This window comes from Neodiprion lecontei, chromosome 6 (assembly GCF_021901455.1).
Source record: "Neodiprion lecontei isolate iyNeoLeco1 chromosome 6, iyNeoLeco1.1, whole genome shotgun sequence".
NCBI lineage: Eukaryota > Metazoa > Arthropoda > Insecta > Hymenoptera > Diprionidae > Neodiprion > Neodiprion lecontei.
This window is the reverse complement of record NC_060265.1, coordinates 10,567,433-10,669,178: the sequence shown is the minus strand read 5'-3', so window position 1 is coordinate 10,669,178 and position 101,746 is coordinate 10,567,433. Positions and strand designations below refer to the sequence as shown.

Here is a 101,746-nt window from a genome sequence, read left to right as displayed (position 1 = left end):
ACAAGCTATCTTTTTCGCCATCAACTAAAAACTTTTTACGAGTCACTCATTAATTTGTCTATATTATCTCTTGTTATTATAATTTACTCGTAATGCTGAACATATACATACACTCTGATAACTAACTATTATAATAATCAGAATTATGCATATTTTTACATTGCGCGAAGCCGTAATTGAGACGAAATTACCAGATTATTTACCATAATACGCAATATACAAGCAAAGGACAGATACCCGTTAATTTTGCAGGCTGAATTCTTAGTTTTTATGTCTTCATCGGTTGTAAAATTTATACTAGTTTGCTGGCGTTTTGTTCGGCTTGAAATAATGCTAGTTAACTGGCGACTACTGGTTACAATCCTTCAGCCGAAATAAAATTGCAATTTTATCAACGGCGGCCATATTGTTTTTTTTCTGCGTGCGTTCAAACAGATCTGGTAAATATTCAACGAATATCTGTTCGTTCACAACTCTAGTCCGATGATACTTTTTATCTCGCGGTGAATAATTCGATGTAAAAAACGATTTGTGCGGTGTCGCGGGTTCAAAAAATACATGTCCATATCGGAAAATTTATTTTCAAGAATTTCTTCATATTATGCGAGTACGCGTAACTTATTTTTATGCCAAGATTGATAGATATATTCTTGGCTCTCTATAGGACTTGATGTCCATTTATGCATAGGTTTAGCGTCTTGACGCGTCGATACTTGAGTTTACCTGGAATCTACCGCAACGATGTTTTGTTTTACGAAAACTATTGTGTGTACTTGTATTGCTTATAATCTTCCAACGTAACGTGTTCCAACATTGACTCTGCATGCTATTATAAAGCCAACATTCTTCGAAATTGTTATACGATTTAACAAACTAAATTTTTCTGCTGCGCCTGGATTACGAATGGTATTTCATTCGTGTTTCATTCCCAAAAAAATGTAAAAAGGTACCTATACTTTGCTTGGACTTTTTTGTTGTGATCAGAACATTATAGATATTATATGTTGACACGAAATAGTACATTTCGTATCCAGGGCGTAAAGAACGACGATCACACGAGAAGTTTAACGTCGTATGTCCGAGACACGAACAATATTTTTTGTCACAGTAGGTGTAAATTATTGTAATTTAGTCGTAAAGTAGTTGATTCGAGTAAATTTATTAAAAATACACTAAGAAAAATTCGGTAACAACTTCTGTAGAATGCAATTTAGTGTCAATATATTACTGTATCTCATGTCGAATTCTCGAATTTACCACAAAATAGTTCTGCAGTAATCGACTTCGACGAATTTTAGTCAATCTTAATACCACCGTTTTTTGCAGTGACCACCTGTCTTATGGTTAAAAATTTTTGGCTTACTTTATGGACCCGATCGCCGGCAGTCGGTCTAAGTTATCTGTAGCTGCCTCTCATCAAACTTCAGAATAATTGCTCTTCTGGTCAGAAAAACTAAGTTTTTGAAAAATAAAAACGACTATTTCCTTCATTTTAAAGGTGAGAGAGATTAGATCAAACTACACATTACTCAGGCATAAAAATTTTGTTGATCGACGTTACGTATACTTTAACGTTCACACGGAATTCGATGTGCTGAATGCATTTAAATATCTTGCCGGTGAGTGTCTTTGTCCGTTAATCAAGTTTTATCGATTAAAGGGAACTAAATTAATTTTGGAACTCGGCATGAATATGGAGAGGAATCTTTTAGTAGTCACTTATGCTATCTCTAGCTAGCAGACGCAGGTAGTGATGCCGTTGCTGAGAGTTGCAAAGGCGGACTGTAAAGCCGTTCCTGAATTCCTGAATATCCTACCTATCGCTATGGCTAGGTGCCGATTATTATTGAAAAATGTAGTGAGCCAGTTGGGCGCTATGCGACGGGTCTGCTGTTTTGATCGTCGCTGCGTTGACGGCTTAAGGTTGTTTAGAAGCAAATCACGTGTAATGAAAAAAATTTGAAATTTACACAGTGAGTAGTCGAACATTTAAACTATGTCTCCGTAAAATTTCAAGTCAGTTTCGAGCGTATTTATGAAGCAACAAAATCGCAAAGTTGCGTACTCTTTGAGCGGCCAATGATATAGCCTCTAATGGACAGTCATGCGCGATCTTAATAAACTCGCGATATATCGGATCGTGCCATTGAACTTTTGTTACAAAACTAACCAAGTATTCGCTGAAACATTCTACTTCGATCAATACCAATCTTGTTAGCCTTTCGAGAATTTCCCTGAAAATATTGTAACTCATCTAAGCAGTATGTATGTACGATGCCAGACCTGATGCATGAAACGAAAAGATAATATCTATGTCATTTTTTCCTCCCACTCACTTCATAAGTCCAGCACATGATAATTAAGTCACGGTCCACTGTTTGTACCAAGACTGATTATCAGAGTTTTTTCTCTTACCATTAACTTATGTTTTTTTCCTGTTAAAATCGGTTACAACTTCCTTTTAAAAACGACTTCATAACATTTCGAATCCTGAACCATATACGATATACGGCCAATCTTTACGTGCAGGTCCGTATAGTGAAATACAATTAATGCGCACCTGCATCTTGTAACAAAATTTAAAGACGTAAAATGTATAGCCTCCAGAATCATTCGAATGCGTAGTAGTCGCGTACGGTTATCATAGTCATATTTTGAAGTCTGTTTGTTGAAGCATTGATAAATTCCGTCAGTCTGTGGGAGATAAGAATTGTAGTAATCACGTAACCATGCACTGCGATGCACTTTCATGTGTGCGTGCATCATCACACTTTGAGCCCGAAAAAAAATCGGGTCGCTTCAAACTGCAGTTGGAGTAACGCAACTGTTACACCGTTTTATAAATTCATTCTCGATTGAGTTGGCTATTTACCCATGCTTCATTCACATCTTTACAAATCAATATTTGAAACATTAAATACATTTAGATTTACATGAGGCGGTACATAGAAACGCAAAAGCCCTCGACTTCGCAGTCGTTCGCTACTTACATACGCCATGCCGCCATATCGTTATTAATTTCGATGAAAAAATTTGAAAATATTCTCAAAACTATAAAAAATAAAGCCCTAAAACTCAAATTGCTCTGAGTTCTCATTTTCTTTAAAGAAAAACAAAACTCTGAAATATAGGTACGATTTTAGACCGTCCAAGCTGTAAACCTCCTTAATTAAACAATTCCTATTGTTCGTCACGGACAAGTTATAAAGACAACTAAACAATTGTTACAAGCGGCACATTTGGTTTTTTTGGGAAAGGTTGTATTATTTAGGTAATCGTCCACCCGGCCCGCGCCCGTATAAATTTTCGGGCCCTCGGACCTCACGGAACTTTTGCAGGTTCCTAGAACCCCGGACAGGCCGCCTTCAATTCGTGTCGCCCAATTGTTCATAATACAATCGAAAACGGCAGTAGTCACAAAGTGATATTAAATTGGCTGGCGGAGAAAGACCGATTACTGTTCCTCAAGCCTCAAATATTTTGTGAAAATTAATTTGTATTAATTCGAAAACTAGTTCTCAATTAGCCGAGTAACACATCGTTTAAGGGGGGAGCCTGCTTTAGAGGCTTCACAAAATCGATTTTTTCAAGGATTTTTTTGGGAAAGAAAGAAATATCCGATTGAAACGAAACTTTCAGGTTTTATTGTTATTTATTTCAGCAGTCTTCTTAAATTTTTTCATTAAAATATATGTCATATTATGCCTGGTACAAGCATTTCACCGAGGCGTCTCGAGTGTGCATTTGTCGTGCGGCGGGAAAGGTGCAGGTCGCAATTTCCATCTGAAACAAAGAACTCAAAAAAATTATTACTTCTCAAAAGTATAGCTTCTAGTTAAACCAAGAAAATTCACCAAAAAGCGAAAAATTCAACAATTTTTCGCAAATTGAAAAAAAAATTCATTTTTTTTGATTAAAAAATTCACTTTAGATTGTTTAAAAAGTGGGTTAATGTTGACTTTCGTAAGGTTTTTTAGGTTCAACTAGAAGAGAATTTAATCCCGAGTACAATGCAATTTGTCTCGTTTCGATAGGACGTTTAGTTTTTTCCCTATGTTTCCTGCCAATTAGGAAAAATCGTAAAAATGAAAAACCGAGAAATCGTGCGTCAAAGTTTTCGTATATAAAAAATCGTAATTTTCTTGAACTTACCGCGTTAATATGCTAATCAGCGATTCCTGGTCCATAGAGTTGCCCTTCAGACTCTTCAAAAAACTGGTTCAGACTCTTCGAAAAACTGGTTGAAAACTTCAAAAAACCGCTCGTATACCTGCTCGACGCTTGCTCACTATTTCTTCTGTAACTCCGAAAATATTTCGAATTTGCGTCTGAAATTTTAGGGACACATCCTTGGATAGTTTGGGAAGACATTTATGCAAAAAAAAAAATAGATTTTTTGAAGTCTCTAAAGCAGGCTCCCCCCTTAAGCATAGAAAACGATCGGCTGCGCGGTACATTTCTTTCTTGTTTGTTATTGTTTCAATTTCTGTTGAATTATTTTCAAAGTATATTATAGTTGTGGTTCTGTTAAGAATACCAGTTTCCAAAAATCACTGTCGTCATTCACTTACACAGAGATACTGTAAGGTCGTAAATATTTACTTACAATAACTGATCGATTCATTCGGATAATTTACTTATGATGCATACCAATCTCCTCAACAGGCTCCGGTTCTAACAAGACAACGTTACATCCGTAGAGGAGGTGTGACGAAGTCTTGTCAATGTAATCCGACGAAATGATCGTTCGGTACAAAGTTCAGGACTCGTTAAAATATACTATCTCATTTCCAGTATGTATCGAGGATAGTGAAATCGGGACGGTTGTTTGTACAAATCGGATGAAAATGAAACATAGTTTGTATATATATTTTATACACGTATGTTTACCGTAGACACAATATGCCTAAAAGAACGGATTATTTCTGTAATAGGTACGTACGTATCAAGCGTTTTCTGTGAAACTCGCCGCTGAATCCCAGCAGATAGGCAACGAAAACTACATTTCGAATACGTAGGGATACGAATTGTTGAGCGGTTGCCTATCTGCTGGCGTTCAACGGTAAGTTTCACAGAAAACCTTAGGTTTGCGGTACGCTCAGTGTGAATACATATATCGATGGGTATTTACCTAATTCGTTGAACTGAAACGCTGGGTTTACAATTCCAGTGAATATTCGACATCGATCGAACTACCAGAGGATCATATCCCACGGGTAGACCTAGGTGTAAAATATGGATTATAAAACGGATAGTTATCGGCTTATCCTTGCCGATCATTTGCACAAATCCAGAGGCATAGAAAACTTTGTAGGATTGTTTCAAGGCGTCTACTTTCTTGGATACGGTAAAATTACAATTTGTGTAGTTAAAAGTCCGACTCTGGAAGCAACGCACATACATATTTCCTTCCACACAATGGCGTGAAATTCAACATTTTTTTCCTTTCTTGTTCCGTTTTTTCACGTGAGGATGCGGTCACCGAAGTGCACCGACCTCGGAAGTGCCGCCAGCTGCAGGTTGCTCGATATTGTTGTTAAACAGATCGAGCTGGTCCTCGCCGTTTAAAATAGATCGGGAAACCCCGTGAGATTACTGCGAGCGTGAGTCGAGCCGCGTGCGGCGGCTTTTCATGCGCGCTGCATTCGGTTTGTTTTTGATCTTTCGAATCGCGTGGGACCCTCGGAATTTTTGGTCGACGAAAGCAGACGACTGTTGAAACATCATATACAATATGTCTTCCAGGCCAACTCCACTTAAGACTATTGATTCCGTTGTGTGAGTGATCTCGAGTATGTTAATGATTTTACGCCTTTACGTATAGCACAAAAAGATGTCCGCCGATGTTCTACACGTGTGTGAGTATTGCTGCAGAGAAAACTTCAAGACGCTGATCACGCTTTCAGCGCGTGTTTCAGCGTGTTGCATGGGATCTCGCTGCCAAACCACGTGTGCCTAGAATATAAGATAAGTATGGGTGTAAACTGTGGACGAGTTGGGTATCACGCGCACGTGCTCGAGTATATACGTTTCAGCGCGTTAAATATTAAACCGTGTAAAATATTTTACTGCACATAGATGAACGATGCGCATATACTTATGTACACGGTTGATATCTGCAGCCGGTTAATTCGCATTGGCCAATATCCGTGGAACCGTTAGACGCCGATATAGCCATTTTTTGACGTACCAGATCATACACGTAACCGTATATAAGCATTGAGGAGCATTCGAAATTTTCCACACGACGTATTTACACTTTGCATACACCCATATGTGTAAAAAATCATAAATTTTTGCATCAACGCTCATCGATCACTAATTGGCTATTTTGCTTTTCAAAATCTGTAGCACGCGAATAACAACCGGATTACGCAATGTGCAGAACATTCAAGCCGCCTGCTCGAAACTGGACAAAATCACCGCTGCCTGGTCGGAAGTGGAATGAAAAGTCGTGAAATATTTCAAACGGAATATAAACTAACAAACATTGATTTCAATTGGACAAAATCCAATAATGTCGTTTTTCCTATGAATTAAGCTGACGCTTCAACTTGTCAAATTTCGATAGGTTTCGAAGAAGGAATACACGATTAACCGATTGAGACCCTTGAAATATGAATATGAAAGATTTTTTGTCGTTTAAGCAGCATCGTATACGTAATATGTACTATTTTAATCTGGCATCTTTCCAATCTTCCTGCAGCTTGCGATTAACTGCTACTAACAGTTTCTTGAGGGCACAGTCGATGATCTGTTGCGATGATCGGTACAAGTATTAAAATGATCTCAAAATCTACAGACTACGGCGATTAGTCGTGGCGATACTTTTGGGTAATGGTATAATATGTCTCACCGAGAATTAGTTTATTCGAAAATATGACAATCGGTACAACACAGAGAGTGGGAAAGTTGCGCTGACCAATAAAGGATCAAAGTTTCGTCTTTCTCTTCTTGAAATTTCAAAAAAATTCTGAACGGCTGTAAATCGAAACCAAGAAATTGTCCGAGTGGAAAATAAGTCCGAGAACTTGGTCGTTACAGTGGACACTTGTGATTGATAAATTTCCAATCATGATTTTTGTGAATCTTGAAAGGCCCTGAAAAAGCATCGTTTCGATCACGTCCCAGTTCCGGTAGCTACGTGACTGCGCGAACGTCGTGAGCATTCTTCGTCGCTCTAACAGAGTCCCGGTTATTGGTCAGGGATGGCACAGGGTTCGGGGGAAGCGGGTTCCACCGCCAATCCCAGAGGGCGGTACAGATATCGACGCTGGCATGGGTGTCTGGAGCGCCCGAAGCAGACAATCAGTAGTTGTTTGGACGTCGCGAGGGATCGTTGTTCGACACCGAAGATAAACAAATAGAACCCGGACCCGAAGGATGGGCATTTTTCGTGAATTTCCCATAGTTTTCAATCTTTATAAAAAGTATAGTTAGACGCAGTTCATTTTATGGAAAATGCGAACTCTCTGCCGGGCCGAATCCCAACTGTAAATAATACACTGTATATTTGGAACGAAGGTTAGTACTGTTCTTGTTCACTTTTATCAACACCGTTGCAATCAGGTATAGGTAGGTATCGTCGATAAGTATTCAGGATTTCCGGTAATGCTTGTCATCATTGCTTAAAGTCGCTGTTAATTGATTCATCTTAAATAATAACAATTATGTGTGGTTGTTTGACTAATGAATGTTCAAGTAATTTCTAGCATGAGTGATGTTATTTATACTATTTGCAGCCATTCAAGGTTGTTATTGTTGTTTGTCAAATTCAAATGTTCGGTAGAATTGACATTTTTAGACTGTTATTTTTGCAGTCGGACTAGTAGAAGTATACTCGACATTACCGATGCTACATAAAATCTCTTGGAACATGTTTTGTCTGCAATTGTGTTGCTCGTGCCTCCATTTCACAATAATATATTGTGTTTTGCTTTTGAAATGATGATAATAGTAATATATCCGTGGTCAAACAACACATTAAATTGAAAACATCGTTACATAGACTCATGGTCAGTAATGATGTTTATAAATGTGTATATATATATATATAGGGCATTCCATGACATTTCTCTATTTTTTGTATGAAAGTGAATGGCGAAAAACGGAATCCCAATTTATTTTTTATCATTTTTGACCCAGCGTGTCTAAAGTATAATTTAAAAATTTGAAACAAAAACCCCTACTTTCTAAAATATGAAAAGAATCAGCAAATTTTTGACACTTATTAGAAGATGGAGATTTCATAACCTCAAAAGATAAACAAGAAAAATAGAAAAAGAATATTTATTATTATTCGGTTGAATTTTTTAGATATAAATGTACATTGATATTATGTCTGAAATGCAGCAAGATAATAATAACATTTTTTTTCTAATATCACAATGTACATGGATCTTTAGTCAGAAATGCAATACAATAACAATAACATTTTTTTTTTTATATCAAAATGTACATTGATCTTATCTCAAAAATGCAATTCGGTAATAATAATGTTTATTATTTTTTTCTTGAAGTTATCTCCACCTTCTAATACGTGTGAAAATTTTTTTCATATCTTGTAAGATTTTTCTAAATTTTTTCACATTCAAGGAAGTAGGAGTTTTCATTTCAAATTTTTAAATTATACTTGAGATACGCTGTGTCAAAAATATGTAAAAAAAATTGGCATTGCGTTTTTCGTCATGCACTTTCATACAAAAAAATTATAAAGCCGATCTGAAACATCGACTTAGAACCTTGATCGAGATGTCACGGAATGCCCCATGTATATTGTATAACTCCATTTGTGACGTATACCTACATATAATACAGACAGAGAAGGCCTGCGTTAGCCAACGTATGATCGAACCATATTCGGTAAAAATATTTGTTCGTTTAAAATGCGAATTGTTATAGTTAGATCATGTGAGCGACGTTTTGCCACTCACAGTGCAAACTATTGAACTGATCAGTTTTTTTTTACTCGAAAAAACACTAGTTTCGCCATACTTGTATCAGCTATGTAAATATTAGTTGCCTCTAAAAATCTCCTCTATTGGCCTTGGATTTGGCCCGACGATGTATTGTGCAGAATCGTAAAAAATTTGTGCGTGTGTGTGTCTGTGTATTATATATACAAATTCATAAAATGCAGTATCAAAGTCGGTTCGGAAATTGCATGCCTGACGCACAGAGATGACCTCTACTGCAATTTTCAATTGGCTATGTAGGATCATCAGTTTCCTTGATCTTGACTCGGACTGAACTCAAATCGGCGCCCGAGGATTGACAAGGAAAACAAATATCTATACGTACTGTTCGCATCATAGTCGGTATTACACTGTATATAGCTCGTCGTGTATCGTAATATAGTACGCATCACGCATCTCACAAGATCGGTGAAAAAACGTGTTCACAAGCTGGGTCTTAACTGGTTCATTTTTGTGACCGTGGAACTAGGGTCGCGACGTTTAATGGCTGTAATCTTGGGTCAAAAGTTATCGCGCGTTTCAACTTTTTATCCAGCATGCATTTCGAATATTTCTCCCAACTGGCTGACAACCAGTGTGAGTTGAGTCTTCGATTTGTTCAACATTACCGATGGCAGTCCCGACGGATGATTCGCTATTGTAATTCCATGAATTACCATAAAAAAGTAAGACATGTCGCCATTATTAGTTGATCAGGGAATACGCATTCATTGAACCACATCTAATAATTAATTATAGCTGTACAGCAAGTTTGGTCTTTACGCTCATCCTCTACATTTTTTTAAATTATATATCTCTCATCTGCGTATTAATTTCAAGTAATTACTGTTTCATCCGTAGAGAATTTTGGTCACAATATTTTGATTAACTGTGCATGGAGATTTTCTTATGTAATTTCTTTTTTTCTGAATTTAAAATAATTTTTTTTTTTTATTTTCATCTTGTAGATTACTGTTCAAGAGTGAAGCTCATACATGACTAAATGCTCAATGTCTGTACTATATTCTTCTCCACTTGAAACTTCTCTATACTACCACATAATTACATACTAAAATTTAACAATAGCATGATTTTGACGAAATTCCTACAAGTAACGTAAATGACGCTTCGAAATTTTAGATTATTATTGAGGAAACTTTATTTTTTGTTACAGCCAAGTCATTACCAGCTCTTCACCTTCGCATTTACACCAAGCGCAACGATAATAATAATTGCTGAAGTGTTGACATTGGCGGATCAGAAATAATACTCTGCAAGAAAGCATCATGAGCGAGAGTACCGAGTCGGTGAAAAAACAGTCTTTACCGATCATCGAGCAGAGACACACGCTGGTACGGCGTGTTTCTGACATGTTCAGAGGTAAATTTCTAAGACATCTTTTTTGCCTCGATGCGTCGTTACGTTTGGGAACAATATACATGTATACACATTGTATGCATACAGTGAGTCACAAGGTGTCTCGGATACGCTTTTGTCCACATGACCATGAATTGCGTGTTTTTCATTTTCCTGAGTGATCTCGATTCTCTCTATACGACATTTTGCGATCTGCATATGTTCTGCCTGTCTGCGAGTAATAAAATTGCACGCGGCGCGGTGCTGGATAAATATGAAAATAAAATAACCACTTGCTATGTCTACGGTGATGCTGGCAAACATGATCATAATAATACGACTCTATAATTAAATACATATTTTTTTTATCAGTAGAGTAAAGCCCAAAGTGCATGTAATAATTACTGTAAATTGCAAAGCTCTGTGCAGGCGTATCCGATTCTGGCTTAGCGATCAATTTTTCAACTACGAAATGAAGGAATGAGTATAAAAATCGTTGGCAAGGCGTGTTTCGGCAAAGAAATTTCCAACTTTAACAACTGACAATCTATTATATTTTTTGTATGTGAGCGACGAGGAATGACGAGAAAAAACTTGAAGCAATTTTGGTATTTACACCTTGTTCCGTGGTTATAAAAATTCGGGTGTTATTTTCTTTCAATTATTGCACACTGAGAAAAGAAATCAGCGTGAATTTTGCATGTGATAAAAAAATAATTACTCGCTGGAATTTATTCTTGATACTTTAATCTGTTTTGCGTTGTATGAAGCGGATTAAAAATTATCCGGTTAAAACTTGAAACTGGAGAAACTGGAGTCGTATTCATTTACTCGTGATAATGTTCGTTTTGTAAATATGATATTGAGTTTCACACTTTCTATGTAAAGTTGCGGTTATCACGGGTTCTTTCATCATACACAGATATCTATGACCTATCATTTTATCGAGTTTGTGCTTCAGCTTGACATTCTGATTATCCTTTACAGATGGAAAATCGAGCGGACCTCCACTCCTCTTTCGTCACGCATCAATGCAGCGCCTTCGTCATTGCTGCCAGAATTTGAACCTGTTTCCGTACCTGCTGTACTCATTCGGCAATTCGAAGTCTCATCCCACTGTAAAAAAACTCCACAGAAACTTCATACTGCTGATGCACACCCTTTCGATAATCATACAGAGCATGCTGAACTCGATACTCCAGTCGACCCCAGTGAAGAATTCCGTCCGTTTCGCAATCGGGTTCCAGCGAGTTCTTCTCAAACACCTCCATACGCAAGGATCGACCAGATCCTCCGAGGCTTTCGCATCACTTCGACGGACCTCCAAGTCACCGCAGACGACGCAAGAAATAAAAAATGAAGAAGAAGAGAAGTTTGCAAAGTTCAAACCACGTGAACGGAAGAGGATCTCCCTTGTTCTTACGCTGGCCGTGTACTTTGCTCTTCTAGTACTCGCCTCTCAGCTCGTTGGTATCATCAGTGTTATGCTCGTTGGCAAATATCCACCTGGTTTCATATTCCTAATGTTAGCTCTACTCTTCCTTGGATATATCACTTTGAAAATAATGGCATTCGACAAAGGGGGCCATGGATTCAAAGAACAGAAGAGGAAAGCCGAGTGATACTTTACCCTAGTCTTTAGAATTTTTTACCAGCTTTCATTTTTTAAGAATATTTTGTAAATTTAGCTGTAACAACTGGCATGTTCAGAAATTACCACATTTCTGTATTCTATTCGATACGTTATCTCCTCACCCTCAAAACTGCAGTTCTCCTCTGCAGACCGTAATCTGCGATAAATATTATCGTGCTGTGACGAAAGCTTACATCACGTGAATGATATTCATTCTTAAAAAATTCGTTATCATTTATCGTATTGAAGATGTAACTAAATTATGAGTTTACAGATTAAACATCCATTTGAAAATATTTTTGTGCCAGCTGTAGTGGTAGAAAATGAACTGACTGAATATACTACTGGTATCGATATATCGAAAATATATTTCGAGATGAGCTCTGAACGTCTTCAACGTCATATGAGAAACTTATTTGATCAATCCATTTTGTGCTCTCATGAAACGTCGGTAGTTTATGAAAATGTGATAAATACGTGATTCCAGATTAATGTGCACGCAGAGTTTGCTGATCTTTCAGATATGATCGGTATCGTTAACTCGATTATACCTTAGTTTGAATTTCCACAGATCAAGTCAGATTAAAATCACATACACATTTTTCGAGCGAATTCCAGATGTTTTCTATCAAATCCTAAACAGCAAATTTAGAATGGACTCGAGTGCTTCGTACATGGAAACATGCAAATGGTTCTCGTGATAATGTTATTAACATGTGTGCAAGTTGTGTTGGAAGTAATTTTAAAAGGCAAGGCTCGGATTAAAGCTACAAAGTGGTATATATTAATTTACTTTGTTGGCATAAGACTAAGCACTGCTTTGTGGCACTGATTTGTAAATAAATATTTCACAAGTAAGTTCGGCTTTGTCATTAAAAATTATCTGATAGACCTTCGATCTCTAAATTTTTACTAACGTTAGAAACGCTATATTGGACTAGTAATTATTCAAACTTCTGATACACTGAGAAAAGCGAACTTCCTCGCTAAATACGTCGCCATGTTGCATCAGAATTGTTGTACATGATTTTTACATCAATCTTGCCTTGTGAACAAGATTTTTGCAAGTTTCTGTTGTAAAATCTGAAAAATTCATTCTTCACGCGAACTGGCGATTACGCGCAATGTTGTGATTTGCGAAATAACGTCGGTATAGTGTTTAACCCTTTCGCTACGGACGCATTCTACGTCGCGCCGTCCCCGCTGATCGAGCAGTAGCGGCAGGCGTCCGTACTTGCGGAACAACTGCAAGCGCCCGTCAGACGCACAATACCACGCTATCTTACGCAGAGCGAGTGCAGTCGCTCGTAAAAAAAATGCTTAAAAAATTATAACATAATGTTGGGTTACCATGGTCACCGCTCGGACAGAGCGAGCGTCGGGGGTTGGGTGATTATAGTCACCGCTCGTACAGAGCGAGCGTCGGGCATTGGGTGACAACAGTCACCGCTCGGACGGAGCGAGCGTCGGGCGTTGGGTGACTACAGTCACCGATAGGGCCGAAAGGGTTAAAAAAATTGATTTTAGAAAAGACGTCCGTAACAGCATCGGACCAGCGGCTGAAAAATATCAAAGAAATTTCAGCATAAAACTATTCCTGGTGTCGGAAAATCATTTGGGCCAAGGAGGTAGCTGAAAAACAGGGGTTAATTGATTGATTGCGTCATCGATACTGGGTGCGTGGGCGCATACAATGCCTGCTAGCCCAAAAAGGCGTGCAGGGGCTTGCTTCTGCCGTTGACTGAAGAATATAAAGACAGTTGCTCTAATGGGCTTTGGTGTCACAAATGAAAATCGTCATGCGATTGCGCCCCCTGAGATGTTGCAACAGTAGAGTTGAGAGCGTATTGCAGAATATCACAGAGTTACCGGTTTCAAGATGATGCTGGCTGCATTCGCATTCCGAGTAACAAAGTCTTCGCAATTGTTAGCTCAAGCCAGTACTTAACCTGTGTGTACTTACCGACTTGTCGGCGATACAAAAAATTAATAATGAGAACAAATTTCTTCCAAAATTCGTAGCAAAACAGTGATTTAATTAAAGTATAGGTACCCGACAGAAGAATGTATCGTCTATAACATGAAAATAGAAGAATTATTCATTTCAAAATGGGATTCTATTCCGCACGCGTTCGATGTATTTCGTAATATTAATATTCATAATTATTCCAACAACTTTTCAATTGCTCTCTCGATCTTGAATTTTCGTAGGCATAGAATCAAAACGCTGTTTTAGCTAGTCGCAAGTGAAGTATCTACGTTGGGTAGAGAAGCAGAATTGTTTTTCGAAGAGCGTTCGGATGGAAAGAAATTTGGAGTAACTGTAATACATCACAGATGCGCTAATTTTGATTTAGATTAAATAGATATTTCGTATATGAGACGGTATTTAACGCAGTGTCCTGATTAAAAGGCCTAAAAAGGTGATTGTTGTAGATTTTTTTTTCATAGGGAGAGAAAGAACAAAGCTTCTTAAAACTTTGTGTGTAATTTAACACACATTTGAAAGGTACGAGCAGTAATTTTTATCATCTAACTGTCGCAGAACGGCAGCGTTATTAGCCGACCCGTTCACTGAAGAATATATCTACAGTCAACGGCTGTCCATCGAAGGCCCTAGCCGCTTGAATCTGGGATTGGCAGGAAAGATAAAGTGCGTATTTCTTGTCTGATTGTGAAATGTGAAAACTAGTATCATTATACATCATGAAATATCATCATACATCACACATCTTACATCACGAGACATCATACATCACACATCATACATAGTATGAAAGTTCGAAACCAGAGTTTGGATGTTCGGATGTTCAGAAAGTGACGTCACACAATTTTTTTTTCTCTTGACATCATCAACCTAAATTCAGCTAGCCGGATTCCTCAGTCTGGAAACAACCGCGCAGTAGAGAGGACGGATGAGAATCGCGCTCCGCAGATTTCGAGTGCCGGGTTCTCAGCCTCTTGGATCCTGCGCTCCGGGTCCGCTTTCTGGTGAAACTCGACTGCCGGGACAAGCGCTACGTAGTTTCTGAGCTCCAGGTCCGCTACCTTGTGAAACTCGACTTCCGGGACAAGCGCTCCGTATTTTCTGCGCTTCAGGTCCGCTACCTGGTGGAACTCGACTTCCAGGACAAGCGCTCCGTAGTTTCTGAGCTCCAGGTCCGCTACGTCGTGAAACTAGACTTCCGGGACAAGCGCTCCGTAGTTTCTGCGCTTCAGGTCCGCTACCTGGTAAAACTCGACTTCCGAGGTATAACTCGAGGTGGTTATCGGTGGTTGTTGGAGGTGGTTGGCGGTGGTTTGAAGTGGACGAGGAGGGGAACGAGGAAGACGAGGAGAACAAGGTGGACGAGGAGGACGAGGATTTGTGCTCGGTGAGTAGAACATTTTTATAATATTTGATGGCAATTGTAATAATATTTCATCCGAAATATTACAAACTTGTCACGTTTACAATAAATTATTTCAATTCATTTTTCGCGGAAGCACATATTTAGTAGCTATAAATGCGATAATTAAATTTATTATATTATTTAATAATTAATTAATTATACTAATCTTTACACAATATTTTTGATGTGTTCTTATACTGAAAATATTTATAACCATTTCAGGTATAACCCGAGATGGTTGCCGGTGGTTGTTGGAGGTGGTTGGAGGTGGACGAGGAGGAGGACGAGGAAGACGAGGAGAACAAGGTGGACGAGGAGGACGAGGATTTGTGCTCGGTGAGTAAAACATTTTTATAATATTTGATGGCAATTGTAATTGTATTTCATCTGAAATATTACAAACTTGTCACGTTTACAATAAATTATTTCAATTCATTTTTCGCGCAAGCACATGTTCAGTAGCTTCAAATGCGCTAATAAAATTGATTATATTATTAATTAATTAATTAATTATATCAATCCTTGAACAATATTTTTGATGTGTTCTTATACTAAAAATATTCATTACTATTCAAGGTATGACCCGAGGTAGTTCGCGGTGGTTCCGGGTGATTGAGGTGAGCGAGGAAGAGGACGAGGATGACGAGGACTTGTACACTGTGAGTATAACATTTTTATCATATTCATTAGAGTAGGAGTAGGATCAGGAAGTAGGAGTAGTAGGAGTAGAAGTAGATGTATGCGGGGTGGGGCGGGGAGGGAATATTATCATATCAAGTTATCAGTAATAAGCAATTGCGGGTAAAATATTAGCTTACTTTTGTAAGTATTTATGAATATAGCATCCATGAATATTCATTGTTGGTATATAAGATCTGGCAACGTACGTACTTTCTGTAAGAGATTTTGAAGATTTTCAACATAATTATGTTTCAGTTCTGTGCCCCACCTAGTGATCCACTAGTACATATCCTCCGACGTGACATCGCTGTGCTACGTATAAAGAAGAAAAGATTTATTAAAATGCAAATTGCTCCTCTCTTCTTGCCATTGTGCTTTCAGCCATTGTTGTGCTGTGTGTTTAAAATTTAGGACAGTATATAATATAGAATAACAGGTATAGCTACGAATACAGCACTACAATAAATCTTATAGAAATGAGCTCTCATTGAGATTTATCTGTATTTATAACTCGACGCGAGAAGGCAAAAGTCAATGTAATGCCATCTGTAAGGTAATTGGACTCGTATTTGCACTACCAGAACTCGTTGGGCATTTTGCGGTGAAGTTTGAAAAATTGTTGTACAAGAAATTAAATAACTATAAAAATGGATAAAAAATATTATCTCTAATAGTGAATGTAGCTAATACAGCTTTAACCGTATATTGATTATGTTAATGATCTATTGTGGTACGATCGGAATTAGATAAGCTCTCTAAATACTCTTTTCTAGACTATTAATTTATATGATGTATATGTAAATGTATATTTCTTCAGTTTGTACAATCACTGCACTAGGATTACCCTTGGCATGTTTTAATGGTGCGCTTGTGCAATTTGTATATTATTAACCTTACGTTTTACTCTATTTGCGACAAGTTGTGAGTGTTTCTAATTTCTTGGCAATTATTTATGTACATGTATGTGTATATATTTATATGTATACTTATGCACGTGTATATACATATATGCACATATTTAAAACTAGACTTTTACAATAAACACAGAGGTTTTAGTATATTCACATACGGATTTCTGTGTATGGGTATACTTGAACTAAAATATCCTTATCTCTAATGCGGAGTTCTTCGTAATTCGCATTTGTTCTCGTAACCCAATGTCCTACATACAATGGCAAAAATCGAGATCCAACTTAACTGAGTCTCAAGGCCCTGTTGACATAAAAGCAGCTGTTTGATAGAAATTATAGTTTATAGTTAACACAGCCTATTGCATGATATTTCATTATAAATACATATGTTTCAATGTATTTAGGAATAATTTATCAAATATACAAAGGTCATGTACAAATAATAAATGAATTCGACCGCAGTTTGATGTATTCATTAGAGCTTTGACAATAAATTTGGGCTTTGTTACTTCTTTTATTTTATTATGGATAATCAAAAACATTTCCGACTATTCGTGCTGTGGAAGCATGGGGATTAAACCAAATGTAGCAAAAGATTAGAAACAGTGTATGTAGAGTACGGGTATTTTTCTAACAATGCAAACACGTGCCGCTAGCTTAGTTTTGACATATCTAGAATACCACGCCTTGCGAATTAGCTTTCCGGACAGAGATGAATGATGAATTTTAAGGACTGCATTATCGTTGTTGAATACTCTATGCCTCATGGGAAAAGAAAATCTGTAACGATAAAATTGATGCACCGGATCATCATCGACTTTAACTTTTGAAATGTCCTACCATTTCCGAACACCTCCAACCATCCTATTTACCTATATTACTAGATTAGCTATGATATGAAAAGAGAAGAATTATTCATTTCGAAATGGGATTCTATTCGACGCGCGCTCGATGTATTCCATAACATTAGTATTGATAATTATTCCAACAACTTTTCATTTGCTCTCTCGATCTTGAATTTTCATAGGCATAGAATCGAAACGCTGTTTTAGCTGGTCGCAAGTGAAGTATCTGCGTTGGATGGAGGAGCAGAACCGTTTTTCGAAAAGTATTCGGATGGAAAAAAATTCAGAGTAACTGTAATACATCACGGATGCGCTAATTTTGAACGAGATGAAATGGATGCTTCGTATATGAGACGGTATTTAACGCTGCGTAGTGGTTTAAAGACCTGAAAAGGTGATAGAGAGAGAAAGAACGAAGCTCCTCAACACTTCGAGTGTATTTTAACACACATTTGAAAGATACGAGCGAAATTTTTCATCATCCAACTGTCGCAGAACGGCAGCGTTATTAGCTGACCCGTTCACTGAAAAATATATCTTCAGTCAACGGCTGACCATCGAAGGGCCTGGCCGCTTGAGTCTGGAATCGGCAGGAGAGATAAAGTGCGTATTTCTTGTATGAAACGTGAAAACTAAAATCATTATACATCATATCATATCATCATACATCATACATCATACATCATACATCATACATCGTACATCGTACATCATCATACATAGTATTAAAGGTCGAAACTAAAGTTTGGATGTCGGATGTTCAGAAAGTGACGTTACCGATCTGAAATCAGCTAGCCGAATTCCTCAGTCTGGAGACAACCGCGCAGTAGAGCGGACGGATGAGAGTCGCGCTCCGCAAATTTCGAGTAGCGGGTTCTCAACCTCCCGGATCCCGCGTTTCGGGTCCGCTACGTATTTCGAGTACCGGGTTCTCAACCTCCCGGATCCCGCGCTTCGGGTCCGCCACGCGGTGAAACTCGACTTCCAGGATAAGCACTCCGTGGTTCCTCGTTCGTGTTTACAATAAATTATTTCAATTCGTTTTTCGCGCAACCCCAAATTCGGTAGCTGTCAGTCCGCTAACAAAATTTCTCGACTTCCAGGATAAGCGCTCCGTGGTTCCTGGTTCATGTCTACAATAAATTATTTCAATTCGATTTTCGCGCAACCCCAAATTCGGTAGCTGTCAGTCCGCTAACAAAATTTCTCGACTTCCAGGATAAGCGCTCCGTGGTTCCTGGTTCATGTCTACAATAAATTATTTCAATTCGTTTTTCGCGCAACCCCAAATTCGGTAGCTGTCAGTCCGCTAACAAAATTTCTCGACTTCCAGGATGAGCGCTCCGTGGTTCCTCGTTCGTGTTTACAATAAATTATTTCAATTCGTTTTTCGCGCAACCCCAAATTCGGTAGCTGTCAGTCCGCTAACAAAATTTCTCGACTTCCAGGATAAGCGCTCCGTGGTTCCTGGTTCATGTCTACAATAAATTATTTCAATTCGTTTTTCGCGCAACCCCAAATTCGGTAGCTGTCAGTCCGCTAACAAAATTTCTCGACTTCCAGGATAAGCGCTCCGTGGTTCCTGGTTCATGTCTACAATAAATTATTTCAATTCGTTTTTCGCGCAACCCCAAATTCGGTAGCTGTCAGTCCGCTAACAAAATTTCTCGACTTCCAGGATGAGCGCTCCGTGGTTCCTCGTTCGTGTTTACAATAAATTATTTCAATTCGTTTTTCGCGCGACCCCAAATTCGGTAGCTGTCAGTCCGCTAACAAAATTTCTCGACTTCCAGGATAAGCGCTCCGTGGTTCCTGGTTCATGTCTACAATAAATTATTTCAATTCGTTTTTCGCGCAACCCCAAATTCGGTAGCTGTCAGTCCGCTAACAAAATTTCTCGACTTCCAGGATAAGCGCTCCGTGGTTCCTGGTTCATGTCTACAATAAATTATTTCAATTCGTTTTTCGCGCAACCCCAAATTCGGTAGCTGTCAGTCCGCTAACAAAATTTCTCGACTTCCAGGATAAGCGCTCCGTGGTTCCTGGTTCATGTCTACAATAAATTATTTCAATTCGTTTTTCGCGCAACCCCAAATTCGGTAGCTGTCAGTCCGCTAACAAAATTTCTCGACTTCCAGGATGAGCGCTCCGTGGTTCCTGGTTCATGTCTACAATAAATTATTTCAATTCGTTTTTCGCGCAACCCCAAATTCGGTAGCTGTCAGTCCGCTAACAAAATTTCTCGACTTCCAGGATAAGCGCTCCGTGGTTCCTGGTTCACGTTTACAATAAATTATTTCAATTCGTTTTTCGCGCACGCCCAAATTCAGTAGCTGTCGGTGCGCTAATAAAATTTCTATAACTTTACAATCTTCTCATAATCTTTTTAGTAAAATATGTCGATAAAAAAATTATATCAAACCTTACACATTATTTTTGATTTGTTCTCACGCTGAAAATATTTATTAGTATTCGAGGTATAACTCGAGGTGGTTGGCGGTTTTCGTTGGAGGTAGTTAGGGGTGGTTGCGGGTAATCTCGGTGATTCAGGAGGAGGGGGACGAGGACTTGTGCTCGGTGAGTAAAACACTTTTATAATATTTCATGGCAATTGTAATTATATTTCATCTGAAATATTACAAACTTTCACGTTTACAATAAATTATTTCAATTCATTTTTCGTGCAAGCACATATTCAGTAGCTATGAATAATCTTATACAATTTATTATATTATTAATTAATTAATTAATATTCCTATAATATTTAATGGCAATTGTAATTATATTTCATCTGAAATATTACAAACTTGTCACGTTTACAATAAATTATTTTAATTCATTTTTCGTGCAAGCACATATTCAGTAGCTATGAATAATCTTATACAATTTGTTATATTATTAATTAATTATTTAATCAATTACTCAATTATATTAATCCTTACACAATATTTTCGATGTGTTCTTATACTGAAAATATTTATTACTATTCAAGGTATAACCTGAGGTGGTTGAAGGTGGTCGGAGGTGGACAAGGAGGAGGACGAGGAGGACGAGGATTTGTGCTGGGTGAGTAAAACACTTTTATAATATTTGATGGCAATTGTAATTATATTTCATCTGAAATATTACTAACTTGTCACGTTTAAAATAAATCATTTCAATTCATTTTTCGTGCAAGCACATATTCAGTAGCTATGAATAATCTTGTACAATTTATTACATTATTAATTAATTGATTAATTACATCAATCCTTACACAATATTTTGGATGTGTTCCTATACTAAAAATATTCATTACTATTCCAGGTATTACCCGAGGTGGTCGGAGGTGGACGAGGAGGAGGACCAGCTGGACGAGGAGGAGGACCAGGTGGACGAGGAGGAGGACGAGGTGGACGAGGAGGAGGCGGGGTGGGTCGTGGGAGAGGACCTCTCCTCTCCTCAGAGGAGGTGAGGAGGGGGGGGGGGGGGGCAGGCAGGGGGGGGCAGGGAAGGGGGAGAGGTGGGCGGGGTGGGGGAAGGGGTGGGAAGGGAAGGGGAGGGGAAGGGATGGGAAGGGAAGGGAAGGGGAGGGGAAGGGAAGGGGAGGGGGGAGGGTGGGAGGGAGGGAGGGAGGGAGGGAGGGAGGGAGGGAGGGCGGGCGGGAGGGAGGGAGGGAGGGAGGGTGGGCGGGCGGGCGGGGGGGGGGGGTGTACTGCTCTATTAACTCTAACGGGCTCGCATCGACATCCGTCCTCCACTCTCTCCCTCCCTCCCTCCCTCCCGCCCGCCCTCCCTCCCTCCCTCCCGCCCCCACCCCTTCCCCTCCCCTCCCCTCCCCTCCCCTTCCCTTCCCCTCCCCTTCCCTTCCCTTCCCATCCCTTCCCCTCCCCTTCCCTTCCCACCCCTTCCCCCACCCCGCCCACCTCTCCCCCTTCCCTGCCCCCCCTGCCTGCCCCCCCCCCCCCCCCCCCCCTCCTCACCTCCTCTGAGGAGAGGAGAGGTCCTCTCCCACGACCCACCCCGCCTCCTCCTCGTCCACCTCGTCCTCCTCCTCGTCCACCTGGTCCTCCTCCTCGTCCAGCTGGTCCTCCTCCTCGTCCACCTCCGACCACCTCGGGTAATACCTGGAATAGTAATGAATATTTTTAGTATAGGAACACATCAAAAATATTGTGTAAGGATTGATGTAATTAATCAATTAATTAATAATGTAATAAATTGTACAAGATTATTCATAGCTACTGAATATGTGCTTGCACGAAAAATGAATTGAAATGATTTATTTTAAACGTGACAAGTTAGTAATATTTCAGATGAAATATAATTACAATTGCCATCAAATATTATAAAAGTGTTTTACTCACCCAGCACAAATCCTCGTCCTCCTCGTCCTCCTCCTTGTCCACCTCCGACCACCTTCAACCACCTCAGGTTATACCTTGAATAGTAATAAATATTTTCAGTATAAGAACACATCGAAAATATTGTGTAAGGATTAATATAATTGAGTAATTGATTAAATAATTAATTAATAATATAACAAATTGTATAAGATTATTCATAGCTACTGAATATGTGCTTGCACGAAAAATGAATTAAAATAATTTATTGTAAACGTGACAAGTTTGTAATATTTCAGATGAAATATAATTACAATTGCCATTAAATATTATAGGAATATTAATTAATTAATTAATAATATAATAAATTGTATAAGATTATTCATAGCTACTGAATATGTGCTTGCACGAAAAATGAATTGAAATAATTTATTGTAAACGTGAAAGTTTGTAATATTTCAGATGAAATATAATTACAATTGCCATGAAATATTATAAAAGTGTTTTACTCACCGAGCACAAGTCCTCGTCCCCCTCCTCCTGAATCACCGAGATTACCCGCAACCACCCCTAACTACCTCCAACGAAAACCGCCAACCACCTCGAGTTATACCTCGAATACTAATAAATATTTTCAGCGTGAGAACAAATCAAAAATAATGTGTAAGGTTTGATATAATTTTTTTATCGACATATTTTACTAAAAAGATTATGAGAAGATTGTAAAGTTATAGAAATTTTATTAGCGCACCGACAGCTACTGAATTTGGGCGTGCGCGAAAAACGAATTGAAATAATTTATTGTAAACGTGAACCAGGAACCACGGAGCGCTTATCCTGGAAGTCGAGAAATTTTGTTAGCGGACTGACAGCTACCGAATTTGGGGTTGCGCGCAAAACGAATTGAAATAATTTATTGTAGACATGAACCAGGAACCACGGAGCGCTCATCCTGGAAGTCGAGAAATTTTGTTAGCGGACTGACAGCTACCGAATTTGGGGTTGCGCGAAAAACGAATTGAAATAATTTATTGTAGACATGAACCAGGAACCACGGAGCGCTTATCCTGGAAGTCGAGAAATTTTGTTAGCGGACTGACAGCTACCGAATTTGGGGTTGCGCGAAAAACGAATTGAAATAATTTATTGTAGACATGAACCAGGAACCACGGAGCGCTTATCCTGGAAGTCGAGAAATTTTGTTAGCGGACTGACAGCTACCGAATTTGGGGTTGCGCGAAAAACGAATTGAAATAATTTATTGTAGACATGAACCAGGAACCACGGAGCGCTTATCCTGGAAGTCGAGAAATTTTGTTAGCGGACTGACAGCTACCGAATTTGGGGTCGCGCGAAAAACGAATTGAAATAATTTATTGTAAACACGAACGAGGAACCACGGAGCGCTCATCCTGGAAGTCGAGAAATTTTGTTAGCGGACTGACAGCTACCGAATTTGGGGTTGCGCGAAAAACGAATTGAAATAATTTATTGTAGACATGAACCAGGAACCACGGAGCGCTTATCCTGGAAGTCGAGAAATTTTGTTAGCGGACTGACAGCTACCGAATTTGGGGTTGCGCGAAAAACGAATTGAAATAATTTATTGTAGACATGAACCAGGAACCACGGAGCGCTTATCCTGGAAGTCGAGAAATTTTGTTAGCGGACTGACAGCTACCGAATTTGGGGTTGCGCGAAAAACGAATTGAAATAATTTATTGTAAACACGAACGAGGAACCACGGAGCGCTCATCCTGGAAGTCGAGAAATTTTGTTAGCGGACTGACAGCTACCGAATTTGGGGTTGCGCGAAAAACGAATTGAAATAATTTATTGTAGACATGAACCAGGAACCACGGAGCGCTTATCCTGGAAGTCGAGAAATTTTGTTAGCGGACTGACAGCTACCGAATTTGGGGTTGCGCGAAAATCGAATTGAAATAATTTATTGTAGACATGAACCAGGAACCACGGAGTGCTTATCCTGGAAGTCGAGAAATTTTGTTAGCGGACTGACAGCTACCGAATTTGGGGTTGCGCGAAAAACGAATTGAAATAATTTATTGTAAACACGAACGAGGAACCACGGAGTGCTTATCCTGGAAGTCGAGTTTCACCGCGTAGCGGACCCGAAGCGCGGGATCCGGGAGGTTGAGAACCCGGTACTCGAAATACGTAGCGGACCCGAAACGCGGGATCCGGGAGGTTGAGAACCCGCTACTCGAAATTTGCGGAGCGCGACTCTCATCCGTCCGCTCTACTGCGCGGTTGTCTCCAGACTGAGGAATTCGGCTAGCTGATTTCAGATCGGTAACGTCACTTTCTGAACATCCGACATCCAAACTTTAGTTTCGACCTTTAATACTATGTATGATGATGTACGATGTACGATGTATGATGTATGATGTATGATGTATGATGTATGATGATATGATATGATGTATAATGATTTTAGTTTTCACGTTTCATACAAGAAATACGCACTTTATCTCTCCTGCCGATTCCAGACTCAAGCGGCCAGGCCCTTCGATGGTCAGCCGTTGACTGAAGATATATTTTTCAGTGAACGGGTCAGCTAATAACGCTGCCGTTCTGCGACAGTTGGATGATGAAAAATTTCGCTCGTATCTTTCAAATGTGTGTTAAAATACACTCGAAGTGTTGAGGAGCTTCGTTCTTTCTCTCTCTATCACCTTTTCAGGTCTTTAAACCACTACGCAGCGTTAAATACCGTCTCATATACGAAGCATCCATTTCATCTCGTTCAAAATTAGCGCATCCGTGATGTATTACAGTTACTCTGAATTTTTTTCCATCCGAATACTTTTCGAAAAACGGTTCTGCTCCTCCATCCAACGCAGATACTTCACTTGCGACCAGCTAAAACAGCGTTTCGATTCTATGCCTATGAAAATTCAAGATCGAGAGAGCAAATGAAAAGTTGTTGGAATAATTATCAATACTAATGTTATGGAATACATCGAGCGCGCGTCGAATAGAATCCCATTTCGAAATGAATAATTCTTCTCTTTTCATATCATAGCTAATCTAGTAATATAGGTAAATAGGATGGTTGGAGGTGTTCGGAAATGGTAGGACATTTCAAAAGTTAAAGTCGATGATGATCCGGTGCATCAATTTTATCGTTACAGATTTTCTTTTCCCATGAGGCATAGAGTATTCAACAACGATAATGCAGTCCTTAAAATTCATCATTCATCTCTGTCCGGAAAGCTAATTCGCAAGGCGTGGTATTCTAGATATGTCAAAACTAAGCTAGCGGCACGTGTTTGCATTGTTAGAAAAATACCCGTACTCTACATACACTGTTTCTAATCTTTTGCTACATTTGGTTTAATCCCCATGCTTCCACAGCACGAATAGTCGGAAATGTTTTTGATTATCCATAATAAAATAAAAGAAGTAACAAAGCTCAAATTTATTGTCAAAGCTCTAATGAATACATCAAACTGCGGTCGAATTCATTTATTATTTGTACATGACCTTTGTATATTTGATAAATTATTCCTAAATACATTGAAACATATGTATTTATAATGAAATATCATGCAATGGGCTGTGTTAACTATAAACTATAATTTCTATCAAACAGCTGCTTTTATGTCAACAGGGCCTTGAGACTCAGTTAAGTTGGATCTCGATTTTTGCCATTGTATGTAGGACATTGGGTTACGAGAACAAATGCGAATTACGAAGAACTCCGCATTAGAGATAAGGATATTTTAGTTCAAGTATACCCATACACAGAAATCCGTATGTGAATATACTAAAACCTCTGTGTTTATTGTAAAAGTCTAGTTTTAAATATGTGCATATATGTATATACACGTGCATAAGTATACATATAAATATATACACATACATGTACATAAATAATTGCCAAGAAATTAGAAACACTCACAACTTGTCGCAAATAGAGTAAAACGTAAGGTTAATAATATACAAATTGCACAAGCGCACCATTAAAACATGCCAAGGGTAATCCTAGTGCAGTGATTGTACAAACTGAAGAAATATACATTTACATATACATCATATAAATTAATAGTCTAGAAAAGAGTATTTAGAGAGCTTATCTAATTCCGATCGTACCACAATAGATCATTAACATAATCAATATACGGTTAAAGCTGTATTAGCTACATTCACTATTAGAGATAATATTTTTTATCCATTTTTATAGTTATTTAATTTCTTGTACAACAATTTTTCAAACTTCACCGCAAAATGCCCAACGAGTTCTGGTAGTGCAAATACGAGTCCAATTACCTTACAGATGGCATTACATTGACTTTTGCCTTCTCGCGTCGAGTTATAAATACAGATAAATCTCAATGAGAGCTCATTTCTATAAGATTTATTGTAGTGCTGTATTCGTAGCTATACCTGTTATTCTATATTATATACTGTCCTAAATTTTAAACACACAGCACAACAATGGCTGAAAGCACAATGGCAAGAAGAGAGGAGCAATTTGCATTTTAATAAATCTTTTCTTCTTTATACGTAGCACAGCGATGTCACGTCGGAGGATATGTACTAGTGGATCACTAGGTGGGGCACAGAACTGAAACATAATTATGTTGAAAATCTTCAAAATCTCTTACAGAAAGTACGTACGTTGCCAGATCTTATATACCAACAATGAATATTCATGGATGCTATATTCATAAATACTTACAAAAGTAAGCTAATATTTTACCCGCAATTGCTTATTACTGATAACTTGATATGATAATATTCCCTCCCCGCCCCACCCCGCATACATCTACTTCTACTCCTACTACTCCTACTTCCTGATCCTACTCCTACTCTAATGAATATGATAAAAATGTTATACTCACAGTGTACAAGTCCTCGTCATCCTCGTCCTCTTCCTCGCTCACCTCAATCACCCGGAACCACCGCGAACTACCTCGGGTCATACCTTGAATAGTAATGAATATTTTTAGTATAAGAACACATCAAAAATATTGTTCAAGGATTGATATAATTAATTAATTAATTAATAATATAATCAATTTTATTAGCGCATTTGAAGCTACTGAACATGTGCTTGCGCGAAAAATGAATTGAAATAATTTATTGTAAACGTGACAAGTTTGTAATATTTCAGATGAAATACAATTACAATTGCCATCAAATATTATAAAAATGTTTTACTCACCGAGCACAAATCCTCGTCCTCCTCGTCCACCTTGTTCTCCTCGTCTTCCTCGTCCTCCTCCTCGTCCACCTCCAACCACCTCCAACAACCACCGGCAACCATCTCGGGTTATACCTGAAATGGTTATAAATATTTTCAGTATAAGAACACATCAAAAATATTGTGTAAAGATTAGTATAATTAATTAATTATTAAATAATATAATAAATTTAATTATCGCATTTATAGCTACTAAATATGTGCTTCCGCGAAAAATGAATTGAAATAATTTATTGTAAACGTGACAAGTTTGTAATATTTCGGATGAAATATTATTACAATTGCCATCAAATATTACAAAAATGTTTTACTCACCGAGCACAAATCCTCGTCCTCCTCGTCCACCTTGTTCTCCTCGTCTTCCTCGTCCTCCTCCTCGTCCACCTCCAACCACCTCCAACAACCACCGGCAACCATCTCGGGTTATACCTGAAATGGTTATAAATATTTTCAGTATAAGAACACATCAAAAATATTGTGTAAAGATTAGTATAATTAATTAATTATTAAATAATATAATAAATTTAATTATCGCATTTATAGCTACTAAATATGTGCTTCCGCGAAAAATGAATTGAAATAATTTATTGTAAACGTGACAAGTTTGTAATATTTCGGATGAAATATTATTACAATTGCCATCAAATATTACAAAAATGTTTTACTCACCGAGCACAAATCTTCGTCCTCCTCGTCCACCTTGTTCTCCTCGTCTTCCTCGTTCCCCTCCTCGTCCACTTCAAACCACCGCCAACCACCTCCAACAACCACCGATAACCACCTCGAGTTATACCTCGGAAGTCGAGTTTTACCAGGTAGCGGACCTGAAGCGCAGAAACTACGGAGCGCTTGTCCCGGAAGTCTAGTTTCACGACGTAGCGGACCTGGAGCTCAGAAACTACGGAGCGCTTGTCCTGGAAGTCGAGTTCCACCAGGTAGCGGACCTGAAGCGCAGAAAATACGGAGCGCTTGTCCCGGAAGTCGAGTTTCACAAGGTAGCGGACCTGGAGCTCAGAAACTACGTAGCGCTTGTCCCGGCAGTCGAGTTTCACCAGAAAGCGGACCCGGAGCGCAGGATCCAAGAGGCTGAGAACCCGGCACTCGAAATCTGCGGAGCGCGATTCTCATCCGTCCTCTCTACTGCGCGGTTGTTTCCAGACTGAGGAATCCGGCTAGCTGAATTTAGGTTGATGATGTCAAGAGAAAAAAAAATTGTGTGACGTCACTTTCTGAACATCCGAACATCCAAACTCTGGTTTCGAACTTTCATACTATGTATGATGTGTGATGTATGATGTCTCGTGATGTAAGATGTGTGATGTATGATGATATTTCATGATGTATAATGATACTAGTTTTCACATTTCACAATCAGACAAGAAATACGCACTTTATCTTTCCTGCCAATCCCAGATTCAAGCGGCTAGGGCCTTCGATGGACAGCCGTTGACTGTAGATATATTCTTCAGTGAACGGGTCGGCTAATAACGCTGCCGTTCTGCGACAGTTAGATGATAAAAATTACTGCTCGTACCTTTCAAATGTGTGTTAAATTACACACAAAGTTTTAAGAAGCTTTGTTCTTTCTCTCCCTATGAAAAAAAAATCTACAACAATCACCTTTTTAGGCCTTTTAATCAGGACACTGCGTTAAATACCGTCTCATATACGAAATATCTATTTAATCTTAATCAAAATTAGCGCATCTGTGATGTATTACAGTTACTCCAAATTTCTTTCCATCCGAACGCTCTTCGAAAAACAATTCTGCTTCTCTACCCAACGTAGATACTTTACTTGCGACTAGCTAAAACAGCGTTTTGATTCTATGCCTACGAAAATTCAAGATCGAGAGAGCAATTGAAAAGTTGTTGGAATAATTATGAATATTAAAGTTATAGAACACATGGAGGAGCAGTGGGACGAAGAGGACGAAGGTGGTCGGCGGTGCTAGGAGGTGGTTGGAGGTGTTCGGAAATGGTAGAAGGTGGTAGGCTTTGCTAGGAGGCGGTTGGAGGAGGTACGAGGTGATAGGAGACGGCATGGGGTGGTAGACGGCGGACGGAGATGGTATTCGGTGTTTGGCGGTGTTAGGAGATGGCAGGGGGTGTTTGATGGTGCTCGGAGGGGGAAAGAAGTGTTTGGCGGTTGTTGGAAGTGATCGGCGGTGGTCGAGGAAGACGAGGACGACGAGGATGATGGCGCAGCAGCGGGGATATGCAGGCGAAGGAGGACGGGGACGACGTGGACGTGGAGGACGCAGGTGCTCGACTGTTGTTGCGGTGGTTGGTGGTGGACGCGGTTACGCGTCTTTTTACGGGGATGATCGAGCCGATCGACATTTCCAAGTTGCAGTCGACAAGTAGTCTTACTTACTCACTTTGTAGCGACTCAATCTCGAGTTTCCATACCGACACTACTTTCGCGGCTACGAATGTCGGTGCGAGTCCGTTAGGTAGAGTCGTTAGAGCAGAACCCTTCTATGCTCCTAGGCCCTCCTGGGCTCACCTCCCTGCCGAAAACTGGTCATAAAAATTTATCCACGGATATCCGTCTCTATATTCTTCAGTCAACGATTCTGCGCTTCATAACACAAATATCACATGATGTCCTTTTTTGGCTGCTGACTTTCGACCCGTTGCTCGCAGCGTTTGTTGACTGTGCCTAATCGATTTGTATCGCAAAATTACGTCAATGTAGGATTTTGATGGAAAGATTTTTGCGATTTTGAAAATCTTTTGTTGATGAGGCAAAATATTGCAAAGGAGGAAGTGTTACTTTTTTCGTGCTTTTCGGTGAGAATCATTTTTCGTTTCAGAATCGATTTGTACGACTCTTTACAGACTCATTGAACCCCCAGAAACGCGAAAAAGTCGACGTATAGAGCTTAGGACCAACAGCAGCTAAATTGGAGCGTAAATTCTTTGTTCTTCGCAGTAACTCTTGATCCTCTACTCGCAACGTATTTGAACTACGCCTAATCAATTCCGCTCGCAAAATTACGGTGGTATAGTGCATCAAATAATTTATTCGAGGACTTTTCGAAATCGCGAAAATTTTCGCCAAAAGTACGAAGGGGTAAGACGCGTGCCAACTACACCAACCAAGGAACGCCTCGCTTAACGTCATTTATTGACGAAACTATTCTAATTCGTAGTTCTCGTTTGCTGAACTCATTATTGCATAAAACTAGCCCTACGATGGCTCATTTTATTTTTCATTCTTTTCAAAATGGCGGACAGTCTCTCGTCCATGGACACTATGGCTTCAGAAATGAGCGAAATTACACATTTTTCAATAATTTTCAGGGTATCAGTGACTTTTATAAGTTCTGTTATAACAGAGTAACGCACCTACGATATTTGAACCGTTCCCGTTCATTCGTTTATTGATCAAACGATGATGAGAATGGATGCGTTTGTTCGGTCGGTAAAGGTAGAAGTCCTATACGCCTTGAACATTGTGGTAAACGATGTATAATTCAAGTAAATTCCATCACAAATTATTTCATGCAACATATTTATAAGCTTTCACTCGGCATGCACACCACGATTCATACGCATTGTGGTCATAGGTCCAAGAACGCTGATTGTACCTAACGTTACGCAACTCGTGTCTCATCCCACAATATCGGATGTCGGTACATACTGCTCTTGATTTTATTTCAATTTTTGATTTTCACACCATGCTCCAACAATGAAATTCAAATTCCAGCGCTCTCTTTGCCAGTGTAATAATTCGTCTTAACGAAGGGCATCTTCGAGACCGTAGCTTTGTAAGTTTTTCCCCTAATCTCTACGAGGACACCGGATCCTGGGTGGCATAAGTTCAGAGGTAAGTAGCCCATGGCGATGTGCCGACCCAAGGTAGGACTCGGCCCTCCAGAAGTCACTTTTCCAACGGCTTCACCCTCCGGTGTTAGTAGCACGGCTCCTGCTCTCGCAGGGGGTCCTTGTCCTAAAAGGAGCCCGACGCGCTTACGTAATGGCTTTGTTAAGATTTGGAACAATATCTTCTCTGCCCCCGGAAAGTTCTTCTCGGCTCTTCGGCGTTTCGCTTTGGATAATAAAGCAAATTGTTCCGTGTTAGTATAAAAGTATGTAGTGTTTTTGCTTGGCATGAAACGAGAAAAAATTGACCGGATTCCATACTCACCGATCAACCACGTTAAGTCAGCTTCCACCGGCGTTGTTGTCTCGTTTATGTCGATTCCGTAAAGGCAAAGGCCGGCTTCCAATCTGCGTGTTAGTCAATCATCAAAAGCAATATTGAAATCATCGTGAGTACATGCATGTAAATTGGACGAAGATTATCGGTAAAGAATGTTCCCGCACCTTAGACTATCCCTTACTCCTAAACCAGCCAATTTGACATACTCGGCGCTAAGTATCAAGTCAACAAATTGTCTGGCAATCGTTCGTGGTAACGATATTTCGAAACCATCTTCCCCCGTGTAACCGCATCGTGATATTCTGATTTGGTTTCCAAAAAATTCCGTTTTCAAGCTGTGCATGAATTTCAGGTCGTTTAAATTGATCGTTGTGAAACTCTGAAGGGCTTGGCTTGCCTTCGGCCCTTGAAGTGCAACAAGTCCCTGCTCCAGGGGATCGAGGAATTCCAAAGAAACTTTCTTGTCGTGAGACGTGAATATTTTCTGTAAATATAAACGTTTTTCGTTTTTACACTACATGATCTTTGTTACCCACTACGACTCTCAAATCAATCAAGTACCTGTTGTTTCAGAAGAAGTTCGCTATCTTCGTCGCGTCGTCCCGCGTTGGAAACAACGAAGAATTTGTCTTCGCCGTCCTTCGTTATAATGAGATCGTCAAGTATACCTCCTTGGTCGTTCGTGAAGACAGTCAAAGCCGCTTTACCGATGGGGAGATTTTTAAGATCGCTCGGTGTTAACGATTCCAAAAATTCACCAGCGTGTCTGCCTGATACAACAGTCTGCAGCATGTGTCCAACGTCGAAGAGAGACGCGGCCATCCTCGTGTGCTGGTGGGAAGTTGCAATTGCTTCTCCATATTGAAGAGGAAGAAGCCATCCTGCAAAATCGACCAGCTTTCCTGTAATAAGAACGTGTATTTGGTTACAGAAATGTTCCACAATTCTCAGACGCATTGCAGTCGGCAATATTTGGTTATCAAGACATTAAATTGACGCCAAGGTATTATTCCGACTTCTTACTAAATGAATAACAATAGTTCTGAAACGATATTTTCGAGACTACAATGAACTCAAGTCTTTCCAAGCGCCAGTAAATCAATTGCATTACGTAATTTACTTGCGAAAAGAAAAACCCCCAGTTTACGTGATTATTTTCCACTTCAGCTACACTGCGTCAACAAGTGTATTTGCGCATTGAAAGTGGCGGGTCGTGGCGCTTTGTTGATGTGACGTCAGTGCGCACATCGTGGGAGTTTTATCATCGTGCAGCGAATGATATCGGTTTTAGTTATTTTTAGAGAATATTACCAATTCCACCGGTCAGATCATCTGATAATAGACAAATAGGCGTATAATTTATCCCCATTAGGCAGTCTCCTCCAAGTTGTCCTTAGCCCCTGACAAGCAAACATCCAAACCGTACATCTTTCGTAGCAATGAGTATAAAAAATACCCAATGGAAATTAATTTCAAATATCTCAGCTGCTAATAAAGCTAGCAAGATTTCTTTTTAAATTATAGTTCAAGCAATTCCGCATCAAACGGTTGTATTATGAAAGTAGTTAAGTGGAACTAAACGAATAAAAATGATCGTTGAAGGGATTCAATCCTTACAGTCTGCGCCAAGAGTACAAGTTTTTTAAGGGGGAAATTTCTTCCTCATTGCCTGTCAGGGGCTAAATTGCAACAGTCAAAATATCTAGCAAGTGCAGAATCACCCTTCATCCCAGGATTAATACCCGACGAGACTCACACTAAGAATTCCTTTATTGTACCGAACGCCCACACAGTCGCATATCATGTGGGCTAATAACCAAAAGAGCGCAGCCCAGAGTTCTTCAATAATTGCTGATTCTACTGGCATAAGGGCGTATGCAACAAAAATGAAAAATATCCGGCTCATTCCGCAAATCGGTAAAGCAGTGATTTACGCCCGTTTCGATCTTACAATTAGCCGTCGATATCAGAACTAGTCTGTGTGCCCAAAGGTCGGTTTTGAAGTACGTAGCTTGCCGGGGACGATAACGTCAACAATGGACCTGTCAACATTTAGGCCCGTGTTATGTGCGCGGCTCATGTGATGGAAGAAGAACGAACTTGAAATACTGGCTCACCTTAGGATCTGCCTCTCACCCTAATTTATTTGTGTTTATTGTTCATCCTCACCGATCATACTGACAATGACCTACGAATAATGTACACAAACATAAACCGACCCATGCCCCGCGTCTTCTGTTATCTTCCCATTACTTCTTATTACGCACGAGATGCTATATCCCCCCTCATATTATCATATGCTCGTTACTTTTACTGTAAAGTGCTATCCTTATTATACCACGTACACCTATATGATGTATACATGTAAGATGCTTGAGTCGTTAGGAGACGTCGTCGTCTCAGGACGAACAAATACACATATTTATATATGCTGATTTGAATTGTTTAAACTGTATAGACAAGCGAATCGTTGTTACAAAATACTTGCCATGATGGTCAATATGTAGATCGTAGAGACAGGTTTTTCTTGCCTCACATCTCGTAGAAAATGGCTTGTTGAGGATACAGCCGTTGCAGGTGCACAGAAACCTTGTGTCATTAGCGCGTTTGTTAAACTCGTGTTCCGGTATGAGATTTTTATTTAAAGAATGATAAGACCTTGATCCGAATAAAGAACGTTTGTGAATTTTAAATGATAAATGTCCGGGCGAGCTAAGGCTAGACGCGCACTTTAAACAGTAGCATTTGTTCGCAGAAAAGGGCACCAGGCACTTCTTTGATTTAAAATTTTCAGCACTGAAAAATCGGCGGAGCACGTTGTTGAATTGAAAAACGCTCACGTCAGCTCGCCTCGAAATTCTCATCACACGGAACATATTGTTCTATTATTCGTCTTTCGCACACTTCTGACGCACACTCGTCAGTTCCCAAACCGCTAATGAAACCTCTGACATCTCGCCGGCGATATGACAGAGATACCGCTCGGAATAGTGGTGGGAATGAAGGAAGTCATCTGAATCTTGTAGGCAACGCGATATTTCTTGTGGCTGAATTCGTATTTTTCAATAGACAAACAGCGAGGGCCGTAGTGCAACAAACTCGCTATGATAATGACATGCGGCCGAATCGGTGCAATCGAACGACGATTGCAATGTAGCGGAGAATCGTCAGCCGTTGCATTCGTCTGTATTGATATGCAGTCGGGAAGAATATAGAGAAAAACAAGGTCTTATCAGAGTCGATTGCCAATAACGTCGTAAACGAAGCGAGTATTTTATGTAACAAGTATCACAGCCGTAGCGATATTCATATGTTTTTTCAATGTGTATAATATCACACATTTACACGATTGTGGACGAAATGAGAAGGCAAGAAAACATTAAAAATGTGCACGGGTATTCAATTGCTTATTAAATTTTTATTATACCATGTAATAATAGTAATAATAATAATAATAATAATAATAATAATAATAATTAATAATAATAATAAAAGTAATAATAATGATAATAATAATAATAGTCATCAATGACAATATTAATATAATGCGTTGAACAGAGAAACAATAAACAAAGTGTACTTCTTTTTTCTTTTCGTTATTTGTTTTTTCATTATCGTATTACTGAACGCAGAATGTCCCAACAGTTCGACAATGTATGCTTTAGTTCTTCTCTTAAATCACGTTTTACTTCATCATCCATTCACACTGGTTTCATGGAAACGGTAGAATTACTGTATAAAGTATTTAAAAGTGTTGAGTGAAGCCATAACCGTTCGAAAAGAAAATTTTCCCGTGACGTGTTTTAATTTACTTTATTTGTATAAAAGTTTCGCTTGTCGCGGTTTGGCTCTTTTCGAACGGTTACGATATAAAAAAATTAGGCTAACGTTATTTGAATTTCTAAACTGTATGGGTCGCAAATTCTTATACCCAGCTAATCCTAGAGTGTCGAAGATTACAAACAGAAAATCGAACACCAAGAATCAATATTTGAGTTTTAGCTGCCTGGAACGCGCGAGATATCTTTACAGATTTTTGTTTTCTTTGAATAACCAATTTCCAGCTACTATCATACAAACATATATTGTCCAGGGCCAATATTATAATATTCTCAAACGATATACAAAAACAATAAGAACACCGAATACGATCGTTTTCATTTACAAATTCAAACGTGGAACGTAAATTTTATCTTAGTAATTATTATGAGTTTTTTTTTTCAAGTTTTTTGCTGTGTTTTTTTCGAGGGGGGACGTTACTATTTTTTTTCTCTCATTTTTGTCATATTCTTGTTGACATACAATGTACAATCATTAATTAAATCTTTCTGTCGATAATTTTGTCTAATTTTTTTTTTTCTTTTTTGCCTTAGCTAACATATGTATATGCATAACCACGACCGAATACGTCACTTCCAATATAGATATAACTTTTATGTAATAATAATTAGTCATCGTCATCGTATATATCTATATATATATATATGCATGTACATATATATATATATATATAATATTTATACATACATACATATAATATAATATAATATAATATAATAATTTATCAAATGAAAATAGGTACAATTTTGGACGCTTTTTGAAAAAGACGCTCCACGATTTTTTCTTATTTTTTTTTTTATATCTTCATAATGCCCATCGGTTGCGATTCTAGTCCACTTAGTATTAGTTGTTCTTAATTTCATCATTTCCATAATTTCTAATCACTTAATTTTAGACGAGCCGAGGTGCAGCTACCATTTCCGAAATTTCGAAAAACTTTTTTTTCCTTCATACAATCGTAATTTTAAGCCTAACTTAGTTTCTATATGTTTAATGCCACATGTAAAATTTGATATTTATTGTATATATCTTACAGAAATTTTGTCCCCGTCAAAAGAGAGCAAATTTGGATAGAAATTCCATCGAAACGGTAGCCTTAATTACAACCCCAGACTCTGAATTTGATCTTAGTCTACGTTTTTGAATATTCAATTGTTTCGCACATTAGCCTAAACATTGCCTAGTGTTTACAGTAATTAGAAGTGCCTATTTACAAAATGTTTTGGAACTTTGAATTTCGAATTTATTTTCTTCCTGCATATTTTGCTTTGCCTAATATCGACGTTTAATCTTAATGTTTCATTCCCTCCTCCTGTCTTTCTCTCTCTTAAACAACGTTCAACTCTTGGAGCTCACTCGTAACCGAAAGAGACTAAATGTATATTACAATATGTCAATATGCAAGTTTATAGTAGCCTTACTGTGCGAACTATATTCGAATTTAAAAATTGCCTATAAGGTAATTTTGCAGTTCGTTTAAATTGGCAAAAAACATTTCAACCGTATAAGTAACTTTCATTCTTTTATGCGATAATTTTCTTCGATTATAATTGGCACGTCAGTAAGGATTCGGCAATAATTGCATGTATAGTTTGAAATAAACGTAATCAAAGTCTTCCCGAAAATCGTCCAATTACGTTATTATACTAATCACATATGTTTATACGAGTAAATGCACGGGTCCTTGTTCTGTGTATATATGACAATCGTCAGCGTATTTTAACATCGTAAATGTTGGCATTAGCAACATATAGTATACATATATATATAGTAGCTAGTGATGAACTAAAATGTGAAGAGAATAATACGTACGAAAAATAAAATATTGTACAGAACACATGATGAAACTAGAATATCACGTCAAGTAAATAACATATTGTATGTAAACAATGAAGACAAGAGTTTACAAAAAAGAGTTCGCGCTGAATCAAGCATATCATACGCATTAATAGTTGTTAAACTCGCAATTATGCAATTTTATCTATACACGCTCCGTAACATAAATCATTTATTTATAATTTAATACACCGAACCTAAAAGTAGTAACTAAAGAACCGTAATAATTATAGTTTTCCCACATGCAGTTCAAATAAAAACTTACATAAATAATTCTCAACTCGATTTTGAATTATTAACCAATTTTGACTAGCAAACATAACTTCAATTTTTCTCTTCCTTTTTTTCCCCTCCTACTTCGTCGTTCAAATTATTATCATTTCTATCAGTCTAATTTATTATTATCAATTTTTATAATTACACATATGTACTTGTACAGTTATTTTGAACGATATTATGATAAGTCTAGGAACTTAAAAACAATGTATAAAGAAACCAAGAAAAATAACAAGACAAAAGTTGAACATGCCCAACATCTTGCATATATAATATAAAATTTTTCTCAGCTTTCCAGACTATAATAATAATTGTTATTATTATTATTACCATAGCTATACCTCAAACGTTATGCGAAAAACTTAAATTGGATAAATCATGTGGTACCTTTAAATATTACTGATTACAGAACATTCAGTCATATATGCACAGTTAAAGGAGACCTGCCGCGTGCAATCTCGAGAAAAAAGAATACCACCGCACACCATTTCAATTTTTTTCGTTATTTTTTCTTACTCCTAAATTCACGCGGCATGCCTTCTTAACGTTCAACAAAATGTTAACATGAATTAAGACTAATTGAATGACGTAGCAATTAAAAAAAAAAAAATTAAAAAAAAAAAAAAACATCAATACTTAACCTAACAAAAATTATTTACGTAGGTTACGTACATGTTCATATTGTATAAATATAAAAAATCTCGAAATGTAGTTTTTAATGCGACGATAATTACTAGCGAAATTTACCAAATATTACTAAAATACGCTTTCAATTGCCTTAATATTAATCATTGTATATTGTAGTTAACAGACCTATCGAAAAATCGGAGAAAAAAAATTGCAAACAAAAAAATTAAAATATTGCCCAGGCAACGAATTTTTGTCAGTAATTCATTTGTGCAATCTAATCGTATGATTTCATGCTGTTCTCGGATGCCTGTTTCATTCGAAATTCCTTCAATAGCATATACGGGGTTAACGTGAATTTTGTGGTATTGTTTAGACGTATTTTTGATTTGATTGGAAGGTTTTCAAACGATAAATTCTAAGCTTCCGCTGCCTAGGCAATTGATTGATGATTTGTAATATAAAATTCACAATTTCAAACTTCATTCGCACCGTTCATCCATTGAAAAAGTATCAGTTATAGCTCCCAGTCGATAAATATACAACAAATTAAAAAAAAGGCTATTCTTTGTCAACATGGATATTTTAGTCATGGTCCCGTAAACCCTGATTAAGAATTTTCGACCGCTATATTTTACACAAATCGAAAGTTTATCGTATACGATTACAATGGAAATACACGCCAGCAGGTCGAGACGTCTTTTCGCAATATCTATATATAAGTATCGATTTCACCCTATATACTAAAGCTAAAAAGTTTCGGTATATTTGTACCGTTTTTTGACTAGAATTGAATTTCGAACAATTTTTATCCTTTCTTGTGTTTCATTTCACACTCTTCTCATTTTCAAATTTTTCTTCAACTACTAATCATTCTCAATTGTCGGGAATACGGGACCGAAAATTCGCCAGTGTGTTTGCCCAAAAGGGGACTTTAGGAAACTTAATGTATACCTTAAAACTTTGACAGCTAACTCGCACAGGTTTATCCGTCACATGCGGATACAACTCATGGCACGAGCCGCTATACGTGAAAATCAACATTACTTTGCTTTGATGTAACTGTACGTAAATTATTTGAAATGGAACGTTTAGTAATTTGCGCGCCCCGTATAATATGTGCGTGGCAAACATGCCAATCATGCCATGCTAGCCTACTCGATATTCAATCACGTCAAGCTTCGTCTCAATTTTCTTCCGAACACCATAAAATTTACATGATTTTGAGTTATGACAACCGCGTTACGCTTGCTCAATTGACTAATCGACGTGAGAAGTTCAGATTTTTATTCCTACAAATTTTTCTCGCCAAACTGTCAAACCAATCATCACCTTTCTCTTGGCAAATGGCACAACAAGGGGCGCGCCTACACACATAATAACGAACAAACAAGAACGTATGAGTAGAATTAGGGGTGGGTAGGGGGAGGGTTGTATTGAAGGGGTGGTGGGGATGGTTGTATTGTGGTAAAACAACGTTGTAAGTGACATAACGCAACGCTGTGTTTCAAACAAATCTCCGAAAGTCAGGACACGCCATCTTGAAACATTAAATCAAACAGAAGTTGATCTATTTCTTCAGACACATGTGAAAAATAACGAAATTAGCCGCTGCTCGGAAAGAAATTTTTGTACTACGAATCTCGTTAGAGTGAAACGGTGAAAAAAAGCTGTATAAGAATTTTGGTAGTGTGTCTATCTATGTAAATCATTCGTAGGAATCGGCGAATGAAGGGGGGGGGGGGGGGGGGGGGGGCGAATAGAAAATTTAAAGTAATTGTAGGTCTTGGAAATCTTGCAGGGCTTATAATGCTACGCAATAACAATTGTTCAAGATGGGTGCCATGTTCGAGAGCACTCCGATCCGAATCTGAGTAGAGTTCTATTTACCTCCGTAGTGGGTGCTTCCGCGCTAAAATCATTCCTGTTTATTAATATTGACACTGGTATTTAACATTGTTTAAATATGGCTGTACGCGTTTAAGATATTTACGATCATCTCTATTGTGAATACACGTTGGCTAAGCTACACACTTAATACATTTATTATCATATTATTCGTATAATATATTATGCGTATAGTATGGAAAGGACTTGAAAAAAGGCTTAAAATTCTCCAAAATGTAAACATCTTGCAATGATTATTACTGTTGGCGTTTTTTTTTTTTTTTTTTTTTTTTTCCTTTTCCGGGGACACTTTTTGTGATTTTTTTTGTATGATTTTTTTTTGTTTTTGTATTATATTTACTAACATCTTGATCAGACTGGAGACTTCGGAGAAAAAAGTAATTCGTTGGAAGTCCGCATTCTTTTTGCGGTGATGTATTTGACAGCGACGTACATTAGTAGTATATATATTTTTCTTAGGCCATTTAGAACCGGGGTTTTTTTCTTTTCTCTTGCTTTGATTATATAATGTGAAAAATAAAGATGGGTTGTTTTTTTTTTCGTTGTTCGAAAAAACGCGGTTGCAAGCAGACACTGAAAAATCCTGTACTTACTTACATAATTATACAATTATTTATCGGTTAACTTTTATACTGTTCTCTATACGTATAGCACTAATTGATTGTTGTATATTGATAATGTTTGTTACTGTAACGAAATCCCTTACAGAAGCACTCACTAGCGGACTTTGACTGTTTCATTATGTTTTTGCTGGATACGTGTTTTCTTTTTAAATTCATTTTTGTTTGCTTTCGTCGCTTGGGAACCGAAATTTCTTGAACATCGCGTTTGTGTAACAATATTTTACAAATATGACTAGCGTCATTGTCGCCGAATAGAATGATTTCTTTCTTGTGTGATTTTTCGATTGCATTCCAGCAATCTTTGGGAACTCGGTTAACTCAGATTCGTATGCGAAGGAAAAAACCGAAAAGAAAACATTCTCATATCAACAAAAAAACTTTCAGAATATTCTGAAAAGAAATTTTTTGCCAGACGGCACTGCAATTATCATGCTAAATTGTAAGTCGCAGTTACCTATGGCAAAAAATACAGTGGGCCCCTTGGATCGTCCATCTATTTCAATCGTTACACGTATTTAACCATAATGACGGTTAGGTTAATTAACAGAGACATGTATAGATTAAAAAAATTTTTCTTTACGTTACTAATTTTGTGACAAATTTCTTCTATATTCGGTATATACCAATTTCTGCATTTTAATTAACGAATTCAACCTTTCGTTTCGTTCGTCATCCGCAGATCTGCGCTTTGTACGAAAATGTTTACAGCAAGAACAAATTTTAAGAAATATTTGTCGATCGATGTAATTTAAAATTATCCTCTCCAATTGATATCGAATAAGTAGCTGAGAAGTGTGAAAAATAAAATGTGATTTTTTTAATGATTTTGTCTGTCTTTCATCTGGTAATAACGAATCTAGATCGCTATCGGATATGTATGAACCGCATGATTGAGAATCAAAGGTGACATAATAAAAGCGGGATGTCTGCGACGGGTGTTGTACACACCATCAGGGGCCCACCATCTTACGTATCTATAGTTTATTATTATAGTGAATATTTAAACAACTTATTCCGGTTTATAAACGTGCAGAGGCTCAGTTCGGCAGCGCGTGAAAACGCGTACCGCGAGGTGCTCGCTCTGCTAGACTGTCGGTTTTTATGCTGCGTATTACATATTCATTGTATAAGATTATTCCACTAAAAAATCAAACCCGATCGAAAAGAAATTCATTTGTTATTTATTATACTTCGTTATTTTTTTTTATTTTTTTCTTCTGTTTCTTATGCTTGTTCGCCTGTTTATGTCTAAAAGATTCTGCAACTGTTCACAGCAGAAAAACAGTTGTGGGTGCAGGCTGCTTGTGCAAAGCTTTATATTCATCGTCGCAATCGGGTATCGTTACGTATGCATAGCCTTTGTTCCTTTGAAAAGAATTCGCTATGTCGTCATTTCCGGGATAATATTCTTTCTCTACATACGTGTAAAATGTACGTATATATGTTTAGATTGTGCTGGGTGATAATTATATCGTTAATTTTTTGTACTAGAGAAGAAAATAAAATAAAATGAAATAATAAATTGATTTGTTAACGAAATAACATAAATATCCGTAACGAAATAATCGAATTTTGCATCATATTCCAGATCGAATCCGCGATTATCGTGGTATTAAATTTTTATTTTCCAGAATTAAAAAATGTATTCGGTTTTTTTTTTTTTTAACTTTTGTCACTAATTTTCATGGCCGTACATACACCGAAAAGTGATGAGAATTTGGATCGTTGATAGAGATTTTTTTCTGTTTTGTTGTTTTTTTTTTTTCATGTTGATTTGTTTTTGAATAATTTACAAAATCAATTGTCTTTACATATCCGTAAATTGTGTGTTTGCTGTGTGCGTGTGAGTGCGTGTGCGTGTGTGTGGGTGGAGGGTCGACGATACAGATACCGCAACACCAGGGTGTGTGTATGCGATAAAACTGTATTCCTCACGTCCTCCGATTTTTGGTTGATGTATGAGTGTGTAAAAAGCATTTGGTCGCGCTTTTGATCAGGGCTATCTTGCATGTAATTGGGCATATTTATACATGTATTGTTATTGAATCGAGTCTGTGATTGTATATTCTTGTATTACTGTTGACGAGATGAATATATATATATGTGTGTATATATATATATATATATATCATCGTTTGCATATTTTTTTTTCACTTTTATTATTGAAGTCGAGTCGTATTTGTGAGTGTGTATGCACTGGGAGTATACACCAGTGCATCCGGGCTATGGCATTAATTTTTCATTAGTTATTTAACATTTAGCAAATTTACATGGAGAGATTAAGATTATTGTATATTATAGGACCGGTTTACGCAGCTTTGTATATTTTTCAGTCATCGTCAATTGATTCGGTACCCGTTTCGCGCTTCTGTCTTCGTACATGATCTTGGTCGATCACATTTTTATTTCCTGTTATTGCCTCGTGCAATTCGATAAAAACAAGGCGCGATTATTCGCACCTTTCCACGATCGCGTTACGATCACGTTACGATCAACCTGACCTATCCTTCGGTCACATCCTGCAACCTTTTAATCGCTGTTTCTTTTATTTTATTTTTAATCATCTTTATTCCTGGTCGCGAAACGAGCACTTTGAAAAAACTAAAAACTGCGAGACCAGTCCACTTACGGGCATATGTAAACCAATATATTTGTAAATTTTTTTGTGATTTTTTTCGACGACCATCCCAGCGGCGCAAAGACGGTCGCCTATATTTTGTTTTTACCTTTTATCATCGATTACAGAACATACACTACAAGCTATTGTGTTTTAAGTATTTTACATGTTCGGGGGGGAGCGAGACAAACTTCGTAAAATCAGTAACAGAACTGAATTTTACGATGTTACGCCTCGAGTCCCGGTCAAAAATGTTTTACTTGTTTATAGCAGTTTTCAAATGTTTCAACGTTGTGTTTTTAATTGGTTTTTTTTTCTGTTCAATTCTAGGGACCGGTCATGAATTTTAATTAATTTTATATTACACGAAGCCGATAAGAGAATTTTCATTTTTTATTTTCTCATTAAGGTATAACGTATAAATTCCCACCGATGGAATCGCGGAAAGATATCTTAGCGATGTTGAGATGGAAAAAAAAAAAAAATTCTCAGCGAGTCAATTATCATTAGTATTCGATTGCAGCCAAATTTGATAAAAAAAAATTATGCATGTATATTTTTCACGTGGTCTTACGACAAAAGACTCACTTAAAATAAAACTTGAACGCAAACTGTTGGCAATTTTGATTAATCTGTATATTATTATCATTATTATTGTTATTATTATTATTATTATTATTTTCCCAGAGACGGAGAAATACAGATCTTGTTTGTCTTTAATCCGAAAGTCAAGGTTTGAAATTACGCAATTAATTGTTGTTTTAGTTTTTCTTGTTTTTTGAGAAAATAATTTTGGTCCCTATTATCGTGTGGAGAGGCCAGTGGTGCATGATATTATAGTGTGAAAGTGTCGGCTTAAAATCTATCATTATAGCTGTACAATCCATCGCAAGGCTGTGATAATTTGTGTATTTGTATATGCGTGTGTATATTTTTTGTATTGAGTGAGAAACGGAAAAGTCGAAAAACGGAAAGTTAGAAAAAGAAAACATTTCCGCGCCCGAGAACCCCTTGGTGAAGTTTATTTTTTCATTCCAAAAGTAAGAAAACTGTTATACGTATACAAACATCACGTGTGCACCTTTCGCAAATACGCAAATTTCGTTCGCTGTGATTTTTCTGTGATATCTTCGGAATGCCCGGGGAACCAAGGCTTTGCGGAATATTTTTCGTGGTGGCAGGGCGAGGGTGAACACTCACCCGGCTTTAGGTATATGTACATATAAACTAACCTATTTTCTTTATGTGTAAGTTATTATGTTCTTTTTTTTTTTTCTCCTGTTTAAGCTATTGTAATTGTAGTATGGTTCGTATTGTGTATTTACACTAATTAGTATGAGGAAAAACGCACTGTAACGGAAATATTGATAAAAAACAAAAAAAAAAAAAAACCTGCGATAAATTAGCCTCTGCATCCGAGTGTAAAACTGGAACTGTGGAATTAATTTCACAGACTAATGTTCGTTAATAATTCAATTCGTAACCTGCGGTGATATAAAATTATTACACCGTATTTAAATTTTCTCCTAATTTGGTATGCGGAATTAATTTCTTTTCAATGTCTAATGTCGCGACGAAAGCCAAACACCTAGAATTTATCATGTGAAAGCATATTTTCTTCGTACCAGTTTCACACCGATGCAGGGATCGTTATCGCACGGCCATTATATGGTAGCTTTGTCGATGAATTTTTAGCGATTTTTGTCTCTTTCGGATAACTCCCCGTGGTTATTTCTCATTCTCTTCGAGGTGGGGGTTGTATTGTGTTGTTTCGTTATTTATATATTCCTTCACGTGACGATCATTAATGAAAATTATAAACAAGAGTTTCTCATACCGCGAAAATTTCTTACACGTGTATGTACACAAAAGTAAGAAGCACACGTCTTCTCTCTTATATACTGCAAGAAAAGAAATAACATATTTTGATTTCTATTTTCTCTATTCCTTTTTACCTCACAGTGTTAAAAATTATTGAAAATACCAAAAAAGTGAGAAAAGTAGTCGGTATATATCACTCGTACGGTTTCCATTCATTCCGCGCTCCTCAGTCTGCGATTGCTTGAAAATAAAACGTATATAATATATTGTCAACGTATGTTTTCTTTTTATTATTATTATTAATCTTCTTCTTTAAATCATCTATATATTGTTTCCGTTGCACATTTTTTTAAAATCTTCTACTCATCATCCGTATACAAAAGACCACCGGAAATGAAAATGGCGAAAGAAAAAATTAATTAATATAAAATCGAATGGTTGATCAGCGATAACGAACCGACGGAAGATTATTTTTCATATAATATAAGCGATATAAGCCTATAAAAATTTTCTCTACAAATATATTGCGAGAACGTAATTATAATTATGCATATATTTTATGTATTGCAATTGAAATGAAAATATGAATAATAGTTATGCAATTATACGTGTTTATTTAGACGTTATTTTGAAATAAGAAAATATCTTGTTCTTTTTTTTTTTTTAATTCTTTTTTTTCCTTAGTTTTTTTTTAACGATCACAGGACCTCAGATTCACCTCAAACATTCTCAAACGCATTTTTCGAAAAAGATTTTCACCTAATTTTTTTTCTTTTTGTTGCGCGTGCGCGTGTATCTCGCTGCATATTTTTCCGTCTAACTACCTTAGTCTCATAAACCCTATATTTATTATTTATAATATTTATATATAATATGTAGCATTTAGTTACTTACTCTTCCTTGCACACTCATTCTCTCACATTCTCTCGCTCTATCTTTCACACTTACGATCTCCATATTTCGTATGCGTATATATAGATATATATTCAAATATATATATTTATATATAACTGTTATTTTTTTTTTTCTTCCTCGTAATAATAATAATATTATTTTGTTTGTTTGCTTACGAACTAATAGTTTTCGTGCTACGCCGAGCACACGTGTACGTGTGTATATGTGTATGTTGCATCATTATTAATATTATTATAATATATATATATATTTATATATATATACCTAAAGTTTACGATCCTTAATTAGAATTAAAGTAAGATTTAGGGAACCTCAAGTTCTGGCTTTTATAGTTTTGCTGAGCCCGTTAATGAAAAAAGGTCGCCCGTTTGACCTTTGTTTCATCATTTGACTCGTCACATTAACTATATATTTTATATATTTATTATCGTGTCACGCCGCAAGAACCTTACAAATATTCCCTGACCTCTACCGAAGTTTTCTGTTTACGTTTATCCGGAAATATCTGGAGCATTTTTTTTTTTTTTTAATAGTATAGGATACAAGTATATAACCATCGTTATTACAATTTTTTCTTTATTTTATGTTTTTGTCTCATTTTGCTATACGGAAATTTGATGGGACTTGCGACGGTCACGTTATATCTATGAAAGTAAGATTTTGCGTAGAACGATTTTCTTTCGTCCCCGGTTTCAAACCGTATGTAACTCTCAATATCTCTCAATCGTTAATTATCGATGCGGTTACATACGCCAGGAAATCGAGCCGTAACACGATCTCAAATTCGAAAACGTGTCGAGGTGAAAAAAGAAATCTTACCGTACGAACTTGCTAGTCTCTCACTGAGCCACGGTGAAATCTGCATTTTTTTTAAATGTCCTTTTAACGTGGCTCGATGTGTTCTTATCGTACAATAAATCACTTCATCACATCACGCAGTTCGTGTGTATGTGTGTGTGTGTGTGTGTGTGTTTTTTATTCGTTTTTCAAACTTTTATTCGAGAAACTATTTTCTCTTCGTTCTTCGCTTGTTTTTGTTTTTATTTCATCATTAACGAGTACTGCTGAGACAACGAGCAATTTTCAATTGACCGCACTTGGACGTTGCGTTTCGATCCCTTCACGAACAACTGAACAAAATCGGCTTCTTCCGATTCCGTTGCCTTCGCGATTCTTTCTGTTTTCAATTTCCTTACGAAGCAAAGTTCTACGCACTGTTTCCGTCATCCCCGATATCGTCCAACTTCCGTTTCACGCCTCTGTCTGGCATCTCGGTAAGGTCAGCTGGAGTTGGGTTTTGTTCTTGCGCCAACAGACTCTGCTGAATCTGCTCGTCGGAAGTCGTCGTACGCTCCTGGTGGTCTTTCTTCGCCGGATTAAAGGATTGTTCGCCCGTCCAAGGGGTCCACTCGTCTCAGTAGTAGCTGAATTTTCATGGTTGCTGGTTATTTTGCTGGTTAACAACGTGCTGGAGGGTGAAACCCAGCGCCCGAGGGTCACCGTGCAATCGCAACGCCTGCTCCAAACGTTGCTCTTGTAATCGCAGCGCTTCACCTGGAAAATTTCATCAATCATTCATGTTTTTTAATTACTTTCTTTCTCGTTCGTTCTATACTTCGACAAGACATGGTTAACGCGTCAACGATAAAAAAAGATTCACGTCCATACATATACCTACTACGGTGAAAATACTGCCTCTACAAATTATTGTTCAATAAAAAGTTTTGAACTTTGTCGCAAATAATTGATCAGTCTTCGACATGATCATAAACGACGTCGTCAAACGATTTAAAAAAAAAGTTTCAGGAGTAGCCAGCGCACTGATTCTAGCTGATTTCAGGGAATTAAAAGATCGGTGTTAAAAATCAGCAAGTTTTGATACAGATCTGAAAAGTATTCTTTAAATATCGTAAGGAATTCCATGCGAAGAGTTATACGTATCTACAATCGTTTCGTGTCGTTTTAGGCAAGCGGAGAGACCCGATAAAACTGTCAGGATAAAATTACAAATTCATAGTGAAATTAAAAGAGATTCTTCACATGAATCCCGGAGAAATGTCCGCAAAATTTTTTCCATCATTTGTCCAAATAAAGCGCTAAGAATTTTACGAAAAGAAACTCAAACTCCTTCTAATGTTCCACCGACTCTATAGCGGGCAGATACTTAGCGTAGTGTGTAAAAAAAATCTTTCGGACTAAGAGAGATGAATTTTCTCAAGACTATTGATCGCCGCGATCGTAAGAGAACCGGGCAAGCCGATTGTGTCTGACGATGAGAGTAACACTCACCCAAGTCCGGGGAGAGATTATCTTGCTGGGAAAGTTGTTGGTTTCCATGGTGTCCGGGCATTCCGGATGCGCCACCGTTGTGCTGTCCCAAATGATGCCTCATGTCTGTACCGGAGCTGGCCGCCACGGCAGTTGCCTGCGAAACCTGGAAAAAGAAAGAAAAAAATTTGAGTGTCAGCGACAGTGAGTCGAGGGCGTGTTTCGGGCGGGCTCGAAGAAATGTCCGAAGATTCAACCTACCGCGAGTCTCAGAGCCGCCTCGGCCTGCGAACGAAGAAGAGCCCCGGCCTGGTGCATTCTGAGGGCTTGTTCCGGTACTTGCCCTTGGACACTTTGTTGTTGAGGACCCGTGGAACCCTGAGGTCCACCACCCATGTCGCCGTTGTTTCCCATGCGCATCGCCGCCGCCAAGGACGCGATATCTGCCGGTGATAGGTTTGGCGATACCGAATTTTGCAGACCTGGTGAAGAGAAGAGGAATACCTTTAATTCGGGGAGCTAAGATTAAGGCGCAGGATTTGCCCAGAAATCGTTTTCATTGGATTGAAATATTGCATAAACGTAGAGAATTTCATCGAGAGTGAACCACGGGGTTGAATTTGGAAGAAAGCAATCGAATCGACTTTTTGATGTAGGATCAACGCGGCACTGAATCCTTTTGCGCTTTGAAACAAAGTGTTGCAAAAAATTTCTAAGAACGTTAAAGTCATAAGGTACATTGATATGAAGGAGATGCACGATTTTTCGATACTCTTAATATTTAATTGCGATAATGAGCAACGCGGGTAGATTCAATGCATTTCTTCCAGCCAGAAGCTTGTTTTTCCGCATATTCAAATCTCGATGTTTGTAAAAATTACAAGGCAAAACTTTCCCTTTTTTGCCAAGCGGTTTTTGACCAATAATTTGATATCTCAGTTAGCGTTTTTGTTATCATTTCAACGAGCAGTCTAAGAAGTAAGCGAAATGACTGAATTGACTGTGAACATGCTCAGCGTAATCCTTAACCTTTTCTTCTTTACCGGAAAATAATATTTTCTGTGTAACTCAGTTTACCTTTTTGTACCTTCAGTGTCAGATGCTACAAGGCCAACCGTATTTCCATCAAGTTTTAGGTCGGTATCTGGTGGAGGGTATTACCGACACAAGGACGAAAATTATACTCCCAAGCTAAAGAGACCATTGACCGGCAAATACCGAAGGAAGGTACATACGTAGATTTTTGTTTGGACAATAACCGTTCGTTACCGTTTCGACAGTCAAACAATGCAATCCGGTCAAAGCTAATCGATTTATTTGCTGCTATGCGCTGTGTGCCTTTTAAAATTTCCGGTATTTGACCTGGAGAATGTGGTTGGACACAATTTGTATCAATTGTAAAATATATTTGGTTTTCGAATCGCATTTTCGTTACATAGGTTTACAAATATAATTGTGTGAAATCAACCGCAATTTGCAATTATATCATTATTGAAGTGTCCGTAGTTTTTCTAGATCAGGGAATTTCAGGCTTCTATCATTTCAGCCATGTAATGTAAAATAGAAGCTAATAATGATACAACAGCTGATCGCCAGATGTCACTAATTGTTCGAGTTTACTAGCAAAACGTGCGAAAATTTGTTGCAACGCCAGCGATTAACTATCGAAATTATCTCGGATTTCATTCGGCATCTTTTTGGTATCGATGACTGTAATTCAGCATCAGATCAGTATCGAAATTTGAATCGTACTTCATTCAAATGAGTAACAATTAACAGAACAAGTTCTTTGTCGGTAAAGGGAATTGAATCAACATTCAATATTATCAATTTCACCCAGGATATTCATGCTTTTTATTTTACATGCTATCAAGATGAAAAAATAACTGGCAAAATGTATCCGTATAAAAAATAGACATTTTTTTTTTTTAACTTGAGTCGATTCCTCAACACGCCTTATTCGCTAATGCTTTGCCTAATTCACGAACGTTGAATTAACGTAAATATTTGATCGAACCTTCCGGGAAATTTAAACAATGTTGAAATTACCCTACTTTTTTCAGCGAAGCATGTATACTCATAATGCGTACTATAATTATTTAAATGTCACGTTTGTCGCGTCACGGAATTACGTGATTAGGTACATGTACTCGTCGGAGTAAGTTGATCTAATTCAAGGTTCGTTAAGTGACAGCAGTTGAACAATCGTGATAATTTCATAAGCCGAGACCTTATTCAATTACCGTATAATTCTTGATTAGTGGCAAATAATTCTGCAGTGTGAGCGACGAAACATCGATAACGATTCTCGGATACTCGTACACACACATGTATTGCAATTTAGTAATATCGTTTTCATTACATATATTCCAATGTCTTTCGCAACGGCGTGTTATTGCGGATCATTATTGGGTTATACATTTGATCTCAACTAACTGAATCGCGACGTGCATGTAAGAAGCAGCACGTCATTTTGAACGACGTCTAGTGAGTAATCAAGTTTTGAAGAAGCTTCGACGATTCAAATTCGTTGCAGTCATTTTCTGAGATTTCGATCCTCGTAAAAAGACCTCAAACACTGGAGAACTTTTATAGAACGTTTCACCTTACGACCTGATTCACCAAAGGTCCACTCGATATTCAACGCCAAAAGGTCGAGAAATGGAAGTTTCGCCTATTACTCAAACATGTCGTAAACTCACCAGCCGATACTGCCGCCATAGCCGCTGCCATGCGTTGTTGTTGGGACTGCATTTCGTCGTGATACTGTTGTGCCGCTCCAGGTTGACTCCCAGCACGAAGCATTTCGCCAAGTTTATTGCCACTCGGACCAGGCGACGCCATGTTGTTGTTGTTGTTGTTATTGTTGTTGTTCAGCAATCCGGCGCCTACGCAAAAATCTGCTCTCATCAGAACATCACAAAAGTACTTCGGAGTAACATCTATAGTTTTTAATTTTACTTTCTTTCCGTATCTCTTTTTTCTCAATCCGAAATTCTGCAGGAAGAAATTACTTCCTCTTTTTGATTAGATTTGTTCTTCACCGAACATTGGTGTTTCATTGTCGTCAAATATCGATCGAATTAATCAGAGGATGGATTTTTTTCACCTCAAAGATAACGAATTTTGAACGTACCAGGTTCACTTCCGGCGGAAGAAAGTCTTCCGTTACCACTACTACTGTCGGAATGAGCCGACGGCGATTGACACATCGGCGGTTGCTGTAAATTTTGCGGTCCTCCAGTCTGGTTGCCCAAAACACCCAAACCTGATCCTGGATAAAAATAAAACGGGGTAGTATTAGAGGTAAGAGACAAAATGGTTCGGTGCGTGCGGTCGTCTTGCATCTGGATACTTGTTATTTCATGATTCGCCTTTGTAGGCGATCGCTCGGGTGTGAACAAAAATAAAACGAAGAAAACTACACTCACCTAAACCTGATCCAGCCAAACTTTGACTAGTTGCAGCTAAAAGCTCTCTTTCTCGTCTCTCCGCTGCGGCACGACTCAGAACATATTGGGCCGCAAACTGATGTTTAGGGTCCATCCTCATATGCTCCATATGGCTCAGTAGGCCTGATACAACGAGCATAGAAAGCGGATGAATAAATAATCCCAGCAGTGTATCATTGCCAGAAAGAGAACGATGGTAGAACGTCGCAAGCGTGCCAAAGACCATACGTCGAAACGCGCATTTGTCACTCTATCACTGGCAATATCGGAAACTTGTATCAGTAATTTGACACCACAACTGCCATATCGGCAACGCTTTTGCCCGACGAATGAATATCGTCCGTTGGCAGTGCAGCCAGCGTTTGTCAATGACCATGGGATTAATTCTGTTTGCAGAACGTGGAACATGAATCTAGATCAGCTCAAGAGGCGGTTAGTCCGGATCTCAGGCGCTGCCGAGGGATGGTTTTGAAGAAAAAGCATCAGTGACATGGATTCGTGGTTCCGGTCTTCCGATTCTTTCGACATTCTACCACCTTCGCTGGTGTTACTCGCGTCGAGGAACCGTAGGCGTCAGGGTACTCACCGCTCTCATGAGTGAAGACGGCTTGGCAGACGGAACATGGCCACATCCTGAGACTCGTACTGAGCTGACTGGTCTCTGGGTGACAGGCCAAGTGTTTCCGGAGACTTCCCTCGTTGACGTAGTGTTTCCCGCAAACGGGGCAAGGGTGGTTAGCAGTCCGTCGCTTCGCTAGGTAAACCCCGGCAACGGAGGGTGTGCAGTCAGCGGGAGGAACAACAGGGGGACACAATTTCAAGGTCAATGCCAAGCAGGAAAAGCGTCCCAGTATCAAGATTTACACCAGATTTGTATAAACGTAACGACATCCTTATACCCACTTTCGTACACCTCATTCACACGTTAATCGCTATGTAACCGGTTTCCCGATTTGGTTAGACCCAAGAATTAAGGAACCGTGTGTTTCTCGTCTCTGCAAAACACTCATCGTTGATCTACTCACCGTCATGTCTCGAAACAATTGACCAGCATAGTGTTACGACAATTGTTACGAAGAATTGCACTTAGACTTGGTCACGTAAATTTTCTAAAATCCTTAATTTCTCAAACAGATAATTTACTCAAATGTGACAAGGGTTATGATCTTAGGATTAGTATACTCGACTCTGGTACGTTATACTCAATCGCACACTCTCTCACACATATACTAGACACACGTGAAGAAGCGAAATCCACCTAATAGAAGATAGTTAGTACAGTTTTGTTTGATATATATATATATATATACATATATATATATATAATATGAGAAGATGTATTATATAGAGAAACATGCAAAGGTATTATGAATATGACAAAAATACATATATGCCCGCGCCAAAGCAAAAATATGGGGGTAAGTCGGGGGGTGAATGGAAAAAAAATATCTTAAAATTATGATAACTATAGAAAGTAACGAAGTCTGCGGTATTGTCAAAATACCGCGATGAAACCAGAACCGGCTGGCCAAGAACGTGCCAGCAACATGACGGTGAAATCGTTATACGTGATGATAGCTGGCAAATTTTTTGGCCAAACCACTTTTCTGATGGTGCACGTAAACCGAAAGCTTTTCAGTTTACCTTTACAAATATTCGTGAATTTTTAATTTTTCCAATGTGATTACTCTCTCGGTACTTGCACTTGGCTGAATATGATCTGAAAAGTTTTCAGGATTCGTTTGAACAGCGATTAATGCTACCATTACACCGCTCCAATCCACAATCCCGTAATAAGCGATACCTATTGATTGATGCAAAAAAAAAAAAAAAGGGGGAGGGAAAAAAACACCAGCTCCCACGTATGCACATCAGGGATATGCAACGCTGGTGAACGATTCGAGTGCAAATGTACTCTATAGGACAGATGGAATGACGTGTTACGAGCGTGTATACACGTATGTTACAGCGTTCGTGAATCTGTTCTAACGGGAAAAACTAGCCAGCAATAGATTTATTATTATCGGTATCGGCCAATTACACTTAAACACTAATGGCTAAAAGGTTTTCTTCTGCATTCATGTAGCGGCTCATAACTACCGCTTGTCCGATATAGTTAAATTACACTCGTTCGCTTCGGGGTTTTCTCTCCTGTGTCCCGTAAGACGATCGATTATAATAATGAGGATGAAAAGAATGTCGGTATGGTGATTCGTCGACGGTCACGAGAAGCGTGTGAAAAACGAGATAAGATTGATCGGAGGGGGGAAAAAAAATGAAGACGGCAAATTGAGGTAGCAAAATTAGATACTTACTGGCAACGCCGGAGGCGTTTGGGTCCTTGTGGGTGTGCTTCATGTGTTCCATGAGAGCCTCGCCGCCTAGGAAGAGTTTGTTGCAGACAGGACAGCTGGTAGCGTTAGGGCCGCCAATCAGGGCGGCGTGTTGCTGGAACACAACACGCTGTTGCAACTCCTTTTTTGGCCGAGACACGGAAGAGACGCGGACACCAGCCCAAATACCACCAGTGAGTACCAGAAGCGCAGGTTGGGCACAAAACAGAATGATACCAGTCAGACCAGGCCTCGCGCCGCCACCCATTATTGTGTAAGCTAGGGACTCGTGGGATTCTCGGGTTTACGATGATCTTACGTTCTCCCAAGTTACGGGGATTTTACAAAATTTCGTCAGACAGGTGTCATGCGATTGACAAAAACACATACGAAGGCTGCATGTTTACTGGATGTGAGCGAAGAAGAAAAAAAATGGAAAAAAACAAAAAAAAAAAAAAACGGAAACGGAAACGAAAAAACGATAGCAAAATGCGGCGACGACAAAACCGGGGAGATTTTAGGTTAGAAGATGGACTGTACATCAATCGGGTAATCATGGTGGATATTTTATACGTGTGGAGAAGTAATTGTGATGAAATAAAAAGCGAAGCCCGCACAAATAATTATTGTAGGAAAAAAGCGTGATATAGGCAATCGAATGCAGATAATGAAAGAGTTTGCAGAAATCTTTCACTTGACGAAAGTTGTTGCAATGGTCTTACTGTTTATTATTCAACGCAACTCGACGTAGTATTTTGCAAACTCTTCCGTTCATCGTTTGCATAACGTACACACAGTCATGCGTACGTATACATATATGTATAAATACGGAGGGGGAATTGGATGACACGCATCAAATGCGATTAACGATATATTGTATGACATGGGTAAGTTATGTAATATATATATATATATATATATACATGTATGTATGTATACAATGTATCGTAAAGAATAATGGAAATTAAAACAAAATTCGACGTCCATTTTGAAAAATGTTGTTTCTTTAACCATGTGAGAAGTACTTTATATTGAAATACTTAATCTAATTACACTGTAGGATAACGTTAAAATTCTTTTATCATTTGCTCAGCCGAATTCCGGACTCACGATTTATTAAATTCTCCGGAGCTTTATTATCGACAGCAAGTATTTAATGCGCGTAGGTTTATTTATTCGTTTATTATTCATGCGATTCGTTTACTCGTTTTCCGCCGGAGCGTATTTTAGCATTATTCGTTTCGCATTGAAATTTGCGGTGGCATCGTTGCATACGTCGGATTGTTCGGTATGGAAAAAAAGGAGGTCAGGAACCTTGCCGAAGGCCTGGAGTTTAAATTTGACGTCAAAACATAACCCCGATTATCGCGTAAGGCTGAAACGAGCGACCATGACGACGGCAATGACCTGAAAGTTCGGGGGCCCCTTCTGCCCGTTTCTTTTCTCTCCTTTTCTTCCTCTCTCCACCTTTTATTTTCACATTCTCTTCGTCGAATTTTATTTGCGGGACTTTACTCCGTCTCCTTCTAGTCCCGGACCTAGGGCAACGCATCTCTCCTTGCGGAGGCACGACGCTGCAGAGTATACGAGAGCATAAGTTATTCTTGGAGGGAACCTGCGGTCCGAAGGTTCGACGCCCCGACCTGGCCCAACTGGAAAAAACCGGTTTCTTCCAGCGGTTTTTCTTTTTTCATCTTTTTTTCTTGCATGATCCTCGTTTTTGCACACCGAGGAGCTGCTGCAACCGAGCGAGTCCCGAGTCTCGACCAGCGTGGGCGATTCTCTGTTGCATACTCAGGTACACACACACACACACACACACACGTGAACACTTGAGCCTGCCCATGCCTAACACCGCAGCGTCGCAGTCAATCCTAATGATTTATGGCGTTGTCCTCGAAGTAGCGCGTCGAGGACTCCCGAAGGACCTGGACTCAAAGTGAAATTTTGATCACCTTGTCTCGATTCAAATGCCGCGCGGTCAGGCCTTGAATCACTTTTCCAGCACAACAATTGCGCTGACCGCCGGACTGCTGCTGAATTTTTTCGCTATATTTACACCGCAGCCTCCAACTTGCATAATTTTATTATCGAAATGTTGTAATGCGATATCCCTGGTTTTCTGTCTGCGAAAGTGTCAAGTGTTCTGGGATACAGTTTGAATAGCATTAAACTGACCTGTGGATCAATTATTTCCGAGATTGACCAAATTTTTGTCGACGAATGTATTACATAAGATTTTCTAGTGAAAAGTTGATGGCAAATCGTGCTTAAATAAAGACCGTGTTTTTTGATAACCGTTTCAACGAATCGTGAAGGCCTCAGAATAATTATCTATACAAACTAAGTATGAAACTTTGATTTCATGTTTGTTAAACGAAAGAATCGATGCTCTTTACGCATTATCATAAACAGTTGAATCGAGTTAGTAGAAGGAGCATAACAAGCGAATAATTTCATCCCTCTCCTTGCGGCATTGTAAATCGAACTATTGGACAATTGGCGTGCATAATCGAGTGCAGCTTGAACATTATCCTAATGAGAGAAGAAGCCCCTAAGATTTAAATGATGTTTACAAGTTGGAAGGCCTTTGCCATGTTTTTGTCGTTGATCCTTATTCCGTCATCCCGCAGCTGTAGCGTAGGTCGTTATACTTATCGTTGGAATAAGTGTTTCTGCATGCTAGACTTGCCCGATGGTATGCAGTTACATGACCGAGTAAAAAGGTAATGTTACCGCGATAGATCCTCCCCGAAAGTAAACTCCTTTAAGAAATGCCTCCCGAAGAACCCGTCAGGGTTCGTGACAGGGTTGACCTATCGGTATACAACCTTGGCTATTATTACCAAGCCGAGAAACTTTTGATTTGCTTTTCAGCCCAGGGTGGATGGGTGCGTGCCTCGTGCCGAAGCAACCATCGCCCCTCGCGATCAGCCCTGATGATTTTCGATTTGTCGGAAAGAAAACGGGCACGTGCCCAGTCTCTCTCTCTCTCTCTCTCTCTCTCTCTCTCTGTCTCTCTCTCTCTCTCATCCCCGTTGATTCTGGGAGCGGGAAAACTCTTTTCCTGCAATTAAACCATCTGCGACTCTCTTCCGTGCCGCATGTGCGGTGTATCCCTAGACTCCTAGCAGGGAGTGGCATGGAGTAGGAAGTGGGTGTGAGTACTAGCGTAGCCATGCGTGACGTCGGGCAGCGAGTAGCCATTTTGTTTGGATCAACACCGAATCGCCTTCGTGCGAGTTACACGCACGTACGACTAGACAAGTTCGTAGGTGTGCCGCGTTCCCGCCCGTCAAACACCCGAACTCGACACCTCCGGCCTCCGATTTTCCGAAATTTCACCCGCGACCGTAAACTCGAATTTCCTGCCCTTTTCCGTATCCCGAGAAATTAGCGGCCGCCGGTCGAGTAAACGAATTATTACACCGGCGATTCGCCCGCCCGGCAGGACCCTCGCGGCACCGGGACAACGACGGCTGATGCGAATTCGTCAAAACGCACGCGATTCCGCAACCCGCGGAGGGATAGGCAACGCGGAAGATGTTTCGGATGAGTCGAATAAGGAAAACACGCCGAGCTCCGCGGGGCGAAGGAGGAGAAGAAAATTAAAAACGGGTTTTCGTGATGGGCACGAGGAGATTGCGTTAGGCCGAAGGTCTCGCCGCGTGCAGCGTGTGCAATTTTTCTCGGCGCTCTTGCAGCTCGATGCACTTCTCGTTCCCTCTCATGCGATTTTTTCAATTCTTACATCTCCTTGTCCCCCCTTGGTGCGGTTTTTATCTTTTTATCTTTTTTCTTTTTGATTTTTTTCTCTCTTCCTCCTCCTCCTCCCTCCTCCCCTACTTCTTCTTCTTCTTCTTCTTCTTCTTCTTCTTATTTTTTTTCTCACGACGTCGAGGCCGCCCGCGGTGTGCGGCAGACAGACAACCTTCGTAATACCTCGCTGCTTCGTACTGCGCGGGTTATATACTTGGAGAGTAATGCCGCTGCAGCCTCCGCCTGACCATGGGTCGTTGATCGTCCGCGAACAAAGAAAATCGTCATTTCGTTTTTGCGTTATTTTTTCCATCCGAACACATAGCGCTTCTACGCGCGAGCGAGTATTATGTATACGAACGAGTTGGAAAACAGAGGAGAAGAATGTAACGGATCTATCACCGAGTACAATTGAAGTTGTACTTTTCAAGCGTGCCAATCCGCCTTAGCTAGCTCGTTGGAATTTAAACCTAACTATGGCAAAAAAAAAAAAAAAAACGAACCACAGTCTAAGCGACCTGGAGGGCGAGCGAAGCTGACAACTGGGAATGTTACAACAAGAATAACGCCTCGTAATCCTCGAATAATAGGCGTTTAATCAACACCTCGAATATAAGCGAGAGAAAGAGAGGTGCGAATGAAAAAATGTGGAACGAGAGGAGTGCGTGGAAAAAAAATGAAGGAAAAAATGCGACCCACGATGCGGAAGGGAACGTGTTTTGCCAATAGGCGATCCGGTTCGTGACGTAGCGCTAGTAATAATGACGGGCGGGTACCGCGGGGCACGGCGGAGGGGGGGGGTGAAAAAAAAATTCATCGACAATGGAAAATCCCACCCCAGCGTAAGAATCGGTACAAATGATTTGATTGCACACCGTGTAACCGTAAGGGTGGTCCCCTTTTCAATCTCCGTATAAAAACTCAGGGCGGAGCGATGAAAAAAAACCTTGTACGCATGAACATTTGTGCGATGAAGAGGGCAAAGGCAGTGAGAGAGGGAGAGAAAGAGAGATGCTTCGGTCCCTGTATTGAGTTGAGTATATCGGCGATGGTGATGATTGTAATGACGTACTGTGATGCATAAGAAAAAGAGGGTGGGGTTCCGAACGCAGGCTTGAACAGAGAGTTCATTTGTTTCAATTAGATACCGTTTCATATACCTATATATATATATATATAGATATATATACCTAAATATACGCGTATACATATGTGTGACGGTATATACGTGCGTGTGCAATGCGCTGCTTGACTAGCTTCTAACGAAGAACATTTATTTATGAATGCAGTCTTAAAGGCGTCCCAGATATCTATTTTAAAACCGAAAAGAGACAAAGAATGTCCGTTTGGATATTCGCCAAAAGTCGATGTTTACGGGGAAAAACCAGTTTAATTGCAAACCGGGCCTTACGACACTTGTGGAAAAAAAAAACTACGTCCATGTTTTGATTTGATTTTTTTTTTTAGAAAAGATCCGATCACGGTCAAGAATTTATTCGTTGTAATGAAAAGTACAGGAAATCGATTAATTTGGTTTCGTTACGTCAAAATTGGCCAGATTCTATAATCAAATTTACCAATCAGCTCGCAGGTCGATCGTTTAGCCGTAAATTGATACCCCATTAAATTAAATAAATTTGGAACGTGGAACGTAGTTTAAATACGTATTTTGTTCCAAAATGAAATGCGAAAAAAGTCCATTTACCAATTGTACAAAACGATGCACAATGTTTTATTTAATTGGCTTTTCGATTATTCAAACGGTTCGCAATAACGCCGGAAAACGAAATGGAATGGTAAGAATTAAATCGAAGCGAGTCGCGTTCGTTTAATTCGCGAAGTTAAAATTGAAAAAAAAAGGGGAGAAATGTTAATGCCTGCGCACGCGGGGTTGTCTAAATATACACACGACCGACGGGTTCAGACGTTGCGTCTAAACAGGACGATACGTCAATGCTAGGAAATTAATAAGGGAAATAAATCCAATGGTTAACGAGTTTTTACCAAGTAGCGCTGCAGCGGCGGAGGGGCAATTAAGAAAAGGGGTGACGCAGGGTGGGTGGAAAGTGGCCTAGGCTGCAGGTATAGGCGAGGGTGAAATCGGTAGGAGCCGGAGGATGGAAGGAGATATCGTGTTGCACGGCATTCAACCCTTGTACTGGCTAAACTGTAGATAAATAGAAGGGATACGCTGTATAAAACTGGGTAAAACACCAGCGCCGTGGATAGATACACCGTGTATACATACAGAACGGTTATTTCTTGCCTATTACAATATTGTGTTCGTTTGTTATATAGCTAGCTGCTGGGCAGGTGAATTTCTCTTCTTACATGATAATGCTTAACTAGCACGCACTGGTCCGCGCAATATTTATTTATTTTTTTTTCTTATTTCTATTTTTCATTTCGACGTTCGCTTCACTTTTCAGTATTTCACGAATTCTCATATCCCGCGACAGAAGCGAAAGTTGACGAAATTTTTCCCTCGAAGAAAAGGAAAACGAAGATACGAGCAAAAAAAAAAACGGGAAGAGGGCATGAAATTCGTCAGTCGTTCGGAGGGTGTAATAAATTCTCTAAAAAATTCGTTTATCGTGTAATTGTATCAGCCGGAGCTGATTCCGATTCTTCCACTCTTCTGCTCTCTCTCTCTCTCTCTTTCTCCCCCTCTCACTAGCATTGCACGGGAAAGTGAAAAAATTAGATAGCTTGTACGAAAAATTTTACTACGTTACGTAATCTTCGGTCCGAAGGTGCGATAAGAAGAGGCCGGCATGGCGAACGAGGAGAGGATGGATATTCCTTAAGGACGAGCGACTAGTGAAAACAATTTCAAGAAATCTCTGGGAGAAAATTCGATTAGCAAGCTAGATGGGCTGTTTTCCCGTTTGTCTCGTTTTATTTCATCCCCCGGAGTTTCATCTCCGAGCGTCTTAATTATCCTTGTACATATTATATATATATTTTTGCGCGAGGTGGTTATTTTTAAGCTTTAAAGCTTAAGTTGGTAAGAGATGTCTCTCTTACCGTTAACCTCGTTAACGGTATGAATTAACCTAGCTTAGAGACTGCCGCCTTCCTGGTCATGCGACTGCTGCTTCGACTCTCCCTTCGTCCCCCAGGAAGACGAGGAGCTCACGAACATGCCCGACAACGTCTCCGACGGGACCTCCGTTCGCATCGGACAATGAACATGCAGGACTCACCGGACTAATTAACATTGCTCGACGGATGCTCGATCGGTAAGAACGCTACGCTGTTACCATAATTTAGGACACTTCTCGAAATTAGCCGGAAGAGTTTTAGTTTTTTTTAAATTTCAACTTGGTGCCGGAAACTGTCAAAGAGAGAAAGAGAGAAAGAGAGAGAGAGAGAGAGAGAGAGAGAGAGAGAGAGAGAGAGAGAGAGAGAGAGAGAGAGAGAGAGAGAGAGAGAGAGAGAGAGAGAGAGAGAGAGAGAGAGAGAGAGAGAGAGAGAGAGAGAGAAAAAGAGAAAGGGAGAGAGAGAGAGAGAGAAAGAGAGAAACGGGTCAGCAGTCTCCGAGGAGATTACGTGCGAGATTTATCGGTGAAAAAGACGATGTGGGTTTTTTTCACCGCCTCTCTGTTTTCATATTGATATTTTATTTCGAAAATTAAGCCAAAGCTTAACCGCGGATTAAGTTTTAATTAGGGGATCTTGTCGAGTATGTATAGACAAGGAGGGTGTTAAAATGTTAAAAACCTGATATTTATTACCTTTGTTAATAACGCGGGGATTAACTTTGCAGATACATTAGCTGATCAAACGGCTGTGTTCGAGGGCGGTTAATTTACACGTGAAATTTAGACCGTAATTAGAGGCGCGTTGTTATTTTTTTTTTTTTCTCTTTTTTTTTCGCTCTCAACGCCGGAAGCTCTGCAATCTTAAACGAAAAAAAAATAGGCAAATCATACCCGGAAGATTTTTATCAGAAGTTAAAATCGAATCCCAAAGTTCGCCACTCGAAACTATCGGATTAACAATATCCCAAAGATATCGCAATCGATTCGAGGTATTATTTCGTGAGAAGACAGGGGTCGACCAGATGTCTTCTCACGTTTCTTTCTCGTCTCGCATACAGTATGAGAAAATCAGAGATACAGAAACGGTCTATGGGCGAGGAAAAAAAACGTTTCGTCTGAGAAGAAGATCCGGTCGTCGGGCATTGTTAGAGGGGTGAATTTGATTAGGAGATTCCTACCGGCTACCCACAATGCACACCGGCAGCTCTCTGATCACTCACGAGGGTATCTTTTTTACTTGAACCCAACATTTTTTCTTCCCATCCGATCTCCGGGAATGCAGCCTGCACCGTGAAGCGCGGCTACAAGTTCGTTAAGTATTCAACTTGTAACGTTGTATTTTTTACGTCACGCACAAATGCGAGTCTGTTCAGACCTCGAACCACGAAAGAATTTTTGCCCCCTCGTATTCTTTCACGCGATATTCTTTAACGTGTTTAATCGATTTTTATAGTTTTCTTTAGTTTTCACCGTAGTCGTGACCAGCAACGGCTAACGGGAACTAGAGCGGGCCGGAAGTCTGAAAACCGAGTGATTTCAGGGACCGAAAGCTGTAGAATCCGTGGTTTTCAACGGCACGCGTACAGACGTTGTCGAATTTTAATCCCTGTTGCGGGTGCACCGTGAAAATTCCGTGGATATTAGAGGAGAAGCGACAATGCATGGTGGATGTAAAAAACGACCCGCCACCTTTGTTAGTTTGCGCGAATTATTCGATGTAATATACAATGCAGGTATTATCATACGTGTATGTATAATACAATGCACGTATTAACGCTCGTTTTAGTATAATTAGATTAAATATAGAGTGAGAAGTGTGTCGAATATAACGTAGTAGAATGACGGACGTCGGATTTGGTACATACATGACTGACCTTGGACGTGTGGGTCCTCAGGCTTGACTCCGTGGCGAATCCCTTTCCGCAGATGGTGCAGTGAAAGGGTCGATTCTTGGCACGCTCCACCTGAGCGTCATGATTCCGAAGATGCTGCTGCAGGTTCGAGAGTTGAATGAAGGCTCGGCCGCATTCTGGAAGGTGGCATTTGTACGGTCGCTCTCCTGGACAAATCGCAAAAATAATAAACTTCGGAAGGGGGAAAAAATACCCCGAGCAGAAAATTGCAAAACTTCAACATAATTACTGACCGCAACCGTGCGAAAAAAAAAACGTCCCAAACCAATGACCGTGGAAGTTATATCTCTCTTTTTATCACAATTTTGACGTTTCTTATTTTCCTCACACCATTTTAAACAATTAAACCTGTGCCTTCAATAACAATTGCATACCCGAACGATACAGATTCACCTTATTTGCAGTAGGATGTAGCGAATGTGTCTTGTAAGTAACGGTAAATTCAGGCAAGGTTCGAAAATTGTTGTTCGCATATTGTTGTTGTTGTTTCATTTCATTTTGCAGAACCGTATATGCTACGGACTTAACGACAACCTGAATATCCCCCTCGCGAATAATTTAACCTACAGATAGCGTCAGGTTGACAGTTGGGTAGCGATTAAACTCGCGAGGGTGTTTGGACTGTAGAAAACAAAAGTCAAGTGCGGTTTATTCAGCAGAGAAAATTGGCATCGTTTGATGCAAAGAATCTCGATCAAGGCTTTTGTTCTACGTGTATCGCAATTTTTTCTTCTCTCCAAACAGCTGCTTGATCACAGTTTACGATATTATGTTAAACTCGCCGGAGAATTAAGGATGAAAATTTCAATAAAGGTATGTAAAACGGTAACAATATTCCATGCCAGGCTATTTTTATTCCCGGCGTAAGCGATTCCGACTCGTTGATTTATCCTTTATTAACATCATCGACGTTCTACGAGGCTATGCCCTTTTTTTTTCTTTCCCTCTTCGTCTTCTTTCCGCTTACTTTCCCTATCCCCACGCGTTTTGTTCCAATCAATTCATCTTTTATTCAATCACCGACCCATCGGAGAATTCCAACGTTTGATTTAATAAAAATAACTTCGACTACTGTAGGCATCAAGGCAGCACCACCGGCCGCATTTTATCTCTCCTTATTTTTTTTATCCCCCTCTTTCTCTTATTTTACTTTAATTTCATCGGATCGTCGGGGGTGCCTTCAAACTCTCAAGCTTCATCCCCCCTACCCCCAACTCCACCCCTTCTAGACCAGCATCCGAATCTCGCTTTAAGCTTACGCTTAAGCGTCAAGCGACTGCAGAGTTTACCCCCTTTGCTCTGCCTGACCAGGTACCGATTAGTTATTTATTAATCAACTTTATCGAGATCCAAGGAGATTCGATTAGCCTTGTGACTGTCAATTCGGCATCGGCTGGAATTATTTTTATTCGCTTGAAATAATTCTCGCCGCCAACTGCTACGGGGGTTCGCGTCTTATTTTATTATAATCTGCACAGTGTACGCGTTAAATTTAGGGACAGGCACCTACATCGAGTACCTGTCGCAAGTAAACCTACGCATTGCCCGAGCTCTTTTTCTTCCTCTTCAATCTCTCATCGTATCGATTAAGGCTGGCATTTCTCCACCTCGTAAAGTTTGTTTTATTAACGAACGAAATTGCGACAATTTTTCGTACACGCTTTTACTAATATTCAACCGTCGGAGTTGATCAAGTCTCGTTTCGTTGCAACGATCTGTCGCGTAAGTATATAATTGAAGATAACTTTTTCTTCACCCACGCGTGTTATCGATGTATAATTGTAATTCTTTCGCTCATCCATACCCAATCGTTTTCTTATTTACCCACGTAATTGTGTCGGCGTTAAGAAAAAAAAAGACTCAAGAAAAAAAGAGGAAAAACAAAAACACAGAGACAAGCATTTCTTATCACATTTACAAAGTATTGCACGCGGTATCAGCCTTGCCCTGGTACCCTGCATCGAATGATTCTCGAACCGTGGCACACTTTTCCGATAATTGACGCTGTTGCAGACGCGATTGAAAAAATTGAATCAAACGAGAAATTAGTTTTCAACGCACAAAGTCAAGCTGCGGAGGCTTCGCGTTGCCGCAATATAAGATATCTACCTACAACGTTCCGCGGGCCGGTAAAGAAGTAATGACACTGTTATTAATAATAATAATAATAATAATAGCGATGGTAATAATAATAACGATAACAACAATAATCATCGTTGTTATTACCATTATTGTTGTTGTTGTCGTTGTTATTATTTTAAGTTTATTACCACTCCTCGGATAGCCAATTATTCGTTACTTTCATCGCCGCTACACGGACACAACCATAAAGAATAGCTGATGTGTATATCATACTCGTGCATGCGCTTGTATAGAGACCGATAAGTGCTACGGAACTCAAGAGGGCAGCGAATATAATTATTTATTTATCTACAGAGCAAGTCGGTACGCATGTGACCGTGTATGCTTCCAAGTTTCTGGCATTCGTGACTTTCCAAAGCCGGATGTTACCACCTTTCTGTCCCGCAGACGTAGGTACGGTCGTTAATGCGTGCAGCTTACCCAGGGTGTACGTATCATGGCCGAACGTACAAGGTACCGACTACTGTTTTCTTTTCTAAGCAATTAAAATCGAATTAATTGTGACCATGAAAAAGGGCGAGGAGGGATGGATGCTTATTGTTAACTCAATTTCACTTTCAAATATTTATCACACAAGGTAGGCTGCAACGTCTCGAACCGATGGAAGTATCGAGACAAAATTTGATACGGTAGGTACCGGGTATGTATCTGTGTAGGCGTATACATATTTACCTGTATTTACATACGCGCGTACGTCATTCTCCTGATACAGCTGAATCGTACGTATAAACCTGACGCAGGTGGCGTCGACCCGGTAAACGAGTCTGAATATACCTTTAGTGTCTCTGGTAGGAGCGCGAGGCCAGCATCGGGTAGTGTCAAACATCAAAAGTGTCCTTATCGAGAGACGAAAAAAAGGGAGATGTAAAGAAGCCGTTGAGGTCCGAGATAATTTTAAAAGTGTCGGATGCGTGAGCAAGAACTTCCAAGACACGAGACAAAATTTTTCCTCAACGTTCTCCTCTTCCTCTTTTACTTCCATCCATCCACCTAATGGTTTCCCTTCGATAATTGGCGGGCGAAGATAAAGATGTGTAATTATAAAATTCTACATCTTGCGTGCCGGAAGTAAAGAGATCGGGGCGGTGCCGCTACGGTGCAGGGGCGACGCTACGACCGTGGGGAGAAACCTGGGAACGCAACCCTTGCTTCTCGGCGGATACTTCTTTCTTTTGTCGAAGTCAAGAATTAATATTCGTATAAAGAAGTCTGACAAAATCGGTGACCCGCGACGCATTTGGTTTCATAAAAGATTCACTCCCGCCCAGACAAAGCGTAGCAAAGAAATCATGGGTGGGTTGATAAGAAGAATCGAAATATTGCGCGGTGATTCAATTCGAGGATTATAATTAGCTCGGTGGGTAAAAAAGTCACCGCTAATCGTTACGTGTAATTTCGTCGAATCGGGGGAAATCCCTGGTCGCATCCCTGTCTCGACGCGTCGATACGATGCGTGTGCAACGATACTTTCGTCTCGATTCGCCCCTTTCCATTCCGCGGACGTATCACACCGGCGGTGCAAGTACGGACGGAGCGTGCATACTTCTTCGCCGAGTGGGGCCCGGCAACTAGCCTACACGTCCATGCCAAAGGCAGAAAATTAATGTCCCCTGCAATCCATGTATAATGCATTCGGTCAACGAACGAACGAACGAACGAACCAACGAACGAACTAACTAACTAACTAACTAACTATAACGAAACAGAGAGCCTACCACTGGCCCGACATGACACTAGAAAATTTACGCCCAGCACGCCTCGTCGTCGGACTATCCTGAAAATACGGGTCTGAAATCATTAAACTCGCCCATTGGCGCTCCGCCCTGATAGCCGGAGACCGTGCACCATCATCAACGGCTTTGACGCATCGCCATATCCGATTCGTCCGACTTTGACAAGACTTTTTTCCATTGGTTCCGAGCACTTCGAAACTTTCGAGTCCACGTTTCCGTACACGCACAGGGGTGCGTATAACGGCCTTCGAGATGAGCGAACGGCGAGAGAAAGCGACATTTTGCAATATGAAATCTGTTTTTGATGTACCAGTGACGCCGGCTGTATAGATACAGCAACGGGTGTGTCTGACGCAAGTACTGATCCCGGGCAGAGCCTGCGGATGATCCCGGTCGCAACCGGTGCAGCCGGCAGAGAGTACCTATAAACCGTTGCGAGTTTAACGCATGCATGGAAATGATGAAAATAAAATGGCTGATAACAAATGACTGTTGCAAAGAGGTGAGGCTGGACGGCCATGTTGGTTCACGTGACCGTCATCCGGGCAACCACGAGTACGCCACGCCCATTTAATGATTTCTACCCCCCTGGATGCAAGCCGTGTACGCGGTGCGAAATTTCATGAACGTGTGCCTGCGTGCACCGGGGTGGCCCGATATTGCGCTGTACAGTCATCATCAGTAGTCTGCAGGACTACCTCTGCTGAAATTCAGCCCAGCTTTGGCGTCGATCGCGGTTTATTCGAGGGGTTGACAACTCCTTGACATTCGCCCGGATCGCATTGCGTCGAAAGGAGTATATCAGGAAGATTTCGCGGCTGCTCGAGGAAAATTCAGTTTCCAAAGTCTCGGCTGACGCCGAGAAAATCCGGGAAAAGTCTCGTTCCAGGCTTGAAATTTTACAACCTATCACGATCGGCTGGGCAATCAACGTGCGGGTCACGAAGGATCCAATCCTCTTTAAAGACCCGGTAATCATCCGCTGCAATGACCCGTCCGTGGGTCAAGCTTTCGATCGCGAAGGTACAGTCCGAAAATTGAAGGGGTTGGCGGAGGCCGTGAGTGCTGCCGGGGTGGAACGGTGCACCGGACAAGGGTAGGTAGGCAGTGCAGTGCACGCGGTTCGATCCTGTTCGCAAAATGATTTCCCGACGGTGGCAACCGCCAGGCTGTAGCGCAGGGTGAACATATAGGGTAGATACCACGGATGCATCGGATGAGTTCGATTCTCGTTTCTTTGTTCCTGCGGTAATGAGGAAAAAGGAACGAACACCGCAGGTTCACCGGATGACGAACCGATTTTCGGGCTCGTTCCTTGGCCCTGGAATCTGGTCGTGAACCGGAACACGTTGGATAAAATTCGAGCATTCGGGTTTTTACGGTCCGGGTCTGATCGTGCTCGATTACGGGAGGACTCGCGCTCGTCTCGAAGGATTCTGCCTCCGCGGCGCTCGTTTCTCCCCGAATCATTCGGGCCCTCGTTCGTCCTCGGACACATGCATGCGCCACGGGATAAGTTACAATTAATTCAGAGTGGCGGGGGAGTGGCAGGGCAGAACGAGGCACGGGACGGACGTACGAGGCTGGCAGGAGAGAGGCGCGGGTGGACTCGAACTTCGGCATATGGTCTTTCCTTCCACCTGCCCTGTGCCCTGCCCAAACTTTTTACCTTTTATCCGAGCCGTTTTTTGCCCAAAGGGCACGGTCGCTGACCCGGCCTATGAGAACCGGCTAACCGGTGCTAACCCTTCCCTAAAAGGGCGATGAACTTTTTACTTTTATTTTATTCCGTTGACTTTCTTTTAACCGATCGATCGATCGATCGATCACCCCTTTCGTTCCCGGGAGAGCCTTTCGGTTATTAAAACTTTTCCTGCTGAACGGAAACGGCGATGACGATGACGATGACGATGACGACGACCGTTTGCTAACCAACGTACGTATCTTATAGCCGACAACGGCGTTCAAGAATCTGGCGATACGAATCCGTCGCGTATAGGTACGTATAAGTTATAGGGTTTCCGTTACACCAAGAGGATGTAGGTAGGTTTAAGGTTGTAACAAGTGAGCTGGAATCGGAGCCGACTATCTTTCTCTCTCACACCGCGGCGAGCACTTTTAAATTGGGACAAAGTAGTCAGACATTCGAATGTTTCCGGATCGTTAGCAAGCCCTACTTCGCAGGGCGATCATTTTTCTTGATGTCAACTGTAATTTATTCCCGATTCCTGAAGAGTCTTGCCCATTGTGCGGGTAACTCTTTTGTCCAAAGAAGGGAAGGGAAAGACGATGAGAAAAAAGGAAGAGCAGCAACAGAAGTTGAAAAGAAAAGATAGGAAAAAAAATAAAAAAAAGAAAAAAAAACATGAGAGCGAAAGAGAAGTAATCTGGTTGTTTTGCTACGAAACGGAAAATCCTTTTTCGAAAAAGTTTCCCACCGCGCTAAGCCAAACATTATAAATATTTGAAGAAAAGGAGCAAAGGCAATTTGTGAGGAGACGACGACGTTTCATATAATTGCGAAGCTTGTTTCGCGAGCGTCAAAGACAATTCGCCCGACGACGACGCCTGCAGGACCGATTCCCGGCTCGCTTCGCCGTTCTTTTAAATGCCGCGCACTTAACGTGCACTTTGCGGCAAAATCTCGGAGAGGAGTGGAAAGGAAAAACCAGGCGAGCGCCAACCCCGGGTCATTAGGCAGAGGCCCTACTTGTCGAGGAAAAGGGGTAAAAATTAATGTCTCAGAATGAATGTTCCTCGGCACCGGCGTTATTCCGCGCTTGTACCGGCAACTCATATTTTTATGATTTCACCTCCTCACGAGTCATTTGTTTGCCGGTGCATGCTTTGATATGCCGGGATGTTAAATGGACGGGTTACTCTCTCCGCCCCATTTTCTACCCCTTAGATTGTTGAAATCCTTTACTGCCCGCTTGTACAGCAGAACGCGAACAACTCGACGTTCCCGAATCGATTTCTTTTCTGTCTATCCGACGTCCACCGTAGGTGATTATATTATCAACGGCAGTTTTAACCAGAGGAAGATCTTTTCTTCAAAAGCTTCTATCACGAGTATGCCCGTAAAGAAGCGATGAGCAATCATTCACGATTACTTTCTCCTACGGCAAACCCCGATAACGTGGATCTCGATTAATTCAGTCGTCGAGCTGTCACTTGATTCGATCTGCTAGAGGAATGAAAAAAAAAACAACAGAGAAAGCCTCGAAGCTTGATAGGAGTTCACCCCGCGTTGATTTCCATTACGTACCTAAGCAGCTTTGACGAAACAAGCTTCTATAAGAAATTCGCGGCATTTTGAGCATTGCAATAATATGTATATACGTCCATACAATATACAAGAGCGATAGTTTCTGGCGTTCTAATCCTCGAGGCTAATGTTATGGGGTATTTTTATCATCTCTGCAGAATGGCCGCAGCCGAGCGAGTTTGTGTAACGGTAAAACAGTGCTGTGCGTGCCTCGATATGAGATCTTGCGGTGGAATCTAGGGTATAGTATCTGCCTCTTCCTACTATCACTAACTAAACTAAGCCGAGTACTCGACACGACCGAACTCGGCCCTAAGCCGACCTCGAATGCGAGGGGATCGGTAAGAGTTGTCTACATCATCGAACGGGGAAAATACAGGCATGTCTGTCTCAATGAAATTCTTTTCTCGCGGCTTGCCAAAAAATTCAAACTTTCTCGGACTATTTTTATGCTTCAACGGAAGCAAACCGCACTTCACTGTTCACCATTCTCAACAACAGAAGTTCAACGTTTCTTCTTCGTGTCGAATAATGAGACCCCCATAAGTATGTAAAAGAATTAGAATCAGATTAACGTCTCCGATTTCTTTCCTCGGCACGTGAAACAGAAATGCTGCGAACATAATCGGTCATAGCAGCTTCGGAGAAGCCAGATGTTATTCGTTTCAACTCCCAAGGTTGTCGGTACCGCAGACAAGTTTCGGGTTAAAATTGGCCAGGTAAATCGAACGGTTCTCTAACGCGCGAGGTGCTTTATATATATATATATATATACTCGAGGCCTAAAAGCAAGGTGGTAATTACAGGCGAGTAAAATAGTACCGCGAACGGTGTCTTTTTTCACCCTTGCCGCCCTCCTTATTCTTCCTCTTCCTCTTCTTTTATCGCGGCCGTATGGAGTAGCATCGAGTCGACCCGCGGAGTGTCCGAGCAATCGCATGCGGCGCATACCCGCACGCATACCACGAAATAACTCGGCGTATTCGATGGGTTAAGCTCCCCGTTTAATATACCTCAGGGTATGCGAGTTGCGTCTGTGTGTGCGTGTGTACGTAGATGCGTCCGTTCGTCCGTGGAATAAGTACACGGCCCGTATACCGTATGGCGTCTTGAGAGAGGCCCGTCTTGACTCCCACACACGCCGTTCGTAGAAAGTCCTCTCGAATAGATGGAAATCTATATTTTATTGTGCGCCAGTGTGCTCAATATTATTTAACCCCTGAACCACTTTTGCAGCCGGTTTTCAATCCTGTACGTATCTCCGATAGATAAATCGGGGAGAGAGCATGCCTGCGTTTTTCTCGTTTAACGTGCGATCGTCTTTCTAGACGTTTTTTTTTCGCAGATCTTTATTAACCCGTGAGATGCAAAAGTAACGAGCAACTTATTTACCGCTGGTGGAGAAAAAAAGCAGAGTAATCGCGATAACGAATGATTTCTTTTCACGCAAAGCAGCACGCTGTGTCACGTTTCACGAGGGAGAAAGTAAAAAAATTCTAACAAATACACGGAGTGTAATATACATCAATTTATAAACAGAGAGTGCAGCAGCAGCAGCAACAGCAGCGGGGTATCTAAAACTCATAAAAAAGTTAGCGAGTGCCTGCGATATTGCAGGGGTGAGATTTTTTTTTCTCCTCCCTCTCTCTTCTCGGGGGGAAAGGGAAGTTCGAGCAAAGGGTTGAAAAGTAAGTCAGTGCTGCGTAGACTTGGACGTCCGAGAGCCTCGAGGGCAGATTTTCTCTCCTCCCTTCGTTCGTTTTTTTGCCTTCTTCTTTCCTCTTTAATCGAAGATATATTTTTACCGGTATTACACCGCAGCCAGATGATGTCGCGCGATGAATAACACCGCGCATCAATAATAATGCGAGTTGAATGAGAAGAAAAATGTGGTAAAGTAAATTTTCCCAACGCGATACCGTCTCGATAATTTTCGTAACTTGAGATATTTTCAAGACTGCAACGGCAAGCATTGTTAATTCATTTTGTGCATCTCGGCCGTTGTTATCAGCGCGAAATAGATAAGATAAATTGAGCGTGAACGAAAAAAATAGATACAAACAAACGCTCACACGCGCACGCACGCGGGTCTACGAACACACGTATATACTTTGCGTAGCAACTATCTGACAGCTAGCCGACTGACGCTTACGATTTGTGGACTAGATTCGCGGAAAGTTTTATTCTCGTACTTATACAAGAATGCAGATGCGTGTGTGGGCGTCTGTGTGTAGACGCATTATTGCGGACAGTGTACAATAATACAGGCAGAATGGAAAAAAGTGAGAGCCAAGCTGAAAACAAAGGCCGCAACTTGTGTCGATCGGGGAATACGGGAGGATTATAAAAACTAGAAACAAAATAGAAAAAGTAAGCAACGCTGCGCGAACGGAACCCTCGATCCTCAAAAGTTGTAGTCATATCTCCCCACAGGGAAGGTCCGCTATTCAAATGAACCCCCGTAGAATGAAAAAGAAGAAAGAGAAAACGAACACCGTACTCGAGGTGCGTTGTAGATGCGTATGTGTACGTATACGTAGGCCGCGGAAGGGTTAGAAAATTAGAATAGGCCTTTTTCGATCGCCGGTATATTACTCGCCCTGCATATGCAGCATGACTAGGTTAATTCCTGGTGGCCATAAGGCGTTTTTTGGTTAATCACTTTTTTTCAACTACTATACTTCACCTTTGATCCTTTCTTTGTGTATTTTTTCGTTTTTTCTTTGCTTTTTTTCGAGCGTGTGCGCGCGTGTGTGGAACAAATATTTTGTCTCGGTAAAGAACGCCGCGCCATCATCACGGGCACGGTTGCCGCACGGTCCGAGAAGAAAAAGATTCTGTTCCAGCAACAAAAGTCTACCCGTTCTCTCATTCCTAAATTTTTTTTAAAACTCGTTCGTTACGGATATGCCGATTCTTCGTTTTCGGAACGTCGGGGCCAAGATAAGTTTCCTCGAGCTGCCACTTTGTTTAATCTTTAATTCCGCGCCATTTGTGATAAAAGGCGCAAAAAGACACGCCCGTCTCCAAGAGTTGTTAGCATTTTGCTTTGATTTTTCCCCAAGACGTCTGGTATTCCCTTGTATGAATTCTTAACCGGTTGAAATTAGCGAATTAAAGACGGGCCGAGACGGACGGACCGGCAGACGCGGGGCAACGGATGGGGGGGAGGGGGGGGGGGGGGTGATAAAAATGTCGAGTAAAACAAGCAATTCAGAGTGGGCGAGAGAGAGAGAGAGGGAGATAAAAAAAAAATGGCCATTTTTTAATTATTCTTTACTTCTCCGTATATTATACGGATATACTCGTATATATTTCTTGTCCACGAATCCTCCAGTCGCTTGCATATACTAATTTAACAGGAGTAGGTGGTTAATTTTTATTCATGCTCGGGTGAAACGGCAATTTTTCTCAGTATTAAGTGGGCTTTAAAATTGTCCGGTCAATTTCGCGCGCGAGACGTGAGACGTTTTTTAAGTATCCGGTTATAGGTAGGATGAAAATTAGAAGCGGAAACCGGGGAACCCGTGATTTTTGAATAATTCAAAATACATCTTGCAACTTTTCCATACACGGTTCAATACGCGAATTAATTGGGTTTAGAATAATTTTTTCATACGCCGTAGAAATAGATTCGGGATAAAAAAAATAAAAAAATATTTCCAATTCCGATAATGTCAAAGGAATCAGTGCTTGTAATTCGTTAAAGTAAAAGAAAAAAAAAAAAAGAAAATAATGAAGCAAAATAATAATAATAAGAAATAAAAATAAAGGTTAAAGTTTTTCTACACATTCGACTGAAATATTCCGCGTCCGAATATCTGTCGGGATATTTATCGTCCGGCGAAATTCAAAAGCAAAAACGACAAACAATATGGATGAATAAATAGAAATGGCTGTGTATCCGATAAATTTTCGGAGGAACCATCGGTGACATTTTCGCTGACAAAATACCTCGGCGCATACCGAGTGGCATGCATTGAGTTTAGGGTATAGTGCAGCGTCCCCATCGAGTATTTAGGTTCACCAACGCCCGCCCTGTGTACGAGGCTCGTGTTTCAGGGGAGTGCGTGGTTCGGCTGCATTATTGAGCGATCGGGTAATCGAAAAATTGGCGGGCTTTTTCCGGGATCTAGGTGGTGGGAGAAACGCCTCGGGGATTGGTCGCCCGGTCCAGCGCCCCTTCCGAAGAGGGGTTAACTACCCGAATATATATTTGTCTAGTACTCGCTATTGACCGGCTATCAATATCATGTATTTTCCCCAATATTATACGTATATTAATGCTTTCGCAAATTTCGTTAAACAAATTACCCGTTATGATGCCGATGGGAACTTGGCTCTTCCCCGCATGCAGTTTCAAATTATTACCAATTACTATCGGAACTTCATCCTAACGTTGCGAGGCTCGTCATATTACCGGCTTATCCGCCGTATAGATCGAGTTGAAGAAGAATGTATTCAACTTTATCGCAGGTTCAATCCCCATGTGCGTCGTTTTGATTTCGAACAGCTGTTTTTCAGGTTTTAACATCCCATCGCTGATCGTCGTAGTTCAACGGCAGTTCTTTTTTTTTCATTCGTAACGCGAACAGGTATTAATTTCTCACGAGGTGAAAGAATTGCGATCGATAATTTAAATGAGAAATATTTTCAACCGCATACAAAGAGGAAAAGACACTTGTATCCATACGCTGTATACCTGTACGTGTACGTACACGGTCTGATTGTGAATAAAGCACGGAACCGATGCGCCCACCTACTTCGAGGGAAACAGTAGTGGTGGCTGGATTATTAATGTAAGGGGTTGTGCGTTGAACGGCAGTTATTCGGTATTCTCTAGCTCTCTCGCGGTTGCTACAAGGGAGGGTCGAAATCAATGCGAGCCTTTCTTTTATCGCGACTCGGCGAAGCCCGAAACTGGGAGAAGCGGCTGGCCGCGTTGTCGATAAGAAGTCGAAGACCCGAGCGGTGATTTCCCAATTTTTGTTTACTCGCCCGATGCGGATACCTCAATCCCTCCCTCCCGCTCCTCGTTCATATCAACTCCTGCAATTAAATTGCTCGCATTCCATGCTGCGTCGCCTGATTTCATTATACCTGTTTTTTTCCTCGTCTTCTCTCTCCATTTCTCTCTCCCTCACTTTTTCACCATACACACGTACCCACCACCATTAGACTTGACCCTTAAGTAAATTTCAATCTGAGCAAATGAGATTTTTCTTTAAGGGCTGCAGAGCCGAGCCTGCCGCTGACCAGCGATCGGCCGGTTCGAGCTACGGGGCAGATAATACCTTCCGAATGACTACGCTCATCTTTTAATGAAATTCTTTCTCCCGAGGTACAACGGCCAAGGGCGGACCCGGACCCGTGGCTCTTGAGGCCGACCCCGTTTTCGAGTTTGCATTCAGCCCCGTCTCCGCTGCTCGAAACAACAACAACAACAACAACAGCAGCAACAAAAATTGTAGCAATTACAAGGACTCCACTTACCGGACCCAGTGCGGGAGTTGACTCGAGATACGTTTACCGGATACGGGGAAGTTGGCGAAAAATTGTTTAAATCAAAGGAAATCAAGGGAAAGAGTAAAAACGAGGGTGAAAATAACGAGATGAAATCTTCGTTGAATTCTCCGACTCACCGGTATGAAGTCTGGTGTGCTGCTGGACGTGGCTCAGCTGTTTAAACCTCCGATCGCAGTAGCTGCACTTGTACGGTTTTTCCCCGGTGTGAACCCTGATGTGTTGTACGAGCTGGTGGTTGCTCGAGAAGGACTTAAGACACTGCTGACACTGGTGCGGTTTGACCTCGCCGCCGCCGATCATCCCTCCTGGGCCAACCAGCCCTGCCAGACCTCCGCCGACTCCGCCACCCGGACGACCGGCCAAGCCGCCACCCATGTCTCTGGCGTGCATCTGCATCACGCCTTTGTGCGTGATGAACTGCGAGAAGAACTGCCAGGGTTAGTTGGTATGCTGTGCTCTGCGCCGAGTAGCGCCGATTGGCAATTCGCGGGGTTGTCTTGGATATTATTGAGAAGATAGGTACGAATTGCCAATCGATTCGTTGATTTCGGGTTGCGGGGGTACGATACATGTATGGTGCGATATTTCGACATATTCATGGCGTTCGCGCGATCGAACAAAATCGTTGGTGGATGGGTGAATGGGATGAAAAATTGTATTATCATGCTACGACTGGTTTGTGCAACGTTAAGGGTTGAATTTCAAAATGCGATTTACGTGTACGCGACAGAGGAAATACACATGTACTACGTATAATAATGTAACGTGGTTAATGGTTATTGGTAGGGAGAGGTGGACGGGAAGTGAGGGAATTGAATAGTGCTTCTCCCTGTGAAATTAGTGTTTTCATTTTCATTTTCGTCGTCGGTGTTCCTGTTCCTGTTTGTTCGTATTATTTTTTTCTTTTTTCTTTTATTTGCTTCTTTTTTCTCTCGATTCTTACCTCGACGAGAGGGTATAAATTCTCTCGGGTAAATTACGCGCGTATCGTTTCCCAGAGTGAGCTTCTAGTCTAAAAGAAGTAGGTAGAATATAAAGAACCCTATGATTAGGGGAATTCGGCAGTGGGTTAGTTAACCTGAACAGGTGTTGCGCGGGTGGATTCCTCGGGAAAAGGGTTGAGATCTTTGGGCGCGGACCGCGTACAGCCTGGTCGGAAAGTATTCGAAAAGGGGATCTGATCACGAGGCGATGGAAGTGCGAGATTGTTTTGTAAACAAGGCGTTGATCGCGACGGTCGGGAACGAGGTCGCGAAATTTGGCGTAAACGATCGGAGGAAAAATTTTTGGAAATATCTATCGCGCGATACTTGGTTGAAAAGTACGGAGAGGAAAAGAAAAGACGAGGTGAGACGAGAAAAGAGACGAGACGAGACGAGACGAGTGGAATTAAAAGAAAGGGGTTGCAAGTGCGAAGGCGATTTTATTAAAATATGTTAAAACTGTAATTAAAATCGAAAAATCTCCTAAGAAGTTTTAAGAATCTTATGGCCCCAGCGCGGGACTTTCTTGCCCAGAAGAAGTAGAACAAGACGAAGAAGAAGAAGAAGAAGAAGAAGAGGCGAAGGGAATTGAAATTGTCTCCGAGGGATTGGTTCTCAAGTTTCTCGCTATGCCGAGGCTGGATTGACGTACTTTTGTTTTTCAAACGACCAATCAACGTTGAGAATCACTGTCCCTTAATCCTCGTGAGAGAAGCACGGCGCTACTTGACGATTTTCTACTCTTTCTTTTCCGTTTTCTTATAATTTTTTTTTTTTTTTTTTTTCTTCATATTACCTACCGACTCGAAGAGCCGATCTGGAATTCTTTCACTCCCTCTGTTCTTTCCCCAAACCCTCGTCGCCCCTTTCTTTCATCCGTTCCCTTCCTCTGTATAATGCCGTTCTCTGCACTTGTATAGATATGTATATTTTAGCCCCGTCTACTTGACCATTTTCACATTTTCTTACGAGAGATTGTAATTTGTTCGCGGAGAATTTTTCACTCGTTTCTTTATACCCGCAACTTGTACCAACGCTTTTAGTAACAGACTTTTACGATGATTAACTATGGACGGAGCCAAGTGAAGCGAAAACCCGAGTCTTTGGGGTAGGGTGGGAGAGGGGGTGTAGTGACAAACGATTTGACGCTCCCGCTAAAGTTAAGTTACGGATTTTTAATGACGATCCCACGGCGACTCGCTCGTTATGCCAGGACGATTGTCTTTTATCTCGAGTGCCTCTTCTTGCATATTGGACAATTTTTAATCCCACCGTTTTTCTTTCCATCTTACAGGTCTTTTTCCATCGGCGCATTTTCATTCGGCAAAGGTCCGAGAGAAGTTGACGAAAGAAAAAGAAAACGAAAAACATGCCGCGCATACCTTGCCTTTTATACCTGCATCATCCCTCGAACATTAGTCAACGACCTCGAGAAGTTCGTAGCTCATCCCGCGCGTGCAATTATGTCTACGTACGGAACTGAGATGGTTATCCACGCTCTTTATCAGATAAAAGAATACACGACGTGTGTGACGCGCGGTGTGCGGTAGACAGATATAAATAATATAATGTAAGCTGCACAAATCCGAGAATTGATAAACGCGGGAAGGTCGCCAGGGTTGGGTGCGATGAGATAGGCTGCGTGGCACACAACCGCAGATGTTTTCTGATACGTGTCGTTTAAAAATCACGTACAATTTTCCCGAATCCGCAACCGGCCGGCTGTTAATTAATCAAATTTTTATCTCCGAGAGGACAGAAAATTGCCATTGCGTGCGGTTCGCGGTTCTCGTACCCAGGGTACGAGGGAAAAATCTTCAACCATCTTTCTCCTTTCGTTTTTCACCCTCTCCTTCTTTCTTTATTTTGCCTGATTTATCACCGTGACAAAAAAGAAAATGGAAAGAGTTGCTTGCTTCCTCGCGCGCAGCGAGCAGCGGCTTAATGTCTTTAATAATGGAAAAATATATCAACAGACTGAGCAGGCTATTTCCTAAAAAGCAGTAGCGTCTGTCTGTTCCTCGCTAATGCACTCAGACCAGTTCGTTATTCTATTTTATTTCATTTTTAATTTCCAAGAAACTTCGTATCGAGGATTCAAATCGAACAAAAGTGTTCCCCTGAATCATCCCGCGCACGATACGAGAAACATTCACATCACCCGCACCTGCGGTATGTTGTACCATTGTGAAAGAACCGCTTCCAAAGAAGATTCCATCGGTATCACGCGTCGTGAGAATACGACGATTTTTGCGCGAAGGGATTCGCGTCACTTCACTTTGACAAATTGGTAAAATACACGGACTCGGTCACTCTTCTGTAATTACTTATAATAATCTAAGAATAATCTCATATATTCGATAGAATTTTCAGGAATAAAATCAATGCCATCTAGATCTAAGAATAAAATCAGCGGAGAGATTTGAAAATGTTGGAGGAAATCTGCGACTTTTTACAAAAACTTATCATCAAGAACAATAATTATTGAAATTTCGTCTCTTTGAATCACGAAAGATTGCATATTCCACAGGGTTTTAAGATTCTAAAGACATGAACGATAAGATTTTGCCAAGACATTGACTTGAAAAGTGATCCACAAGTTCCAATGGACGGGAAGCTGTTAAACGATCTCCTCCCAAGACTGAATTATAACTATCGCATACGGATATGATTTTTTTTCATTCTTTTTCCATAACAATCGTCACAAGAAATGCAGGACAGTTTTCGGCAAATGTAAATTACAACGGTAGCGGAAACTTCGTGTATTATTCCAAATTTGTGAAAGTTAATTCGTTCTCGTCCCCCCGGCTTATTGAATCAAAATTTCTCGAAGCAGCATCTGATCTGGACCGGGGCAACCCTTTCAAGGGTGTCCCTCTCGCTCATCGCCGGCGTCTCTCTCCCTCGCAGCTTGAATGTTCTTTCTTTGATTCGGCTCGTCGATCCATAATATCGTTGCCCTTGGCACTGATGCCCTAAAAATTCGGTCCCTTTAACCCCCGGCCTAGCGTTTCCGATCCGTAGCGTCGCCGGCGACGAAGATCGTTAGCGTTCCGCTTCCGCGTGTGTTACGGTATGGTATACACGGCAAGGTATAACCCTTTATATTTAGTAGCGGCGTAACCGCGTCACGCCGTAGCGAGGGGGCTACTTTATATTATACCTACGTATGGAGGAACATCGCCTCGGATACACCACGAGGAACACAAAAGCAAAGGTCTCACCTGCTGCCCATATGCCCCATTCCCAACCCCGGACACCGAGCTCCTTCCTTCCTTCCTTCCACCCACGCATGTATCGCCGCATCGCGGTGTACAACGCATATGCTTCCAAAGGTGCGGTACCTCTATCCATCCGCCTTCCCGCTTTATGCAACGGCGTACTTTCGAACGGCCGATTACAAAGGTACCGAGAGAGAGAGAGATAGAGAGAGAGGGGGGGGGGATGGGTTTCTTGTAATTGTTCGACTTGACTCCGTGCAGTTGATTCACTCAACGATATATCTCGGACTCGCCGTAGATGCATTTCCGGTTCTCTACCGGGTTATATATCACGTATACCTACGCAGAGGTATATAAGGTAGGTACTTGATATACCCGGTAAGCAACAGGCGTTCCAAACACTTTGGGAAAGGTGCAGCGGGAAGGGTTTAAATCGAGTTTTTTCACTCGGGTTGTTTGGAGAACCGACCATCTTGCGTCGTTTTTTTTTTCCAATTCCGATTAAATACATTCATCCTTTCTCCTAAGGATTCGAAACGAATCGTCGGAGGACCGATGGTTATTTTTCGTATAAGACAATGGATGGTTAAAATTGAAACAGAATTCATGATGTGGTAAAATTCGTTCTTTGATCGGATATCCATCACCAATCTCTTACGCGATTAGCTCAATTTTCTTCACGTGACAACGAGTTATAAAATAAAGGTTCTTAAAATAATGAAATACTCTTGTAACTTGAAATCATTTGCTTTCGTTTCATATCGCGATGAAAATTATAAACGTCCAGAGCTTGAAATTCTGCAATTCTGGTTTGAGATGATTTGGAATATTTTATTTCCTCGTCAAAAAGCAACACGCAAATGGATGAAAAATTTAAAGAAAAATGTTGAGCATCGCTCTTTTAAAATGAACAATGATTACCTGGGGCGCCACCAAATGGTGGTGTGAATGCTGATACGGCGGAGGAACGTGGGGGTGATTTTGGTGGCCGGGGTGGGCCGAGTGGGGATGGGAATGAGGATTGGGATGGGAATGGGAATGGGAGTGAGGGTGAGGGTGGGAGTGGGGATGGTGTTGGGGAGGGGAGGGGGGTCGCCAGGCACCCTGGGGCGGAGGGGGTGGGCCATGGTTTTCGCTCAAACTATACATCCTCATCAAACTTGAATTCCACGCGTGTTTTCACCAGGGTTCATGTCAATCCGTTCCACGATAATTACCGTCGAATATAAAAAATGAAAAACCGACAAACCGTCACCAACATCTTTCCCGTTTATAATTATCTTCGATCTTTTTCTCTTTTATTACGGCGATAAATTATCGATCAAATACATGCAAAGGAAAATATGTGTATATGTGTTTGCAGAATGAGCAAAACTGTCCAACCGAGTTGGCACATTTTTTAAAAACTCCCCATTCGTGTATCCGCGTGCGAAAATGCATCCCAAGTTCCAGAGATGGAAAACGTCGGCGTAACTCTACGTTACGTAAGCATTGTGGATCGGTGCACTCGCGAACAAAGTCCTCGATCCGCAAATAGAATGACAGAGTTTATTATAATCAAGAGCGGTATTATTCAAGTTACAGTCAATTCTACGACGTGTGCGCGCTGTTTAAATTCTCCGTTTGGTGAAAAGTTGCGATAAAGACCCGCTCGCATGTGTGCGACGAGGGCGCTAGCCAGCTGTAGGCGGTTTTGCAATAATTATCGCGATTGTAACGTAAGAAAGGATTTTTCGGTACGGCTATCGCGGCGCACTGAGATTTTTCAATTTTCGAAGTGAAAGAAAAAAAGAAAAAAAAGAAAAAAAAAAAACGGAATTGGAATTAAAAAAAAAAAAAAGAAAAAAAGTCGGCAGAGTTTTTACAAAACGAGTAGACGGTCAGCGAGTAAAAAAAGAATATCTTTTCTTTCGATTTCTCATAAACGCGATCGCGGCTTGGCACAGGATCGTGTATAAGTGCAACGACGTCCGTCGAGTGGCGTCGCGAACTAACGGGACGATTTCTTGTGTCGAGAAACTAAAATTAAAAACGGACGAATAGAGATAGCGTCATGCGCGAAAAAATCGCTAGGGAGATATCGATTGAAATAACACACGATGCAACATCCCGTAGCCAATCGAACGGCACCGATAAACCGGCTGGACCAATGCCGAGCTTTCTTTGACGTGCTGTAACCCCGGTACTTCAGAGCCACCGAGTTGCAGGAAGTCATACCAGATTTTACCAGCAGCCGCCTTGACTTGATCTCGTTTTTGCATTTTTTTTTTTTTTTTTTTATTCTTCTACTACCACAAAAAGTAGCCAGACACCAAAATGAATTATAGATTTCATCGGTGGGACGATTATCGAACACGCTTTACAACATTGCGACGTGGGTAGAAATTTGAAAATAAAGTAAGAAAAAATTTCGTAAAGTATATTCGAAAACACGGGCGAATCGATTAGAGAAAATGTGTGAAAAATGGGGCGGAGTTTGTTCCATGGTCTTGTTCTTTATGCATCATGGCCGCTGCTCGTCTTATCTGTGACGTCATTGCAAATAAATCGCAGATAGGAGAGATCTGCCTAGCTTAGAACTTGGCCGCATGCACATACGGCGAGCAATCAGTTTTTCCTCCTACTCCCCCCCCCCCCCCCCCCCTCCCCCTTTCGTTGCATTGATCAACGAACCGAGGTTATATTATGCAAAATAAATAAATAAGCGACAGATTCAATATACGCGCGGATAAAGGAATATTACGAATAACGAAAAAAACATAATTATCAGGAACAATCAAGGACAGTAAAATTAATGTTTTCATTCGGTAATAGATAGAACTAAGCTCTACGTCTGCGGAATTTGTGTAATTTTTTTATACATACATTTTTTCAGATCAAAGTCATCATATGTATTACTCGGCCACGTTGTTACAGCTAAGGCCAAGGAAAGAAAACGAGATCTAGTCTTGTCAATCATTTATGAAATTTTCACTGGAATCGGATTTACCGAAGTACAGTGATCGAGTGGGTAAACACGAAGGGAACGAGACGTGTTATATGTTACGTGTGCGGACATGAGAGAAACTGACCACAGACAACGTGCGGCGGAACCGACTCGAGTATGCGAAAAGAAAAGGAAAAAGTAAGGCGATGCAAAAGAATGAAGAAGAAACGAACGAGCGAACGAACGAAGGAGAAAAATAATATAAAGAAAAACGTACGGCAGTGGCGTTGGCGTCAGCGTCGGTGGCGGACGAAGAAAATAACGAAAGAAACAAGTAAGAAAGTGAGAGAGAGAGAGAGAGAGAGAGAGAAAAAATGACGAGGAGAGGCGAAGGGAGGACAAAAATAAAAGTACGACAGGCCTTGGCTGCTGCTGCAGTTGCAGTTGCAGTTGCAGTTGTCGGCCACGTTGCCAAGTCTGGTATGTTTATCATTTTGCAAAACTTTATACATAAATGAATATCCGATAATGCAGATTGAGCATTTGCAGGAGGCGGTATTGTCGCTAATGAACGCCGAGGGAAGGCGAAAATTCTAAAAAATCTATCCACCCCCGTTTCCAGTTTCAGCAAATCGCAAAACAATGAATTTTCTCCGACTCCCGCGACCTCGATATGTAGGTGAGAAATCCACCTCGAGGCAAAGAAATGAAATTAAGTTGCTTTCAATTGCATTCGGATCGTCCCGTCGCTCCGCGCCGCTCTGAAGTTGCGGAAGGTTTTGCCGCGACTCGCCACAGACTCGTTTCTGAGTCACCGCGGTACGTGACTCTCTCGCTTTCGCACTCAAACGACCGTCAATTGTTTTCATCGACAGTGGGCTGGAAGTGAATCGGTTCACTAATAAGGCAAAAAACAAAAAAACAAAAAAAAAAATAGAAATAATTTATGAAAAAATCCACGTCTGAAATAAATATCCATTCATCGTCATCGGACGTTATTTCGATGATGTCCGCGAATAATAGTGGCACAAAACAATAAAAGAAACAAAAAAAAAAAAAAATTAATCTGAAAGTAAGATCCGCATAGTTGCATAAATGAAAAAGTAAGCAGGTAATCATTGCTAGCGAATAGAATAGATCGATAAATAGCTAAACAAGTAAACTGGTTCGTAATACAAACGCGCGCGGAATGCTGGGAGGAAAAGTCATTAACCCAGTACAACTCGCTGTGCACTTGTTAGGTGTGTCGCATCGGTGTAGGTACATACATGCTGACACGACTCTGTCTGGGTGGGATCTCAAGACTCACGAGAATCTAGCCGATCGTCGTTCTCTTCGTCCGTTTAACCCGACTTGCCTGCTGAATTTTTTACAACAATTAATTTTCAAAGTAAAAATCGGTACAGTTAAAAGTAAAACTGATCTGGAATTAATTTATACTTTGTACACGTCATTAACATGCGTTAAATAACATCTCCTAGACTCGACGATTTTTTTGTTCAAAGATTCGCGAATTGACGGGATCTTGAAGCGATTGCAAATGTTCGTTTTCAATCAATTCCGATCCTTGTTCCACTGACAATGGATAAAATAATTCATTCGAATTCGAGGTTCTCGAGTAAATGCTTAGTAACATGTGGATTTTATTCGAATCATTTCTCTCCCACCGTATATCAATTAAAATTTGTTCAATTTGTAACATAAACGAAAATTCACTTCTCGCAAACAAATTGATTCCCGCGTTCGTATCCCTGTCGAAATCAATCTTGCATCAATTACAATCGCAGCTCAAGACTCTGGATACCTTTGCCTGTACACTCGGGTATAAATTTCTACCTATGGAAATGGGATATTTATGTGTAAATGCATTCACGATGCACTTACACTCACAGACTCGCGTCATGGCTGCAGTCTGCCGCCTTGCGTTTCTTCGCGGTATGACAGCAGACGCCTGTGGCAGTAACCTTGCATACGTCACGGTATTATTTATCATATCAAACGTATGATAACGGACAACACTGGGATAGGTGCAAGGTAGGTACTCGACTGCATGGATCCACCGACCCGCGTTACGTATATCCCGCCTCGACAAGGTTAGACAATACGGACGGGTTTGTCGGTGGTCAGTCCTGCGGTACAGTCTGTTAAAAATTCAACGTCACCCCGACTTACCCGGCACCGATATTAAAACGCGTGTTGAAAAATTCACTCCGATTTTCACGAGTAGGCGATTGTTATAGACTTTGATTAACCGCAGAGGATTTGTTTTTTTGCTAAGAAGGGAGAATATTCATAGATGCTTTGCGATAAGTGTAACGAGTGGTAATGATCCAACAGGAAATCAATTACCGTTAATATCGATAATCTTATTTATCTTGTCCCAGTCCATCGTCGAATGAATATTCATGAGGGAAAAGAAACCAGGCGAGTTTGAAATCGCGCGGGTTAACTCGCGGCATGCGAAACAGAGGGACGTATCTTGTCGGGGTCTACGACCGCGTGGCAAATAAACGCCCGTGACTGAAACTGCTAAACGGTACGGTTCTGATATTGAAATTGAACTTAGTAGGGTGCACGCGTTTACGCGACGATAAACGGCGCGGATTGTGGTTAAGAAAAATTACGATGCGAAGGTCCACCGCATCCACGTTTTCCCCCTTTTTTCGCAAAACCTTCCCCTCGATTCGAATCTCACCCGAAAAAAAAATTCGAAAACATCGAATGCGTAACGTACCTTGACCAAACCCAACGTTCACGAAGGCGTGAATTAACGATGTCTAGTACTTCTTTGTTTTTCGTTTGATTTTTTTTTTTTTGGAAGACGAAGATCGCGTGACGAAATATGTTGGCAATAACTGTGTGAAATTGTTAATACGGATTGACGATAAAGAAATTGGAAAAGATAGGAGATGAAAAATAACGGGCAAACAAATTACGCCGACCGCGCAGAACTTCTTCTCGTATACGATGCGAAGTTTAATTTATTTTAATGACATCCAACGTGACTTGGGCTGAGGGAATGCAGCGGGCGTGCAGTGGTAGAGGTCAGGTTCACCAACCGCTGGGAGCTAACCGAACGAAAACAAGAATAAAAAATAAATGTAAATAGAAACAAATAAATAATTAGGAACGAGAAAGAAAGCAGAGCGCTAGAGAGCGAACGGGACGAGAATTAAACGCGATCGGTTTACTTCCGTCATTCGCGAATGCTTTCACATACATACAACAGTACCAATTTAAAGACAAAAGTAAATAAAGAAATTTGAAAATTTTGACAACGCCTCAGCGGAATGATAATAAGTTATCCAAAACTCGCATACCGTATTATAAGTGTATAAATTATCGGTAATAAAAATTCATCCCGCCGACGAAGAACCTCGCGGACCGGCAAGAGTGCTGCACCTATAGAGAAACGTTGCGGTAGGATGCTGCTGCCCGCTGCATCTTGCATATGTTTTATGTCAGCCTGCAATTGCGCTGTTGCCACGATTCCCCTCAGCATGTCTCGTTTTCTCGTTCTTCGTAGGTGTACAAGGCGTATTATACGCTCCGCGTCGAGCTTGTTCGATGCGCATCCATCCGCGCGATCCGCGCACCCTTTCCTCTCCCTCCTCACCCCTTTCATCCCGTTGCATTTTGCAAACTTTGGACCGGGTCTACGAGAAACGCGGCAAGACAATCGGTGAGTCATTGAACCTCAAAAAAGGAGAAATGAAACTTCCGTAACGTAACACCGATCGGCAGGAACGACGAATGAACGTTCCCAGAAAATTGATAAGAGATGACCGATTTGTTGTGTAAAAAAACGTTCAAAGACTGACAAAATTTCGGGGAAAATTCGCGACCGAGAGCTTTTGGCGCGCCCTTTTATAAAAAAGCTTTGCGAGGATCACGGCTGGTTGTATGTATAAGTAGGTAGGTAAGAACGTCGTGTACCTACTTCGACAGCAGGCATGCGGAGTGAGAAAGAGAGAGGCGGAGGATGAAGATAGATGCAGAAACAGAGAGACGGGGGTCTACCAAGTGCAGCATGCTGCAGTTTTAAGCGGCGTCTTCGTTTCGGCAGCAGCGTTCTTGCGCCAGTTTGGGATAGGTCGGGGTACTTTTATATTTAACCGGCCTCGCCTCTTAACTCGCTTTGCGCTTTTTCGCGCAAACTTTTTTTTTCCCCGTCTCAATCCGGCTCTCTTCAGGTTTTCGTCTTTTTTCTTACTACAAATTTTACTTTTTACCCATGTATCCGCGTATCCCGAACTAGCGGCTCTTGTAACGTTACACGTACCCATACATGCGGTATTATCGCATCTTTACAAAAACCGCGCACGTAATTATTCGAGTATGAAAACGCAAGCATGCGAATGTAACGATAAGATCCCCGAAGTGCGGGACGATCTGGAAAATTGTAAATTGTAAACCCCGTGTCATTCGCACCGTGCGTACTGATATCACTTATCAATCGGATGTCTCTACGTGGAGAAGTCGCGATTTCGGGGACGACAAGCGTTTCTAACAGGTATACTGACGTAAGGCCGATAGATAACTGCCAAGTGACAAGCGTCGCAGGACCAATTCGAATTGTGACAGATAAATTGTGAGTCTTCTAATTGTTCGGTTCGTAAGAACTGCATCGAAGTATTGAAAACGCGATAAAAGTCATTCAAGTGTTGCGTATTTATCACTGTTATAAGATACAAGCGATTTATTAGAGGTTAGCTAAGGTTGAATCTCTGTTATGGAATACAAATTGTTAATATTGTTATTTTTTTTTTTTTATAGCTCATCTATCGTGAAGTCATTCTTACCTTATATATACGGAAATAGTTCGAAGCGTTTATTGATCACAGTATTTATGTAAATATATCTAGGTATATTATTTATACTATACGTTAGGTTGAAAAAATCACAAAATATGGCACACTGTTGGGGTCCATTGTCCGACACTTGAGAGACTAACTTTTTTTTTTTTATTTTTATCTTATTTTATTTATTTTGTATTCGATTATTTATTCAATTTGTTCTGTTTCGTATTTTTATTCTTTTGTTTTACTCGAAATACACTTCTGACAGAATCTGTAGACGCGTGATAGTGACTATTGGCAACGCGGTAGACGAAGAAGTTGACAAAATGAAAAAGAAAAAACAAATGAATTTTTTTCATGCAACAAAAAGTGGAAAAATTTGTTCATATGTCAAGGCAAATATGCGTATACTCTGGTGAGTAATGCCATGTCTACATCACGTGACTTTGATGGTGACGATAACGATGACGATGATGATGATGATGGTGACGATGACGACAACGACAATGATATAAAGAAAATTCTACGAGCAGCGATCTAACACCATCTTGTAATTGTTCAACAGTAACATATATACGTGATAATACAATCAGAGATGAGAAGAAAAAAGCAAACTATTATTTTCTCTCTAATCGCAATGGAAAATATATTTTTGACAATTATGTACCTTACAGAAATCTGTCATCACGCCGTTCGGTAAGTCAAGTGTGGACGGAAAGTCTGAATTTTTTTTTTTTTGAAATTTTTTTTTTTTGAAATACAAACGAGATAAAAAAAATTTTTTTGTGAAGATCAGGTGAGAGAAAATTGTTTATTAGTTATTCTCTGGGAAAATTTGGAAAAAATTGAAAAAAAAAAAAAAATGTTTATTCAATTAATTATTTATTTAAATGTTTCTTTGATAATCGGTTGAATGTATTTTTCCTCTTTCAAAAGGTATGAAGAAATTTAAAACGAACGTTACGAAAAAAAAAAAAAAAAAAATACAACTCGATTGCGAAAAGTTAGCGTTTTTTGGTCAATTCTTTCTCCCGCGGAGTAGAGAATTTTACGTATCGAAGGATGAAAATGTTGGAAATGCGAATAAAAAAGTGAAAACGGTCGTGACAATAAAAAACTGCCCGGCGTCTTCTGCCGCGCGGTACGATCGTCTCTCTTCTATACGTGATTCCCGAGCGGCGAATTTTTAAGCGCGTAAACTTTTGAGTCGAAAGACGAATGCGTAAACGCGTGTTATAGTAGAAGTTAGGTTGCGGCGGCTGCGTGCGCAACTTCTGTTAAGAGTCTTTCTGTATAAAATGCTCGGCCCCGGAGAATTGCCTTGTGCCTTGTGTATCGAGCCTGGGCTCTGTGCAACCGCGTCCTCGATCCTCATTGGCCGAGGATCACGGAGTGGGGGATCTGGCGCGAAGGTCTGAAGGTAGACGGCTGAGAGAAGAGATGGGAAACTTGAGGAGAGGAGGGGGTCCAGGATGATGGAAGGTTGAGGTTGTCGGAGGTTAAGGAGCCCGCGTCGCGACGCCCGTCGAGATACAACTCGGCTCGCGCGTCGAGGAGTCTGCCCTCGTCGTTCTTCTTGCAAGAATTTCAAACCCTCCCTTCCGCCCGCCTCGAAACTCGGCGGAGGCATCAGAGAACAGTTTTCGATAGAATCGAAGGGAACACCGAAACGGAGGTTCAGAGTTTCAATTACGATACTTCAGTGCACGTTCCCTCTCAATTCTTCGACCGCGCTGTATCCCTGACCCACGTTTCGAACCCGGTTGCCGACTAACAATGAGAACGCAACGGAGGAGGGGGAGGGAGGGGGGGAGGGGAAAGCGCGCGAAAATCGAAGCAACGCTGACGACATATTTGCGCGGGAAAATTGTTTAACCTCTTATTGAACTCGTGTGCGTAAATGGTTAGAAGGTGTAGGATTAAAATTTCCTCTCCCATTACCCGTGTCTGCTGTATATAATATCTGGGCATAATTTGAGCTAGGAAATTTTTCCAACAACGTCGGGTTGGGAAAAAAAACCGTTAAGATTGCGTACGTATGGTAAAACGAGAATTTTAGATACAAACAGAAAAATCGGAAGAAAGTAAAAGAAATGAAGATGACTTTTAATTTTTTTGCTTCTATGAAATCCTATAAAATTAGCTTACGCGAAAAAGGGTTGGGAATAAATGAAAATCTCAAATTAAGGAAAAAGAGACGAAACAGTGTGGGCAAATAAGAACGTATAGAAATTGAAAAAAACGGGGACACGCGTCGACGGCGTAAAAATAATTACGTCTGGCGGTGCAACGAATGCATCGAGGATAAAGAACTGCACGCGTATATAGGCTTCATCGCAGCGGTCAGTCTCCTCCGATTGGTTATTTTTATCATTCCTCTTTCTCCCTCTCTCTTTCTCCTTCGCTCCCGTCGTCACGATGTCTGTCTCCCTCGGTTCCCCCGTAGGAGCTCTCTTTTTATACCCCCCACCGCCGATCGAGTGCAGCAATTTTCTCTTATTTTTACGCACGCTGCCGCACGTTCCGTGACCCAGATTCGGAATCAGCTTTATTTTTTCCCCCCCTCCACCTCCTCCCCCCAGCCCTCTCCTCGTCAAGAGAGAGAGAGAGAGAGAGAGAGAGAAAAAGAAGGAATTCTTTTTATCTCGCGGTCGTCGTGGTCGTCGTCGTCAGGGTCTCTCGCCTCCTTCTCGCACAGCCGTCGTCCTTCGCTGTCGGCGCCCCGACCTACGACTACGTCGAAGAGGAGGCGGCGAATCGCCCGCGAAATCAGCCCGGACGTCGGGAGGCTCGTAAGGAGCATAATCGCGGACCGTAGACGCGGCGCTGCGCGGAGGGCCGCAACGGCCATGCGCGTCTCACGAGGGAGGCCAGAGGCGATACGGTGCACATCAGCCCCTCTTTCCCTCCCCCCCCCCCCCCCCGCCATCCCCCCCGCCCGCCCTCCTCTCATTCTTTTTGCAAGGACCGAGGCAAAACTCGGCAGTTTTGCTCTTCGATTTTCAAACTTATATTTAGAAGGGCAACGATCTTTTAGCCGGCTCGGAGGCTGTGGCTGCGGCTGCCGCACCATGGCGACCTGCAGCCCCGGCCCACCGAGGTTCTGCCGATCGGCCTAGAACGAGGAAACTAGTATTTCAGCGCTGAAATCCACTCCGGCTTCGACAATATTCGAAGAGCGAGGAAAATCGGCCGAGCGGCTGTCAAACGGCGGCAGGGAGGAAACGCGGAATAAAGAAACATGCCGAAATCGGTAGGAACTCGTCGCGGTAACGGCGAGGATTGAAAGAAAATTTTTTTTTGTTTCCGAAAACGCGTCCAATTTCATCAAATTGCGGCCTGCAGCGAGGTTCGCGTATGTGACGGCATCAAGTTCGGCTTACAGCATGCAGAATTGCAATCTTATCGCGTATATAGGCGGAGGAGTGCAGTGTGCCGGACGCGGGCGACGCTCTGGGCCGCGAGCAGAGTCAACGAACGATAAAAAAAGGAAAGAAAAAAAAGAGGAATACAGAGAGAGAGAGAGAGAGAGAGAGAGGTGAAATGAAATAAAGAAGTGCACCATCGCCATCGCGATCCACACATCCAGCGGCCGACTGCAGGCTCGCACAAAGAATTATATGCACCCGGGTTGGCGGGGAAAGACGTATCGCACGCGTGTGTGAGAGCAGCACGTAAGAAAGTATCTCGAGTGTTGGGGTAGGTCGTCGCTGGGCGAAACCGGAGACGCCTCCGAGCACGCGGGATCTTTTGCGGAAAAATAGTTGGCGAGTTTGCGCGCGGTGTAAGATGCCCGATTTGCGAGTCCTTTGACCCCGCGCGGCACGTGACCGAAAGTCGAAATCGGAAGCTCGTGGATTTTCAGACGGTTTAGATTGGAAAGAACCTCGCGAATGCTGCAGGCACGTATTTATACATATGAGTACGCGTGTTACGTATTTATAGGCGGGTCCGGAAACCCTTGCGCTTGCTGTTACACCGCGCGTTCAATCGTTGCGGGTTATTATATCAGCGCATCCGTTATTAATATCCTGGACGATGCAAATGAAAAAAAGAAACGATCCAACTTTCATTACGTAATCCGTGCGCGCCTTGTACCTGAAAATATGTGAATTTCATGGAGTCATAGGCAAATTCACTGTATTGTGAGTGTGCGAATCCCCAAAATCAAAACACGCAGAACAGTCTTTACAGCGTAAAAGTTTAGTCTCGTAACTATTGATACTTCGATAAATATGGCAAAGTTAACTTCCATTGACAGCGAACCTAAAGCTTGGATCTGTGATCCCGTTTCATTATCGATTTCGAGATAATTTTTCTAGTTTTATCAAATTATCAATTGGAACAAATTCTTGTTCCTTCTCTTTTTGTGTTAATTTACAAGAAAAATCTAATACCCGATAAATCATCGGATCAAAGAGCGCGAAAAGTTGCGTACCTTACATATCGTGCGAGTAAGTCGGTATACCTCATGCAGAAATCGTGAAATATTAATTATCAACCCTGATATGTAGGTTAATTTAAGGGCAACGTAACATTTGTTGAAAACAATTTAGCACGGTGGGTTGAGGCGATTCGGATGAATGTTTTGAAGTGGAATACCCGGTGTTATTATGTACGATCATGCGATCCGAAAATCATAGAAAATTACTGAAAACCGAGTAAACTTCGGCCCGTATAGAAGGGGTTAAGAAATTATAATTTCGTTCGCAGGAATAAGGGTGTAACGGGCGAGCGGCACGGAAACCGTTCCGATCTCATGCCCGTTGGGGGGATGAAACAAAAGACGACGGTGCTAGGACCGTTATTTAAATTAGAGAATAGGAAGAATGAGAAGAAGAAGAAAATCCTCGGCTAGAAAAAACTCTGTACGACGCGGCGAACGGCTACGTGAGAAGTATTATTATTCAGTCGGTGAGTATTGGGGTTGAGACAATAACCACGTATCCAATTTGCATCTGGAGAACGAGTCTACCGTGTCCTTAATTTTTTTCCTCCCCCCCCTTTCCTACCAATCTTCCTCGCTTATTCTCATCCCAATTTTTTTCATCCTGATTCCGAAACCTGTTTCCACACTCCGCGATCCGATTCCCTTCCGGGGCGAAGAACAACGGCTTGAGAAAAAGCATGCGAATCTCCGTCCCTCCCTTCGTAGTCCTTTTTTAATTGCCGTGTGTCTAAACGGGATGGGTTAACGGTGGTTGGCGCTCGTTCACATGTAAGCACCCTTATATCGCGCCTGTATACGGGACGTTGTTTGTACAACCGTGTACCGGCTCACACTTGCATCGGAAAAAAATTGATTTGAATAGCTGAGGCTTTAGCAGCAGAAGGGTGGAGCGCGTCGAGAGGTGGCGAAATAATTAAAATTTAATTTATAAAAAAAGAGTCCCTCGATCGGCAAAAAACAGAGTCTATGGGAAAACGACGAAGGGGTCGGAACCATGAATGCGAAAAATATTTGGATTGGGTCAAGTCGAGTTTTTTCTTCCCCTCGTCATTTTCCCTTTGTTTCTATTTCTCGTCTTACTTTCTCCGCTGTTCCCACGTTTTTTACACGGCGCGAAGCAGCCGCGAAACAGTTTCGCCGACTACAGTGGCAGCGCGACCATTTTCTATCGATTTGACGGTTTCCGATTGGGCACGCTTTCGACGAAGCCCCTCCGTAAAATATCTTGAAAAATTGCTCGCCCGGAAGGAGGGTGCCAAATATTACGTTGCCACACCCGGAGGGTCGGTCTCAAATCGGCTCAAAGAATATATGTCACATCCTCGTTTCGGCAGGGAAATACAAGAATTTGACAGTTTGAAAGGCAGGGATATAGGATGGTGCGGGGTGGCAGGGTGGAGCGAAAGGGGTGGAAATGAAAATTGGTTTTTAAAACTGCGCGGAGAATGATGAAAGAATCGTCAAACGTTAACGCATGGCGCCGAGTCGAGAAGGGGGGTTTAATTTAAGTAACGCTGAGATTGTAACTTCGCAATAAATTCTTCTTCGTCGGTATTTTTCCCATTTTCGCAAAAGTTTTCCAACCGCTATGGCTTTTAAGGGAGAGTACAAACCGGGCGGATACCTTCGTTACCCGAGTATACATTCACTCGGCAGGAGTCGCGCGGCGGTATAAAGAATAAAAGTAAACCGCAAAAACAAAGAACCGCCTTGGCTACTTAACGAAACAAATTGTTGCTTCACGGAGAGGCGAATTTAAAAGTTTTCTTCGAGAAGTTACCACGCGCCGCCTCGTTTCTTTCACCGTAACACAATTCCACGCTCGTTAGACGTACTTTCTTTAAAACTCATGCAAGCTTCCCGCCTGCATCATTCCTGTTTTGCGAAAAGTTGGAGCATCGTCTGAACGACGAAATTCGGGTCGATTCCGCGCACGACTGACACTCTCGGGATTCAATCAGTCCCGAATTTTCCCCCGAGCGCTATCATACGCATGGTTTAATACCGCGGTCAGCGAAAACCGTCGCAGGTTGGGAGCTGGGCCGAAAATCGAACCAGCTGATCGGATGATCGGTTTGATAGGAGTCCCAGGAGCTGGGCGCGAAAATGAATTTGTTAATACCAGCGCACCGTTGGCTCAACCTCGGGGTCTCCGAGAACATGGGAGCCGACACTGTCGAGTTGCACATTCGTAGCATCGATGATGGGTAAGAGGGGGCTGGGCTCTACGATCATCAGCCGATGACGGAGAGACACGCGTCGCAGATGCGGGGACAACAATTTTCACAGACACGTGCATACGTTGATAAACAAATGTCAAGTGTGGGTATAGAAAAATGCAAGACAAATACAAATCTATAGTATATGATGGTTTACCTACACTTTGATGTTTGAGAATTATTATTGCGTCGGCATGCTTTAAGTGCGTTTTGGCGTGAACGGCAAAGCTAACAATTTATAAGTCTACACAACTTAAAAGGATTTTGCAGCGATGCTAAGCATATACATATAATCATATATATATATATATAAGTCGTAAGATAATCCTAAGACGAGAATATCCAGTCTAGAAAAAAAAAAACAGGGAAACAGGTTCCTAGCTTTACGTTATATATATACACATATATAACAATGACATTTACATTAATATTAACGAATATACGTGCAGAGTGATGTCAGTACAAGAGATGAATAAAACTGCAATGAAAATCAAAGAGAGCGAGATATGGATAGAGATGGAGAGATAAACAATCGGACGGTGAAAAATCAATGGGAAAATATTCAGAAACAAAAAAACAAGTGAAATTCATTCAAATCTTCTCGCTGCTCAGAGGTAGCAGAATAAAAAAAAAAAAAGACAATTAAAAAATCAGAAGACAATGAATGACAAACAGGCGGTGCACCGAGTTGGACATTTCAACTCACTCGCTGCATGTAGGACAAGCATTCCTCCAGAGAGATGTTCGCCATACCACCGATACCTCCTAGGCCAGCTGCAGAGGCGCGGGACTGTTGAGGAAGAGGATCGTGTTAGTCAGGATTTGCGGCGCGGATACGAATTTGTATCAATCGTGACGTATTCAACCGATTGGGTTTGCATTCAGCCTGGCGTACGGTCGAAAGGCTGGGCTGTTGGCGACGGACCCGTTCATTTAGCGTGAAGGGCAATTTTGCGAGAAGAAAATTGCGGTTGCAAAGTTTTCAGTCAATAGTCGAGAAAGTGTTGAACCCATGACGCGGCAGAGACTAATGGAGTTAGGGAGACACGGATGGTCTGAATTGAAAGAGCCATCTTCATCTACGCGTGTGCTTGTGTAGGCGCGATTCGATATTCCGTTCGACGATAATTTCGCGACCTTGATATCGTGCTCGCGAGATGAAAATACCGATACGCGAGTCGATGTTTGATTTGGATTAGTTATCGATGAACAGTGCCTGGAGTTATATTACTCGCGCGTAATTGAACCAACGTGTTGAATTAGTACTTCGATTCGATGAAGATGGGAGTGAAAAAAAAAAAAAACACAACACAATTTGTAGTCGAGCTTGTGTACAATTGGCTCTCGAAGCTTGCAGTACCTGCCTACTGCGCGAGAATATAGCCGAGCAATGAAAAGGTTCGATAAAAAGAAGACAAAGAGTCGAATCCGACGCTGCGCAAAGTGGTAAAAGTTTTGACATCTTCTGTCTAGAAATAATATTGACTGTCGTACGCCTACGGCCGTGTCACTGATGCGTTTATTCGCACCTTTTTTCACCTCGACACTTGTCATTGAACGTTTTTCAATTAATGCTCATCTTATCTGTACCTATATATTCGCATTACTTGTTCTACAGAGCTTTGGATAATAATTTGAAGAACAAATGACGAAAATAAGCGATGTTGTATACTACACCGATAAAAACCAGGCACGTTCGCACAACCACGGAAAAGTTGTATTTTTCAGTAAAAGCCGAAAGAATTCCGATTTTACCGACATTTTGACGCGTGAAATGTGTTTATTAGGAGACTGGTTTTGATTGACAAAAAGATTGAAATATATTCCAGTTGAAATATCACACGTGCAATTGAAATTCCATGAGCATGATAAAATTGAGTAAATCTATTACAAAGCTCAAACAGTTTAAACGCGTTTCCGTGAACGAGACACAAGAGTAGATCTACCCGGGTGATTCTCGTGTATAAATTCAGGTTGTGTAATTTCTTTTATTCCATTTTGTTCAATTTTTTTTTTTCTTCCCATTCTCGAAACGAGCACGATAAAACCGTGCGATAAATACCGTTCGATATTTTCTTGAGATGTGTACCAGGCGCGTTATGCGTATGGCATTATCTGTATTGCGCGGGTCAAGAACCCCAGGAGACGTATCTGCATCCATCCCTATCTGTGTGTGCCTACGATCCGGGATACGTGTGAGTTTGGCACGAAAGTGTGTCCGTGTATGCGGGGTGTCGGTGTGAATGTGGTACGGTAAGTCAGCGGACAAGGCAGCAAGAGTGTGCGCGAACCGTGTAGTCAGCACGCTATATGTTATATCCAGCTCGGTACAGTCTCGAGTTCCATCGCAAACCTGAGACGTTTTGAAACCTACAGGTTGGAGAGCTGCAGGATACACACCGACGCTGCGCGGACAAGTATGCGAAAGGGATCTAGTTTTGGTGGGTTTACTTTGACGCGAGAGGCGCCGGGTCTTCGAAAACGGTTTCGTAGGTATTCGGATTCCCGAGGAATACTCACCTGGAACTCGTTAACCAGCTTTTCGGCGAGAGTCACGTCGTGGCTGTCCTGACTCGCCGCCCCCGGACTCAGCATGGAGTTCTGATTCTGCTGCTGTTGTTGCTGCTGCTGTTGCTGCTGCTGTTGTTGCTGCTGTTGTTGGTTGACCATTCCCATCCCGGCGAGGGTGCCGTTCTGGCCCATTGTTCCGGTCATGTTTTGAGCTTGCTGAAGATTCTGACCGAGGTTTTGCTCCTGCTGTTGCTGTTGTTGCTGTTGCTGCTGCTGTTGCTGCTGCTGAATGTTCTGTGTCAGGTTCTGAGCTTGCTGCTGAAGCGATTGCTGGGTTAGATTCTGTCCCAAATTCTGCGACAGGTTTTGCGCCTGCTGCTGAAGGCTTTGCGACAAATTTTGCGCCTGGTTTTGAATGTTCTGCTGTAACGTTTGCGCGTCGAATTTCATCTGACTCAAGTTCTGTGGCTGGTTGAGCAGCTGCTGCTGTTGCTGCGGCGACAAACTCGGCGTCAGATTATGGGCCAAATTTTGCTGCAGCGTCTGGCTAAGGTTTTGCTGCATGTTCTGGGTGAGTGCCTGCGTCAAAGCCTGTCCAAGATTCGCGTTGAGCACCTGAGCCGGGCTCTGGGTTTGCGACATGCTCTGCTGCTGGGCCTGCTGCGAAAGGTTGTGCAGGTTCTGGGCGATGCTGTTGGTGTTCATCGCCGTGTGATCTACGCTCTGAGACGGCGAAGGAGTCGTCGGTGCCTGAGGCGACGTTTGGTGCTGATTCAACGGCGTGTTTTGTTGACTTGACTGCTGGTGAGCCATCGCTGTCATTTGGTGTTGCTGCTGCAGGGACTGCACCGTGTTTTGGGTCATACCCGTCACTGGGTTCTGCTGTACCTGCGTGGAGTTTGATTGTTGCTGCTGGCCGATCGGACTGTGCATCGAGTTTTGTTGCTGGACAGTCTGTTGCTGAGCGTTCTGTGACTGGGATACATGGTGCTGCTGTTGCTGCTGCTGGTGTTGCTGCTGTTGCTGCTGATGCTGCTGCTGCTGCTGCTGCTGAGCCATGGGACTGTGCTGGATGGGACTTTGTCCGATCGGACTGTGCTGAAGGCCGAAGCCGTGCTGAAGGCTCGGGGAATGCTGAGGCGGGCCTCTTTGGGGCTGGTGCCAGTAGTCGGACATCTTGAAGACGTGTTGCCTTAGCGCGTGGAGGTTGGCCGCTGCTACGGATACAGCCGACGCCTGAACTTCCATGGGTTCCGGTTTCGGCTCCGGCGAACTGCTGAAACTGTCCTCCTCGTCCTCGTCCTCCTCGTCTCGCGAGCCTATTTCCTTCTTGGAGATGACCTCCTTCAGCTCTTCGTCCTCTTCTTCCTTAAGGCTGTCCCATCCCTCCCCGCCGCCACCCCCGTCGCTGCCTCCGCCGCCGCCAACGCCGCCGCCTCCGCCTCCGCCGCCACCGGCTAACCGACCCCCCGAATCGCCAGAGTGATGGTTTCCGGCGTGCTGTTGATGGTCCGGACTCTGTCCAGCTAGGACGAAGTTGTTCGCGGATTGCGACTGGGCGCGCAGGTCCAGTGCCGTCGCGTCCGAAATTTTGAGGCCTTCGCGCGAAGCCCGTGCTATCCCCTTGCGGCGCAGCTTGCCCGCTTTTTGTCAACGCTTCCGATAAGCACCAGCTCGATCTCGACTTCAGTACGGTCTCGATCGGAAGACTTGTCAGGGAGCGGATTACACTTCAGTTTCTCAGCTCGCTGGTGGTGCAGATTGCTATTACCGCGCGAGGCGGTTCAGGTTTTTCCTTAAAATCTTTCCGAGGTTACTGCTGCGCGTCTCGGCAGTTACGCTTACGTTGGCTATCGGTGCAGCTTGATCCTTTCCCAACGCGGACGTTTCTGGATTTTTCGATCATGTATCGTTCGGCCCTTTCGAACTGTTCGCCTCTTATCTTACTTTAATAATAGAAGAGTTTGATCGAGTTCTGCGATTAATTATTATTACGTATATATGTATATACATGTATATATACACGGTGTCGGCTGAAATCCGGCTTGTTATTCCGACGCTATTATTATACCTTTTCGCACCGATTATTCTTTAGCCGAAGATCGCCGATCGTCTTAATGACTATATTCCTTTTCCTCTTCTTTATCCTCCTTTTATCTACTTAACAGCTAGTACACTTATGTTCAGGTTAGTTTCAGGATTGCCCAGCCCGGACGGTGTAGACGAAGCGTTGATTATCCAGACAGATGGTGCCTCTCGCTCTGATCGCAGTATTAAAAATCCGCTGCAAGTCTGTGTCCCGGTTGCCCTGAGTAGCCCTGTGATTTTTTTGACCGGGAGGCGAACTTGGGGGATTTTATTTAAAGCGAAATTATTTTATCAGGAGATAGAAATCTTTCTCTCCTTATCGCGAATTTATTTCTCCGTATAATCGTATGAGATATTATCAATTTCTGCCTCTTTCTCTGTCTGCGAGATAATGGGAAACGCCTCGTAATGCGACTCTATGTTTTTTCCCTTTAAATTATTTAATAATTATTAATTATCGTGTCGAATATCTCAATATATCCTGACATTAATAATTACTTTTTATTATCGTTTAGTAGGTTTTATAAATATTGCACTTAGGTACACTCGTTTTTTGAACACACTGAAATATACGTAATATATATGGTAGAGCAAAGTTGATCCGCAATCTCTTTTAGAACGGATAAGAATTCTTCCAATGATGATCTCTGACAAATTTTTGTTTTCTTTTAAGTGTTTCCTTTTTTTTTTTTTTTCTTGTTTTTAATCTCCAAATTTCTTCGTAAATCTTTCCTTTCGCTTGTGTTTTTAATTTTTTTCCTGTAGCTTTAGCTTTATCTTAATTATTGTTTTTATTTTTATTGTGATTATTAGTCGAATATCTTCTTCTTTTGGTTAGCACTTTGTCGTCTCTGATCGCGCTACGCTCCCCTCTACTCTTCTTCTGTACGTATTTCTAATACTGAGACTGCGCCTTGTGTCCTCTTCTCCTTGTATACCTTCGATTCTGCTTCTTGTCCTTCGTCTCTGTCTTATTTTCTTCTCCTCTGCGGGATTCTCTCGCTGCAATTCGTCTCCCGCTCGCAGCTGCAATTCATAAAGAAAGAAAAACCAATAGTTATCAATCTGATATTCTTCAAGTTGTAAGAAATTCATAACTGTATAGTAGGTACCGAAAGAAAATATTATTCTAATTCTCAAACGTCACGTATGTCCAAATTATAAGATTGGAAAAATTCATGCCATTTCGTGAGGCGTAAAAAAATTCTTGGCAATTGATCTTCCTTCATATTTTGAAATTTTTAGTACAAGCTTCACTCCCGTGCGAATAAAGTTAAACGATACATTAAAGTTGCATAATATACGTCTGAAGCACTTTTTGATTCGAACAAAAACACGAACTTCACTGATCGTCAATTATTTATGCGGAGAATATTTTCCGTGGCAAGAAAACAACGAAACGAACAAACTGATATATATATAAATATACAAGATTTGACGAAGTAATTCTGTAGCTGAAAAACTTTCACTTATTTTTTTTTTTCATGAGTGTAGAACAGTGAGATTTATACCATTAGTATTTAAAACGTTTATTATAAATGCGTCGTGGAAAAATATTGGTTAAACTTATGTTACTGAAATTCTGGAATCGAAGTAATCCATTCGAATTTTCACCTACGAAATTGTAAAAAACTGAAGAGAGAACAGAAACCACTAAACTGGAGGGCGATCGAGCAACCGTCGGAATTGTCAAGAATTCGAATCAACGACGAAAAGTTAGAGTAAACGAAACGAAATGTTGATATCGAGACGATCCTTCGCCGTCGCGACGCTTGGCGCCGTCCGCGTTGAGCCGCAAAGTCGACGAATTAAGTATACATAAATGAAAAACTGAAGAGAATAAATAAATATAATCTTAAAAACTAGGAAAGGAGTGAATTCATGAAAACACAAAATAGAAACAACAACAACAAAAAATACACTCACATGCTTTTAACGAATAGTTTATTTGTCGAAAATCATAAATCGGGTTGACAGGTGTGGGAAAACACGTACAAAAACATAAATTATATACAAGACACATTCTCGCGACGGCAAAATTTATCATAACAGTAATTTTTAAGTTTCAATTCGATTTTAATTCTGCTTAACGAAAAAAACAAATGATTAAAAATTCTTTTCACGAATGTTCATAGTCCTTGAGAGAAATTTCGAATTATATTCCGTGATATGTATACATATATATATATAAATACTTATGTATCGCATATATCAAAAACACTATTACATTTATTAATTGACTTTTACACAAATGTTTTCTCTGTCTCACAATGCGTTATATTCACGGCGCACAGTTTATTTTTACACTGAATAAAAAGTGTTGTTCCGTTTGAATGTCTGTTAAAAAATTATGGTTGGTGAAAATATATCGGTGTTAGCGTGATAGTAATTGAATGAGTAGGATCTTCGAATCGACTTGAAAATAATATTTTGACATTTGCTTTACTGGATATCGTCACTTGCAGCGTTAATTTACTTGACAGCGTCAATGTTCGGCATATTCGTTGTAAAACATTGCAAACTATCTGAAATGGAGTGAAGAGTTCAGATTTCAATTGCTGTTGACACTGACAAAGCACTTCCGAATTGTGTTGTAAAGTAGTTTTGGCATATTTCTCAAACTGAAACGCTTCCTAAGAATTTTACTATTTCGATCTAAAACATCAATATCAAACTGAGTAAATAAAGGTGTAAGCCTTATACTTTCAATTGTATTATACGTAACGAAAAATCACACTCGTTTTTTGTTTTTTTTTTTTTTTTTTGCACAAAGTTTTATCCGTATATCAATACTTTGATAAACATGGTATTTCCGCGGAGAAAAAATTTTAGTCAAGCACTAACAGCAATTTATTTGTATTATATGTATTGTCTTGGTTATTATTCTATTCGTAATTTTTTTTCTTTATTTTTCGTTTTGTTTGTTTTTAATTCACACAACATCACCAAGGCACTTTATTACGTTACTGCCCGTTGTTGTTGTCTTATCGAGGTTTTAGTGAACAATCGTCAACCGATAACGTAACAACAAAATTCTCTACACGTAACATGTATACAATTATTAAATGCGAAAATCATATTTTAAACAACACTGAACTGAGGATGACGACGAAGAAAATAAAGGTCCAGGCTTCGACGTGGGAGATGAGGAAGA

General features: G+C 41.0%; 3 protein-coding genes and 2 long non-coding RNA genes across 12 annotated transcripts; 2 read left to right on the top strand and 3 right to left on the bottom strand.

The window, feature by feature from the left end:
* Positions 1-7,307: 7,307 nt before the first annotated feature.
* Positions 7,308-12,801, top strand: LOC107225357. Of its 2 annotated transcripts, none has more exons than XM_015665791.2 (3): positions 7,308-7,524; positions 10,129-10,334; positions 11,298-12,801. In XM_015665791.2, the coding sequence occupies exons 2-3, from the start codon at positions 10,241-10,243 to the stop codon at positions 11,930-11,932; spliced, it is 729 nt and encodes a 242-aa protein (XP_015521277.1). In that variant the 5' UTR covers positions 7,308-7,524; positions 10,129-10,240; the 3' UTR covers positions 11,933-12,801. The 2 variants fall into 2 exon arrangements, with proteins under 2 accessions (XP_015521277.1, XP_015521278.1); XM_015665792.2 differs by lacking the exon at positions 7,308-7,524 and adding an exon at positions 9,326-9,640.
* Positions 12,802-15,304: 2,503 nt separating this feature from the next.
* LOC124295075 lies at positions 15,305-16,291 on the top strand. 2 transcript variants are annotated; one of them, XR_006904966.1, is made up of 3 exons: positions 15,305-15,317; positions 15,912-15,994; positions 16,272-16,291. It is a non-coding gene; the product is annotated as an uncharacterized LOC124295075 (long non-coding RNA). The 2 variants fall into 2 exon arrangements; XR_006904965.1 differs by lacking the exon at positions 15,305-15,317 and adding an exon at positions 15,662-15,671.
* Positions 16,292-26,665: 10,374 nt separating this feature from the next.
* LOC124295102 lies at positions 26,666-28,005 on the bottom strand. 2 transcript variants are annotated; one of them, XR_006905005.1, is made up of 3 exons: positions 27,994-28,005; positions 26,963-27,045; positions 26,666-26,685 (listed from the first exon to the last, which is right to left on the bottom strand). It is a non-coding gene; the product is annotated as an uncharacterized LOC124295102 (long non-coding RNA). The 2 variants fall into 2 exon arrangements; XR_006905004.1 differs by lacking the exon at positions 27,994-28,005 and adding an exon at positions 27,286-27,295.
* A 2,779-nt stretch (positions 28,006-30,784) lies between these two features.
* Positions 30,785-34,625, bottom strand: LOC107216618 (aminomethyltransferase, mitochondrial). Its single transcript, XM_015653860.2, has 5 exons — positions 33,983-34,625; positions 32,056-32,396; positions 31,659-31,978; positions 31,480-31,562; positions 30,785-31,380 (listed from the first exon to the last, which is right to left on the bottom strand). The coding sequence occupies exons 1-5, from the start codon at positions 34,368-34,370 to the stop codon at positions 31,028-31,030; spliced, it is 1,485 nt and encodes a 494-aa protein (XP_015509346.2). The 5' UTR covers positions 34,371-34,625; the 3' UTR covers positions 30,785-31,027.
* A 459-nt stretch (positions 34,626-35,084) lies between these two features.
* On the bottom strand, positions 35,085-99,474 carry LOC107223299 (zinc finger protein 853). Of its 5 annotated transcripts, none has more exons than XM_046743582.1 (12): positions 96,514-99,474; positions 94,700-94,783; positions 75,512-75,824; positions 62,679-62,872; positions 53,993-54,152; positions 52,264-52,476; positions 51,657-51,800; positions 51,362-51,499; positions 50,928-51,125; positions 48,487-48,707; positions 48,247-48,391; positions 35,085-47,511 (listed from the first exon to the last, which is right to left on the bottom strand). In XM_046743582.1, the coding sequence occupies exons 1-12, from the start codon at positions 97,750-97,752 to the stop codon at positions 47,390-47,392; spliced, it is 3,171 nt and encodes a 1,056-aa protein (XP_046599538.1). In that variant the 5' UTR covers positions 97,753-99,474; the 3' UTR covers positions 35,085-47,389. The 5 variants fall into 5 exon arrangements, with proteins under 5 accessions (XP_046599538.1, XP_046599541.1, XP_046599542.1 ...); XM_046743585.1 differs by having other exon boundaries at positions 50,928-51,113; XM_046743586.1 differs by having other exon boundaries at positions 53,993-54,125.
* Between the last annotated feature and the right edge of the window lie 2,272 nt (positions 99,475-101,746).

Coding starts and splice junctions, on each gene's coding strand:
- LOC107223299 (XM_046743582.1), bottom strand. CDS start 97,752: ATGGAAGTTCAGGCGTCGGCTGTATCCGTAGCAGCGGCCAACCTCCAC. Junction 94,784..96,513: donor AGCTGGTTAACGAGTTCCAG/GTGAGTATTCCT, acceptor CTTCCTCAACAG/TCCCGCGCCTCTGCAGCTGG. Junction 51,126..51,361: donor TTCCGCCGGAAGTGAACCTG/GTACGTTCAAAA, acceptor TGATGAGAGCAG/ATTTTTGCGTAGGCGCCGGA.
- LOC107216618 (XM_015653860.2), bottom strand. CDS start 34,370: ATGTTCCGTGTGATGAGAATTTCGAGGCGAGCTGACGTGAGCGTTTTT. Junction 32,397..33,982: donor TCTACATATTGACCATCATG/GCAAGTATTTTG, acceptor TTCTTATTACAG/GAAAGCTGGTCGATTTTGCA. Junction 31,563..31,658: donor GGAGTAAGGGATAGTCTAAG/GTGCGGGAACAT, acceptor ACTAACACGCAG/ATTGGAAGCCGGCCTTTGCC.
- LOC107225357 (XM_015665791.2), top strand. CDS start 10,241: ATGAGCGAGAGTACCGAGTCGGTGAAAAAACAGTCTTTACCGATCATC. Junction 10,335..11,297: donor TGTTTCTGACATGTTCAGAG/GTAAATTTCTAA, acceptor TATCCTTTACAG/ATGGAAAATCGAGCGGACCT.